This window comes from Salvelinus namaycush, chromosome 7 (assembly GCF_016432855.1).
Source record: "Salvelinus namaycush isolate Seneca chromosome 7, SaNama_1.0, whole genome shotgun sequence".
NCBI lineage: Eukaryota > Metazoa > Chordata > Actinopteri > Salmoniformes > Salmonidae > Salvelinus > Salvelinus namaycush.
Window position 1 is genome coordinate 45,424,626 of NC_052313.1, and position 144,179 is coordinate 45,568,804.

At 43.3% G+C, this 144,179-nt stretch overlaps 4 protein-coding genes across 7 annotated transcripts; 2 read left to right on the forward strand and 2 right to left on the reverse strand.

The window, feature by feature from the left end:
* Positions 1-1,611: 1,611 nt before the first annotated feature.
* LOC120050745 (gamma-aminobutyric acid receptor subunit alpha-5-like) lies at positions 1,612-27,419 on the reverse strand. The gene is made up of 9 exons (XM_038997306.1): positions 27,367-27,419; positions 27,058-27,182; positions 25,545-25,612; positions 22,528-22,748; positions 18,008-18,090; positions 7,335-7,483; positions 4,450-4,597; positions 2,198-2,409; positions 1,612-1,917 (listed from the first exon to the last, which is right to left on the reverse strand). The coding sequence occupies exons 1-9, from the start codon at positions 27,417-27,419 to the stop codon at positions 1,612-1,614; spliced, it is 1,365 nt and encodes a 454-aa protein (XP_038853234.1).
* Positions 27,420-30,340: 2,921 nt separating this feature from the next.
* On the forward strand, positions 30,341-54,431 carry LOC120050482 (gamma-aminobutyric acid receptor subunit beta-3-like). The gene is made up of 9 exons (XM_038997068.1): positions 30,341-30,420; positions 30,505-30,596; positions 30,735-30,802; positions 41,587-41,807; positions 43,929-44,011; positions 46,721-46,858; positions 49,287-49,439; positions 52,928-53,175; positions 54,075-54,431. Exons 1-9 carry the CDS (start codon positions 30,341-30,343, stop codon positions 54,429-54,431), a joined length of 1,440 nt encoding a protein of 479 aa, XP_038852996.1.
* Positions 54,432-81,853: 27,422 nt separating this feature from the next.
* Positions 81,854-90,091, forward strand: LOC120051304 (NEDD4 family-interacting protein 2-like). 4 transcript variants are annotated; one of them, XM_038998114.1, is made up of 8 exons: positions 81,854-82,131; positions 85,587-85,767; positions 86,122-86,276; positions 86,627-86,714; positions 87,162-87,286; positions 88,271-88,337; positions 88,568-88,672; positions 88,918-90,091. In XM_038998114.1, exons 1-7 carry the CDS (start codon positions 82,102-82,104, stop codon positions 88,669-88,671), a joined length of 750 nt encoding a protein of 249 aa, XP_038854042.1. In that variant the 5' UTR covers positions 81,854-82,101; the 3' UTR covers position 88,672; positions 88,918-90,091. The 4 variants fall into 4 exon arrangements, with proteins under 4 accessions (XP_038854042.1, XP_038854041.1, XP_038854044.1 ...); XM_038998113.1 differs by having other exon boundaries at positions 81,855-82,131; positions 86,119-86,276; XM_038998116.1 differs by having other exon boundaries at positions 81,855-82,131; positions 86,122-86,255.
* A 34,547-nt stretch (positions 90,092-124,638) lies between these two features.
* Positions 124,639-128,227, reverse strand: LOC120051305 (protein sprouty homolog 2-like). Its single transcript, XM_038998117.1, has 2 exons — positions 127,719-128,227; positions 124,639-126,253 (listed from the first exon to the last, which is right to left on the reverse strand). Exon 2 carries the CDS (start codon positions 126,200-126,202, stop codon positions 125,147-125,149), a length of 1,056 nt encoding a protein of 351 aa, XP_038854045.1. The 5' UTR covers positions 126,203-126,253; positions 127,719-128,227; the 3' UTR covers positions 124,639-125,146.
* Positions 128,228-144,179: the final 15,952 nt, after the last annotated feature.

Below are 144,179 nucleotides of genomic sequence, written 5' to 3' on the forward strand. Positions count from 1 at the left end.
AATTAATAATAATGTATGTACAGTTATTGTGTTATCTACAACATGATACTTTAATGAGAACTGTAAAGTCAGTGACATTTAAAGTATCCATCAGTCACTAATATTATCCATCATCATATCCATAATTATCCATTATTTTCTCTCTGTACATGCTGTGTCAACGAGTTTATATGATTCTCAGGAACAGCTTGTTTCTCCAGTACGGTGGCCTTGAAGCACAAACTTATTATTTCATGTTTCATCCATTATTCTTCTTTCTCTCGTTAAAAAAAAGATACCGTATCTCGATCTCTTGAGTCTGTAACAAGAAAGTAGGTGTTACCACAGAGGCACCATGCCCCATAGCCCTACCCACATGCTCTCCTTTCCGTACCCTGAACAAAGCGCTCTGGGCCTGGGGTGAGGGTGGGTGGTCAGTCCCATGTGGTTGGTTCTCTCTCCAGGGGCCATATCAGATAGAGTGTTTAACAGGTACAAGCTCATTATCCCAGGCTAATTAAATCCTAGCGGACTTCAGGGACTGGGGCCAATCTGGTCATGACACAATGAGGATAGGACAGCAGTGTAGAAGGGCTGTGTTCAGTAGGGCAAACTATGGCAAAATGTTTTGAAACGGTAAATGAAATAAGTGTTTCTTATTGAACAAATGCAGGAAGTCCATCCCTGTTTCAGTCCGTTTTTCCCCATTTGATGCCCAAGGAACACGACCCTGAAAACGGATCCTGTTACAGTATTTGAGTTCAACACTTCTAAGTCGGCATCCACTCCCTCTAGCTGAGGGAAAACGCTTTCATTGCAATTGAAAAAGTCAGACCTTATCAATCAACCATTTTATAACTTGGTAATGATTAGAATTTTCCCACTGTGCACTTTCACCTAGGTTGATTAGACTGTATCCTCAATTACATCACAGCGTTGTATCTTGCTAACTTATTTGGCCTCTGTCTCCACAGTTAGAGCCAAGTTTGTCCAAAAATTATTAATCTGTACATTATATAGATAGAGGTAAGAAATAGTAACATTTTAAATTGTACAAACAGTACATGTGAGATGGGCAAAAATGACAAAAGTATAACAACATATGTATCCAATAGAGATAAGAGAGATTTGTCTGCAGTATTATACAAACTTTACAAATTGACTGGAAATGACACTGAAAATCATTATTCGCCACTTTCCTTACCATCCTAGCTTCCGCAATCTTACTTCATATTACTAACACAGCATGTGTTTCTCAGTCTCTTATTCTTCAAGATGACAGGGTTATAAACAACAACATAAATGCCATTGACCGTTTTCAATTCATTTGAGGCCAGGGCAAATGTCCACACTGCAGCATTTCAAAATGTCCTTGTCGAGTTTCACTTTCAAAATGTCATTGATTTTCACTTTCAAAATGTCATTGTTGAATTAAAGCAATGTACAGTAGGTATAAAGAGGGAATATTAAGGCAAACATGGTTAGAGTATCTCTCTAAAAGCTTCATGCAAATGACAGTATGAGAAAGACAGAACCCATGACATCTCCCATCCTTTGTGACACAGTATAATTTTCTTCAGCAGCTTGTAGGCCAATATGGTTGAAGGTAGGGTCGTGTGTTTGACAAAGACACTATGTTGGAGCCAATATGTTGACTCCTTTGATGACCGGTTCTCTGTTGAGGTAAGTAGCCCAGTACACGAGGTTAAAGGTTCCAAATAGGACAGGGAAAACTATCCGGGACATTTTGTCGATTTTGCTCACGCTGTTGTAGGTTTTCTTGGGGTCCAGAACTTCTGTTTCAGACGATCTTAGTTGTATGGAGGTGCTGTTGGAGATGGTGGAGATAGAGATATCCTTAGTGATGTTGGGGGTGTAGTTCACTCCTGCTGTACAGACGTTGTTGGGCTTCTTAGAAAGCACCATAGGGTCCCTTTTCTGTTGAGATAAAACATTTAAAATGTATAATTTAATATTTAATACGGTACTATTTGTGTTGGATGGATACAAATAGTCCGTGTTACACGTAGACCCTCACAAACCGGGGCTACATAAAACGGTTTTTTATTTTAACTTTACGATTTCTGTCAGTAATTATTATTCATGTAGAGCATCAACGTTTCCATGACGTCGTCCCAAAAACACGACCATAGCTCTCGCTTTTCAATAGTGTTTCATAGACAGTTTTCTAAATGGAGAGTGGGATACCTGGACTCACCTTTGGGTGCTGAGCCTCCATGGCCTTCTTGCCATCCCACGCCCAGCTCCTCTTGGTGAAATAGTTGACGGTGGCAAACTCGATAAGTGCGGAGAAGACGAACGCATAGCACACAGCGATGAACCAATCCATGGCTGTGGCGTAGGCCACCTTAGGCAGCGAGTTGCGCGCGCTGATACTGAGAGTAGTCATAGTCAGCACTGTAGTGACACCTGGTAGAAAAACAGACATGTGATGTTCATTAGGGCACACAGTGGAAAAGGGTTTCAAACGTTTTGCAACAGAAAAAATTAAATAAGAGTTTCTAATTAGGGAAGGCCAGGTATTCCCTCCCTGTTTCAGTCCATTTTCTTCCATTCTCTGCCTAATTAACACTACCCCTGTATGATGAGTGAGCAACAGGTTGTAATATATTCTTTAGTATATGGGAATAAAGTGGTTAACATCATCTGTAGTGACGTGTGGAAGCTGTAGACATTTTGGGATCATCAACTAGATTCAGCCACGGGCCGATTTGTTATTGAGCGGATGGTCAGGGGGCCGGAACATAATTACAAATAATTTGTAGACTGCAAATTGATCGCAAGAAGACCAAACAAGTATAATACTTAATTAAAACATAATCATTTCAAACCTTGCTTACATTTGTTTTCGATAACATACAGTATACACTATATACAACAGTATGTGGACACCCCTTCAAATGAGTGGATTCGGCTATTTCAGCCACACCCATTGCTGAAAGGAGTATAAAATCGAGCACATAGCCATGCAATCTCCATAGACAAACATTGGCAATAGATTGGCCTTACTGAAGAGCTCAGTGACTTTCAATGTGGCACCGTCATACAACAGCTCAGCCGCGAAGTGGTACAGTAGGCCGCACAAGCTCACAGAACGGGACCACCGAAGCACGTAGCGCGTCCTAGGTTGCAACACGCACTACAGAGTTCCAAACTGCTTCTGGAAACAACGTCAGCACAAGAACTGTTCATCGGGAGCTTCATGAAATGGGTTTCCATGGCCGAGCAGCCGCACACAAGCCTCAGATCACCATGCGCAATGCCAAGCGTCAGCTGGACTGGTGTAAAGCTTCACGCCAACTCTGGAGCAGTGGAAACACGTTCTCTGTAGTGATGAATCATGCTTCAACATCTGGCAGTCCGACGGACGAATCTGGGTTTGGTGGAGGCCAGGAGAACGCTACCTGCCCGAATGCATAGTGTCAACTGTAAAGTTTGGTGGAGGAAGAATAATGGTCTAGGGCTGTTTTCCATGGTTCGGGCTAGGCACCTTAGTTACAGTGAAGGGAAATCTTAACTCTACAGCATACAATGACATTCTAGACGTTTCTGTGCTTCCAACTTTGTGGCAACAGTCCTGTTTCAATGCCCCCCGTGCATAAAGCGAGGTCCATACAGAATTGGTTTGTCGAGATTGGAGTGGAAGAAATTGAGTGGCCTACACAGTGCCCTGACCTCATCCCCATCGAACACCTTTGGGATGAATTGGAACGCCGACTATGAGCCAGGCCTAATCGGCCAACTTCAGTGCCCGGCCTCAATAATGCTCAGGTGGCTGAATGGAATCAAGTCCCTATAGCAATGTTCCCAGAAAAGTGGAGGCTGTTATAGCAGCAAAGGAGGGACCAACTCCATATTAATGCCCATGATTTTGGAATGAGATGTTCAATGAGCAGGTGTCCACATACTTTTTTGGTCATGTAGTGTATCTCTCTATTATGGGTGGGAATATTTTGGAATAGATTTTCAAAATTAAATTCACTTAGAGCTGATTTGCTGGTGTTTTTACAGTCTTTTATGTCCAACAATAAATAAAATAAGTCTAAAAAAACGATGTATTTATTTTTGCTCAGAACTTGGGAGGCCAAATAAAATCAGCCTGCCAGTTGGGGAACCCTACTGTAGACATTCAGGGGTTTTCTAGGGACAAGAGAAAGGTGGTCATCACCTGTGATGTCTATAATTGCCTGAAAATCTATTTCAAATTGGCATCATCATGGATGATATAGATAATTGTAGTTTAACCAGGTCGTTATTGTGAAAGATAATGTGTTCTCGATGACTTATCTGGCTAACTAAAGGTATAAATAAAAAAATCTAACATTCATTCATGAAAATTGTGATGAGTGTATGTGTTGGGTGACGGGGCAACACATAGTGTCCATTTTGAGTTGAAAGTACACTTTTAGTTCGAGTTGATTACAGTGGTCGAGGTGCGGTCATACTAACCAAAGACGGTCCTGGCTGGTACAGATTCACGGTTGAGCCAGAAGGACACCTGGGACAGGATCACGGTCATGAAGCAGGGCATGTAGGTCTGAATGACAAAGTAACCAATCTTCCTCTTCAGGTAGAAGTGACACATCATGACGGTGTACTGTCCTGTTGGTTTAGAAGACAGTGGGACAAAGATAAATGAATAATTGCAGTGGTAACAATGATGGAGATATACAGTAGAAAGAGAGAGTGAATCGCAAAGTCATCCTGCATTTTTATCTAATTGTATTATATATATGATAATTATATCGAACTTTATAATAATATGCATTTTTGTAAAAAGTGTTATAAATGATATATATATATATATATAAAAAAACACGACAAGAATGCAACAATCGCCAACAAATATAATTATCTAAGAAAACAATTATGCAGATGAATAACATATGATATAAAATGGCTTCGCTAAAATATGTATGTTACACTCAATAATGTGACAGTTGCTGTGTGAGGTAAATGTGTTGTGGTAAAAAAGCGGAGAGAAAAAAAAACCATGATATCTTGTTAACCAACTGAAGATTGCGTTTGAAGCTTTAAAAAAATCCTTTCTAGCTTCCCACAGCCGGCGCCTGATAAACTATAGAAAATCCACTGATGACTGCTGCGTTCTCCAGGCAAAATCCGATTTTTGTATCTCACTAATCCCCTGTCACAATCTGCATCCTGCCATCAGGGAAAACGCTAGCTCAGTCCTGCCCACTCACTCAGCTTGGCTCTGCTCTGCTCTGCTGTGCTCTGGCCTCGCACACTCGACAAGGACGCGACGCTACCAAATCTCCAGAGACTGACGGACAGATATCTACAGACCTTAGCTCCTAGTTAATAACAATTCTCCCAGGGGTGTGATGGAGGGGGGCTGACCTGGTGCCCCATGGGAAGTTTGTGATTCTGTGAGCCAAACGGACGTAGGGCCAACGCAGGGACCATCATGTCTCCAGCCCCAGAAGCCCCAGCTAGCCGGCGTCTTCTCGGCCCACCGGGGAGACACCCATGACTCCCAGACTCTCTCCGCCCCGAGCGACCGACTGACCAACCGACCATCGGGACTGTTTGCTGTTGATGCATGGAGCCCGATGAGACTCATAGAGGAATGAACATGTACCTTTGGTGGATTTTACTGCAAGGATTTTGGAGCGTTTATGGGGAACTTCCATTCATTGCAGACAATAACGCAGCCATGTTGGTCAACTGGTGAGTACTAAGGCAACGGTGGTCCCAGAAAGTTTGTGAAAAACTTAAGAAAATGTCATTTACATGTAAATATGCAAAAATAAAGAAAGAAAAGTGGAATGGGCTGGGTTTTGGGATATGTCCAAAGGAGACATTGCATAAAGGCACACTGTTCTAAACCCAACTAAGAGACTCCATTTTGCAGGATAAACTATATTTCCCTCTTTTACCAAACAGTGTACTATATCATTTTACGGTATTTATTTTCAGTGTGGTTTGCTGTAAATGTACTGTGAGGGGGTATAGGATGTCATGTCCCTAAACTGAGCTGTTGCTAATCTCGTCTTGATTTAGCCATATAGGGATTGTAGCTAAGATTAGGCACATGCTAATTCAAGAACCGCAACAGAACTGACCCACCGGATTCCCATCGGGGACAATGAACTCTACAGACTTGGCCCTGGGCCAGACAGACGGCCTACAGCCACCGCCTGACCTCCGCAGCTCCCATTTGTCACTGCTGGCAAGCAAAGAGGAGCCGGTGGAGGAAAGGAGATCCACAGAAACACACTTTTAGCTAGCGGGCCTACTGAAGTTCGGGGTCAGTCCACAAATGGACTATAGTTTACACTTATCAGTGGCCCTGCAGGGAAGCTTATAGGATCCCGCTGCCTACTTAACAGGCAGGGAGGGTTTTAGTTCTTATCCATGATCAAGGGAGATTGCCATGGAGGGACTGTCCTGCCTCTCCTTTCCTTTCATGGCCAAGGAGTTAAACGGCTGTGATGATGACTTTCACGGCGCTGGATGGTTTCTGCCATTCTACGCACAATACCAGGGAAATCCACACTTTTAATAGCCATTCTGCAGACAGCAGCCGAAGTGCATTACAGTTCCGCTTTACATAAGGGTATTAAGCCTTTCAGTCCCACGTGTCTTTGCCCGGGAGCCTGGGATGTCCAATCCCTGCGGGCGCTGTGATGTCGTCCTCTTATGCAAAAGCCTGATGGGACATTCAACACGGGATTAACCCTTGACTCCCAGGGAGCTCACGACAGGAATAAGTGAGTCCATGTGTAGCCTAAGTGACAGCTGGCTACTTCCCTTTCTGCTCTTGCTCCTTCTCCAAAATATTTCCTTTCCCCCCTCTAGCCTACAGTGAAGTACAGTGGAGTTTGGAGAAGTCAGACTAAAAATTACATTTGAAAGGAATAGGATACTTTCCCCAAAATATGAATTTCCCCAACGTAATCGTTAAGAGTCTACTGACCCACCCGTGCGTCAATCTAAGTAGCATAATAACAAAATCCCCATGAAAATCGGTCAGTTTAAGATAGAGATATTTGCATGGGCTGTGTCTTAATCCATAGCGTCTGCTTATGATAGCCTTCCGCACATGCGGTGGAAGGTGGCTGAGCTACATGGGTGTTTGTCAGACCATGAGACATCCCGGTCTTATATATATATATATATATATATATATATATATTATTTGATACCTAAAGGGGTCCTACAATTCTAAATCAAAGTGTCTCAGGCTACATTCCATTCCAACATCCATATGTGCATACCAATTAGAATGCATGCCGTAATACATTGCTTAATTCTAAGGTATGCTAGTGTGGATATTGGAAGAGAGCTGGGAAAGGTTTTTGAGTATATACCTCACCTCGACTGGTGTAGATGTCCTCAGAGCCTGCAGTCTGGCCGATCAGGTGGTACTGGTTGAGACGGGATCCGTCTTCTGCCACCACTACAGATTTGGCAGCACCGGTTTGCCAGAGGTACACCACCTCAGAGACTGGATAGGCATCTGAAAGAAAGAAACAGGACACTGTGAGGACGCTAATGAGATATTATACAGGCCAGTGCACATATCAGGAACTAGCAAGTCTCAGACCAAAGTCATAGTTGAAGCTCAGATGTTGAGTCAAGCGAAACTAGGATGAAGCTATTACTAGGACTACACGTTCTTCTGGCAACACAATCGGAGGCCTATGTCGTGTACGCATGAAATGCATGCTGGGAAAGGAACAGAACAGTTTGTTACTTATGTCCAGGACACAAGGTTCCTCATATCCTACTCTAAGTGAAACTACATCGTGGTTTGGTGTCCTAGTTGATTTATTTAGCAAATGCAAAGTCTCAGTGCCAAAAAAGTCGCTTCTGATCCTGCTGTGTTAAGTACAGCTAGGCACCCATTGCATTTGTGGATTATGTGGTGAATGGTTTTCTCTCTAAGAACAGAGCTTAAGAGACAACATGGCTATACCCAATCTCTTTTCCTTTAACATAGTAGGACAATCCCCCGGAAGCTGTACAGTATAGACCAGAGTAAGGGACCCTGCCAGCTTTGCCCCTCTGGGGGCTTCAGGCTTAGATTGAGCTGTGGTTGAGCACATGTTTGCAAAGCAACACAGCTTGTTAATCACATAGCCACCCACAGTGGCTGATTGGAGCTGAGAGTGTCGGCTAACGCTGACCCCCAAGGTCTGGTCCAAATTACGCCTCTGCCACAGCAGAGAGGGTCATCAGGCATCGTGACATACAGAAAGACAAGGATGCATACGCAGACAGACAGACAAATGGGCAGACGGATAGGCAGACAGACAGGCAGGCAGACACACACAAACACACCAACACCAGCTTCAGATTGCAGCCTACTAGTTTTTCGCTCAAATTGGTGATCTGTAATCAAATCATTTCCCAATTAATCTAAAAGCGAATGATTTCTCGTGTCAGCTCTCTGTGTCGATTTTCCACCCTTAGGACATCATCCCTCTTACCTAGAGGATTACAGGAGGGTCCAGTGTGGAGCTCACTCTAAAGCTGGGGCTAAGCCCTAAAGACTCATGACATCCACAAGGAGTTGCATTGGCTCCTCTCCTGAAACACTGACTCAAGATAGAACACAAAGGCCTGCCAACATTTAGGATCTCTTAATAGGCTGTATCAATAGAACAGTCTGGATCGATCAGTAATACAAAGTTCAGTTCAGGTCAGGTCAGCTATAGTTTATTGTAACCAGGTAGGGCATGTCAAATATGAACTATAAATCAAAATATGAAGATGAATATTTTGGTGATCTGTTACAGCCAGAAACCCACTTTTTACACTACTCATGACAGAGAGTTATCATTTGAAGTACAAACGTATCTAATTTTCTTTTTAAATTAACTAACAAAAGCATTGTTACTATCAAATTTCCAATCATCAGACATTTACTATGTACATTCTACACTGAACAAAAATATAAATGCAACATGTAAAATGTTGGTCCCATGTTTCATGTGCTGAAATGAAAGATCCCAGAAATTTTCCAAACACACAAAAAGCTTATTTCTCTCAATTTTTTTCTCACAAATTTGTTTACATCCCTGTAAGTGAGCATTTCTCCTTTGCCAAGATAATTCATCCACCTGACAGGTGTGGCATTTCAAGAAGCTGATTAAACAGCATGATCATTACACAAGTGCACTTTGTGCTGGGGAAAATAAATGGCCACTGTAAAATTTGCCGTTTTGTCGCACAACACAATGCCACTATAACGACACAGGACAAGACCCAAATGCAGACACAGGAGGAAGTTGGTTCGAGTTGCTGATATTTATTAATAGACAAGGGCCAGGCAAGAGGCAGGTCGGGGACATGCAGAAGTTCGTAAACCAGGTCATAGTCAGGTGGGTACAGGATGGCAGGCAGGCAGGCTCGAGGTCAGGGCAGGCAGAATGGTATGGCAGGCAGGCTCGAGGTCAGGGCAGGCAGAAAAGGTCGGAACCGGGAGGACTAGAAAACAGGAACTAGAAAAACACGCTGGTAGGCTTGACGAGACAAGACGAACTGGCAACAGACAAACAGAACCACCGATATAAATACACAGGGGATGATGGGAAGAAATGGGAGATACCTGGTGGGGGGTGGGGACAAGCACAAGACATGTGAAACAGATCAGGATGTGTCAGTAACCCGCTCTAGGGGCGCCACCTGGCGTCCTACCTGGGCGCATACCTGGTTGACCGGGATGCCGGCTGTGAAAGTCAGCGATGAGGGCCGGGTCCAGGATGTCCTTAGTGGGGACCCAGCACCTCTCCTCCAGGCCATAACCCTCCCAGTCAACCAGGTACTGGAAACTCCTGCCCCGAGGTCGAACACTCACGAGGCGTCTCACCATGTATGGCGGATGGCCATCGATGAGACGGGGAGGGAGAGTGGGGCCTGGAAACAGGAGACAAAGGGCTGTGAGACAAATCTTAGACACATGAACCGTGGGATGTATACGAAGGGAAGCAACAGAACAGTGGGACTAAGGATTTTAGAGATGGGAAATCCCAGAAACGAGTGAATCCCAGAAAACGTTGCAGCTGCACTCTAAAGGTGTGTTGGGGCCAATCCACCACCACTTTCACCTTGTCAGGATCCATCTGAACGTTCCCTTCAGCGATGACATATCCCAGAAAAGAGATAGTGGGGCGAATGGAATTCACACTTCTCAGTTTTCACAAACAACTGGTTCTCCAGGAGGCGATGGAGGACTTGACGGACATGGAGGACATGCTCTTGAGCAGAATGGGAGCAAACAACGATGTCATTGAGGTAGACAAACACAAACCGATTCAGCATGTCACAGACCAGGGCCTGGAACACTGCAGGGGCGTTGGTGAGTCCAAACGGCATGACCAGGTACTCATAGTGTCCGTTAGCTGGGTTGAAGGCGGTCTTCTACTCGTCTCCTTCCTGTATCCGAACTAGGTGGTAGGCATTCCGAAGGTCCAACTTAGAAAAGAAGGTTGCCCCCTGGAGAGGTTTGAAAGCCGAGGAGATGAGTTGTAGAGGGTAACGATTCTTCAAAGTGATATCATCTTGTCCTTCTTTTCCACAAAGAAGAAACATGTGCCATCAGGGGAGGCAGAAGGTCAAATGCTCCCAGCAGGCAGAGAGTCCTTAGTGTACTCCTCCATGGCCTTGGTCTCAGGGCCAGAGAGGGAATACAGCCGCCCACAAGGCGGTGTGGTGCCCGGGAGAAAGTCAATGGCGCAATCATAGGGGCGAAGCAAAGGAAGGGAGTTGGCGTGAGCCTTGCTGAAAACCTCCAGGAGGTTCTGGTACTCCGCGGGAACGGCAGAGATATCCAATGCTTTTCCAGAGCCCGCAGGAGGACGTCCCGGGGCAGGCTGCACCACTTTAAGGCAATCCGAGTGTCAAAACAGGCTCCAACCCAGGATAGAACCAGTGGTCCAATCAATCAGGGGGTTGTGCCTCTGGAGCCATGAAAATCCCAAAACGACAGGAACATGGGGAGATTCAATATGTAGAAGCTGTATGGACTCACTGTGATTGCCCGACACTCGCATGTTAGTGGGAACCGTACTGTGAGTGACCCTGCCAATGGAGCGTCCGTCCAGTGCTCTGATGTCCATGGGAATGGAGAGGATTTGTATGGAGATACCCAGCTCAGATACTAGAGTAGCGTCCATGAAGCTCTCGTCAGTCCCAGAGTCAATGATCACCCGGAGAGATTTAGACCAATCACCCCACAGCAGGAAAACATGGAAAGGGGTACAAGTAATAGGAGTTGGAAGACTCCCAGTATGGCCCACCAGCATACTCATACCTACTGATGAGCCTGGTCTTTTACTGGACAGGTGGATATGTAATGCCCTGTAGAACCACAATACAGCCAACTGTTGGAGCTCAGCCTACGTAATTGTTCCTTAGGCGACAATCTACCCAGTTACATAGGCTCTGGAGTAAACGAGTCGCCCGTCCCCGATGATTCCCGAGGGGGCTCAGGTGACTTCGGATCCTCTCGGGAATGCAGGCGTCGGGGACTTCCGGGGTTCTTCGGAGGCGAGAAAGCAGCCATGGACGAGCGAGTGTGGTTGAGAACAGACCTCCTCTCCGTCCTGCGTTCCTGTAGGCGCCCATCGCCGGGGTAGGCTGGACAAAATCACCACTGGTAGGGGGATTACTGAGCGTCCGGGAGGTCTCCGTTGTGGCATGATGCCTGATAGATAGTCCACGGAATTGCTCCAGTAATGATTTGAAACCCTGGTCATGGCATTCTGCCAAAGTATGTACTTCCATAAGGTTCTGAAGTAGCTCCTAATTTCTCCCAATGGTGGCTCCATGCAGGGAGACAGTGTTGAGGAGCTGGTCCGAGTCTGCTGGGTCAGTCATGGCCAGTTCATTCTATAACGGCACAGGATGAGACCCAAATGCAGACACAGGAGGCAGATGGTTCGAGTCTCTGATATTTATTAATAGACAAGGGGCAGGCAAGAGGCAGGTCGAGGACAGTCAGAAGTTCGTAAACTAGGTCAGAGTCAGATGGGTACAGGACGGCAGGATGGCAGGCAGGCTTGAGGTCAGGGCAGGCAGAATGGTATGGCAGGCGGGCTCAGGGTCAGGGCAGGGCAGGCAGAAAAGGTTGGTACCGGGAGGACTAGAAAACAGGGACTAGAAAAACCCGCTGGTAGGCTTGACGAGACAAGACGAACTGGCAACAGACAAACAGAACCACCGATATAAATACACAGGGGATGATGGGAAGAAATGGGAGATACCTGGTGAGGGGTGGAGACAAGCACAAGACAGGTGAAACAGATCAGTGTGACAGCCACATATGTCTCATGTTTTGAGGGAGCGTGCAATTGGCATGCTGACTGCAGGAATGTCCACCAGAGCTGTTGCCATATAATTTAATGTTAATTTCTCTACCATAAGCCGCCTCCAACGTCATTTTTGGGAATTTGGCAGTACGTTCAATCGGCCTCACAAACGCAGACCCTGTGTATGGCGTCATGTGAGCGAGCAATTTGCTGATGTCAATGTTGGGAACAGAGTGCCCCATGGTGGAGATGGGGTTATGGTATGGGCAGGCATAAGCTAAGGACAATGAACACAATTGCATTATATTGATGGCAATTTGAATGCACAGAGATCCAGTGAAGAGATCCTGAGGCCAATTGTCATGCCATTCATCCGCTGCCATCAGCTCATGTTTCAGCATGGTAATGCACAGATTAGGGCCTAATGAATTTATTGCAATTGACTGATTTCATGATATGAACTGTAACTCAGTAAAATCTTTGAAATTGTTGCATGTTGCGTTTATATCGTATGTAAAGTATAATTGCAACCTTTAGGGTAGTCAGTAACCTACTGTCGGGATTCAGGAAAGCACTGGCTAGGACAGTACCTGCAGTCCAACAAAAGAATTCAATCAAGTGCAGATGAAGGATTTACACTTTATCAGAAGTGTTAACCTCATTTCAACTGAAACAACTAGCAAGCTGTTCCTCTCCTGAACACTGTCACTGTTGAAACACTGTCGGGATATTGACGTGAAACCACACCTGTCCTAAAAATAGAGGGCCAACATTCTGAGAGAAACCTCAGAAACAGCACCTTCCCTGTCTGCAATCAATTTGAGGCCTAGGTCTCTTTAAGCATGCAGGGAGATGCAGAGGAAGGTGGATAGTGAGGAATAATGGGCCAGTCAGAACCATGGGGAATGAGTGGAGGTTCAGATATAGGATCTTCATTTACTATAGCAGGAACATAATCCTACAGCAACAGGACGTTTGAATTGTTAATTGGATTGTAATTGACTGACATTTTTCGTAAGTTAAAATCCAGTCTAAAATGAATTTCAACGTGGATATTACTAACGTCAGAAGCCTTTTAAATCCTCAAATACACTACATTGACAACCTCAAGGTTGATCAAATGAATATCCTACATCTCTATAGATTCCTCAGCTTTTGTAGATGGTCCGTCTATAAAATAGAAAAACACAAAGGCCTAGAGAACCAGGTTAAGAAAGGGATGAGCCACAGGAGCCTGGAAGAAAGAAAAGGAAACAGAGAGAGAGAGAGAGAACACTGAGAGAGAGAAAGAAAATGTGAGGGTGAGTCATGTTCTTCAAGGCTATACACTGTACCAGTCTACTTCATTTCTACTTCATTTCCATGTTCCATGTACATTTTTTTTTAAATCTTTTATTTTTTTTCTAATTATGGATGAAAAGAATAACTGTCGTTTATTCCCCCTGATGACAAAGTGTCTTTCTGGATTAAAGAAAAGAATCAAAATGAGGTCCACTGTGAATGTTTCTAGGGACTAAACGAGCGTTTCTCCCTGGCTATAGGAGTGTGTGTGTGTGTGTGTGTGTGTGTGTGTGTGTGTGTGTGTGTGTGTGTGTGTGTGTGTGTGTGTGTGTGTGTGTGTGTGTGTGTGTGTGTGTGTGTGTGTGTGTGTGTGTGTGCGTGCGTGCGTGCGTGCGTGCCTGCGTGCGTGCGTGCGTGCGTGCGTTGGGTGGGAAGAACAAAGAAAAAGAAAGTGATGGATCAATGTAAAGTGCAGTAACTAAGCAACCAAGCTCAATAGCATGTCATAGCACTTTGCTGTAGTACTGGTACTACTGGCCATGCCTAGTGGGTTGCTATTTACAGTCAGACTTCTTGGATGGCTTTAGCCGAAAGCCAGGGCCAAAATGTAAAGTTGGGTGGGTTTAGAATCCTTAAGGATAATGATGCGGGGAATACCATGATTTAGTAGTAGAGCTAAAGGATTTGGCAGACGGGGCCTGTCACGTATGCCAACTTTACGGCAACCTCTTCCTGACTTTGAGATTGCACGGTACACACCCACCTATTACATAACATGAACATTAGGAGCTGCGATAGATGAATGAGTAAATGAATGAATGAATGGATAAATGAATGAGTAAACAAATGAATAAACGAATGAACAAACAAATGAACAAATGAAATGATGAACAGATTTGATATAATCTTTGTTTACATACTGTCCACGCACCCATACATCTTAATCTGAAAACTTGAGCCATCTACTGTACCTGTGAGAAGAGTGTGCTAGTACATAATAGTAATAGGATGGTTTTACAGCATCTAAAACCCTCCTGTGATTTTACTTGACCATGGGAATAGAAAAGAGCTACACCGGGTATACAGAAATGCACTGATTGAGCCTTGCCTGTAGTATACAACCCATTTGAAATCAGCTTCGTTTATCAAAAGAGGCTGTGCCCAGGTCCCAAATGGCACCCTATTCCCTATATAGTGCACAAAATAGGGAATAGGGTGCCATTTGGGATGCACTCAGCCCTCTGTACTCTCCATCTCTCCACTCCATACAGATAGCCTTGGGTTAGTAATGCATGGATGACAATAGAGAACCCAGCTCCTAAAAGCACTTCAGTTCACCACAGCTCTAATCGGTTGAAGACTGAGAGAGACTTGAGTGTCATCATTCCACAGACTTCAATGACTGTTTATTACAGCACTCTTGTAGATTATTTCTGCATCACGATATAGTTTTTACATCAATTTAACCATTTTATGAATTTAGATGTGGAATAGTGTCAAAAGGGCACATTTGTGACCTGTGATGTTTATTTGCTGGTGATTTCGATATTTTATTGTTCCTTGTAGTACACTACACTAGTTATGAGTTAATCTTAAAAAGAGTGTCTGCTATCAATACAATATACAGTAGTAAGTCAAAAAAGCATAAGAAGGAGAAATCACGTCTCAATTATGACGTTGCATTGACCCCCGGATTTCGTCTTAGCAGCAGCAGCATGGTCAGGTCAGACATTTTCCATGCTTCTCCACAGACCTATACAAATGTAGGATCTTAATTTGTTCCAGTTTGCTATCGCAGGAAAATAATCCTGCAGCAACAGGAAATATAAATTATTAAATGGATTATAATTCATGGACATTTTTGTAGGGGTTGATATATTTTTCATTATGGCAATCAAGTCAAACATTTCAAATTGGAATTGACAAACTTCATAAGCATTTTTAACTCTGAAATAGACTACAAATTTTTAATGTCCTGCAACAGTTCTCCTGCAACAGGGTGATCAAATTACAATCCCACATCTGTACAAACATACACACACTCCCTCCTCCCCACACACTACCACATCCATCCTACTTATCATGAACATTATTTGATAAGACTTAGTTTTTCTGTGCTGCTTGAAAAAAGGTCAACTGTGGGCCAAGAGAGTAAAGGCAAGATACACTTTCCATCATCCTTCATATCCCCTGTGAGCTGGGCTGCACAGGAAAGTAGTTGTATCTGGTGGTGAAGTGGGATGTGTGGGTGATGGAATGAGAAATAGAGCCTGTGGTCACAGTGCTCAGACAACTGGCTAAACCGTAGTAACTGTATCTGTATGCTCTGTATGTAAATTACTCAAATACAAATGTTTTCTGAGTGTCTGGCCTTTTTTGTTAGGACAAACCTAGTCTGAAATGTCAAAGTGAAATTCTAAACTTTTAGAAGGCTTTTTAAAACTCAAATACACTACAAGTTTCCATTTCGTGCTTAGCAGAAAAATTCTCAGCAACAAATGAGTGATCAACTTAAGATCCTACATCTGTAGGGGCAGTTCAATCAGCTAGGTAATCTGGCTATATACGTCCTATGGTGTGACAAAGCCCAGGGTTTACTATATTGTGACATGGCGTGACCCTGCTCAGGGCATTCCTATTAGCTTCCCTGGGACTATCCATCTGTGGTGTCCACGTCTAAAAGGTCAAAGTACAGCTGAGCTATTTCAGGCCAGCACTTAAACCAGGCAGGCAGGCAACACCCATACCACCCCCCCTGCCCCAACCCACAACACTTCAGGAGAATGTTAACATAACAGGATAAGATGCTTAGCCGCAGATGCTGATGTGACTGCTGGATACCACAGTACAAAGCGGTTTCCAGTTCTGGAAGTCCTCTGGGTTTAGGAACTTAGGGTTCTCAATTTCAGAGGGGGTTGAGGGGTTTCAACTAACTGTTGAGAATTAAAATAGCAGAATACACGGGGTGCAATTTCGAAATTTGGTTGTGCATAAGCAGTTTTTTTCTTGTTATGCCAGTCACTGTCAGTCTCTCAATTAGGCCATGTCAGCATTAAAAAAAGGTAAATAGGTCTAGCCAGCGATTTAAACTTGTAGTAGTGGCAGCAGGTAGCCTAGAGGTTAAGAGTGTTGGGCCAGTAACCGGACAGTTGTGGAATTGAATCCCTGAGCCGACTCGGAGGAAAATCTGTCGATGTGCCCTTGAGCAAGGCACTTAACCATAATTGCGGCTAAAAGTCACTCTGGATAAGAACGTCTGCTAAATGACTAAAATGTAAATGTAGTAATCATGGCTGAATTACCGACCAGGCACGAAGGGCCATTGATTTTGTTAGTCACTCTCATTCAAATATTATATTAACATGGCATAAGTCATTGCAAAATGTGTCAAATTTCTGGAAATTATCTTTAAAATGGCAAAGCATTTGCTCCACCGCACGGCAAAACGTGTAGAATTACAGGAAATTATCTGTAAAACTGCAACTTCTTTTTCTCCGCTCCATGGCAAAATGAGTAGAATTGCATAGAATGAGTTATAAAATTGCTAAATGTTCTCTCCACCCCATGGCAAAATCTGTAGAATTGCAGAAAACCTGCTTTAAAACTGCAACTTTTTCTCTCCGCCCAATGGCAAAATGAGTAGAATTGCATATAATTAGTTATACAATTGCTAAATGTTCTCTCCGCCCCATAGCAAAATGTGTACAATTGCAGAAAATGTGCTTTAAAATTGCAAAATAAATTCTATGCCCCATGGCAAAATGTGTGGAATTGCAGGAAATGTACTTTAACTCTAACTTTTTCTCTCTGCCGTCAAGAGGGGGGCCACCAAAATGTTTTGCCAGCGAGGCGTGGGGGCCCCCCAACCAAATCTCGCAGAGGGCCCCCAAAAAGTCTAGGGGATGGCCCTGCCTGACCATAGTCTGCTTTTAGTTCTAATTGGTAAATGGTAATACAACCCTGGGAGCCCTGGCGAGGTGGTACAGTAGGATAGCCCAACTGCTGAGGCCACAGGCCACGTGCCAAGTTAGCAAAGGTAATTAAGGGCCTGGTTACCAGAGGTAATTAAGGACAAGCAATTTGATTAAAGGATAGATAGACCTTTTGGCCCTCCACCTAGTTTAACTGAACCAGGTTTAGCTCCTCCGGTTTCAGGATTCAGGTCATTCCTTATTGCGGCGCCGTCGTTGTGGCTGGATTCTGTGTTCTTTCCTTGTTCCATATGTACCATCCTACAGAATACTGTGCAAGCTCAATTGTCTCTTTAGAGGAATTGATTTGGTAGTTTACTGAGTTGGAGGTTTGATAAATAGTGCTGTCATTGACTCATACTCAGATCATAAGAAGTCTGGGCCTAGTAATGTTTATACGTATGGGATCTGTGCCGTTGTATTATTAGTGTGGCAAAGAGTAATACACAAAATATCAACACATGGAATTTTACTCACAGCTTCCAAACTTCAAAGGGCAAGCATGAGCATCCATTGGGAAGTCCTCCAACTGCATGGGACACTCCGCCGATATGGTTAACCTAGAGAAAGACACAAAAGATCAAGACAATAAACCCAAATCCCCTACAGATATACTACATATAATAATCCTGTTTATTTCAAATCCAGTGCCGCCGTCGTCATCAACATCTTCATCTCCAGTGCTAATGTTAGTTGCATAGATAGCACAATGCCTGTACGATTACATCACAGGCCGTTTTTTTCCCCTTGTAGTATTTCTAGACAGAATCACCAAGAATTCACCCTGATCCAAGCACATGGCATTACATTTGATTATACTGCCATCTTGTGGTGGTTGTATTATTTGTGAATTCCCAGCTGTCATTCACTTCAAATCCCCCCATGTACTGTACGTCAAGAGTGTATTCACAGAGAACGTGTCCACAAAGTAACCACATAATGTGACACATGTAAACACATTGATATAACAATGAAATGATGCCACCTCTAGTCCTTGAGGACCATATGGACTCCGGTTGTGTTCACTTCACTGCATCCTTATTCAATGTTATTACTTTGCTTATGTTGTGTCAGACAGCTGACATGTTTTAAGATCTTATTGGATCATACGAAGACCAACTCTAATTCTCATTGGTCTGTACTGTGAACAGGTAAGGCTGCCATCATGTGGTTACAAGAGAAACTGCAGGACTGGTCATTGAAGAACCTGATTTTCTGTCTCACAAGGAAAGTATATTGGTATACAGGTTTGATTAGCTATATCCTAATGTAGGTCCACGCATAGAGAGCTGCCTTTTTCCCTTACAAAATTAGGGCTACAAATTCCCCCTCAAATTACATGTAACAGGTGTCATCTATTCTAAATCATCCCCATTACTCATTTTTTTGCATTCACAATTATGCACCTGCATTTCTTGTGTGATTAACATGATACCATTTACTTGTTACGTGTTGATGTCACCAGTGCACCTCAAAGTAATGAACATGGCAAAAAGACTGCACTAGTTTCTTAATATGCATATTTCCTGCATCAGAGGTACAGTTTGCTCTGGAAATACGAATACTACATGATGTTCACTTGCTTCAACCTTTTCTGAAGGTTTCTGAAAACTCTGTTGCTCTCGGGCTAATGTTTCGGAATCGGGGGGTGAGAATGCAATCACATTTAGTCATTATCTCCACTGGAGAGAAGGAGCTTTCCCCTGATGTCGGTGGATTCTGAAAGGCTGGGCCATGCAATAAATCTAGGTAGAGCGCTAATCTCTTTCCTGGTAATGGAAATACATTAGGAGACAGTAGTAAAACCAGAGCGATTAAAAGAAGAAACGTCCTGATGTTTCATTTCCTGAGTCATTGGGAAATCTATTACCTTTTTTAAATTATGGGCCTGATATCTGCTTCTTCTTTCACTCATCAGACTTTGATTCCAGTGACGGAATCAAAGTCATCTATTTCTCTTGCATCTATTTATCTGGCATTAAGATGATTTTTAGCAGGTGGTATTGATCTGGAATAAATTATACCTCCTAAAATGATACCAGGAAGTCCTGATCTATTCGTATGATTGCTATTGGTTGTCATCACTTTCTGTTCCTGTCTATTATGAATTCAAGGGTGAATATTTAATCTAACCTGCCACATATTGGTCCGTGTCCCATAACATACAAAATACAGCATCACAAAGACCAAAATAAAAGAAAATTGTCTGAGCCTATGTTACCAAGAGCTGGGCTGAGTCGAATAGCTGTGCAGAGGCTTTTGTTACCTCCTACACACAGACAACAACAATAACCAAACCAGTTCAGGGCCATTTGTGAATCGTGGCTGGCTGTATTTCAGTGAGCGTAACATTAGTTTTTCAGACACAAAGCTCAGATATTTTCCTCTATAAGTCTAAGCCTTTGGGTGGGGTGGGGGAGGTTCAGCTAACATGTGGAATTGTTTTAAGATGGTCATACCATGGATCATTTAGCTATTTGATTTGGAATTTTAGGACCCCTGTAGGTATTCCCCAAAATTGGTCTTTACTACTATAACCTATAGAAACACATTGAATAACACAATCATAAATGGCCAAACAGACAGTCCAAAAATAAAAGGGGGAATAAGATTTTTAAGCGTCTTTCCTTTATCTAAGAGATATAAGAAAGCTACAGTAAGGAAATACTTTTGTTTTTTGGACACATATTTAACCCCCTTTTTCTGTTGGCACAAAACTAACTCCATACTTCCATTCATTTATTTTTTTGACCAGTTACCTTCAGACGAGTGACACTTGCGGAGATCGTAAATCCAAAATGGAGAACACCATCATATTTGTGAGAATATCTCCTTTCCATAGCGGGGTCATATTAGTTTGTAGCCCAAATCGTTCAGACGCTACAGAGGTTTTCGTGAGAAGACCAAATTTTTTTTCTTTTTTTTTTCGGGATGTCACATGGTCTGAAAAACGCAGCCCATTCAAAGAAACATATACCTAGCTTAAAGGGGATATTTGTATTATTATGTTACTTAGTTTGACGCATGAGTGCTTCAAGACTGCTTCGATCACGTGGACTGGGATATGTTCTGGGTAGCCTCAGACAACATCATTGACCTATACGCTGACTCGGTGAGCAAGTTTATTAGCAAGTGCATCGGTGATGTTGTACCCACTGTGACTATTAAAACCTCCCTAACCAGAAACCGTGGATTGATGGCAGCATTCGTGCTATACTGAAAGCGCGAACCACCGCTTTTAATCATGGCAAGGCGACTAGAAACATAACCGAATACAAAGAGTGTAGCTATTCCCTCCGCAAGGCAATCAAACAAGCAAAGTGTCAGTATAGAGATAAAGTAGAGTCACCGGCTCAAACACGAGTAGGGTTCAACGGCTCAAACACAAGACTTATGTGGCAGGGTCTACAGTCAATCACGGATTACAAAAAGAAAACCGGCCCCGTTGCGGACATTGACGTCTTGCTCCCAGACAAACTAAACAACTTCTTTGCTCGCTTTGAGGACAATAGCCTGTGGGCTCTCCTTCACCGTGGCCAATGTGAGTAAAACATTTAAACGTGTTAATCTTCGCAAAGTTGCCGGCCCAGACGGCATCCCTAGCCGCGTCCTCAGAACATGTGCAGACCAGCTGGCTGGTGTGTTTACAGACATATTCAATCAATCCCTATCCCAGTCTACTGTGCCCACATGCTTCAAGATGGCCACCATTGTTCCTGTTCCCAAGAAAGCTACGGTAACTGAACTAAATGACTATAGTCCCGTAGCACTCACTTCTGTCATCATGAAGTGATTTGAGAGACTAGTCAAAGATCATATCACCTCCACCCTACCTGATACCCTAGACCCACTCCAATTTGCTTACCGCCACAATATGTCCACAGACGACGCAATCGCCATCACACTGCACACTACCCTATCCCATCTGGACAAGAGAAATACCTATGTAAGAATGCTGTTCATTGACTACAGCTCAGCATTTAACACCACAGTACCCTCCAAACGTATCATTAAGCTTGAGACCCTGGGTCTCGACCCCGCCCTGTACAACTGGTTTCTGGACTTTCTGACGGGCCGCCCCCAGGTGGTGAGGGCTGATCCTCAACACTGGGGCCCCACAAGGATGCGTTCTCAGCCCTCTCGTGTACTCCCTGTTCACCCATGACTGCGTGGCCATGCACGCCTCCAACTCAATCATCAAGTTTGCAGACGTCACTACAGTGGTTAGCTTGATTACCAACAACGACGAGACGGCCTACAGGGAGGAGGTGAGGGCCCACGGAGTGTGGTGTCAGGAAAATAACTTTTCACTCAACGTCAACAAAACAAAGGAGATGATCGTGGACTTCAGGAAACAGCATATCCACTTTGACGGGACAGCCTGTTCACCCTGCTATCATTCAGAAGGCGAGGTCAGTACAAGTGCATCAAAGCTGGGACCGAGAGACTGAAAAACAGCTTCTATCTCAAGGCCATCGGACTGTTAAACAGCCATCACTAACATAGAGTGGCTGCTGCTAACATACAGACTCAAATCTCTGTCCACTTTAATAAATTTAATAAATGGATTTAATAAAGGTATCACTAGTCACTTTAAATAACGCCACTTTAATAATGCCTACATATCCTACATCACTCATCTCATATGTATATACTGCATTCTATACCATCTACAGCATCTTGCCTATGCCGCACGGCCATCGCTCATCCATATATTTATATGTACATATTCTTATTCATCCCTTTACATTTGTGTGTATAAGGTAGTCGTTGTGAATTTGTTCGATTACTTGTTTGATATTACTGGGAACTAGAAGCACAAGCATTTCGTTATACTCGCATCAACATCTGCTAACCATGTGTATGTGACCAATAAAATGTGACTTGATTTGAATAGACCTAACACAATTCCCCACCCTACATTACAGGTACTTCCTATCTGTTCTATGTGATACATTTCTATCTGAAATAGTACTGAACAGGCCCGTGGTTGGTACCTCATAGTGTAGAGCAGCGTTCCGTCATCCTTCAGTCTCAGTAGCTTGTTGGGCGTGGTCATGTTGTGGGCGATAGACTTTTTCCCGTTGAGGAAGAATGTGTCTGGGGTCCAGATGTTACTGGCCAGGAGGTTGTTCAGAGGCAGCATCTCCATGGGTCCTTTGAAACACAGGCGCTCGTCTTTCCAGCTTTGTCGGAAAAACACATCAATGGTGTATTCCTAAGGTGGAGAGAAGCATGGTGTTGATACATGGTGATAACACTCCGACTCAAAGCCCGTGGACACATACAGATCTGCTATTTTAATTTGATCCCGCTGACTCAGAGAATGTTCCTGTGCAGGAGGAAGTGCAATGTGTAGTGTACCTGAGGTTTTAAAAAGGTTTTAAAGTATTTCATTTTGTATTATTATTTTTGACTAACCCTACCACCCCTCCCCTAATTGGAGTAAACTAACGAACAACAACACTTAAGCTTCTACTTCCAGCTTATACATGCTGCCTTTGGAAAGTTTTGACTTTTTCCACATTTTGTTACATTACAGACTTTTTCTAAAATTGATTTTTTTTTAAATTATCCTTCCCAATCTACACACAATACCCCATAATGACAAAGCAAAAACATTTTTTTTTTTTAATTTTTGCAAAAACAAATATAAATGTAAAAAAAACGTATTTACATAAGTATTCAGACACTTTGCTATGAGACTCAAAATTGAGCTCAGGTGCATCCTGTTTCCATTGATCACCCTTGAGATGTTTCTACAACTTGATTGGAGTCCACCTGTGGTAAATTCAATTGATTGGACATGATTTGGAAAGGCGCACAACTGTCTATATAAAGTCCCACAGTTGACAGTGCATGTCAGAGCAAAAACCAAGCCATGAGGTTGAAGGAATTGTCCGTAGAGATCCGAGACAGGATTGTGTCGAGGCACAGATCTGGGGAAGGGTTCCAAAAAATGTCTGCAGCATTGAAGGTCCCCAAGAACACAGTGGTCTCCATCATTCTTAAATGGAAGAAGTTTGGAACCACCAAGACTCTTTCTAGAGCTGGCCGCCCAGCCAAACTGAGCAATAGGTCGAGGGAGGTGACCAAGAACACGATGGTCACTCTGCCAAAGGTCTAGAGTTCCTCTGTGGAGAAAGGAGAACCTTCCAGAAGGACAACCATCTCTGCAGCACTCCACCAGTCAGGCCTTTGTGGAAGAGTGACCTGACGGAAGCCACTCATCAGTAAAAGACACATGACAGCCCACTTGGAGTTTGCCAAAAGGCACCTAAAGACTCTCAGACCATGAGAAACGAGATTCTCTGGTCTGATGAAACCAAGATTGAACTCTTTGGCCTGAATGCCAAGCGTCACGTCTGGAGGAAACCTGGAACCATCCCTACAGTGAAGCATGGTGGTGGCAGCATCATGCTGTGGGGATGTTTTTCAGCGGCAGGGACTGGGAGATTAGTCAGGATCGAGGCAAAGATGAACAGAGCAAAGTACAGAGAGATCCTTGATGAAAAACTGCTCCAGTGCTTAGGACCTCAAACTGGGTTGAAGGTTCACCTTTCAACAGGACAACGACCCTAAGCACACAGCCAAAACAATGCAGGAATAGCTTCGGGACAAGTCTCTGGAATGTCCTTGAGTGGCCCAGCCAGAGTCCGGACTTGAACCCGATCTAACATCTCTGGAGAGACCTGAAAATAGCTGTGCAGCAACGCTCCCCATCCAACCTGACAGAGCTTGAGAACCTCTTGCCAGAAGAATGGGAGAAATTCCCCAAATACAGGTGTGCCAAGCTTGTAGCGTCATACCCAAGAAAACTCAAGGCTGTAATCGCTGCCAAAGGTGCTTCAAATAAGTATTGAGTAAAGGATCTGAATACTTATGTAAAAGTGACATTTCAGTAGTTTAAAAAAAATGATAAATTAGTCACAAATTCGGAAAACCTGTTTTTGCTTTGTCGTTGTATTGTATTGTAGATTGATGAAAAACAATTTAATACATTTTAGAATAAGGCTATAACGTAACAAAATGTGGAAAAAGTCAAGAGGTCTGAATAGTTTCCGAGGGCATTGTACATTTTACAGACACAATATATTTTACAATCTTTTTTTTGTTTTTACTCCTATCCTTCCACTACCCTCAACCCCTCCCGTCTATTTCTGAAGACCATCCAGTTTGATTTCTATTTGTCATATATTTTTTAACTGTGCTTTTTCACAAAAGTTTTGAACCTATGTACATTTTACGGAAACAGTTATATATTTACATGAGTTATCTTGTTGTTATTAGTCCCACCCTTCAGCTCCAGTCAACCCCTCCCATCTATCTCTTAACACCATCCATGTTGGATTTCTTTATGCCATATACATTTCAACTGTGCTGTGATGTTTCACAAAAGTTCTGAACCTTTCTATTCTCATAGTTTCTACAGAATGGGTGATTTGCAAAGTCATAGTCAATTGATCAATAATATAATAATACTTTTTGCAAAAAAAATCTTTAATTGACAATCTGTATAAACTATGAGAATAAAAAGGTTTAAAGTTAGCAATTTCCACCTTAAAATGTCAGACTTGATTTTCCCTAACGAAAAGTGTATCAACGCTCACAAAAATGTCCATTAATTATAATCCGTGTAATAATTCACATTTCCTGTTGCTGCAGGATTCTTTTCCTGCTGTGAGAAACTGGTACATTTAAAATATTAAACTGTAAAACTAGTCCTGGACAACAAAAATAAATACTAAAAGAAGATTCTCCATTGAAATAACGTTTCAGTCCAGGACTGGGTTTAATCTGCATCCTAGAATCTGGCCCATGATGTATTTCTTTATAATATATTGATTTATTACTTAACAAAAAAATATGAATACATGTCATTATATGCGACTAGGATAATTGCTGTGTGTTGTAACATTTACAGGCGGGTGTGGTGTTGCTCCTATCGCAAAGAATTACGTTAATGGACGTCATTGAAATGGTGCATAATGAAATGGGCTGTAAATTGACTCACCATTTCAGTATCTGAAACTGGGCCAAAGCTTGTGACAAATATATTGGTTTTGATCTCCGTGACCTTTTCTGTGGATAGAATAGAATTTGGAATATGACCGTGAACATGAAGAGACAAGGGACAGGGGCAAATTCAATTCATGAGTAATCATCATAGAGATTTCCATTTGAAATCTTTACACCCTTCAATGACAGAAGCCATTCTAAGGAAGTGAGTGCAGCTCTGTTCTCCAACCCCATTTGGCAAATCCATGTTGGATGTATCCATGTGTTACATTAGCGACATTATAAAACAAGATTTAGAAGGGGGAAAAAGGATAAAAAATCACTGTAAGACCAAATCGGAGGTAGAGCATTTTCTTTTCTCTAAGAGATGCAGGATATTTCTATCTATCTTCCAGTGAACACTCTTTGACTCCCTCTTTCTCTCGTCTGAATAGAGGTCTGGATCTCAAGGTTACTTTTTGCAGATGGAGGTGGTGGTCATGAGGGGGGCTGTGTGATATATGGCGTGTTGGCAGTGCAGTTCCTTCTCACTTAGGATTGATCTATTACTGTGATTGCTTTCCTCTTGGAATATATTCCAGTCAATGCAAATCTGTATATTAGAACAGTCTCTTTATTTTTCTCACTGAATCCAAGAAGTCTAGCGAGTGTTATTTTACAGAGGGGGAAAATGCTATGCTGGATCACAAATTATGTATGAGGCTAAGCATTGGCATACTGCAGTTTTGCGAGCCCCCCCACTGCAAGGTCCGATCAAGTTTAATAGCTTATCTCGTGTTATTCTAAACATTTTGCCATCAGACTGAGAGAAAATGTTGCAGTTTTAAAGCTAATTTGCTAATCATTTTGCCATGGCTTATGATGTGTTCATATGCTATCTGGGGAAGAGGGGGGGGGGCCTCCAGGGTGCCCCCAACCAAAAAGAAAACGCCCCAGAGCCGTCTCCCTGCAAGTGGGGGGGTGTTTCCAAAACATATAGTTGGTCCCACGTGGGGTCACACAGCGCATCTCGGTATGGAGCACACTATGCATTTATCGTCTCATCAGCTGGTAACTTTTTGTCTTGTGACAGGTCAATTTGCTGCAGCATAACCTGCATAGCCTTTAGGCTACAGTAATATAATTGCATTAAATCAGTGCACACGCAGGCACACTCTCTTAGTATTTATCTTTCCCATCAAATCCCTTCAAGTTGCAAAAGAACCAAAATACATTCAGTATAAATTCAAACAAAGACAAACTGTACATTGAAACAGAAATATCCACATTTCACACTGTATTTTGGTTCTATAAATCTCCTGCATCAGCATGCTACACTGGTCCTGCTGCACCTGGCTTGAGTGTACTCTGAGGATATAATATAACGTCAAATAAGAGTATTAGTGAATGACATTTGCCCCAAGAAAATGAATACTGATATAATACTGTATTGTGTTGTACTGCTTTGTACTGTAACCTCTAGTGATATGAGTTTGGATCAGAGTGTTCTGTAAGTCGGTATACGTTACCTCCAAGTCCTGGTCTGAGTCTGTTGTCGTAGCCGTCCAGCAGTCCGTCCAGTATCCGCGTGAAGATGGTGATGTTGTCATTAGCCTCCGCCTCTTTCAATGCCTCTGCTGTGGTCTGGCCACGACTGGGAAAGACAGAACATCAATCAGGCTGGTTAGTTCCACATACTGTAACATGGAGACTGCTTGACAAGGCTAGTGTCGATGTAAATAAACCACATCATAGTTGGATATGCACAGTATATCTACTGTTCAAATGAGGATGTAATGCAGTGTATAGTCAGATGGGATGGTACACGTTTCACTTACCCCACTTGACATGTCATACAAAGCAGCAAGACAGAGATCCACACGTGTTTCATTGTAGAAAAGCTGGGCATTTTGTCCTCTATGTCTGGAATAACAACATATAATCCACGATCAGTACTTTCAGTAGTATGTATTGTCATCATACTTCCACTCCTACTTCTCCTTCTACATTATACTCCTACACTATACTCCTACCAGAGTAGTATTACTACAGTACTACTAATACTATAGTACCATAATGATAAGTACTTTGGTGTTGTACTGTACCCCACCCTCCCCCAATACGCATACCTGACCACACACACTTTCAACTAGCAGCCCTATAATGGACCTACAAGAGTAATCAGTAGGCTAACCTTGATACAATAACTGTTTGAAACTGTGAATATACCAATCATATCTTTCTACATTCCTGGCCCACGTCCTTGTGTGCATTCATTTTGCCCAATGATAAACACCTTGTTGCAGCAGTATTATAACATCTCCCCATTTTGCTGCAACTGTTCGTGTTCGCGTTGTATTGGTGATCCTCACTGCGTATGAATTCGAAGGCAGTGCAATAGGTTTTCAATGTAGGCTAATGATGTACCCTCGCTGTTCCCTTTCCCCAGACCCCCCCACTCATATCCCCCTAACAATAGAGGGAAGGAGGGTGGGGGGTACTTCTGATGCCATCCTCGTGCATAAAAGAGGCTTGAAAATCAATTACCTGTAGAGAGAGCCATCATCTTGATTTAAATCCAGGTTAGAAAAGCGATACAAAACCCGCAGCAATGAAAGGCAAGGGTATGCTGCTGCTCCTTCAGAGGGATATAGATATACTCCGCTTATAGTTGCCACCGCAGGCAGTCTCGATCGTGTATTGTTCTCTCCTGATTTGCTTGACTGACTTCCTACTCATGTCAAGCGGATGTTTGCGTCTTGTGCCGCCACCTCCTTCGCGCCTTTTGGAGATGAGAGGTTTTAATGCCGAGCCCTCATCTTCGGTTGTGACAACAACGTTTTTCGTGTTACATACCCTTGGTCTCAAGTTATTTGTCCACTCAGAGCGGAGTAGCGGCCCGGCGCCCCATCTTAGTCAGAAAACACACTCACCTCCAGTTGCCGCTCACGTGCACACACTGCAACGGTTTGCTAACCGGTGCGTTATCATAAGTGCGACAGTGAAAACGATCCTCCAGGAACTCCAAGCGTCCCGTAACTTTCCCCTGTTATCTTACTTGCCACTGTAGGCTACTCTAGCCTATGCCTATTGCTGTGGTTAGTTAAAACGCCATCCTCTCCCGCAAGCTAATTAGCTGTCTAGTCGAAATCAATTTAATGACTGAGGGACAGTGGGTTGATCCATCCAGAAGAAAAAAAATAAGGCTATATCCCAAGGACCCAATAAAACAGTATACCTATTCACCTACATGTCCAATTTTGGTCCCCTCTGTTTACCTAGCCTTTTCTCTCATTCAGTGGGAAATGCGTCAGCTTTGTTGAAAAGAGAAGTACCGCTTATTATAGTTCTAATGCACATGGTACCGCTGCCTCCAGAGTACTGCCTTTTGATTTCGATCCCGACCTATTATGCCACGATGACTCACCAGCCTAAGGTCCATCAATGAGAATTATTACGGTAATGATCAGAGGAAATCGAGAATGAACGCACTCAAATATGAAAAGAAAGATCGCAATAAAGCAATGTCTATCAAAAGGTGTGATTACACAATCTTACTGAAAAAAAACACTTTTTATTTTTTTTTATTTTCTTTACAGTTAGCCTGCATCAAACAAAGTCGTTATACCAATTGCCATAAGAGGGTACTCTAACTCCATATTTTTTGACAGAACATTATGCTGACTAATCATATTGCACTCCCCTGTAGCACGGTATTCAATTTCTATACCTTTTTACATTACAATCAATAGTTGACAGTTCAGTTTGACAGATCTATAAAACGTGAATTATTTGCACCAAGTAGACACATGTTGCACTGTCTTGTAAATTGCTAGGTATTATGTGAGTTATTTAAGTGGTGCTAAGGTGTTTCAGCCAAATGTTTGAACTGTACAGCTCCGTCCCCATAGCGCGTTCTGACCCTACCGTAATTCCATCGGGTGGTGCTGTCCACGGTGCTGAAACAAATTTGAGCCTGTTAAAATACTTATTCCTAAAGTACAATGCTTATCATATAAAGCACTATTATAAGAACATCACATGGTCCAAAAACAATTTACCCACTGCAAAGCTGCTATAGCTACACCTAAAACTAAGTTGACTCAATTACAGACTTTACACTGCGTTGTATGTTGCCAGGTGTGAGTTATCACCGTATATGTAAATCAAAGTCACCATGTGTTACTGTGCAGGTGAAAATGAAAGTGTTGTACCGAGTCATATTTCCTCTTGTTTCCCCCCCCCCCCCCCCCCCCAGGAATGCAGTCGATGGAAACAAGAAGTTGTTTGCAATCTATGATACCAGGTAAGTACGTCAGTCAGTCAGACTGACAGCCCCCACGGGCTCGAGTGGTCGATTTGATTATTGAATAGGACTTGGAGGAAGGGAGATAGACCCCTTATGACACGTTGCATCAGGTATAGAAATTCAGTCTAGACGTACATCTATTTGGCCCATTATGTAAAATCTTATTGGGATTAGAACATATTCAGGTTTATAGTCAATTAGATGAATATCTGGAGTGAGAGGGGTTGGCTCCAATCCAAGCAAGTACCTTTACCGCCTCCACCGGTGGCGTCTTTGCCAGTAGCCTATATACATTTCAGTTAGGAGTATAGTTCCTTCATGTCTCCCGGTTGCATAGAGAGAGAGGAGAGAAATCCAAAATACGAGTGATGTCAAACCGAACAGATCTGAACGGTCTGAAAAGCCAACGACTTCCTCCACGAGAACTTGCCAATGGAATAATCTGATTTGTAAACACATTGTACCGTTTTTGCGTTGCACGTTTTTCACCAAAACAGTAAGGAATGTGGGCTTTTCTGAGTGGAAAATTATTTAGTGTTCTTTCAGCACCAGTGATTGTAGCTGTCGTGTGCTGCGCACAAAGGTGAGTGATTTCTCTAGTAAAAGTGTGACGGAGAAACGAACGTGCAATTTTGTAGTAAACGCTATCTTTTTGTTGTTGTTTCAGCGTGAATGAACCAGGGAACATGTCGTTTGTGAAAGAGACGGTGGACAAACTACTAAAGGGATATGATATTCGTCTTCGACCAGACTTTGGAGGTACGTTTTCAAAAGTGGGGCAACCATGTTGCAGCGTGTCCATGTTTACTATGCAGATTCGCTCATCTTGGGCTCATATTGCAGCCATTTTTCGAATTCACTGTCATTGTAAATGATACCATTGCATTTGCATTACAGGGGCCCCTGTTGCAGTTGGCATGAGTATAGATGTGGCGAGCATAGACATGGTATCGGAAGTCAACATGGTGAGTGAACTCGCCCCCCGATTACTGTAAACATTGGGACTCACACAATTGTGCTTTTTGCTTTGCTCACTTTCATATAGTACTTGAATATGTTTCTCCTGGGATTCACGTAATGCGTAAACTTTCATTCAAAATCATGCAATAATGTCCTACAATTAGAGTTATTGTGTGCCTAACTATGTTTCACAATGTTTGTATTCGGCCAATATCACGTCAGATACCGGGCGCTGTCCATCAGACTAGTACTGAAAACATATGGTCTACATTTAGGATGCCGGAGAGGTACTCTGCTCTCTTTTGTCAGTTGTCTTGTGTGTTTTTACTCTAACTCAATTAACATTACTGAGTCATTCTCCCCTTGATCTTGTGCGTCAGTTGTGCTAACTCTGTTGGTATGTGGCATTGGAAATTGAAAAGTACAGTATGTTCAGCAACTCCAGCACTTCAAAGAGGAGTATTAGAAGCTTAGACATGGGCATTCTCTCCCTCCCTCTCTCTCCCTCTCTATCTCTCTCTCTATCTCGCTCTCTCTCTCTCAATTCAATTCAATTCAATTTGCTTTATTGACCTGACGTAACAATGTACATATTTCCAAAGCTTACTTTGGAGATTTACAAGATTAACATAATTAAAATAATAATAATCTATTGTCAATGGGACAACAGTAACAATAATAATCAAGGGTCAAAATAACCAATAACAATAACAATGGCATAGAGGACATGAGCAAGGATGGTTGATCTGACAGACAATGTACCTCATCTTATGGCAGGCAGCAATGTAGTGAGCTGCCGACACACAGCTCTCTGTGTCCTCCCCCTATAGGACGGGTAGTTTGTTCTCATCAGAGAGGTCTTTGAAACCTTGAATAAGGTATTTTTTTTCTCTCTCCCCAGCTCTCCCTCACACTCTCTCTCTCTTTGTCTCTCAAGTTCTCTCTCTGACTGTCTCTCTTTCTCTCGCTATCTCTCTCTCTCTCTCTCTCTCTCTCTCTCTCTCTCTCTCTCTCTCTCTCTCTCTCTCTCTCTCCCTCTCTCTCTATCTCTCTCTCTCAAGCTCTTTCTCTCTCTCTCTCTCTCTCTCTCTCTCTCTCTCTCTCTCTCTCTCTCTCTCTCTCTCTCTCTCTCTCTCTCACGAACGCGCGCAAGCGCGCTCGCACACACACACACACACACACACACACACACACACACACACACACACACACACACACACACACACACACACACACACACACACACACACACACACACACACACACACACACACACGTACCTCTACACCCCCCACCCCGCACACACCTTTACCACCCCATGTATCTGTGGCTTGTCTGTGAATACACATGCCTGGGCTCAACATCTTACAACTGTGCCTGTGCAGTGTGTATACTGAAAAGTGGAGCAGCATGTGCACAGCAGCTGTTCGCGTCTCTATCAGAAATAATGATCTCTGGGCTGCTCCCCTATCTGGGGAGGGGGGACTTCAGGTGAGAAGCCACTTTAGGACAGCGCCAACACATTTCAAGTTTCAACGTTTATTCGCCATGTGCACAGGATACAACAGATGTGAAACAGTACAGTGAAATTCTTACCTTGAGAATGCAGTGTTAATAATAACAATAATATAGATAACAAAAAAATATTGAAAAAATAACTAAGATGTGAGTTAAATAAATAAGAGAATGCAAGTATATACAGGTCAGTTCCAGTACTTTATTCAATGTGCAGAGGTACTGGAGTGGTTGAGGTGGGTTTATACATAAAACGTGACTGGTGTTAGGATATACATGTAAGTATTCAGAGCCCTTGACTTTTTCCAAATTTTGCTATGTTTTATTCTACAATTTATTAAATTGTTTCCCCCCCTCTAGACACAATACCCCAGAAGGACAAAGCAAAAACAGGTTTTTAGATTTTTTTGCTCATTTATATATACAGTATGTATACAAAATTTAAAAAAGACATTTACATAAATATTCAGACCCTTTACTCAGTACTTTGTTGAAGCACCTTTGGCAGCGATTACAGCATCAAGTCCTTTTGGGTATGACGCTACAAGCTTGGCACACCAGTATTTGGGAAAGATGGGGACTTTCTCCCATTCTTCTCTGCAGATCCTCTCAAGCTCTGTAAGGTTCGATGGGGAGCGTTGCTGCACAGCTATTTTCAGGTCTCTCCAGACATGTTCGATCGTGTTCAAGTCCAGGCTCTGGCTGGGCCACTCAAGGACATTCAGAGACTTGTCCCAATGTCACTCCTGCATTGTCTTGGTTGTGTGCTTAGGATTGTCCTGTTGGAAGTTGAACCTTCAACGCAGTCTGAGGTCTTGAGCACTCTGGAGCAGGTTTTCATCAAGGATCTCTCTGTACTTTGCTCCGTTCATCTTTGCCTCGATCCTGACTAGTCTCCCACTACCTGCCGCTGAAAAACATCCCCACTGTAACGGTTTTCTTCTGTGGAAGGAGAGGACTAAAGCGCAGCGTGATTAGTGTTCATCATGTTTAATAAAAGACAAAAAACTGAACACTTCCAAAATACAAAAAACAACAAACGTGAAAACCGAAACAGTTCTATCTGGTGCAGACACACAAAGACTGAAGACAACCACCCACAAAACCCAACACAAAACAGGCTACCTAAATATGGTTCCCAATCAGAGACAACACAAAACACCTGCCTCTGATTGAGAACCATATCAGGCCAAACACAGAAATAGCAAAACATAGAAATACAAACATAGACTGCCCACCCCAACTCATGCCCTGACCATACTAAATAAAGACAAAACAAAGGAAATAAAGGTCAGAACGTGACAGTACCCCGCCCCCCAAGGTGCGGACTCCGGCCGCAAAACCTGAACCTATAGGGGAGGGTCTGGGTGGGCATCTGTCCACGGTGGCGGCTCTGGCGCTGGACGTGGACCCCACTCCACCATTGTCTTTGTCCGCTTTCTTAGCGTCCTTTGAGAGGCGACCCTCGTCGCCGACCTTGGCCTGGGAACCCTAATAGAGGGCCCCACCGGACTGAGGAGCGCCTCTGGACTGAGGGGCGCCTCTGGACTGAGGAAACTCCTCCGGACTGAGGGGCAGCTCCGGACTGAGGGGCAGCTCAGGACTGAGGGGTAGCTCATGACTGAGAGGTAGCTCATGACTGAGAGGTAGCTCATGACTGAGAGGTAGCTCATGCCTGAGAGGTAGCTCATGACTGAGAGGTAGCTCATGACTGAGAGGTAGCTCATGACTGAGGGGCAGCTCCGGACTGAGGGGCAGCTCCGGACTGATGGGCAGCTCCGGACTGAGGGCAACTCCGGACTGAGGGACAGCTCCGGACTGAAGGGCAGCTCCTGACTGAAGGGCAGCTCCTGACTGAAGGGCAGCTCCGGACTGAAGTGCAGCTCCGGACTGAAAGGCAGCTCCGGACTGAAGGGCAGCTCCTGACTGAAGGGCGGCTCTGGCGGCTCCTGACTGGCGGGCGGCTCTGGCGGCTCCTGACTGGCGGGCGGCTCTTGCGGCTCCTGACTGGCGGGCGGCTCTGGCGGCTCCTGACTGGCAGACGGCTCTGGCGGCTCCTGACTGGCGGGCGGCTCTGGCGGCTCCTGACTGGCGGGCGGCTCTGGCGGCTCCTGACTGGCGGGCGGCTCTGGCGGCTCCTGACTGACGGGCGGCTCTAGCGGCTCAGGACAGACGGGCGGGTCTGATGGCTCAGGACAGACGGGCGGCTCAGACGGCGCTGGGCAGACCGGCGGCTCAGATGGCGCTGGGCAGACAGGCAATTCAGACGGCGCTGGGCAGACGGGCAGCTCAGGCGGCGCTGGGCAGATGGGCAGCTCAGGCGGCGCTGGGCAGACGGGCAGCTCAGGCGGCGCTGGACAGACGGAAGACTCTGGCCTGCTGAGGCGCACAGTAGGCCTGGTGCGTGGTGCCGGAACTGGTGGTACTGGGCTGGGAACACGCACCACTGGGCGAGTGCGGGGAGCAGGAACAGGGCATACTGGGCTCTGGAGACGCACAGGAGGCCTGGTGCGTGGTGTTGGCACTGGTGGTAGTGGGCTGAGGACACGCACCTCAAGGCGAGTGCAGGGTGCTGGAACTGGAGGCCTGGTACGTGGCGCCGGCACCGGAGGGCTGGTGCGTGGGGCTACCACAGGAGAGCTAGTACGTGGGGCTGCCACAGGAGAGCTGGTGCGCTGAGCTGGCACAGGACGTGCAGGGCTAGGGAGGCGCACAGGAGGCCTTGTGCGTGGGGCTGGCACAGTCTTCACCAGACGGCTAGCACGCACCTCAGAACGAGTATGGAGAGCTGACTCAGGTGACATCAAATCCCCGACACGCTCCGTCGGGCGGATGTCGTGCCTCATGCACCAAACCAGCACCTCCCTCATAACTCTCTCCTCCAATCTCCCCATTAACTCCTTTACTGTCTCTGCTTTGCTCACCTCCAATACCGCCCTGACCGGCTCTGGTTCCATCCTTGGCTCCTTACGGTAAGCAGGGGGAGTTGGCTCAAGTCTGACTCCTGACTCTGCCACACTCCCCGTGTGCCTCCTCCCAAGAAATTTTTGGGGCTGCATCTCGGGCTTCCAGCCGCTCTGCCGTGCTAGCTCCTCATAATGCCCCCTCTCTGCTTTTGCTGCCTCCAGCTCTGCTTTGGGGCGGCGATATTCCCCTGGCTCTGCCCAGGGTCCTTTGCCGTCCAACTCGTCCTCCCATGTCCATTCCTCCTTCTCGCGCTGCTCCTGCTGCCGCTGCCTGTTACCACGCTGCTTGGCCCGGTTTTGGTGGGTGGTTCTGTAACGGTTGTCTTCCGTGTCAGTGTTTGTCGCCACACGGTACTGTTTCGTTTGTTCACTTCGTTTATTGTTTTGTTCCAGTGTTCAGTTTCGTTTATTAAAAAGTCTTGAACACTTACCACGCTGCGCTTTGGTCCGATCCTTCTACCACCGACGACAACCGTTACACCCACAACATAATGCAACTGTAACGCTTTTCTTCTTCTTCTGCCGAGGAATATGAAGGATCGGACCAAAATGCAGCGTGGTGCGTGTCCATGTTAAATTATTAAACTGAACACTGAAAATACAAAATAACAAAGGTGAAACAACGAAAAAAACGAAACAGTCCTATCAGGTGAACCAACACAAAAACAGGAAACAACTACCCACAAACACAGGTGGGAACAGGATACCTAAGTATGGTTCTCAATCAGAGACAACGATTGACAGCTGCCTCTGATTGGGAACCATACCAGGCCAAACACAGAAATACAAAACATAGAAACAAAACATAGAATGCCCACCCCAACTCACGCCCTGACCAAACCAAAATAGAGACATAAAAAAGGAGCTAAGGTCAGAACGTGACAGCAACCACCACCATGCTTCACTGTAGGGATGGTTCCAGGTTTCCTCCAGACGTGACGCTTGGCATTCAGGCCAAAGAGTTCAATCTTGGTTTCATCAGACCAGAAAATTGTGTTTCTCTTGCCTTTTGGAAAACTCCAAGCTTGCTGTAATGTCCCTTTTACTGAGGAGTGGCTTCAGTCTGGCCACTCTCAGTGCTGCAGAGATAGTTGTCCTTCTGGAAGGTTCTCGCATCTCCACAGAGGAACTCTAGAGCTCTGTCAAAGTGACCATCGTGTTCTTGGTCATCTCCCTGACAAAGGCCCTTCTCCCGCGATTGCTCAGTTTGGCCGGGCGGCCAGCTCTAGGAAGAGTCTTGGAGGTTCCAAACTTCTTCCATTTAAGAATGATTGAGGCCACTGTGTTCTTGGGGACCTTCAATGCTGCAGAAAGTTTGGGGTACCCTTCCCCAGATCTGTGCCTTAACACAATCCTGTCTCTGAGCTTTAAGGACAATTCCTTCGACCTCATGGCTTGGTTTTTGCTCTGACAATGTAATAGTGTAATAGTGACCGGTAGCAGGATAAATAGATGCATACAAATGGTAATAGCAATAAATAATCAATGGACTGCAGTGTAATGGAGTAAATCCTCTAATCAATTTAAATTTAGCACAGGAGCACTTAGAACAGTCCATGTCTCGGGTTTATCATACACGTGATATTCTCAAGAACAAGACGCAAAAAGGAAAATACAGAGAGACAAACAGAAGAAAAAGATGAACTAATTAATTCACTGATTACATAATGGATGTTCTGGATGATGTTCAATTAAGACAACAAGTTTTGGATGATGTAATATTCATCCTGGAGGATGTTCAAGTGTCTCAGGACGCTGATCGAGGATCTGTTTTGCCCTTTAGATCATAATAAAGGAGATGACGTTGACACGGAGGACCCAAACCTGGATCAGCACTCCTCCTTTTATGACACTTGACACATACGGACCCTGGTCCTGTAGTGATTGCGATCCTTCTAGTAAGCACTGTAACCCGACCAAGTAAACCATTCATGTGCTTTGATCTTCCTGAAACCAGGGACAGTTGTTTACCTTGCAACAGGAGGCACTTTTGCTCCGCGACAATGGAAGTAGCCTGTAGGAAATGTGCAAATGAGATGCTCCTCTTTCACTTTGATAGAAGAATCTCTTTGAAGATAATATGTAGTCCCGTGGGGACTCTGTATCTTTGAAATGGCAGAATTAGCTCTAAAACACTGGCTGGGCCTACATGTGTAGGTAAATTCTGCTTTTGTGTATAGTCAGTGATCTTTGGTTAATAAGCTCTCTCTCTCTGTGAGAACCTCAGTGATGGCTACATTTGCAGTTTGTCTTCCAAAGGGATGTTTTCTCTCTACTCTTAACACTGCATGGAGGAGGCAGGGGAGTGACTGTCATAGCCGTAGCCATCAGTTACCATGGGAACTAGGGTAATTACGAGCACTAACTGTATGACTGTGTGTTGACTGCACCCAGGTGATGTTATAACTTGAAAAACAGTATTGACCAAAGAAAATTGATGAACAATCTGGATGGCCACTGTGCACTTCCTTTGTTATATTTCCGCAGTTTATTGAACAATAGATTTTTACTTAAATTACTGTCCATTTCAGGTTAGTTGAATCTCAGGCAACTGGAGAAGAAAGAGAAGAAATGTTTTAGGGTAGCTTCAGTCAAGTTGTTGTTGTATGACACGCTTATTGTGTGTCGTATGGAGGAGATACGAACCCGTAAGGGACTGCAGAAATAGATAACGCTTTGAATTCACTCTGAGATAGCCCGAGTAACCAGCCGTCAGTACAAGTCCCTCTGCAGAGTGTGTGTGGGTGTGTGGGTGCAGAAAATCTGTCATATGAAGTGGAGATTTTTCCTCTCTCCAACTGTTCCTGTCATTACTGTTTGCTTTTCTCTGTGTCTATCTGAAGAAATCCTGCCCATAGACCACACTGACCCTGTAATTTACATATAGGTTCATTTTAACGTTCCATCAGGGACTATGTGTAACCAGATGTCAAAGTGCACCATTATAACCCTTATGAATATTGACAGGTCTGCTTGGGGTTGTGAGGCAATTGGTCTCCTGAAGTTAAGGCCGTATTTCCCAGAGTGCTGTTGGAGAGTTAAAAGAGGAGTAATGGGGTTATGCTTCAACGCTGACCCCCACTTTATCATTTATGATTGCTATCGGACATGATTCTATCGATCCATGAAGCCAGCTCTCTGCAGTAGCATGATCCCTCTACAACGTCTATAGAGCGTGTGTGTGTGTGTGTGCGTGCGTGCGTGCGCGCGTGTGTGTGTGTGTGTGTGTGTGCGAGTGCTTCCTTTTGGGCATGGCAAAAGCTGAAGATAAGTGCCCACATTTCCGGTGCAATGCTTTGGCCCAGCATCATATCATGTTGCTTGTGTCGGTGTACACAGGCAGTTATTTATCCCTTCAGTCTTCTGTGTAATTCTTGGTCACTTCCTGCCCCTTGTCAATCCCTTGTAAATCCTGTATCAAGCCTTTTATCACCATTTTAATCCTGATTTATCTATCAAACCTCACTAATGCACATACAGAGAGATCCATTGTTATCGCAGCCAAAGCTCTGTGTGTTTAGAAGCCATTAGTATCCATTACATCTCCATATATGGCTCTGGGTCTCCCCTCTCATAGTGTATGTAAGATCATTTCTGGGGGTAATCAGCTCCTCCTACTAAAGGCCCTTAGAGTAGAACAGAGACCATGCATGCTATTTTTCATATGCGGCTGAGGTTCACCACAGAAGTGGGGAGAGAGGGTGATTTCCCGCAGTGAAAAATGGGCTTCCAAGAAGAAATCTCTTGGGGAAGCCTGTGGAATTGCTTTGAAAATGACCGACTGCGTCAAATGATTCTTGACTGAGTTTTGATTGATAAATGATGATCACGTGTAACCCGAATTGGCTGCATTGATTTGTTTTTATAACTGCATTTGCAATTTTGAGGATCACTGTTCGTGTAGGTTATCGCTGTTGGCCTTAGTATGCTGTTATTGATTGTTACTATGGCTATTAAGGTGGCTATTATTTCTCACACTATCCAAAGGTGTTTTAGCCTAGAGACTTCAGTTGAGCTATGAGCGACATACTGTAGTCGACATAGAGAATGTTTGCGATCAGTCCGTCACAAACCGTTAGCTGACTATTGCCACTGCACTATGAATATCTCCTTTGATTTACGTCAATCTGTATGATAATATATAGCTAAGGACCGTACAGAGGTTGTGTTTGTGCAGACAGTACATGATGGCATGTGGGGACCGCATGAAAATAAGCCTGACGTAGCTACTCACAATATCAGTTGGTATTGTATTGGCTAATGACCTTGGGGTCTACGCATAAATTCATCTTTCTACGAATGCGTGATGTCATAAGGAGCCCGTTTGTAAATGCACTAAAAGTACACCGATTTACGTCAAGGGGTGTGACCATAGAATTACGGACGTTGTTGGTGGGATGGGGCCGGTTCCATAAAGAGTGGTTTTGTGTGAAAGCATGATCATGATAAGCTAGTTTGATAACGAGGAGTGTCTGTTGGAGACAGGGAGCAGATGCAACGACAAATGAGACTAGTAGGCTACTGCGTCGGTCAGTATGCAGGGATCATCACACACTGTAGGCTGAATAAACGACGCCACCAAACAAGAGCAGGTTCAACTCCCACCAGGGCCTGTGTCCCAAATGGCACGCTATTCCCTATACAGTGCGCACTACTTTTGACCAGGGCCCACTATGTGAGGAATAGGGTGCCATTTGGGACGCACACAGTGTCATCAGGAACATTAGGTCACTAAATGAATTACAGAATGACAAAAAAAAAGCTTTCTTGGTGAATGTAGTAGCAGTAAAATCGCAGTAATATGGACAACCATGACTGATAAGTCATGGTTGCGTTATTGAATGAAAATAAATTAAAGCCTATACACAAACACACACACACATGCACGCACGCACGCACGCACGCACGCACGCACGCACGCACGCACGCACGCACACACACACACACACACACACACACACACACAGCTAAACAGTGCGCAGTAAACATGTAAAGAGCCTTCCCCTCAGTCCTTCCAGGTTGATACTTTGAACGGAATTGAAACTGCAGATTCCTCCTTTAAGGAGATTACCACAATTGCCACTGTAGCATGACAGCATCAGTGTGATAAACTGTCTGATTCAGAGTCAGACTTCACAAGGTGAGCAACTACTCCTTTATTTGAAATGCTCTTTGATTGTCCCCGTGCAAGATTTATAAGAATTCCAAGGCAGCTGCTGCTTTGAATGCAGGACCCGGCTACAGTGGTTATTTAAATCATTCATGCTCTTTCATGTAAAGACTTATCTAAAACTACATCCCTGACTGGTTTACACTTCTCACCCCTGGAACGCTCCCATCTTGAAATACCTGAAATAATCTCCAGGGACATCATTGAACAGCTGGTTGGAGGTGTAGAGAGTCATACATTTAGTGTACATTTTGTATCTCTTTATCCTAAAAACTGATCAAATGGAGGGAGTACGTGCCCCCTCAGTTTCAATTGGCATGACGTCCTGCCTCTGGCTCCCTTCCATAGCAAGCTGCAAGGACTGAGTAGGCTGTGCACTGAAATATTGGACCCAATACCACACAATGTAATTGGCTTCAGTCAGAGACCATGTGGTTGGCTCCACTCATAACAGTGCTGCTGGCGTAGAGAGAGAAACACATTGCTGTCGGGTATTTTGGAGTGTGTGGCGGAGCCACTTGGACAGACTCCTGGTACAGCCTGGCCCTGCCTACAGTATGGCTGTTGTGTAATCACCATTAGGACTGTGGCTGAATCACACGGCCATGCCACACACAGCCATGCCACATCTCCCGCTGCCTGGTGGGAAGCCTTCTACTGCGGCGGCCATTTTGACACAGAGAGTCGGTATTGAGGAGTAGTGGAGTGGGTTGAGTGGGTCTGAGAGAAAATTTGGAAAACCAGTTTGGTTGGCATGGGGATGGGTCAGAGTAGAGTACTGTGTGCCACCATGTTGCAACCTTACCCCTCACCATTCTGACAGCTTGTGACTGTAAACTCCTCATCTCTCCTCCCAAAATAGGCCTATCCACAATCATTCTCAGAACTATGGGGTGCAGCCTCAAGAAACACACACACACACACACACACACACACACACACACACACACACACACACACACACACACACACACACACACACACACACACACACACACACACACACACACACACACACACACACACACACACACACACACACACACACACACACACACACACACTGTATGTCAATCAAAAATAAGGAAGTGAATATACTACAGTATACTAACATCACCATATGTTAATCTCCTTCCAGGACTACACTTTAACCATGTACTTCCAGCAGTACTGGAGGGACAAGAGGCTGGCGTACTTAGGGATCCCGCTGAACCTCACCCTGGATAACCGGGTAGCAGATTCACTCTGGGTCCCTGACACCTACTTCCTGAATGACAAGAAGTCCTTCGTCCACGGTGTGACGGTCAAGAACCGCATGATCCGCCTCCACCCGGATGGAACAGTGCTCTACGGCCTGAGGTGGGTTCCAAAGCAGTGGAATCAATGGGTTCTAGATGAATGCATCCAAGACTGATTCATTTGAAGGGATATCACAATCTTTCATTTGATTATTTTATAGTAATAAATGCTGTGTGGTGTATGAGCTGCTAGGTTTTTTATGTGTTTTTAAAGAAGTGGGGCATTTCCACTCCTCTCTTTTTTGTCTGTTTATTGGATAGCATAGACAGAGAGGAATACTAGAGGAGAGAGCCCAGAAATAGCAGTGGACCAGATTTTTAACCATGCTGCAGTGATCTTTGTGTTCCGGAGGCAGTGGCTTAGACCACTGGACCACCTCTAGGCCACCAGCTGCTATGTTTTTGGCTAGTAAATATAATCCCTTCCTATAGGCTCAGTTTAGCTTTTCCCTCAACATATTGGTGCAGTAGCGTGTACATTGTCATGCTTTGTTGAAATATGTATTTTACAAATATATGGTGAGAAGAAAACATGGGAAAAACGAGAAAATGTATAGATGATGACGCAAGCTCAGCTGTTGCTTTGTTATGATTCCCTGTTTCAATATCCATAACCATTGGTCTTTGTTGTTTGACAAGTCCTGACTTGTTCATCAGGATAATGAATATGTATAATGCATGGTTTTCTTCCAAATTGAGCCATCCAGCATGGAAATTCAATGATTTTTGCATTTTAATCACTCGCAGTGGGCTAGTTTTGAATTATACGTAGTTGTTTTATATCAATTTGATTTAATACAATGCGTTGATTCTGTTCTTTTAACATACTGTAAATCTGTTTCATGTACCCCCTCTAAAGAACACGTGTGTGTATGTGGGTGCATGAGCTTGACCCTGTGTACAGCTCATGTAGAGTTGTGTTATTAGCTGTGCGTGGGTGGGTGTGTGTGCGTGTGCTTATGTGGATAAGTGTGTGTGGTTGTGTGTGTGTGCGCGCGTGCATGTACTTCCTGTGTGTGTGTGTGTGTGTGTGTGTGTGTGTGTGTGTGTGTGTGTGTGTGTGTGTGTGTGTGTGTGTGTGTGTGTGTGTGTGTGTGTGTGTGTGTGTGTGTGTGTGTGTGTGTGTGTGTGCGCGCGCGGTTGCACGTGCGCAGGTGGAATCATCCATCTTGTCTATTAGCTACTAGCTTCTGACAAACACACTCGTCTGGATTTAATGCAATTCTGAGATGACAGTATAGCTATTTGATCGAGCATTCTTATCCATAAAGACATATATGACGTATTGTTTTAGATTGTGGAGCTTGAACTGTCTTAATGGTCACAGCTTCACTAACGGAGTCCAGGAATTTCTGACTTCTTCAAGCCGAGGGCAAGTGAGGAAGATCAATCGCTGTTGTACCGGAAATATTCAACCGCATGACCTGACCAAAAGGACAAAGCCCCTAGTGTTCATATCTATACCATTTAACAGACACTTTTATCCAAAGCGACTTACAGTCATGCGTGCGTACATTTTCCGTATGGGTGGCCCGGGGAACGAACCTATTATCTTGGCGCTGCAACACCCTGCGCCACCAACTGAGCCATACGGGACCACAGTCCACTTGTTATTATCCCAACCCAATCAATCACTCACCCTGAAACATACGGTCCAACTGTGAGTGATAATGTATGGAATGGAATGCCAGAGAAGGATCTCCAGACATTACTATGTGGAATGTTCAGATGTTACATTACCTGTCCAGTAAAGTAACCGAGACGTGAGTGTACAGTGATGATGAGTTCTGGTTCTGAATTTTGGCGTATCTTAAGGTAATCTGGTCTACCTGGCTGAACCTAATACCAACTGAAACACTATGAGTAAAAGATCAATGCACATATATAGTTTCTCTTCAACAATTATAGTCTATACTGGAATGTATTCAGTTTCAGCTCTTCTTGCTTACAAGTGGGAACAGAGAGCTGTCCTTTCTCTCTGTGGAGTTGACTGTGGTTATTCAGGAGATAATAACGTCACGGTGAATAACATTATACTGTAATTATATGGTTTCATGCACAGACGAGAAGTTAAGGTGGATCCACAGCAGACACTCTGGATGGAGAATGTGTGTGTGGGCTCCGGTAAAGCTTAAGTTAATGTGATCCTCTTCCCCCTTGTGTGTGTGTGTGTTGACCTCAGGATCACAACGACGGCAGCCTGTATGATGGACCTGAGGAGGTACCCTCTGGACGAGCAGAACTGCACTCTGGAGATCGAGAGCTGTGAGTGACCTCAATACCATCAATCTCTGAAATGACTATTTCAGTATTACATTTCAGTATTTCAATATTTCAGTATAAAAAAGAAATCAAGTGTAAGATTTCAGTATAAGTACTATTTATAAACTCAGCAAAAAAAGAAACGTCCCTTTTTCAGGACCCTGTCTTTCAAAGATAATTTGTAAAAATTCAAATAACTTCACAGATCTTCATTGTGAAGGGTTTAACACTGTTTCCCATGCTTGTTCAATGAACCATTAACAGTTAATGAACATGCACCTGTGGAACGGTCGTTAAGACACTAACAGCTTACAGACGGTAGGCAATTAAGGTCACAGTTATGAAAACTTAGGACACTGAAGAGGCCTTTCTACTGACTCTGAAAAACACCAAAAGAAAAATGCCCAGGGTCCCTGCTCATCTGCGTGAACGTGACTTAGGCATGCTGCAAGGAGGCATGAGGACTGCAGATGTGGCCAGGGCAATAAATTGCAATGTCCGTACTGTGAGACGTCTAAGACAGCGCTACAGGGAGACAGGATGGACAGCTGATCGTCCTCACAGTGGTAGACCACGTGTAACAACACCTGCACAGGATCGGTACATCCGAACATCACACCTGCAGGACAGGTACAGGATGGCAACAACAACTGCCCGAGTTACACCAGGAACGCACAATCCCTCCATCAGTGCTCAGACTGTCCGCAATAGGCTGAGAGAGGCTGGACTGAGGGCTTGTAGACCTGTTGTAAGGCAGGTCCTCACCAAACATCATCGGCAACAACGTCGCTTATGGGCACAAACCCACCATCGCTGGACCAGACAGGACTGGCAAAAAGTGCTCTTCACTGACGAGTCGCGGTTTTGTCTCACTAAGTTAGTGAGATGGTTGGATTCGGGTTTATCGTCGAAGGAATGAGCGTTACACCGAGGCCTGTACTCTGGAGCGGGATCAATTTGGAGGTGGAGGGTCCGTCATGGTCTGGGGCGGTGTGTCACAGCATCATCGGACTGAGCTTGTTGTCATTGCAGGCAATCACAACGTTGTGCGTTACAGGGGAGACATCCTCCTCCCTCGTGTGGTGCCCTTCCTGCAGGCTCATCCTGACATAACCCTCCAGCATGACAATGCCACCAGCCATACTGCTCGTTCTGTGGGTGATTTCCTGCAAGACAGGAGTGTCAGTGTTCTGCCATGGCCAGTGAAGAACCCGGATCTCAATCCCATTGAGCACGTCTGGGACCTGTTGGATCGGAGGGTGAGGGCTAGGGCCAGAACTTTCAGGTGCCTTGGTGGAAGAGTGAGGTAACATCTCACAGCAAGAACTGGCAAATCTGGTGCAGTCCATGAGGAGGAGATGCACTGCAGTACTTAATGCAGCTGGTGGCCACACCAGATACTGACTGTTACTTTAGATTTTGACCCCCCCCCCCCCTTTGTTCAGAGACTTATTATTCCATTTCTGTTAGTCACATGTCTGTGGAACTTGTTCAGTTTATGTCTCAGTTGCTGAATCTTATGTTCATACAAATATTTACACATGTTAAGTTTGCTGACAATAAACGCAGTTGACAGTGAGAGGACGTTTCTTTTTTTTAGTTTAGTATAAGATATCAAATCACAATGGAGATTACTGTGATGTGTTAAAGGTCCAATGCAGCCGTTTTTATCTCAATATCAAATCATTTCTGGGTAACAATCACCTTACTGTGATTATTTTCAATTCTAATTTGAAACAAGAAACAAAAATTGACTCCCTGGGTGTGGTCGGAGTGGGGAGGGGAAAACGGAAAACTGTTATTGGCAGAGATGTTTGGAACTCTCTTTCTTATTGGTCTATGATACTATTTTACCACATGGTGATGTCACCAGGCAGGCCAAAACTCCATCCCACCAAAACAGGCTGAAATTTCAGGCGATCTTTTCAAATAACTCCTACGCTAAAAGGCTATTATCATAATTTTCACAATTTCACAGTATTATTGCAACCTTTGAGTGTGGAAATAAACACTGACTATACAAGCATTAGGAACACCTTCCCAATATTGAGTTGCACCCCCCCATCATAACAGCCTCAATTTGTCGGGGCAAGGACTCAATTCATCGAGGCAAGGACTCTACAAGGTGTTGAAAGCATCCAGCATCCATGCTGGCCCATATTTACAGTTGTGTCAAGTTGGCTGGATGTCCTTTGGGTGGTGGACCATTCTTGATACACATTGGAAACTGTCGAGCATGAAAAACCCAGCAGCTTTGCAGTTCCTGACACAAACAGGTGTGCCTGGCACCTACTTGCATACCCCGTCCAAAGGCACTTACATTTTTTGTCTTGCCCATTCACCATCTGAATGGCACATATACACATTGCCATGTCTCATTTATCTCAATGCTTAAAAATCCTTCTTTAACCTGTCTCTTCCCCTTCGTCTACACTGATTGAAGTGGATTTAACAAGTAACTTCAACAATGGAGCATAGCTTTCACCTGGATTCGCCAGGTCAGTCTATGTCATGGAAAGAGCAGGTGTTCTTATTGTTTTGTATACTCAGTGTATATAAAACACAGGAAAATCATGTTTTTGATGGCACTGGGCCTTTTTTTAGCAGTTCAATTGAGTGAGTGGAGATTTAATGATCTGTGACTTAGTTTCGTCACATGGTATCCAACTCCAGTAGGTTCATTCTAACCCTGTCTTTCTTTCTGTGGTTCAGATGGATACACGACAGATGACATTGAGTTCTACTGGAAGGGAGGAGACAATGCGGTGACGGGGGTGACACGCATTGAGCTGCCACAGTTCTCCATAGTGGACTACAAGCTGGTGTCCAGAAACGTTGTCTTTTCCACAGGTAAAGCCCTTTAAAAAAAAAATCACATTCTCAGAAAATACACATCCTTACCATGTTATTTTCCATTTAGCTTTTTACCCAACCAGTGTTCCACTATGAAACTCCTCACTGCTACTTCAGTTTTCTAGTGGCTGTATCTTCCAGTTCGGATGAAATGTTATCGGTATCCTTGACATCATTTGGTGCGTGGGTGCGTGCATGTTCATGTATGCGGGCACATGCATGTCAGGTTGTGAGAGTTTGTATGTATATGCACTTGCTTGTATGTGAGAACCCCTCACCATCCCTACCTTTTATTTGAGTCCCTGATGGCAGCCATTAAAGTTTACTGTCCAGTCTGGCCCCCTCTATACTCTTTCCCCTCTCCCTGGCTCCTCTGAGGACCCCTGCATCATACTTCAAAGGCCTGTCTCCCTCCCCGAGCCTGGCTAAAGACCAACTTTCCTCCATGTGCTGCTGTTGCTTGCTTCACTCACACAGACCCACACAGGAGCAGTGAATGATGGTAGGATGGCAATTACCCAGCTGTTTTCTTCAGCTCTTTAAAAGAGAGACGCCATGGAGGAGCAGCCTGGGAAACAGGGCATCAGAAATGTACGTGGAAAATCAGGCCCAGAGCATCAATTTTTCCCCTCCAAGCTCACAAGGAAACATTGCCATAATGATTTCAAGTTTCAAGTTTTAATGTCATGTGCACGAGTACAGTGAAATGCCTTTCTTGAACCCAACAATGCAGTCATCAATAACAATGTAGTGCTACAAATGACAAAAAAACACACAGGAAATAGAAATAAGAAAAACACAAGAAAGTAAGTAAGCATACTTTATACAGGGTCAGTCAGTTCCAGTACCATATTTACAATGTGCAGTGATACTGGAGGGGTAGAGGTAGAGGTAGACATTATGAGAGTTTTCACGTCGTGGTCGTCATGGATGTTGTCATGGTTACCATATCACCATCATCAACACCATCCTCCTATTCCGTCCTCTCCTCTCCTCCTCCTCATCCCCCTCTTCCTCCTCCTCATAACATACGGTGTACTCTCCCACTCGCTGACAAACGTCCAGAGACACAGCTAGTGTGAACGCTTAGTTGCACACCTACATCCTCTGTATCACCAATCTTCTTTCAACACCTACTTTCGCCTCCCACTATTTCTCTCATAATGTTACCATTCTTAAAGGGACAGTTCCCTTCCATGACGAATGTGCCTCATCTCACGTATACAGTACACGGACAGCAATCCATGGATCCAGATAGTTTGTGATCCGAGAGTTTTGATTGGTTTGTTTAGGAATTGTCGTGTGCAAATCAATGGGAGTGGTATGATCCATGTTAGCGTGATTCAAATCCCATGCTTAAATAAATAGCCAGAATGAATACACCCCTGATCACACAAACACAGTTCACTTTCATGGCAGCCACGTTGTATTCCTTCTCGCATCTATGGGCTCTCCTGCTCTCACCTTTTCCCTTCGCTTGTGGACTTCAATGCACAACACATCAGCTGTATGAGACCAAGCGAAAAAACCTTTACAAGCCAAACCAAATCATAACCTCTACACACAGCCTACATCGTTGTCACCATATTTGCAAAATTAACATCATAAAGTAACGTCATCAGTCCAACAGTTGCAAACTAGAGTTTCTATTGGACAAATTCAGGTATGTTAATCCCCGTTTCATTCCATTTAAGAAACGTAATGTGTGGTCTGGAGGATATTTTTTTAGGTCAACTTGTCATAGTAGCAGTGGAATGACTTCCTCCTATCGCTTAGAGGTGTACAACTGACACCCTTGAGTTCCGCATTCCTTCTGGTACTCATTTGTCCTTGGCTCTTAATGGATCAATAAGTGTCATTGATTGGCTGAGGAGTCCACACACTTGGATACCCAGATGTTAAATCGTCTCTGATTAACAAGGCAAGACATGGACGAAAACCATCAGACGCTACGACCCTTGAGGACCAGAGTCATGCATCACTGGTTTAATGCTATACAGAGAGGAAGGAATGTGCAATATACATTCAACTCAAATGGTCATTTATGACGACAGATATGTGATGAATCATAAAGTGTGTTTTTCATAAGCCAGGTCAGAGAAGAAATACATACATTACCAAATGCCTAACATATCAAGCGCCAAGACTTTTATACATGCATAAATTATAAAATAATATATGTCGATTGAAAGTGCAACATTTTCTATCATCACAGTTAGTATTGAAATATTTTATTATTTGCCTCGCATTCATAGCCAACGTGTGTCAAATTGTTGTGAAGTATGGTTCAAGGATGCTTGTTTCCATGGTGATAAATCCAACCCATGCTGCCATTGCCATAGAAAAAACACGAGGTGTTCCAGTATGCTCCTCGAACCAAGAAGTCGTTCATTCTATTCAACCTCTCAACATCCTGTTTTTATAGGTGCCTACCCACGACTGTCTTTGAGCTTCAAGCTAAAGAGGAACATTGGCTACTTTATCCTGCAGACCTACATGCCCTCCATCCTGATCACCATCTTGTCCTGGGTCTCCTTCTGGATCAATTACGATGCCTCGGCTGCAAGAGTGGCATTAGGTAGGTGTACAAGCACCATATGTTACACATTGTACAATATTAACAAGTATCTGAATCCCGTTTCCCTATTATTGTGACTGATCCCAACATCCCACTAGTTATACAGTCTTAGAAAAAAAGGTGCTATCTTGAACTAAAAAGGGTTATTCAGCTGTCCCCATAGGATAAGCCTTTGAATAACCCTTTTTGGTTCCAGGTAGAACCCTTTTGCATTCCATGTAGAACCCTTTCCACAGATGGTTCTACATGGAACCAAAAATAGTTCTTCTACCTGGAACCAAAAAGGGGACAACCGAAGAAAGCTTTTGGAACCCTTTTGTAGGGTCACAAAAACAGTCTAGTCCATGAGATAATTATATTCTAATTCTATTTTGATGGTCTACTCTGTATTACTGAATGGACAGATTCCCCTGCACTCTCTCATGAACATAAAGCAGAGAAATGGGAGGTCTTTGCAAAGGCATGCAATATCCGGTGGCTTGCTAATAAGGAGTCCACCAGAGAAAAACATTAACTCCCTCAGTGATGGATCGTTATGGGATTTCCGTTGCCACCCAGAAGGGTGCTTTGTGGAGGCTGCATGCCGGTAAGAGCAGCAATCAAGATATCAATGCAGTGGGAAAACAATTGAATTGTTTGAAGGTAAAATTGATTAAGGAGCAGTGTTACAGTGAATTCCAAATCCAGACGACCCACTTGGCCCTAATCTTGTTCCAGCACATTTTCTTCACTCTCTCGTGGTGTACCTTCACTCAATAACTCTGAGCAAAAGAAATGAAACTCCCCATTCAGTTTCAGTATGTACATTTTAGCAGACTCTCTTATCCTGAGCGATTTTAAAGTAGTGAGTGCATACATTTTAAAGTAGTGAGTGCATACATTTTAAAGTAGTGAGTGCATACATTTTAAAGTAGTGAGTACATACATTTTAAAGTAGTGAGTGCATACATTTTAAAGTAGTGAGTGCATACATTTTAAAGTAGTGCATACATTTTCATACCGGTCTCCCATGGGAATTGAACCCACAAACCTGAGTGTTGCAAGCATCATGCTCTACCAGCTGAGCCACACAGGCCCTACAGTGTGTTCAGTGTAGCTCACCTTCTGCATGCGTTCAGTGGTGTACAGGATGCAAGGTGCAGGTAAAGCAGGGTAACCTGGCTAACCAGGTTACAGGGTAACCTGTAACCTGGACCTGTACATGCAGTGTTCAGCGATGTAACACTCCGGAAATTTGTTCAAAGTACCAGAGCTGTTCCGTGTACTGGTGCTGTTTAAAGTACTGTATTCCTTTGGTTAATGTCCTCTAGAGTTGCTAAGGCTCTGTGATCGTACTTCCTTACTTTTAGACTAGAGTATCTTCTGACACTTAGAGACACTTATGTGTGCACCAAATCTCATTTCTTGATAACCTCGTAACCCCCAATTTCAGAGAACAGACGATAGGAATAATGTATCGATAATGCCATTAGCAAGCAGAGTGCTACAGGATCTGAAGTCATTTGCGCGATGCTTTAGTGGCTCCTTCGCGATGATTATGCAGCAGAAATAGAGTAGGGAGGCTGTCGGAAACATAAAATGAGATAGACATTAAAGGAGCAGTCTGGGATTGGTGGATCCATTTTTGAACTTTTAAATGAGTGATATATATATATATATACCCATTGATTTTTATAAATGCCTCATGATGTATTGGCTTGTTTTATGCCATAGTTTGTAAACAATGTAATGGTAAACATACACTGTATAGCCTAAAAACATGGCTGCAACTATCATTTTGGTATCATGTATGGTCAGTCCTTAGCACTAAAGTGACTTACAGTCATGCGTGCATACATTTGACATATGGGTGGCCCAGGGAATTTAACCCACAACCCTGGCGGTGCAAGCGCTATGCTCTACCAACTGAGCCATACAGGACCACATACTGAAGGCTCTATAGCACAGTATAGGCTCTATACCACAGTAATTACCAGTAGACTAACCCATATAGTTCATTGTTCAGTAGCAGACCAGTATGTTAGCAGATGTGGAGTACTTATCACTTTCTCACTCTGGGAGGTACTATTTAAATGCAAAATGCCTGACATTTTTTCCTTTGAAAGTGGCTAGAGAGAGCGAGCGAGAGAGAGAGAGAGAGAGAGAGAGAGAGAGAGAGAGAGAGAGAGAGAGAGAGAGAGAGAAGCTCCATAAAAATATATTTATCCCCAGAGAGTCCGGTCTCCTGATGAAAAAGAAGGGAGGCCCACGGGCACATGGCCCTGTGATTAAATTGTCAGGTCGGCGGGTGCAGTGAAGGACAGAGAGTAATAGAACCACAGAGGGAACACCGATAAAGAACATGGCTGCCGTTCAGCAAAACCCCAGAGATCGCTGCAATGAATAAAAGCAAAAGGGGAGAATGCTGCTGTTCCTCAGAGAGAGAAAAACACACACGCGCACATTTACACGCACACACACACACACACACACACACACACACACACACACACACACACACACACACACACACACACACACACACACACACACACACACACACAGCAAACCCATAATACTTAAAACTGTCTCCTTTAATGTTCCAATAAATCAAGGAAAGGGCCAGATTGATCCTACACTCTAACTACCTCCAATGTTGCTTTATGACAGTACTAGCTACTGATACACATGGTTTATATTTCTTGTAAAAGAAAATACATGTTACTATTTTGCTGGATGTCAGTTTTCCTACATATGTGTTTCTGCATGGACAACAGATAAAACATGTGCAAAGAATGCATTGTTTCCATTTAGGGGCCTTTCTTTAGGACAGAATGTGTAGTATATTTAACATGAGACATTCAATTCAACGCCTTCCATGGTTAAAATGTCACTCACAGCTGGAGGCTGAATGTACACAATTATTCAACGAGTTATTTGAGGTTGGTGGTGTCCGAGGGGCAAGTAGAGGACTAACTTTTGAATTTCTATTCGGGGAGATTATTATCTCCGATTTTGGCTCAGAGCACAACAAGACTACCAAGTCCCATTCGTTATATACTGTAGCCAACTCTTCTACCATTGTCACGCCATGCATGTTTTGGAGGAGGAGTTAATTGGCCAAAGCACAAACAGACTGGAGCACCAGGTTACAACGAGGCAATCCGAGGCTAAAATTCTGTCAAATAATATTCCCCTCTGTTCTGGGAAGTGGTTTGGTTGGAACATAAGTACAAATAATTAGTAGACTGCAAATTGACCACAAGAATCTCAAACAGACATAATGTTTGACTAAAACATAATTTTTTCAAACCTTGCTTACATTTGTATATGATCACGTGTCTCTCCATTAAGCATGGGGATACTTGGGAACAGATTGATTTAATTAAAATCACTTGGAGCTGATTTCCTGGCTTTTTTACAGTCTTTATGTCCAACAATGAACATTTCTCAGAAAACTTGGGGGGCCAATTGGGGAACCCTGCCTTAAACTGTCAGTTGTAATCCAGGGATCACCACTGTGCTCACCATGACCACCATCAACACCCATCTGAGAGAGACGCTCCCCAAGATCCCCTACGTCAAGGCCATCGACATGTACCTGATGGGCTGCTTCGTCATGGTCTTCCTGGCCCTGCTGGAGTACGCCTTCGTCAACTACATCTTCTTCGGCCGTGGACCACAGATGCAGAAGAAGCTGGCAGAGAAAGCCGAGAGGGCCAACAACGAGAGGGCGGCCAAATATGACACCAATCAGGTAAGTCTTCATGAAGATCTCTGTCGAGACGCTCTAACTTCTTCAAAGTTCTTCCAAGTTTCTTGGGTTTCAGGTTAAGAAGTTGTCGGGCGTTATCTTTGCGGTCCGCACACTCTTACGACGGCAGATCAGAAATTCTATAAATATGGTGTTGTGTTTCTTGTGGTTAGTCTCCTCAGGAAGGAGGTAAAACGTCATCTCTTAAGCTGACTAAGCAGCCTAATAGAGCAAAAACGCTCCGTGTCTCACAGTCGGTGAGTCTTGACCAACGGACACCTATTTTTTCACTATCTGTCTGACTTGTTTGTCACAATTGACTGACATTACATTTTTTTTTTTTTTTCATGTCCGCATGAGAATTTAATGAGTCTGTACGTGTCGCTTGTTACCCAAGTTATCATTGTCCTTTTTTCAACTTCTGGTTTGACATTTGCACGTCCAATGCAAGTCTGCAAGCCCTATGTTCTGTAGTGTTGCTACAAAACAGATATTGTGCTGTGTTATCCATTCAAACGTTCATTCAAAGTGACTTGTTCTCATTGCTACATAGTCTCATATCTTGATTCTCCAATGTATGTCATTGGTCTAAATCAGTGGTTCTCAATCCTGGTCCTGGGGACCCAAAGGGGTGCACATTTTTGTTTTTGCCCTAGCACTACACAGCTGATTCAAATGATCAACTCATCAAAAGGCTTTTGATGATTTGAATCAGGTGTGTAGTGCTTGGGCAAAAACAAAAATGTGCACCACTTTGGGTCCCCAGGACCAGGTTGAGAACCACAGGTCTAAATGGGTCTATAATGAACATAGTTCCGGTTCTCATCTCAACCTGTCCAGAGCAGGACCATCATGTTGTTGTAGCTCCAGATCATACATCAATCCTCTACTTCTATCTCCAGGCGGAGTCCCACGGTAATATCCTGCTGACCACCCTGGAGATCCACAACGAGGTGGCAGGAAATGAGGTCACCACCAGCCTGGCGGACAGCAGGAACTCCTCCGTCATGGGATTTGACAACACCAGCACAGGTACCGGCGTCCAGTGCAGGAAGGCGAGCCGGGCCTCGGGTCCTCGCCACAGCCTCGACAGGAACGCCCAGCTCAAGAGGCACAAACTGCGGCGGCGCTCGTCGCAGCTCAAAATCAAAATCCCTGACCTGACGGACGTAAACGCCATCGACAGGTGGTCGCGGATTATCTTCCCCTCCGTTTTCTCCCTCTTTAATTTAATCTACTGGATGTATTATGTCAACTGATTGACTGATTTTAGGGTTAGGTGGTGTTGTCATATTTTTTCCCTCCTTTGTCATCATTTTGTCTTTTTTACGTGATAGGAAATGTTTTGCTATCGAAAAACAAAGGACTGCCTCTATGTAACACGGACAAACTGCTTTGACCCCTTTGTTAAAGTTTTTATATTTGCAGTCGTACTGTAACGCTTGTTCTCCTCCTCTTCGTCCGAAGAGGAGGAGTAGGGATCAGACCAACATGCAGCGGGTTTAGAAAACATAATGAATTTATTAAACGACGAAGACGAACACGAAACAACACTTGGAATAATTACAAAATAACAAAACGAACGAAGACAGACCTGAACTAGAGAACTTACAAAATAAGACGAAGAACGCACGAACAGGAATAGACTATAAACAAAAAACGCTACAGTCCCGTGTGGTACGAACATACATACAGACACGGAAGACAACCACCCACAAACAAACAGTGTGAACACCCTACCTTTATATGGTTCCCAATCAGAGAAACGTAAAACACCTGTCTCTGATTAAGAACCATATAAGGCTAATTACCAACGACCTAAACATAGAAACACAAAACATAGAATGCCCACCCCAACTCACGCCCTGACCAACTAAACACATACAAAAATAACAGACAACAGGTCAGGAACGTGACAGAACCCCCCCCTCAAGGTGCGAACTCCGGGCGCACCCCTAAAACTCAAGGGGAGGGTCTGGGTGGGCATCTGTCCGCGGTGGCGGCTCCGGCGCAGGACGAGGACACCACTCCACCATTGTCTTTGTCCCCCTCCTTAGCGTCCTCCGAGTGGCGATCCTCGCCCCCAACCCTGGTCTAGGAACCTTCACACCGGTCCCCCCTAGATAACTCAGGACATAGAGGTAGCTCAGGACAGAGAGGTAGCTCAGGACAGAGAGGTAGCTCAGGACAGAGAGGTAGCTCAGGACAGAGAGATAGCTCAGGACAGAGAGATAGCTCAGGACAGAGAGGCAGCTCAGGACAGAGGGGCAGCTCAGGACAGAGGGGCAACTCAGGACAGAGGGGCAACTCCGGCCTGGGTGGCAGCTCCGGGCTGGGTGGCAGCTCCGGGCTGGGTGGCAGCTCCGGACTGGGTGGCAGCTCCGGACTGGGTGGCAGCTCCGGACTGGGTGGCAGCTCATGACTGGGTGGCAGCTCATGACTGTAGGGCAGCTCATGACTGTAGGTCAGCTCATGACTGTAGGGCAGCTCATGACTGGAGGGCAGCTCATGACTGGAGGGCAGCTCATGACTGGAGGGCAGCTCATGACTGGAAGGCAGCTCATGACTGGAAGGCAGCTCATGACTGGAAGGCAGCTCATGACTGGAGGGCAGCTCATGACTGGAGGGCAGCTCATGACTGTCTGGCGACTCTGGCGGATCCTGGCTGGCGGGCTCTGGCGGATCCTGGCCGGCGGGCTCTGGCGGATCCTGGCCGGCGGGCTCTGGCGGATCCTGGCCGGCGGGCTCTGGCGGATCCTGGCCGGCGGGCTCTGGCGGATCCTGGCCGGCGGGCTCTTGCTGCTCATGGCTGGCTGACGGATCTAGCTGCTCATGGCTGGCTGACGGATCTGGCTGCTCATGGCTGGCTGACGGATCTGGCTGCTCATGGCTGGCTGACGGATCTGGCTGCTCATGGCTGGCTGACAGGTCTGGCTGCTCATGGCTGGCTGACGGATCTGGCTGCTCATGGCTGGCTGACGGATCTGGCTGCTCATGGCTGGCTGACGGATCTGGCTGCTCATGGCTGGCTGACGGATCTGGCTGATCCTGTCTGGCGGAAGGCTCTGGCTGATCCTGTCTGGCGGAAGGCTCTGGCTGATCCTGTCTGGCGAAAGGCTTTGGCTGCTCCTGTCTGGCGGAAGACTCTAGCGGCTCCTGTCTGGCGGAAGGCTCTAGCGGCTCCTGTCTGGCGGACGGCTCTGAAGGCTCATGGCAGACGGGCGGCTTTGCCGGCTCAGTACAGACGGGCGGCTTTGAAGGCTCAGTACAGACGGGCAGTTCATGTGGCGCTTTGCAGACGGACAGGTCAGACGGCGTTGGGCAGACGGGCAGTTCAGGCACCGTTGGGCAGAAGGGCAGTTCAGGCGCCGTTGGGCAGACGGGCAGTTCAATCAATCAATTTTATTTTATATAGCCCTTCGTACATCAGCTAATATCTCGAAGTGCTGTACAGAAACCCAGCCTAAAACCCCAAACAGCTAGTAATGCAGGTGTAGAAGCACGGTGGCTAGGAAAAACTCCCTAGAAAGGCCAAAACCTAGGAAGAAACCTAGAGAGGAACCAGGCTATGAGGGGTGGCCAGTCCTCTTCTGGCTGTGCCGGGTGGAGATTATAACAGAACTATGCCAAGATGTTCAAAAATGTTCATAAGTGACAAGCATGGTCAAATAATAATCATGAATAATTTTCAGTTGGCTTTTCATAGCTGATCATTAAGAGTTGAAAAACAACAGTTCAAGCGCCGTTGGACAGACGGGCAGTTCAGGCGCCGTTGGGCAGACGGGCAGTTCAGGCGCCGTTGGGCAGACGGGCAGTTCAGGCGCCGTTGGGCAGACGGGCAGTTCAGGCGCCGTTGGGCAGACGGGCAGTTCAGGCGCCGTTGGGCAGACGGCAGACTCTGGCCGGCTGAGACGCACTGTAGGCCTGGTGCGTGGTGCCGGAACTGGAGGCACCGGGCTAAGGACACGCACCTTCAGGCTAGTGCGGGGAACAACAACAGGGCACACTGGACTCTCAAGGCGTACTATAGGCCTGGTGCCTGATACCGGCACTGGTGGTACCGGGCTGAGGGCACGCACATCATGGCGAGTACGGGGAGAAGGAACAGTGCGTACATGGCTCTGGAGACGCACATGAGGCTTGGTGCGTGGTGCCAGCACTGGTGGTACTAGGCTGGAGACACGCACCACAGGGAGAGTGCATGGAGGAGAACCAGGGCTCTGAAGACGCACAGGAGGCTTGGTGCGTGGTGCCAGCACTGGTGGTATTGGGCTGGGAACACGTATCTCAGGGCTAGTGCGGGGAGCAGTAACAGGACGCACAGGACTCTGGAGACGCACAGGAGGCTTGGTGCGTGGTGTAGGCACTGTCTTCACCAGACGGCTAGCACGCACCTCAGGACGAGTATGGAGAGCTGTTCCCAGTGACATTAACTCACCAATACGTTCATTCGGACGGATGCCGTGCCTCATGCACCAAACCAGTACATCCCTCATATCTTTCTCCTTCAATTTCTCCATTAACTCCTTTACTGTCTCTGCGTCACTCACCTCCAAATCCGCCCTCACCGGCTCCTTATGTAAAGCAGGAGGAGTTGGCTCAAGTCCCCTGACTGACCCAACTATATTCCCCGAGAGCCCCCCCCCCCAAGAAATTTTTGGGTTTGACTTGCGGGCTTCCAGCCTTGTTTCCGTGCTGCCTCCTCATATCGCCGCCTCTCCGCTTTCGCTGCCTCCAGCTCCGCTTTGGGGCGGCGACACTCCTCTGGTTCTGCCCAGGGTCCTTCTCCGTCTAGGATTTCCTCCCATGTCCATTCCTCCTTGTACACCTGCTGCTGTCCGTTAACCCGCTGCTTGATCCTTCGTTGGTGGGTGGTTCTGTAACGCTTGTTCTCCTCCTCTTCGTCCGAAGAGGAGGAGTAGGGATCAGACCAACATGCAGCGGGTTTAGAAAACATAATGAATTTATTAAACGACGAAGACGAACACGAAACAACACTTGGAATAATTACAAAATAACAAAACGAACGAAGACAGACCTGAACTAGAGAACTTACAAAATAAGACGAAGAACGCACGAACAGGAATAGACTATAAACAAAAAACGCTACAGTCCCGTGTGGTACGAACATACATACAGACACGGAAGACAACCACCCACAAACAAACAGTGTGAACACCCTACCTTTATATGGTTCCCAATCAGAGAAACGTAAAACACCTGTCTCTGATTAAGAACCATATAAGGCTAATTACCAACGACCTAAACATAGAAACACAAAACATAGAATGCCCACCCCAACTCACGCCCTGACCAACTAAACACATACAAAAATAACAGACAACAGGTCAGGAACGTGACAGAACCCCCCCCTCAAGGTGCGAACTCCGGGCGCACCCCTAAAACTCAAGGGGAGGGTCTGGGTGGGCATCTGTCCGCGGTGGCGGCTCCGGCGCAGGACGAGGACACCACTCCACCATTGTCTTTGTCCCCCTCCTTAGCGTCCTCCGAGTGGCGATCCTCGCCCCCAACCCTGGTCTAGGAACCTTCACACCGGTCCCCCCTAGATAACTCAGGACATAGAGGTAGCTCAGGACAGAGAGGTAGCTCAGGACAGAGAGGTAGCTCAGGACAGAGAGGTAGCTCAGGACAGAGAGGTAGCTCAGGACAGAGAGATAGCTCAGGACAGAGAGGTAGCTCAGGACAGAGAGGCAGCTCAGGACAGAGGGGCAGCTCAGGACAGAGGGGCAGCTCCGGACTACTGGCAACTCCGGCCTGGGTGGCAGCTCCGGGCTGGGTGGCAGCTCCGGGCTGGGTGGCAGCTCCGGACTGGGTGGCAGCTCCGGACTGGGTGGCAGCTCCGGACTGGGTGGCAGCTCATGACTGGGTGGCAGCTCATGACTGTAGGGCAGCTCATGACTGTAGGGCAGCTCATGACTGTAGGGCAGCTCATGACTGGAGGGCAGCTCATGACTGGAGGGCAGCTCATGACTGGAGGGCAGCTCATGACTGGAAGGCAGCTCATGACTGGAAGGCAGCTCATGACTGGAAGGCAGCTCATGACTGGAGGGCAGCTCATGACTGGAGGGCAGCTCATGACTGGAGGGCAGCTCATGACTGTCTGGCGACTCTGGCGGATCCTGGCTGGCGGGCTCTGGCGGATCCTGGCCGGCGGGCTCTGGCGGATCCTGGCCGGCGGGCTCTGGCGGATCCTGGCCGGCGGGCTCTGGCGGATCCTGGCCGGCGGGCTCTTGCTGCTCATGGCTGGCTGACGGATCTAGCTGCTCATGGCTGGCTGACGGATCTGGCTGCTCATGGCTGGCTGACGGATCTGGCTGCTCATGGCTGGCTGACGGATCTGGCTGCTCATGGCTGGCTGACAGGTCTGGCTGCTCATGGCTGGCTGACGGATCTGGCTGCTCATGGCTGGCTGACGGATCTGGCTGCTCATGGCTGGCTGACGGATCTGGCTGCTCATGGCTGGCTGACGGATCTGGCTGATCCTGTCTGGCGGAAGGCTCTGGCTGATCCTGTCTGGCGGAAGGCTCTGGCTGATCCTGTCTGGCGAAAGGCTTTGGCTGCTCCTGTCTGGCGGAAGACTCTAGCGGCTCCTGTCTGGCGGAAGGCTCTAGCGGCTCCTGTCTGGCGGACGGCTCTGAAGGCTCATGGCAGACGGGCGGCTTTGCCGGCTCAGTACAGACGGGCGGCTTTGAAGGCTCAGTACAGACGGGCAGTTCATGTGGCGCTTTGCAGACGGACAGGTCAGACGGCGTTGGGCAGACGGGCAGTTCAGGCACCGTTGGGCAGAAGGGCAGTTCAGGCGCCGTTGGGCAGACGGGCAGTTCAATCAATCAAGTTTTATTTTATATAGCCCTTCGTACATCAGCTAATATCTCGAAGTGCTGTACAGAAACCCAGCCTAAAACCCCAAACAGCTAGTAATGCAGGTGTAGAAGCACGGTGGCTAGGAAAAACTCCCTAGAAAGGCCAAAACCTAGGAAGAAACCTAGAGAGGAACCAGGCTATGAGGGGTGGCCAGTCCTCTTCTGGCTGTGCCGGGTGGAGATTATAACAGAACTATGCCAAGATGTTCAAAAATGTTCATAAGTGACAAGCATGGTCAAATAATAATCATGAATAATTTTCAGTTGGCTTTTCATAGCTGATCATTAAGAGTTGAAAAACAACAGTTCAAGCGCCGTTGGACAGACGGGCAGTTCAGGCGCCGTTGGGCAGACGGGCAGTTCAGGCGCCGTTGGGCAGACGGGCAGTTCAGGCGCCGTTGGGCAGACGGGCAGTTCAGGCGCCGTTGGGCAGACGGGCAGTTCAGGCGCCGTTGGGCAGACGGCAGACTCTGGCCGGCTGAGACGCACTGTAGGCCTGGTGCGTGGTGCCGGAACTGGAGGCACCGGGCTAAGGACACGCACCTTCAGGCTAGTGCGGGGAACAACAACAGGGCACACTGGACTCTCAAGGCGTACTATAGGCCTGGTGCCTGATACCGGCACTGGTGGTACCGGGCTGAGGGCACGCACATCATGGCGAGTACGGGGAGAAGGAACAGTGCGTACATGGCTCTGGAGACGCACATGAGGCTTGGTGCGTGGTGCCAGCACTGGTGGTACTAGGCTGGAGACACGCACCACAGGGAGAGTGCATGGAGGAGAACCAGGGCTCTGAAGACGCACAGGAGGCTTGGTGCGTGGTGCCAGCACTGGTGGTATTGGGCTGGGAACACGTATCTCAGGGCTAGTGCGGGGAGCAGTAACAGGACGCACAGGACTCTGGAGACGCACAGGAGGCTTGGTGCGTGGTGTAGGCACTGTCTTCACCAGACGGCTAGCACGCACCTCAGGACGAGTATGGAGAGCTGTTCCCAGTGACATTAACTCACCAATACGTTCATTCGGACGGATGCCGTGCCTCATGCACCAAACCAGTACATCCCTCATATCTTTCTCCTTCAATTTCTCCATTAACTCCTTTACTGTCTCTGCGTCACTCACCTCCAAATCCGCCCTCACCGGCTCCTTATGTAAAGCAGGAGGAGTTGGCTCAAGTCCCCTGACTGACCCAACTATATTCCCCGAGAGCCCCCCCCCCAAGAAATTTTTGGGTTTGACTTGCGGGCTTCCAGCCTTGTTTCCGTGCTGCCTCCTCATATCGCCGCCTCTCCGCTTTCGCTGCCTCCAGCTCCGCTTTGGGGCGGCGACACTCCTCTGGTTCTGCCCAGGGTCCTTCTCCGTCTAGGATTTCCTCCCATGTCCATTCCTCCTTGTACACCTGCTGCTGTCCGTTAACCCGCTGCTTGATCCTTCGTTGGTGGGTGGTTCTGTAACGCTTGTTCTCCTCCTCTTCGTCCGAAGAGGAGGAGTAGGGATCAGACCAACATGCAGCGGGTTTAGAAAACATAATGAATTTATTAAACGACGAAGACGAACACGAAACAACACTTGGAATAATTACAAAATAACAAAACGAACGAAGACAGACCTGAACTAGAGAACTTACAAAATAAGACGAAGAACGCACGAACAGGAATAGACTATAAACAAAAAACGCTACAGTCCCGTGTGGTACGAACATACATACAGACACGGAAGACAACCACCCACAAACAAACAGTGTGAACACCCTACCTTTATATGGTTCCCAATCAGAGAAACGTAAAACACTTGTCTCTGATTGAGAACCATATAAGGCTAATTACCAACGACCTAAACATAGAAACACAAAACATAGAATGCCCACCCCAACTCACACCCTGACCAACTAAACACATACAAAAATAACAGACAACAGGTCAGGAATGTGACACGTACTCAAATTGTGGATTGCGGTGGATTGCTAATTCTTAAAACTTTGTACAGAACTATGTAGATAAATACCCATACTGTAGGACTGGGACTGTATACTTCCCAGTCTTTTTGCCCTCTCTGCAGTTTGATAATGGAGATCTTTATACCCAATTCAATATGTGCAATTTGCAAGAAAGAAAAGGTAACCATAACATTTTTTTTTTTTTAACAAACCCAAATAAAATACAAATGTTATGTAATGTATTATGCATATACACAATTAATTGTAATGTATACTTGATCATTATTTACATATTATTTGTTATGAATGCGGATCAATGCAAAAATATATACTCATGTTTTGTGATGCTTGCCATCTTTATCACGTATATATTTTTTGTCTTGGTCAGATAATATCATTTTCAAGTGCACATACAGTATTTGCATATTTTACAGTGAAGTGGTCCTGTTTATGTATGTCTATACAGTGTATTATTATTATTAGTAGTAATAGTAGTAGTAGTATTGCTATTATTATTAATACTATTATCATTATTATTACATACTCAACTATAACATTTTAACACAGGTGAAAATTAATGTCTACTGTTGAGGGTTATAATATCTCAGGTTCTGGATTTTGCTAATTGGCATCCATTACGTTTTCAAAATCCTGTCAAACAGTCTTGAAATTGGAATATTGATTGGTAATCGAAACATACCCACCACTGCACTCAATGAATCTGTCACGGTTCACATCTTTTCTATTTGATATTGTGAATGCTTGACAGGATTTCACTCAGTAAATTGACGGCATTCCTATAAATCAGCTCCATCTTTGATAGCTGTCGAACTCTCCTGCCAACGGCCTTGTGCTATATACTGTATAACATGTCTTTGTGAAATATTCTGATATTTTTGTAAGGTGTAACGTTGACTATAACTACAGTATGTTAACTCCCTCTGTTGCACACTAGCATTGTAGAAAATAGATTCCCTCTGTTCACAACATTCCATGGAAGTGTCAGGGTTGAGGGTTTGTTTGGTTTGGAGCATTTGGCTGATCTGTACTGCTGAAATGACCTCCAACTGTAAATATAATGTATATAACAGATTTGATGTAAGTGTGCACATTTTTATTTGGAGTTGTCTAATTAGTTGTCTGTTTTAAAAGACAATGTGAAATACTGATGACATTTCTGTCCTCTTTAAATGCTTGAAAATCTATTGAATTAACATATATATATCTTTTTTTTATTCCTTTCTTCAGATTTATAAGCAATGAATGCCATGAGAGACTATCTATCAAATGCACAGCCAATATAAATAATACAACAAAACGCATTGTAAATCAAGGGCATTGCGACCGCTGATAACGGCATATCGTCATCATCCATTTCTATATTTCTATAATCTATTCTGCACAGCTATCAAAGAAGCACATACGTTGTATTAGTCTCTCAGTATACAACTGATGCATGAATTCTGTTCTACAGGGCAAGGACAACGAGCCATAATCATTAGATTGTAACAAAACATCGAACACATCCCATTAGGATATGTAATCAACGGCATGGAAGTAGCTAACATTTGGTGAAACATTGCCATTGTTCATATCATGCTGCTCTGGGCGAGAGAACATGCCAAGATGGCACTGTCTCTTGTTTCTCTATGCATGTTATATCGCATGAGTAGTGGCGATTAAAAAAAGAACCTTAACCCCTATCATCTTAGACCTGTATCTCAGGTTACAAGTACAGTTCAAGAGATTGTGATAAACTGCCATTCTCTGGTTGGTTACAGAGCAACCAATCATATCCTGGGGTCAATGGCTGGGATTCACAACGACAGTCTTCAAATATATAACACATTTATATACGCATAAAGAATAAATTGTGCGCCCATGTATTTTACCATTACCAACTTGCAGCCAATTGCTTATAGTAGTGACATGTATCTCTGGTATGTAAATATACTTTGCTACTTGATCATTAAGCTTGTTGTGTGTTTTGGGTTTGAGTGATATAATGGTAGAGTGTGTGTGGTTACACACGCTGGCCTTTAAACAGTTACAGACCCTGGGGTTTCTCTTCTCTACTGTGTAGATGAGGCAGTGTTGGCTGGGTCTTGGTGTAAGATGACTAATATCCCTTGTTCTTGGTGTAAGATAGGTAATATCTCTTGGTCTTGGTGTAAGATGAGTCATTTCTCTTGGTCTTGGTGCAAGATGAATAAAATATCTTGGTCTTGGTGCAAGATGAATAAAATATCTTGGTCTTGGTGTAAGATGAATAAAATATCTTGGTCTTGGTGCAAGATGAATAAAATATCTTGGTCTTGGTGCAAGATTAATAAAATATCTTGGTCTTGGTGTAAGATTAATAAAATATCTTGGTCTTGGTGTAAGATGAGTCATTTCTCTTGGTCTTGGTGCAAGATGAATAAAATATCTTGGTCTTGGTGTAAGATGAGTCATTTCTCTTGGTCTTGGTGCAAGATGAATAAAATATCTTGGTCTTGGTGCAAGATGAATAAAATATCTTGGTCTTGGTGCAAGATGAATAAAATATCTTGGTCTTGGTGTAAGATGAGTAATCTTTCCCGAGATGCAAAGACTTGAGTTAGCCCTTCAGAGCTAATGCCTAGTCTTTAGCTCAGAGGGCTAACACAGTCTTGTGGCATTCAAGAGACCTGGGTTTGAATCCCGGTCAGTCACATTGGCACATTCAATCTGACACTGTTTCATGCATTATGTGCACTCATCGTTGCTGGCTTCTAATGTTGTCTGGCCCATTATGGAATGTCAACATGTTCTGTTCTGCCATAAATGTATTTAGGTATAGATATCTGTGTTTGTTTTTCTCCCTTACTTCTTTAGGTTATAATGTTGCTCTATTAATGAAATAATATTAATTGTATGACAGCAATATCGGGTTTTGCATCCATTCAAATCAATGCTTTCTGTAACACATCTGTTATACGCTATAGCAACAGGATGAACAATGGACAGACTTCAGAGGCGACATTTCTTGTTCCTGATGCATTTCTGTTGAATGATTGAATCTAGACAAAACCCAATAGTTTATGATTTATATGTCAGGTGAAGATAAACAAATGATTACCAGTATTCCTGGATTGTGATTAAAACTGTATTCATCAATGAATTTGTGTGTGTTGGATGTTGGATGTTCTGATATGCCTTCGGCGACTTTAAATGCACAAAATAGGTGTTCATAGCCGTGTACACTGAATAGAATTGCAGTCTACACATGTACACACACACATGTACACACACACACATGGAAGTGTTGTTTTTTCAATACTCAAAAGGGTTCATTTAACACTGGATTAGTGGGATTCATGTGTACACTGAAAGTGTTACATTTAGCACTGTCCCAGTTTAATTTGCTATCTACAATTATGATCTTCGACGGCAATCATGGACTGTAGCTCTGTGCCTCCTACAAATTGGGTATTCATGTCCAAACAATGCTTCACACTCTGCCTCTCCACCATCCAGCCATCTAGCTTGATTAAAGCAAGGACCCTACAGTATAAGTCGTCCATTACTCTGAAGTTGGACCCGCCAGACATACTGTAAAATTGTCAGAGTAAGGAACCATCCACACTATAGGTCAGCCTGCCTGGGGGGAAGCCTTATGCAGCGGCACAGAACCAACAACACACTTAACCCGCATGGACCCGAGGGATTAGACTAGTCAGAAAGTGCCCCAAAATCAACAACCCATTGCAAAAAACAACCCTTTCCCTTGAAAGTTATAGTACGTACGGCATCAATGAATCATTGAGTATTTGACCCCACCTCCTGAATTTATCATACCATACTGTTACTAGTACGGCCAACAGGGTTTTGTACGCCAAAGTGCAGCCTACTCATCGTGGTTGCCGCCAACAAAACAGCACATCTAAGGAGACATTGAGATGTAACCAATAAAAATCACTCATACAATATAGGCAATATAACACGATGGAGTCATAACTGTTATGACTCTGATTATTACCAGTACCCTTATGGGGCAAGTGGTGTGATTGTGTGGGTTGCCATAGAGTAGGACTATGTTGTGTAGGAGGTGTGGTTAATCAATTGGTTGTGGTAACGTGCTGAGGGAAAATGATTCTGTATTTCCTGGAGGGGATCTCAACCCAGCATTAGAGTGTACAGCTGTCAGAAAGGTGACAGAGGCAGCTGTGGAATAAAGGTGATACGCAGGTATTGACTAACCAATAGGCACCATTGGGAACTAATTCCCACTTTTCCCACTTTTATTACACCAATGATCAATCTCATTTGATCCATTACTATTATGATTCTTGAATGCACTAATCCCATGACAAAATACAGCCAATCACAAGCACTCTACCGTGTGATTAAACTTGACATAGTATCGGTATATAATACCTCATATGCAGTGGTTTCAAGAGTTAATCATATACAGTATACAATATTTATCCACCCTAAGGTACCGTGAGGATCTGCGGACTACATATAGACTGTGGAAATGAATTTCTTCACAGCCTATCAGTTCTCTCAGGTAAAAAAAACAATAGTGTATATGATTAATTACATGGGAAACTGCTGCGGTAGACAGTTCAATCCCCAGGCACCCCCATCTTCAATAAGGTTGCTCATGATAGATTTGTATACTTTCTTACTTAAATCTTCATAATGGGATCCATGGATCTCAATCCCAAAGTTGCATTGCGTAACATACCATTATTAGTATCATCTAAGAATAACAGAACTCAGCACTTTGAGCAGGCAGAGGTATGGTAATTTGCCCACCCAGCTTGTTTCATGAAATAATTATCAACACATCCAACCCTGGATGATATTCCTGTATTTTTTAAATAAGGCACACTTTCTTTGAGTCACCCACATTTAGTCTAGGATACGGCTACTCTGTTTAATTTCCACATTCTCCCCATACAGTACACTCTCTTCTCCTCCCTTCCCTTCTCCTCATACAGTACACTCTCTTCTCCTCCCTTCTCTTCTCCTCATACAGTACACTCTCTTCTCCTCCCTTCTCTTCTCTCCAACTTCCATGCTAAAATAAAATGGTGTTCCCACTCATGAGAACACTAATCATTTCTGCCAATCTGAGTTGCCTTCAACATTTTAATTCCAGATATTTTTCTTGGACTTCACCTCTCTTTGACCTTGTGATACCACCTCAATACCTTGCAAATAACCCCGCCAACACGACAAGAGCCAACCCAAATTCCATTACCAGCTGGGTTGCTGTTTCCAAAGCCTGCCAAATGAACTGAACTCAATTACGAACATGTCTTTGGGGCTTGAGGAAATGGTGCAGTTCTCTGTAACAGTATCCCTTGCAAGATGTTGAAACGCCTCCTAGAATGGTCCTATGTTTGTGTACAGTCAGCGTACTTTTCCTGACCATTCACAGCCTTTCCTCTTGACCAGAACACCCTGTTCTAATCCATTGATCTGCTAGATTGACAATACCTGCTTTATGCTGCATTCTGTCATCTAATTCACAATCTCTCACCAGCGTTTACCTGGCCCTACATCAATCAATGTGACTATATCCAAGTGCATCAAACACAGATCTTTGTGAAAGCAAAAAGCCAGTAGCTTGCAGGGCACCAGATAACAGCAAAGCTGTTTTGAACCACAGGGATCACTATCCAATAAAGCTTGAAAAGCTAAAAACATGTTGTTGGCCTGAGAGAAGTCCTCATCTGACAAGACAGTACATGGCTTGTCACCAAGGGAGTAAGAACATATTTACGTTGAGAGTATGAGAGGAGGCTGTGTTCGCAGTCCTTGCATTATCACATAAACCCATTCATTGGTGTCCGAAAACATTTTGAACTTGAAATTACATACATTTGCCATGAATTAGAATACAAATTAGAACGTCTACGCATTTGTGCAGTTATTTCATGCAGGGTTGCCTCTGAACTGAATAGTTCTATCGTGAGGTGTTACAGTTTAGGGTTTCCTATATTCGATGTCGTATGTGATGGCTCGTGTATGTCACTGGTTTCGACTTCCATATGGTCAATATTTGTTGTGGTTTCTGAAATAGCAGTCCTAGTTCTTGTCAGGACATGTCACAACTAATAACAACATTACAGCTTCCTTTAATCTAGGGACCTTCAAGTTTGTACATTTTTATAGGCACAAGGGGGTCTTTGGAGGGATGACAGATATATTGTGATAGATGGCTGAAATGTTTGGCAGAGGAAAGTCACAAAAACCACTCTAGAGGTCAGTAAACCCCATGTTGTGGAAGAAAAATATCTACGGAATCTACCCCAAAGTTTGCCCTTCACCATATTCTCATTGAAAAAGAGACCAAATTCCAAATCCTACCTATACTCTTATGTTTATAGTAGACAAGACCCCATGGATCAGAAATTAATTTTGTAAGGCATTTAACATTTAAGCCATCTGCACGACTCTTGCACTAACACCTGATTGTCAAACAAACAGAATACACCAGAGACACATCTCATGTGTTTTTCTACTTCATCGCTTCAAAGAGATGGCATTGAACATGCTGCACCAATTAAACCAAATTGGTAAGAGTGCATTCATATTGCTGTTGTATGTTTTGGTACGTGTTTGAGTCCCCCGAAGAGCCTAATACATCTCATTGGCTTTATTGTGATAGGCTTTTCTTCAAATAATCCTTCTTCTATGTCTTCTTTGTTTCTCCCATTTCATTTGATTTGGGGGTGTTTCTGTTTGTGGGATGCCAATGCAGATATTATACCATGCAGTTCTGAATTTGTCGGTCCCTGCACTAAATCCATTATGGGCCAAGCCACTCTTTCAGTGTTATGGTACTGACTGAATCCCCATTGTTACGTAATGACGGAATCATTGTCACAACTGGGAGAAGGATGTGATCTAAAATGGTCAGGGTAACTTTGGCCCACAGTTCCAGATTACTGACCTCACAAGTCCTGCTCATAGTCCCAAAATCCACAGGAAAACATTCATGCTAATGTATAATTCCAGCCACTGAAATTGAGATTTAGTTCTATAGAGAACCCCTCTGAATAAATTCTATCTGATGTTTTTCTCTCTCTTTTTTTCCAGGCCTCCTGACACACTTTCTGCTCATTCATCAACAGCGTAGTGAGTGAGAGGGAGGAGGGATGGTTCTGCATCAAAAGGCTGTCTCGGTGACTGGGGGAATACATCCCTCTCTTCAGTGTGTGTTTGATGATGCCTTTCTGTTTTAAGAACTCAATGACACACTTCAGCTGGGTATTAACCTACTTACTCATCTTTCCTGTGTTGTCTTCTATTCAGACCTGGGTTCAAATACTATTTGAGTTTTTTTCAAATATTTGTAGTGCTCGTTTTAGTCTGCCTGGAGTGCCAGATGGGCGACGTTAGCACTTTTGCAACTATTCTATTGGTTCCATTACACCAGCTAAACTCAATCAAGATCATATCAGCAATAATTTCCAAAAGTATTTGAACCCAGGACTGGTTCTCTTTGACATACAGACAAGTTTCTGGATTTTTCCTCTTACTGTATAATGTACATTATTGTAACGGCATTCCTCCTCCTCTTCATACGAAGAGGAGGAGTAGTGATTCGACCAAAGTGCAGCGGGTCTTGAATACATAATGATTTAATAAAGCAAACGACGAAACACGAAAACAAACACTTGGAAGGATACAAAATAACAAAAACGAATGTAGACTGACCTAAACCATGAGAACTTACATACAACACGAAGCACGTAGGAACAGGTACAGACTATTACAAACGAACGAACAAACGCTACAGTCCCGTGTGGTGCGCAGACACAGACACGGACGACAATCACCCACAAACAAACAGTGAGAACAACCTACCTTAATATGACTCTCAATCAGAGGAAACGTCAAACACCTGCCTCTAATTGAGAGCCATACCAGGCAACCCAAAACCAACATAGAAACAGAAAACATAGACTGCCCACCCAAAACTCACGCCCTGACCAATAAACACATACCAAACAACAGAAAACAGGTCAGGAACGTGACAATTATCTAGTATGTCAGAAGTTATGTCCTAGTTCATGTATCGTATCAGTATACTTGAATATAACTGGAACAACTTTTAAGGTTGACTTTCAACTTCAAAAGATGCTACCTTAACGGTGCACCTTCTGTTGCAAAATAACATCCTCTTATATAAGATCATCTTGAAGAGGGGCCGTAACGAAGCCTGAAGCTACCCAATGGAGTATAGCTTACTGATCTAACTTAAAAGGGTAGTCCCATGTGATACCAAAGCAACGGAAACCAGTGAACATTGTTAGTAGAAGTGATACACTATTTAAGTTTGATACCAACATTATAGGCTTGTCTTTGTCATAGGGGGGAGGCTCTGTGGATTTGGAGAGGAGAGTGTTGCCCAATGTTTTCAAGTGATATCCACTCAATAAATTATTTTTGTGGCAGACAAGAAGACAAGATTGTGGAGGTTGTGTGTTTGGATACTGGGTGACGTGGGAGGCTTGGCCACAACTGCCCCTGACTGATTAAAGGTAGAGGATCATGTCCCTGGGTCTAAATGCACTGTATAATCAAAATAATGACTTACTCTTTAGCAATACAATGCTGGCTTATTCAAGAATCCATTCCACACTAAAAAAACAACCAAAGAGTGGACCTTTACTGAAGTACACAGTCTGGTTTGGCTGTCTTAATTTCAATGGGAAGAGGATGCTTCAGTGTTTTATTAGTTAAAGCTGCGCTATGCAAAAAATGGCTCCACCATTTCCTGGTTGCAAAAATTCTAATAGTTCCCCTAATTTCCGTTCGAGAAGTAAGTATATTTTTTTATTTTTTTATTTTCCATAACCAAAAATATTGTATTTTCAGCTGTTTGAAACTGGTGTACAAAACTGAAAGTAAAAGACACAAAAACTAAACTTAAGAACAGGGAGCATAGAAATAGCGCACATATAGTGCTTCTTAGATTTTCTTTCAATGAGAATGACATATTTCTATGTGAATTTGGTCGGGTCGCCCAAAAAGTGAAATATTGCAACTTTAAATTACTGTGGTTTCTGCTTTACCTCCTGTTTCTGCATTTGTCTCAACCAAGGTTGCCATATAACCGTCACTATCCTTGATATACTGCCTTCTCTCAACTCATGTAGATGATCAATCAATCAATCAAGTTTATTTTATATAGCCCTTCGTACATCAGCTAATATCTCGAAGTGCTGTACAGAAACCCAGCCTAAAACCCCAAACAGCTAGTAATGCAGGTGTAGAAGCACGGTGGCTAGGAAAAACTCCCTAGAAAGGCCAAAACCTAGGAAGAAACCTAGAGAGGAACCAGGCTATGAGGGGTGGCCAGTCCTCTTCTGGCTGTGCCGGGTGGAGATTATAACAGAACTATGCCAAGATGTTCAAAAATGTTCATAAGTGACAAGCATGGTCAAATAATAATCATGAATAATTTTCAGTTGGCTTTTCATAGCCGATCATTAAGAGTTGAAAAACAACAGGTCTGGGACAGGTGGCGGTTCCATAACAGCAGGCAGAACAGTTGAAACTGGAATAGCAGCAAGGCCAGGCGGACTGGGGACAGCAAGGAGTCACCACGCCCGGTAGTCCCGACGTATGGTCCTAGGGCTCAGGTCCTCCGAGAGAAAGAAAGAGAGAAGGAGAAAATTAGAGAGAGCCAAGATTTTCAAAATGTTCATAAATGACAAGCATGGTCAAATAATAATCAGGAATAAATCTCAGTTGGCTTTTCATAGCCGATCATTAAGAGTTGAAAACAGCAGGTCTGGGACAGGTAGGGGTTCCGTAACCGCAGGCATAACAGTTGAAACTGGAATAGCAGCAAGGCCAGGCGGACTGGGGACAGCAAGGAGTCATCATGCCCGGTAGTCCTGACGTATGGTCCTAGGGCTCAGGTTCTCAGAGAGAGAGAAAGAAAGAGAGAACGAGAGAATTAGAGAGAGCATACTTAAATTCACACAGGACACTGGATAAGACAGGAGAAGTACTCCAGGTATAACCAACTGACCCTAGCCCCCCGACACAAACTACTGCAGCATAAATACTGGAGGCTGAGACAGGAGCGGTCAGGAGACACTGTGGCCCCATCCGAAGATACCCCCGGACAGGGCCAAACAGGAAGGATATAACCCCACCCACTTTGCCAAAGCACAGCCCCCGCACCACTAGAGGGATATCTTCAACCACCAACTTACAATCCTGAGACAAGGCCGAGTATAGCCAACAAAGATCTCCACCACAGCACAAACCAAGGGGGGGCGCCAACCCAGACAGGAAGATCACGTCAGTAACTCAACCCACTCAAGTGACGCACCCCTCCTAGGGACGGCATGAAAGAGCACCAGTAAGCCAGTGACTCAGCCCCTGTAATAGGGTTAGAGGCAGAGAATCCCAGTGGAGAGAGGGATGATGAATCCATTGTGCTGTCCAGTAAGGATATAGGATTAAAGACATGCTCCTGAACTTTGGCGACTACTAAGTATTTTTTAAATCTCCAGCTTTGGGCTGGATGTGTCAATGTGTAGTTCATACATGCATAATCTATGAGCAGAATTATTGTCTTACCACCAAATCCCTAGTTTGAAAGCCACTGTATTTCTGAAAGCTGTGCTACCCTACTGTCACGCCCTGACCTGAGTTATCTCTGTTTTCTTTATATTTTGGTTAGGTCAGGGTGTGACTAGGTTGGGTACGTTAGTTTTGTATTGTCTAGGGTTTTTGTATGTCAAGGGTTGTTGTAGGTCTAGGTGATTTATATGTCTATGGTGGCCTGATATGGTTCCCAATCAGAGGCAGCTGTTTATCGTTGTCTCTGATTGGGGATCATATTTAGGTAGCCATTTTCCCTTTGGTGTTTGTGGGTTCTTGTCTATGTGTAGTTGCCTGTCAGCACTTATTTGTATAGCTTCACGGTTCGTTTTGTAGTTTTGTTCTGTGTTCATTCTTATAATAAAGTAGAATATACGCATACCACGCTGCGCCTTGGTCTCCTCCTTTTGACGGCAGTCACAGAAGAACCTACCACAAAAGGACCAAGCAGCGTGTTCAGGAGGAATGGACCTGGGAGGAGATCCTGGATGGAGCAGGACCCTGGACGCAGGCTGGGGAGTCGCCTAGGAGCAAGAGAGGACAGCAACGACATCGGGGAGGTAGACCACAGAAACCCCAAGAACATGTTTTTGGGGGGCACATGGAGCAGTCGGCGAAGTTGAGGGGTGAGTCAGAGACTGTCGAGGAGTTATTGGACAGATTGGAGGAGAGTGAACGGAGGGGAGCGTATGAGACCTTCGAGGAGTTGTTGATTAAATTGGAGGAGAGTGAAGAGAGAGAGTTGTTGGTTTGGCGTAGTATGCACGGCATTCGCCTCCGGCGATGATCCACGGTCCGGTTCTACAAAGGCGGAGGGATCAGTGTAAAGAGGGGGGGCTGCGTCCAGAACCGGAGCCGCCACCGAGGGTAGATGCCCACCCGGACCCTCCCCTATAGGTTCAAGTTTGCGGCCGGGAGTCCGCACCTTTGGTGGGGGTACTGTCACGCCCTGACCTGACTGTCACGCCATGACCTATCTCTGTTGTCTTTATATTTTGGTTAGGTCAGGGTGTGACTAGGGTGGGTACGTTAGTTTTGTATTGTTTAGGGTTTTTGTATGTCAAGGGTTGTTGAGTGACACACAGCAGAGAGAGAGAGAGAGAGAGAGAGCAATGATGTGGTGCACATGTCTGCAAATATGTGATGTAGTACGCAATTTTCTGGGACCACTTTTGGCTTGTGGGTGCTACTTACAGAACTACTGGCTAAAAAGTAATCTAAAGTACCGGAAAAATGTCTTTAAATCCTTTTTCACTCAGTGTAAGGCGTTACTTGCAAGAGGAAATTTTAGGATGGGGCCTACTGTATGATACTTGTAAAAGTCACATCATAATCTAAGCTTTGGACATTTCTGTTGAAGTCTTTGGTGGCTTTTTTAATGGATACATGCTAAAAGAGACATCTGGCTTGTTTACGGACAGAATTCAAAGGAGAGGTTTGTAATTTAGTTGCTGCCAATCAAGAGTGAACGGAGGAGCTTGACACAATGGAAAACTGATAAGTCTTAGCTTACCCTGTCATTTCTTAGACAAGTGATACATGCATTTTCAGTTTGTAGTACAGATTTCTCAGAGATTCCGCTCAACATTAACCTTGAATCACCAGGCCTTTCTTCAATGAAAGCATACATATTTCTCCACCAGCTCCATCCAAAATCGTTCATTCTGTACATTCATCCCGTTTCTCCATTCTCCTGTGAGTCTTTAAACAACATTACGGCAGATTGATTGGTGACTTCGCCTGGATCAGCATGTTTGAACCGAGCAGCACTCAGAGTGAACACTGTAGCGGGCTTCCATTTGTTTTCCCCGTGACAGAAGCAATATCTATCCTGTAGACTCATTAGAAGACAGGGAACAGAGTGAGTAGCAGCTGGGCTCAGGGGAGAAGAGGGGTGGAGGAGAGGGATTGGGGGGGGGAAGACATTTCTTGCAGCACATGCCTTGAGATGATTTAATGTTAGCCCTTTGCTGATAGCACCTTGGCCTCATCTATCAGCCATTGTGGGTTTATTTATGGGTGTCTCTGAGGCTGTAGTCGCTGTGACAGACAGTGTGGGGGAGTGAGAATAGCTCTATCTTGGTATCACCGGGTCTTTGAGTTGATCTCTGTACCAACCAGGAGAGAGCTTTGTTTCAGCTGAAGTGAATAGGCACAATGAGACTCTGACACTGTCCTAATATGGACACCACGTGTATTGACTACCAAATGTATGTAATGGTAACCAAGACACTCAGCCAAAGCTGGAACACAATGTACTGGCAGTCAACTCAACCAATTCATGCTTAAAGGTATTCTAGCTTTCCAAGGCTGGACAAATAAAGAGGAATTAGTTTGATGCTCTTGCAAGACATACTGTATATCCAAACTGGTCTCAGAGCATTTCATATTATTCTGTACGTAAATCCGCGATGCTACATTTAGTATTACATGTTACGTTTCATATGGTATGTATTCATTTGTGGATGTCCATGACCCATTTAGTATGATATGTTATGTATTACAATTTGTATTATATGTTTTGAATTTTCAAAATGTACAATGTGTTACATATTTGCAAAGCGTATGACATATTACGAATTCTAGCTAGGTGGCTAATGTTAGCTAGCTGGCTAACATTAGCTAGGCTAGGGGTTAGGAGTTAGGGTTAGGATTATGTTTAGAAATTAGGTTAAAGGGTTAGGGTTAGCTAACATGCTAAATAGTTGCAAAGTAGCTGAATAGTTGCTAATTAGCTAAAGTTGTCTGAGATTCGAACTCACAACCTTTGGTTTGCTATAAGTCCAAGTTATACGCCCAGTCATCCACCCCGACCAACCACCCTAATTTCGTTTCTGTCTTACGTTGTCACGACTCCCACCGAAGTTGGCTCCCCCGCCTGTTCGGGTGGTGCTCGGCGGTCGTCGTCATCGGCCTACTAGCCGCCACCGATCCCTTTTTCTTTTCGGTTAGTTTTGTCTCATTAGTTACACCTGTTCCTATTTTGTGTGTGCTTGATTTGCTTCCCTATTTAGCGTGTGGAACCCACCCCTTTGTTGTGCGGGATTATTTTCATGTTCACGTTTTGTGTCGTTGGTGTTTGTGCTCTGGACCGTGTTACCCGTTGTGTTGGGTTGGTCAGTGTTTTGCGCCCTGCGTGTTTGGGCATTTACTTTTGGTGCCGCATTAAAGTGCATCTTTCCCCTGGACCTCTCTGCTCTCTGCGCCTGATTTCTATCTACACACCTAGTCAGCCGTGACATACGTAACCATCTGTCTTATGTAACCATATGAAATGTAACATGTCATACTATTTTGAGAGTCCCGGATTTACTTTTACTATGTTACATCTGGTCTATGAGACCAGGCTGGTACATCCTGTCCACTGTTTTTGCAATTCTCTGAAACAGTAAACAAACTGGAGTCTCACTCCCTCTGCTGTACACTCAAGGTAAATGTGTAGTGTGTGCCTGCCTGCCTACCTCCTTTCTAACTGTCCACCATATTCATACCATCAGGACCTTAATTAAAAGAGAACCATACTCAGTAATTATGAAATGTTCTCTAACTATATCTAGCTAAATACAGTATTACAAATAATCTACTAATGAATACCAACTCATTGAATTCATTAGGCGACATGATGTGTATGTTTGGACATTTCAGTAGATTCAGCTATGTGATAATTACATATTTAATTCATAGCAATAACAGATGGATGAAACCTGCAGTTGAAATACATAACATGATGACCTAGGAAGCTTTTAAAAGAGTTTCATTGGTTCGTACACTGCCTCTAGACAACTGCTGACATATTTGTGTGGACAGTAATGCAGTCAGAGTTCCCACCATTCATTTTCTAAGCAATCTCCTCTCTTCTCCTCTCAAGGTAATTATATTTATTTGGAGGCTGCTATTATTCAGAGTAAATCGCTTTCAACCTTGCAAGAATCAAGAGAGGGTGTCTTTGTCATGGAGTACATCTCAAATGGCACCTTATTCCCTGCCTAGTGCACTACTTTTGACCAGGGCCGATAGGTGCGCTATGTAGGGCAATAGGGTGCCAATTGGGATGCACTCAAGGTACAAGCCGCTGAACAGAAATTAAATCAACTCATCTTTTGTTGGGTTTTCTAAAGTCCAGTTACCTTGTCATGTTGCCAGGTAACTGCAGCCATGTGTGAGGGGTTTGTGTCACATACATGGTTAATGGCATTACTGGGCACTGAAACAGAGTTCTTAACAGACGCCCTGTGAAATGACTTGAAGCCATCCTCTCTTGATACCTGCACAGGTTGCAACACACACACGTATACACACACACCATACACACACATATACGCGACTGCACGCATGCACTTGGCACACAAACACACACAGAAAAAATACTAGAGCCCTACAAAACCCAGAAACATATCACTACACCTTCATCCCCAATACCCCTAATGTCTTCTCCTCTTCAAAGGGCAAAGCTCATCCCCCTCTCTTTAAACCTGCTGATGTTGGATAATAGGAACTGAAGGAAGGCTCTAAGCAAAGGTGTCTGAGCTAGTTAGCTAATACAAGTTCCAGGAAGTAATCCATTATTATAAAGCAATGGGATTAATGTAAGGCTTATTTCAATATCCCCTATGTAGTCATGATTCACTGTATTTGATGTGTTCGCCAAAAAAAGAAATCAATTGTGAGTAAAAGGAAGACTTGACATAAGTCAATAACAAAGCTAATCCCCTTTATTCTCGCTGCAACAGCACACCAGATACAGTTATAACATGCTTATGCCAATAACATTCAATCTCCAAATCAACTTTTGTCAGAATTCTCACTTCTGTACTGCACTATCAATATGTTTTGTGTCTTTAAGGGAATCCAGGAATGTGATTTAATGCGATCTGACAGTCATTGGATTATACACACTTTACAGAAAAGGATAGATTTTCCTGGGTGGACATTCAGGCTTTCATTTGGTTCACGAAGAGGTAGGTCCAGTTTTGAACTGCTGTGAGTAGATATCCGTCCCAACTCTGTGAACCTTCAACAGGGCATGAGTCTGCCCGACAGCTACCTGGGAGAGTCCAGAACCTAAAATCTCCATATTTAAGTTATCTTGAGTCTGTCCACTCCTTTCCCTGTTGAGGTTGGTGATATTCCTATCACAGACACCCACCTGCCAAAAGCCAATGTTTCTTGACCCTTCACAGGATTCCATTGGGGTCTCTTTACTCAAATTTCCAACAGTGTTAAAGCTGAAATCCTTAATTGAAACAATTATCAAGTGGCCCCCCCGCCTGCGTTTTTTGGTAGAAAGCTGAGGGACGGAGCCCAACAAATCGAACCAAGTCTCAAATTCAAAGAGAGAGCTATGGATGCAAGGACTGACCATCCATGATATCACAATGATAGTTTCAACCATGTTTTGAAGCTATATGGTATTTGGTTACATTTACAGTGGAGTAAAACCAGCTTATATTTTGTGTTCTGATGGGGTATGACAGTTGAACTTAGCTCACGAGGATTCTAGCTTTGATAAACCACCTAATTGAAAAAGAGACAGCTAGTTGTTAGTATTCAGTGCAACATGTAAAATGCCATACAGACACATTTCATTTCACTGCTTTCTGTTTATATACAGCCTCCCTCTTCATGCCCTTACAGGAGGGCTGCTTAGCGAGGGTTTGCCATCTCTTTTGCCTGAAGCATTACCGACCGAACTCGGATGGAAAACCATTTTGGGGTAGGCTTTGTAAGTACCTGAGAGCGTTGGGTGCCTCTGGAGTACTCTGACGGGTTTGGATCCGACTCTGCGTTTAGCTCTGTGGGTGTGATGCGGCTCTCGTTTGAAGGACAAATGTAGAATGCGGGCTCTCAACGTGAAGTGTATCTGAAGAAGTTATTGCCATGGGCTGTGTAATGTTCATTTTATGAAGAGAACTGCAGGTAAAGCATTAGTCAATACAGCCTAGTTTAGTGTATCTATCTGCATGGGTTATCATGATTCATTGGGGGGTAGCATCACTCACTGTCCCACCTACTCAGCTAAAAAAAGAACCCTGATTGAAGAACCCAGTTTGTAATGGATACACATGAAAACAGTAATAGCCTGGAGAAAACAAACAGTAATCAGATCACTGGCTCAGCTGAACACATTAAAACAAGTGAAAAATGTGAATGTCATGGAATACCCAGTAAATCGTTCACATCATAGGTACAATAGCGTTTTGTATATTTGTGAAATAATTTTGTTCAAGTAGGACTCCCACTGAGATGAAGAAGAATACCTGGTATTCTGTGTGTCTTGTCTATGCCTACAAGGATAAATGAAACAAATCTTCTTGAAAGTTGCATGCATCTGTAACAGTATAACTTTAGTACCGTCCCCTCGCCCCGACACGGGCGCGAACCAGGGACCCTCTGTACACATCAACAACAGTCACCCACGAAGCGTCGTTACCCATCGCTCCACAAAGGCCGCGGCCCTTGCAGAGCAAGGGGCAACACTACTAATAGGTTTCAGAGTAAGTGACGTAACTGATTGAAACGCTACTAGCGCGTACCCGCTAACTAGCTAGCCATTTCACATCCGTTACACTCACCCCCCTTTCAACCTCCTCCTTTTCCGCAGCAACCAGTGATCCGGGTCAACAGCATCAATGTAACAGTATAACTTTAAACCGTCCCCTCGCCCCGACCTCGGGCGCGAACCAGGGACCCTCTGCACACATCAACAACAGTCACCCACGAAGCATCGTTACCCATCGCTCCACAAAGGCCACGGCCCTTGCAGAGCAAGGCGCAACACTACTTCTAGGTTTCAGAGCAAGTGACGTAACTGATTGAAACGCTACTAGCGCGTACCCGCTAACTAGCTAGCCATTTCACATCCGTTACACATCATTTCACATAGCATCATGACACTCTACACTTTTGGTTTCAGTACACCAAATACATGAAGCATATCAAGATTTTGCTCAGTAGTATGACGTCCTTGCAGTGTTCAAAGCAGACCTGGGTTCAAATACTATTTTGAATCTTTCAAATCCTTGTTTAGTCTGTCTGGATTGCCAGATGGGCGGGGTTTGCTATTTTGCTTATATTCTATTGGTTCCATTACACGGAGGAAACTCAATCAAGCCCAGATAAAATATTTGAAATTATTTCAAATAGTATTTGAACTCGCCTGAATTGTTTCAAGTGGGGAAAGCTGTTTAACAACACCATTTGTACTGATCAGCATGATGTAAGCAGCTGAGTCAGCTTGTTAGCCAAGGCTAAATGGCTGCCATGAGCACTAAACTTGGTCAGACATCACTGGTCTCAGTTGTAAGGCAGTCAGCATTCAGTAGCCTCAGGGGTGAGAGTGGTATATCTATAAAACTGTGAAAGCAACGCATGTGGGTGGAACTTGGAGCCGTCTAGACAAGCAGACCCAGCTCTGCTGACAACCTGCCTGTGACCCACAGGTCATAGGGCCTCTGGGCAGAGCACTCTGTTCTAATGACGGGTTATGATACATCTCACTATGTTCATGTATCTGGATAATTGTGCACTCATCTCATCCATATTGTACTTCTTACATAAAAGGGCAGCTATGGAGGCATTCTAGAGATGTTCATCAGTGAAGGTATTCAGCTGTTGCATGTTTGCATCTGTGCCTCATCATGTTTGCGTGAGTGCCCTCCTCAGATGGTCCCAAACTCCCAGCGGAGTGAGTTAGTCTCAGGTGCCTATAAAATCCCATGGGTTCTGACCCCCAATCCCATCTCTCTCTAGATGATTTATATGCACACAGTTCTCTTATAATCAGGTGAGACATAAACTGGCCTGGAATAAAAACCTGCTCACACTATAGTTGTATGGGACAGGGTTGGTCACCCCTGTTGCATGTAGTCAATGTTTTACATACATTTGTTTTACATACAAGGACACCTTTACTAATTGGTATGACTATGGTGACTCCCTGTGGTCATGCATGAAAACTGCAAGTAAAAGTAAGAATCAATTCCTCTCAAACTCACACACTTGTTGCGGTCATGAAGCTATTGATTTACTTTTGATATGTGGCAACTATCCAACAGTTCCAAATGTAACAGAAACTGGAAATGTTGCTCTTATATTTGTTGTGTCGTTTGTAAATGTTCTCTTCTCTATTTGGTCTGATTGAATAGCTATAATCTCCTGCTCAGTTTCTCCCATTGTGTTTGTAGTACCCATGAGCATAGATAGACCATGTCTTGCACAGCCTGCACTGCATATAATTTACAACTGTCTTAGTCGAATTAAAGACAGAAACAGCTGTGCAATTGAAAGCTCTACCTCCTTCTCTCTCTCTCCCTTTCTCATTTAATGGCCAAACACATATTTCACTAACAAGCACTTGCAGGGAAAGAAAATAGAAGGAAATTAGAAGTTGATTGGGTCCTCTGGGTTTGTTTTGGAACTCTCACTCCATGGTGGTAGGAGCCAAAGTGGCCTAATGTATTCTCTATGAAATCAGGGCCTCATACATTCCTAATCTCCCCCAATGTTCTTCCCAATGTTTTATAACAAGGTCTCTCCTTACCAGTGCTTACAGCAGGGATCATCAACTAGATTCAGCCTCAGGTCAATTTTTTCTTAACTGGATGGTCAGGGGGCCACGTAGGAATACCTTGGAACAATCAATTGAAGATGATTTCCTGGTGCTTTTAGTCTTTTATGTCTAGCAATGAAAATTGTAAATATAAAAAATCATTTTAAAAGTGTGGCTCAGAAAACTTGGGGTGCCAAATAAAACCAGCCGCAGTCCAAATTTGGTCCCCGGGCCGCGGACCAATGTGGGGAACCCTGGTTTCCAGTTACAGCAGCCCATCCAATGAGTCCTGATAGACTATAAACCAAGAGTACTGCCAAGTAGACCTACCTGTCCAAATGCAGAGTCCCACAACCCAAAATGGGGAATTAACTATCTTTCCGACATCTACGGTGAGATTATAGCGAACAGTGTGTGTGTACTGTAGGCTTCTGACCGTCCTTCTCCGCCTCTCTGAATAACTATTGAGTGTTTGCACCACCTAGTGGTAAAATATGTTATAGTCCCCGGTAGAGTAGAAAACCCAATTCCAATTCGACCACTAGCACCTATTTCCTAGTCTATACACTGTCTTATCTAACGTCAAATCTTATGAGATTTGATAGGTATTAAGAATTAGACGATATCTTATATTTCACTTTATTGTTTACATTCATCCAATATCTTTCAGATCTTCAGGGATGAGGGAAGTATAGTGGATAGGAGTAGATTTGGAATTCGGAGGCATTGCGTCACAAGTCAAAGAGTCCTCTGTGTTTCCACTCACTCGACGTTTCCTATGAAAAGGAGTTTTTCTTCAGTTGAAACGTAAATTTACGTTTTTTTTGTACGTGTATATTTAATATACTTCACCCGAATGCGGTCCATTAAAAAGTTAAATTAAGTGACGAAATAGCTAAATACAAGATTGTCGACTTTTCGCTAGCTGGCCAGCTCCGCCAGCGGAGTCTAACGTCAAGATGAACCAGGCAGCGAGCCGATACCAAATGGTGAGCCAAAACAATCGACATTTTCAACTGTTTGTGAACTCCAACTAATATAAACGATACAAACTATTTACAACATTACTTGGTGTTAAACTAGACTAGAAATGTTTAAGTTGACGGCTTGTAATCAAACTGATGTTCCTCGTGCCTGTCACTTCCGCATTATTCAGCAGCAGATCAACAGTACAATAGCTAGCTAACCTAGCTAACTTAAACGTTAGCTAAGCTAGCAAGTTCCAATTCAATTTGAGTTCAGTGTTAGCCATCCAGATGACAACACTTTAGCTCTCCGCTTGTGTTTGTTTTCTGAACGGATAACTAACTTGGCTAGCTAGCGAACGTTATTTAGCTGTATGTCAGCCAGAGCCAGGTAAGCTAACACAGGCTAGAGTTCAATTATATACAGCCATTTGTGGTAACGTTAACTACCAAATAATCTACCTTGCTCAAGTATGTTTAGACCCCCCAAAAGCCACACCGTAGGCCTGTAACACGTGCCTAATACATTATCCCATCATACAGAGTATGTGGCCCATGGGCCCACAAACAAAACGTCTGTAGTGCTCAAGTAATTGGCTTTCCATTAGAAAAATATACTCTCCCCCCCAAAGAAGATGCTATTCCTAGTTATACAATAATGGTCACAAAAACAAGGTGGTAGCTATCCCATCCTCAAATGTTAGGTTATTGTTCAATCCAGTTTTCTAGGTAGTTATTAGCTCTAGACAGATCCCTGTATGATATCTCTTCCATACAGGATTCAGCGATTTATTTCAGCAGCAGTGGCAAAGTTGTTGGGGTGGGGTTTGGGGCACAATGGTGGGGTTTGGGGCCGAACATTTTAGAGGCCCTCTTCTTGCGCCATAATGTTGCTGTTTTAAATATAATTTCTAGCAATTCTACACAATTTACCATGGGGTGGGTAGAACGTTTTAAAGCATATTTCCTGCATTTCTATGCATTTTACCACGGGGCTGATAGAAAATGTGCAGTTTAAAAGGTCATTTTCTACAATTCTACACATTTTGCCATGGCTTATTCTGTGTTCATGTGCTGTCTGAGTGACTCAAACATTATTACATGCCATGACATTTGTTTTATTTTTATTTACCCTGTCTAGTTTTTATTTAGGTAATTGTAAGTTCTCAAAGATTATCTTATTACAAAATATATAGCTCATTATGTTATCTACATACATTATTTCTGGTCTTAGTCATTTAAGTAAGTTCACACTGAAAACATTTTAACACCTCCCCCCATTATTTTTTTTTTATTGCTAAATATAAAGGATATAGAAATTACAAAAAAAATCTATATATATTATATATATCACAACATGTAAAGTGTTGGTCCCATGTTTCATGAGCTGAAATAATAAAAGATCCCAGAAATGTTCCATATGCACAAATTTGTTTACATCCCTGTTAGTGAGCATTTCTTCTTGGTAGCGGTGGGATCATGGTATGGGCAGGCAGAAGCTACAGACAATAAACACAATTTTATTTTATTGGTGGCAATTTAAAAGCACAAAAATACCGGGACCGGATCCTGAGGCCCATTGTGAGGTCAAGTTTTATTAAAGGTATCTGTCTGTGACAGGATAGCATATCTGTATTCCCAGTCATGTGAAATCCATAGATTAGGGCCTATTGTATTTCTTTCAAATGACTGATTTCCTCATATGAACTGTAACTCTGTAAAATCAGTGAAATTGTTGCATGTTGCATTTTATCTTTTTGTTCAGTGTATATATTATAAATAAAAAAACATTGGAGTGGAGGTTGCCGTTTAGAAGTGGCGGCACACCGCTTCTAAATTCATTTAGAGGAAACGCTGGTGTTCTAGCGTTGGATGGGTAATGGATAGGGGAACATTCTTCAACCTACCTTTTATTTGGCGATACTTCCTTAATTCTCAATTTGGTAGGCACCGGTGTCTTATAAATGCCTTTTTCTGGTTTCAGATGGAACTCCGGTAACAAGGAAATATTCAGAAATCCACTTTTTGTGCTCAGTGAAAAATGACTCTTACATGTGTGTAAATACTTGTTTGGGTCGTGCTGTGTGACGCGCTGTCATGTTCTACACTTGGCCTCTAGCACCAGCTTTAGCTATGCTGCTGGAGGTTGGCTATTGCTTGGCTGTCTAGTTGTCAATGTGAATGCTGTGTATCCAAGGCTAGGGTCACTTCTGGTTTAGTCCTGTATCGGCCCCTCACTCTCTAAAGCCGGAAACTTTAACTTTCATAGTCGTTATCATGCCATGTGTATTTAGGTTAGCAATAATTACCTCCATAGACTGATTGATTTGATATGGGATAAGTTAATTAGGTAGTTGTAAGCCATTGAATAATGTAGCCTACTGGCCTTAAAAGTCCAAATGCCCACTGCTGCACTATGCTGGAATGCTTGCTGACATCAGACATACCATGGTATGCCGTTCCTTTTTTGCTTCTTGATGTGCAGAACTTTTTCAGCCACAGCCATGCTATTTTGATCCTGCCTCTGCACTTTCCTCAGTCGCTAGGCAACTGTGGTTTTGCCTCAATGTGTCATCTTCCTGCCAGGCTTTCAGTTTTGAGGGCAACCTGTATTTAGATGCATCATACAGGCTGTTTTTACAATGTAATCTCCCCAACCATCCTTGTTATTTGTGTACACTCATTCTGAACAGGTCTTTATTAAACATGTAAGCCTAACTTATCTAGTTGGACTTGTTTTTTTTGTATTATACTGAGATGACCTCAGGAGTTCTTGTTTAGGCCTTGGTGTGCTGATGGTGAAATAACTAAATCACCCCTGGCCAGTTATGCAGTTGTTTAGCTCTTACATAACTGGTGTCCTTGACACCGGATAGCATCGCACTCATTCTCCTGGCTTTGCACATTGACCCGCAGTACGTAGAGTGCTGCTGGACATGATGCCAAACTTCATCTACAGCTAAGCCACAAGTTAAACCCTGGTCTGTTGACCTACGCAAAAGCCACAGCCTCAAGTGAGCTGCAAGACTAAAGCGACATTTGGCACTGCTGCCACACCGATCAAGGCCTAGGATATGCATCCGCTTAGGCTACATCATTTGTCATTGGCCAGATATAAGGCTGTGTTGTCTTCTCTAGAATCTTACTGTCACCCTTCTGTTTCCCATGACCATGTTGTCTTCTTCCAACTGGATGCTATGCTGGAAATTAGCCTAGTTCACATGTTGGATGTTACATTTTGGATGTCTTCAGCACTCTTAGCACTGGAATCAAATGGTGCCTACTTAGTTTATTACAAAACACCAGATGATCTTTCAGTGTTGGGCCATGACTATATCTCTCCAAGCGTCTCAGTTTACAGGGCTTCCCTCTCCTTCCTCACCTTTGACAGTCTGTGTTGTGAACTTGTGACGTGGGTTTTATTGAAGTGACACTTAAAACTCCTTCTCTATACCCCCCCGCCCCCCCTTCTTTCTCAGTTTGAGAATGATGAAGACGACTCCTGTGAGCCCTCCACCAGCGCCCAGCAGCCGTGCACCTCGGCCCAGGCCAGCTCGTCCTCCCAGGCCTTCCCAGTCCCAGTAGCCCTGGAGGGGGATGCAGAGGCCCCACCTCCCCCGTATGCCAGCATCGCCCTGGGAGACACCGCTGCCATGCCTGGTACAGAACCAAAGACTCCATATACTGTCTGTTTAGATTTTCTCTATCCCCATTCTACACTTCAGTTTAGCTTATGTCTTTGCTTCTGCCTTTTTCTGTGTCTCACTCTCTGTCTTTCTGCCCCTTTCTCCATCTCATTCTCTCGCAGCGTCTGTAGCTCTTTCAAACATGCTGGAACCAGCCAGTTGCCCTAAGTATAGGCCGATAGTTCACACGCCTCCTGTAATTAAGCCGATGTGATTTCCTTATTTGATTGAATTGATTTCCGAACTTCATCTTCACCTTGTGAACTGTGTTAATTTGCCCTGTTGTAGTTTTAATTGGCCATGTCTCTTCCCTGTGGTCCCCCAGTAGAGAGCAGTTGTTACCCAAGTGATTTCCCCGTGCCGCCGCCCTACAGCGTGGCCACCTCTCTTCCCACCTACGATGAGGCAGAGAAAGCCAAAGCTGCAGCCATGATACTCTCTGCTGTGGATGTGATACCAGGGGTAGGACACACACACACACATGTACGTGTTTAAGTATGGGATGTTTACCCATGAAAACAGGATTATTCTGCTGGAATGATGTAAGGAACTTCAATGCTGCTATTGTCAACTACACAGCGTATAACATATTTCAGGACCAAAACATAGCTACAACAGTATTTACAGTATGTAGCTCTATTTTATGTAGGTTTAGTACAAATACCCATTGAACTGTGTGTCTGCTTTCTCAACAACGCCAAAAGAGAAGGAAATGTCGACACGCAACAGTACTATACTGCTCATCTCCTTATTCATTGGGATGACCGAGCTATTGCGATGTTTCTGCAGAAGACATGGATGAGTTGTTTACCTGTCCTCTTTCGCTTAAACAGGAGGATGACTTCCCTCCAAGGGATGACTTCAGCGACGTCGACCAGCTGAGGGTGGGGAACGACGGCATTTTCATGCTGGCCTTTTTCAGTGAGTGGATCTGTTGTTTGTGCACGTAACCCCCCCCCCATTCTTCAGTGAGTTGACAAGCCAAATAGCCTCTTTCACTGAGCGGACTGGCCCATTTCAGTCTGACCAGGGGAACATAACAAAAGTTTGCTTGGATGAAAATGTCAGTAAGCAGTTGAAGGTGTTTTCTATGGATTCACCACAAGGTGGCAACAGTCAGACTCATTGAAGACAACATGATCTCTTCCTCCAATAGGAATGGAGGTGGGAAAGGTCGAAGTAAGTCAGCTTAGATATTCTCTGGCTACATTCATATGGCCTCAGAATGTATTTTTTAAGTATGTATAGAAGGACATCCAATTTGTAATATACTGAACAGTGACTCCCTCAACAAATGTCAGTCAACCTTGAGAGTGGTGTCTGTCGGTCTGGGCTTGTAACTGCATGCTTTCTTCTGTCTCCAAACAGTGGCCTTCCTGTTCAATTGGATTGGGTTCTGCCTGTCATTCTGCCTGACCAACACCATCGCTGGCCGATACGGGGCCATCTGCGGCTTTGGCCTCTCTCTCATCAAGTGGATTCTCATCGTCAGGGTAAGTGCTGTATTGGGTTGAAGGGGCCTAATCAATGCATCTAAAATAACGTACAGAGTTGATTTTCAATAAGGGACAGGACATACAGTCCGTAACTTTAAAAGCAGCCCGTACAAAGAGTGTCTACTTCAAACATCAATGTTACAAATGGTTTACTGTAAATTAACTGGCTAGCATTATCCTGCTTAATAGGTAGCCTAGCAGTTAAGAGCATTGGGCCAGTAACCAAAAGGTTGCTGGTTTGAATCCCCGAGCCGACTAGGAGAAAAATCTGCCAATGTGCCCTTGAGCAAGGCACTTAACCCTAATTGCTCTTGTAAGTCGCTCTGGATAAGAGCATCTGCTAAATTACTAAAATGTTTTTATTTTTTTAAATGTTTTATGTGAAATGCTTCACTTGACTAGCATGTTATAATGAATTGAATGTTACAAAATGAATTTCAATTATGTCCAGTACATCACTGCATATCCCAGGCATGGCTTGTGCAGCAGGAAGCAGATGCTTGTTAGCCCTAGATGTGTGGAGGACACCCTTAAGAGCAAGAGCCCAGTGTGCTCTCTGTGCTCCGGGCATCAATCAAAGCCCTGTAGAATTTCCACATGAAGAAGCAACACACTGGTGGATGTAGTTATTAACCCCGGGCTTTTATCATTGATCTGGTGCACACAGCTCCTCCCACTGGATGTTGTGCAATACTAGGCTATACAGTAGTTTAGGCCTTTATCCGAGCAGTGCCAAATCAAAGGCCTGGTGTCTGGGAATTGGGTAAAAACTAAATTGACCTTGAAACCTGGTCTCAATTAGGACACCCAACATTCGAGGAATTGAGGCTTGAGGAAGTCTAATCCTAGCTCAAGGAATATTTCTCCCATCGTGATTCTGACCATCTGTATGTGTTTACGGTAACTGTCATTCAAAAGTATTGTCCTGTGGTAGGAAATGTTGTGGAATGTCCGTTCACTGTAACTTCCACTTTCCCACAGTTCTCAGACTACTTTACTGGATACTTCAATGGGCAGTACTGGCTCTGGTGGATTTTCCTGGTCCTTGGTAAGTTTACAGATCTGTATAGCAAATGCTGCATTCTTCAACTAGCCAATTGCTGAGGAATTAAGCTGTACTAATGTATCTACTTAGAATGTTATACACCAATGCCATCTGGTGGCTGAAATTATGTACTACTAATCTGCCCACAATAAAGTAAATTCCTTGACCTTGGATGAATAGTGGTGAAGTGTTTAAAAGAAAATTGTACTAATGATTTCAAATCCCTTCCTCAGGTCTCCTGCTTTTCTTCAGAGGGTTCGTGAACTACCTGAAAGTGCGCAACATGTCTGAAAGCATGGCTGCCTCACACAGAACACGCTTCTTCTTCCTGTACTGAGGTAAATGAAGACCATAGGACACAGTCACCGCATACTAACATGTATAGTAGATGGTATCCTAGAGACCTTGACATTCATCTAAAGGCATGCATATAAATTAAGTTATTGTTTATGAAATAATACTATATATTGTTGTTCCCAATTTGTATCTAAATGGCGATGTTGTAACATCCGCTACCCGTAGTCTGCGAATTCTACAACAGTCACTTTTTCATATTTTTTTTCTCCCACTTCCTCTGCTCCAGGTTGTTTTACCAAACATTCCTCCTTAATGTGAAATTCCCTGAGGATTTGTGACCCTCTTCTCGAATGACCAGGACAAAAAAAACAACCGTGAAAAGACGTGAGGAAGAAAAGAACCAGTGCGTCATTACCGTCTTTCATTAAAAGCAAAAACAGCTGACTCATCTCTTTCAGAAAGTCCGTACAGTACAGATTAACCCAGCTAAATATACCCTGTGTGTTTTTGATATTTCCACCGGCTTTGTTTGGCTCTTTAGATTTCAATTGCCTTCCTGATCTAACCCCTGTTATAGTCCCATCCTGCTTAATATCCCAAGTCTTGTACATTGAATACACCTTAACATGGGGTAGAATAGTGCAGTGTAGTAGCTGGGTCTACATGTTGTGGATGTTTATTGAAAAGTACACACAAGAACATGAAAGAGGTCTTATGCAATTGTGTCCTTTCCTGAACTGGATGTCTGCTCCTAATGAGCATGATGATGATGATGAAACAGTTAGTCTTATTTTTTTTTTTTACTTTTAGAGCTCCATTGGAGTATCAATTTGTATTTTATCACATGATATTAATCCCCATATTTAATTGTCTTTGGTATAAACATGTTATTTGATGAAACTCATGACTTTTATCGTGAAAGGATTGAACTGTATCACAGCTTATGCCAATTTATTATATTTGCACTTTTCAAGAACCTCTTCAGTTGTGAATTGCTTACTTGTCGTAGTGCGTAGACTGATCTCTCTGTCAATCCGTTTTGAACTGGAATTTGTATTTATCCCAAAAAAGGATATCTGCCTTTTTGCACTTTTATTTTAAAGAATTACATTTTCATTGAGTTGATTATTGCAATTAGCCTGGACTGTGACATTTTAAACTATTGTCGAGTTTTAATGTTTGAATGATTCCTTTCTCATTTTGTTTCTGTTACACAGAAGCCTCATCAGCAATATCAAAAAACGTAACTTAAATGCATGATTAGTCTAGCCGAGTTGGTTATAATAGTATTCAGCTCAAGCAACGTTATTAATATTCTATTTGTATGTTTGTAAAACAGCCAAACTAGTTTTGTCAGAAATGATTCTTGGAACATATCTGGTACTCTGAGATGATGCGTGCTTGTTAACCCTTTAACCTGAAGTCTTGCAAAATGCCAATAAAGTTCCAAATGCACCCCTTGACTGCCTCATGTTAGGCCTATTCGACATCAAATGAATTCTATCATGTGCTATTGTGAGCGCTGGAGGATGTTGAATAGCCTCTCTTATTTAGGGCTGTGTCTGAAAACGCTACTAGCTGTTAAATCCTTGCTTCCTCCGTTCCTGTTTCCTCAATTGCTCTCAAAACGCATTGGAGGACAGGATACAAGGTCCCTCCCTCCAACCTCTTCCTCCAGTGGTCTTTGAGAGGAATTGAGACACAGCCCATGACACTGATTCTCTCTAAACCCTCAGAGTTTATAGTTTGGTTGTTGGTTTTGTTAAAAGTTAGCACATTTACCTCACTATTTGGCATTTGTGCAACCAAATATGTTTTATCGAAATTACAAAGTATAAACTTCTTCCTGAAAAGCTCATTGTTTGCCGTACAGAGGCCTGCTTCTACTGAATGCATGTGGGTTTTATTTGTTCTTTTGGCTGTCCCCAATCCAGCCTCTTTATAAACTGTTAATGAGTGACCCATTTACAGAACTCCCTTCCGGTTGGCAAATGTTCTTTTTTTTATGGGGCACTTTTTTTTATTTTTTTTTATTAGGCCGGGATAGCTTAGGCCCTACTTCTCACAGCCTCAATACTCGCCCACCTCCATCCACCCTTTAACTAGAGCGATTTGGAATAGAGGCCAGGGCACAAAGTAAACTCAGTCACACGCACCGGCCCAGAGGGAACAGTGCTGACAATTGCTGTCGACAGCATATCTGAGGTCTCGTTAGCCTCTAGCTACTTACGGCCAACCTAAGCATGTGCCTGCCCTGCTGCCCGCTTCTCGGCCCGTTGTGGACGCTACCGGGGCTTTAAGTCAACAGACTCTTCTCACTCTGAAGGGGTGATCAAGCTGAGCTCTTAGAATCAGTTGACTCAGAGATGACACCTCCCTCCAGGGCACAGGAGAGAACGAGAGCGGACGGAGTTGAAACTAAATAGTAGACTGTAATAGGGTTGCTGTGTGTGCCTCCTGATGACTTTGGAAGTCGGTGTGTGTCTCGGGGTGCGTGGATGCATAATGTAGTGAGTTGGAATGTATGCGATGTTGCTGATTTTCTATGGTTGTGCCTGCATACATGAGGATTTGTGTGTGTGTATGTCTCTGTGATAGTGTACACGTATTAGCATACACAACGAGCATGTTAACAAGAAACGGCAGGATATGTAATCTCAGCAGCACAAGGCTGCTACAGCTTTCAAGTGGGCATGGAACATGCCAGTGTGGAGGGAAGAGTGGCTTGGCTCACCTGTTGGTTTGGCAGGTACACTCTTGTCTCTTTACATCAGAGTAAAGTAACCACAAATAGAAGAGCCTTGGGCTCTTTTCGCTCTGTGTGGAGGGTTTGGAAGGATTTCCTAAATGCATGCATGCCTGTCTTCAGTCAAAGCGGGCTGTAGTTCTTAGTTATTGTCATACAGGCATGCTAGAATTCTCATGCATACTGATTACTTAAAATTGGGTTGTTGCGTTTCACTGTGTACACATTTAGCTAATCAGCACGAGATCAGGAAATATTCCTTCTCACTGAATTAACTGACATCAAGTGATGCTCATAAAGAATTGCACTTTTTGTGGCCATTATCAAGCACATTTCCAACTGCAATCAAATCCTAAGGACTTATGTCTGTGTGCTTCCGTACGTACGTGTGTGTAGCAATCCAGTCAGGTCTAAACCTACATAGGAACTCTTGAGGTCATTTCACACATCTGTGGGCTTTGGAAAAACCCACCACAGCCTGACCATATGGTCATCTCTATACCTAAAGAGGAATTCTACACCTGGCTGCAGAAACCAGTTCAAAGCTAGCCTTTCTGACACTGCATGGCAAACTATCAATAGCCCTGAGGTGTCATGGTACAGTTTTAGGGGCAGGGTTAGACAGGACGGGACTAAACATTCAGCAACTTCTATTTAGATGAGAAGAATTTCAGGTGAGAGGAGAAGTAGGATGCTGAATTAAAGGATAAGCACATTATGGCTGAGGTTCGGATAAGAGTTAGATAGAGCTGATTCAAAACGCTATGCCCATAACAGCTAATCTAGGGTTGTTTTATTTGCTAACCTCATGATGTTTACGGGTTTCACTGAGGTATTGGAGGGCTGATCCTAGACCAGTCGTTAATGGCAGATTATAACCATAGCCAATATAAAGACTCATGGAGAAGCCAGGCCTCAGATCTGTTGTGGGAAGTGGTGGTGTGGTGTTGGAGCTGGCAGGGAGTTGCTCGCGCTCACTTCCCAAGCGCTCTCCACTTTGACAAGGTTAATCTGCTCTGACGATGGGCAGTTGTGCTTGGCTCTGCTCCTCCTAGATTCCTTCCCATAACCGTAACATGAACTCCTCCAGCGCGATAGGGAACCTGGAGTAGAAAGTAGTGTGTGTTTTACGTTACTTCCTTTTGATGTGATCAAGGGATGCATCCTGTTTTGGTGGTGTGTGTAGGTTTTCATCAAGGGAAAGGAATATGGAACAAATAAATACATTCTATGTGAGGTCAGACGTAGACTTAGTCCCAACAGATTTGTCTTGAAATGGGAATCATTTTAACTTGCATCAAATATTTTTTTTCTGAAGATTTGTCAATGGAGTCAAATCAATCACTTTTAGAGGAACATAATCTACAGTATAATCTGCAAATATCCACCTATTCCTGTATTATGAACTGAAACCTCTAATAATAAAAAGTACAATAGGTTTCTTGCATAATAAAACATACAATACATGTTAAACAGATACAAATACACAGATATTATGTGTCACTTCTAGCCCCACATAGAAGAGTTGTTCTGGCAGAGCTCCATCAGGAACAGGTTCTACATGAAGTGAATCAAACCAGCTGTTGCTGAGCTGTCGCCGTGGCAACTGCCACACAATATTTGTATTAGGATGTGCGAGAGACATACGATACAGACAGTTCTGCTCGTGCCGGCCCTAGAGTACACAGCGTTACGCACAAAAAAAGCAGTGCCGGTTTTCTGTGCTTTCGATGACGAGCTTGTTTCAGTCAGTCATCTTGAGTCATCTTGAGGATGGGTTCACGAAACAACCAAAGACATGTTTCCAATTCCGGAACCCCAATGTAACTGTTGCTTTTCTCTTGTTTGCCTTCCACATCATTTACCTCCTGTCTGTTGAGTCATCCATCCAGCAGCAGAGCGAGATATCAGCTCAGCATCTACAAATATTGACATTCTTTGGAGGGTGCCACCTGGCCAACCTGTTGAGTAGTATTGCCCCACTTACAGACCAGACCCTTTTAGCCACACCCCAAATGGCCAGGCTTCCTACTGTAGAGTTTGATGTATTGTAGGCACACAGAGAGAATATCCTTCCTTTCAAACACATTTATACAAACAGATGTTGATCTAACGTGCATTCGACATCTCATTAAAGAGTGCCTTGATTGGATAAGTAAGCCCCTATAACTTGTTATATTTTAGATTACCGAACCATCTTCCCCTTTGTTTTCTCTAAGTCCTATAGACTACCCTTTCAAAGAGCACATTGCATAGTTATAGAGCTATGCAAGTTTTACGCATTTGAGAGCTCTGGCACATTGTCTGCATTTGATAATATTTCCTATTTGGCAATATAGTGATGTTTCCTCTTCGCCTGCCTATCTTGGCATATTTCTCTTGAAGCACACCATGCAAGACAATTTGTCCTCTGCATAATAAATGCTATTTTGCACTTAGCTAATACAGTCTAGGACTTCCGCTATTTTATGGGCTCCCATATTTCACAAATACACAGGAAAGCCATTTATGGTACTGCTTGTGTTGACTCACACCTCAACACAACTTACGACTGAGTGCTAAACCTGCCCTTTAAAAGGAATTTGTTAAAAAAAAGTCTATAAATTGATGATAGGTGGGTTACAGGCTGAGGGATATAATGTTCCTTTCACTGAGGTTGAAATGGAACAGTTTTTGCAGTTGTTTTTGTAACTGAGGATCAGTTCTTCCTAACTCCTGCAACCTAATCTTAACCAACAACTCTTAATGAGAACAAAGTTGGCCTTGCACCAGGGCATTGCTATTGTAATCTTCCATTGGGATTAAACAGTACCATGCTCAAATTCAACAAAATATAATGTACTGAAACTAGTGGTCAATATAGGTGGTCAATATAGGTGAAAAAGACACAAGTCCAGCTGGTGTCAGGTGATGTTTGGAGTATGCTGCCTGTTTTAAATGGCACTGGCCAATCATCTACCATGGTGCGGCCACTTTGGCCTCAATGTTCCATCTGGGCCACACAGTGGACTGCAGTGTTAGCCTGGCATGAAAGGCCTCAATCACCGCCTTTCACCCACAGCCTGGGGCCAGAGAGAGGGAGTGGGGAAGAGTGAGACGGAGGGAGGAAGGAGAGAAGCAGAGAGAGAGAAAGTGGGAGAGGGGAGTGAGAGTGAAACCTGCTTTAACTCTTTCGTGTTTAGCGAGCAACCCCTCCATGTTTTCTCAGCAAACACATTCTCCCCCATGTTCTCTCCGTGTCCGAACAACAGCAGGCTTTGAGTTGCATCACTTAAGGGCCCTATTAATAATTTGACAAGTTTTCTCAGAGATTAATTGCGGTAATGATTGGGGCCAGCGATTATGTGCGGCCAAAGCTCCATAAACCAACTTAAGGTTCATTTCCACCCTTCATTTTCCACTTATCAAACTGTTGAAGGGAAGCACGGCACGTCACTGTGATGCATAGATGCTGTCTGTTTTTAAGCTAAATCCCAATACCTCCCCTTAGCACTCCCACTTGTTTTCCAGCGTCCCTGGGTGGGGGAGTGTCCCTCAAATGGAGCAACTAGTGGTAGGGAGAGATGCATAACCCTAGAGAATGGGACATCACTACATCACTCGCGCACAGTAGAAGCCACCAAAGGATAGCCTACCACGCAATTCTGCCGCCAGCACAATGCCTGTACTGGCGCCAGAAAAAGCTTTCCTTATATTTCTCATGCAACAAATGAAAGGACAGCAAAACAACAATGTTCCGTAATGCACCCATCATCTGGCTGTGGTTCAATGTGGGATAGTACTGAAGCAGGACCTTCATTCTATAATAGCAGTTTGACAGGTAACAGTGTTTTTCTGCAATTTCCTAGGGATTAATGATTAACCGGTGGAAGCCATGAAAGTCACTGTGCTGAGCTAATATTTATACCAAATATTTTAGGGCCCGTACACAGATATGCTACATAGCTACAGTGCCTTGTAAAAGTATTCATCCCTCTGTTCGTTTTTTCCCATTTTGTTGCATTACAACCTGTAATTTAAATGGATTTTTATTTGGATTTCATGTAATGGACATACACAAAATAGTCCAAATTGGTCAAGTGAAATTAAAAAAATGAATTGTTTAAATTATTTTTTTTTAAATAACAAACGAAAAAGTGGTGCGTGCATATGTATTCACCCAACCTAAATAAGATCTGGTGCGACCAATTACCTTCAGAAGTCACATAATTAGTTAAATAAAGTCCACCTGTGTGCAATCTAAGTGTCACATGATCTGCCACGTGATCTCAGTTTAAATGCACCTGTTCTGAAAGGCCCCAGAGTCTGCAACATCACGAAGCAAGTAGCACCATGAAGGCCAAGGAGCTCTCCAAACAGGTCAGGGACAAAGTTGTGGAGAATTACAGATCAGGGTTGGGTTAAAAAAAAATATCCAAAACTTTAAACATCCCACGGAGCACCATTAAATCCATTATTAAAGAATTGAGGGACTATGGCACCACAACAAACCTGCCAAGAGAGGGCCGCCCACCAAAATTCATGGACCAGGCAAGGAGGGCATTAATCAGAGAGGAAACAAAGAGACCAAAGATAACCCTGAAGGAGCTGCAAAGCTCCACAGCGGAGATTGAAGTATCTGTTCATAGGACCACTTTAAGCTGTACACTCCACAGAGGTGGGCTTTACGGAAGAGTGGCCTGAAAAAATACATTGCTTAAAGAAAAAAATAAGCAAACACGTTTGGTGTTCGCCAAAAGCCATGCGGGAGACTCCCCAAACATATGGAAGAAGGTACTCTGGTCAGATGAGACTAAAATTGAGCTTTTTGTCCATTAAGGAAAAAGGTATGTTCACCCCAAGAACATCGTCCCCACAGAGAAGCATGGTGGTGGCAGAATCATGCTGTGGGGATGTTTTTCATTGGCAGGGACTGGGAAACTGGTCAGAATTGAAGGAATGATGGATGGCACTAAATACAGAGAAATTCTCGAGGGAAACCTTTTTCAGTCTTCCAGAGATTTGAGACTGGGATGGAGGTTCACCTTCCAGCAGGACAATGACCCTAAGCATACTCCTAATGCAACACTCAAGTGGTTTAAGGGGAAATATTTAAATGTCTTGGAATGGCCTAGCCAAAGCCCAGACCTCAATCCAATTGAGAATCTGTGGTATGACTTAAAGATTGATGTACACCAGCGGAACCCATCCAACTTGAAGGAGCTGGAGCAGATTTGCCTTGAAGAATGGGCAAAAATCCCAGTGGCTAGATGTGCCAAGCTTATAGTGACATACCCCAAGATACTTGCAGCTGTAATTGCTGCAAAAGGTGGCTCTACAAAGTATTGACTTTGGTGGATGAATAGTTATGCACACTCAAGTTTTCTGTTTTTGTCTTATTTCTTGTTTGTTTCACAATAAAAAATATTTTGCATCTTCAAAGTGGTAGGCATGTTGTGTAAATCAAATGATACAAACCCCCCAAAAATCAATTTTAATTCCAGGTTGTAAGGCAACAAAATAGGAAAAATGCCAAAGGAGGTGAATACTTTTGCAAGCCACTGTATAGGCATACAGCTCTTTCTATCCTCCACTGCACGATAAGCAAGAAAAGAGCTAAGTTGCTTCTGCTGCATTGCATGACAAATATCTTCAATCTCTAACATTAACATTACTACAAAAAAGAATAATAGCAAGTGATTGACTTAGATTTTTTTAAATGAACAGCAAGGCAAGCTTAATACATTTTTATTACATTTGTAGTAAATGCTTTAGCTAGATACTTTACATCCACTGGGTTTCACAAGATGACAGCCTGGTTTGCTCAGGAATCCCTCAAATATTAAACAGCACAAATTACAATTCACACAAATGTCAAACGCCCATATAGCAGGCAAAATATATAGTTAGCTGGCTAATGTTATCTAGTCAGATAGCTTGTTAAATAGCAATTTTATATGCATAATCTTTTGTCTCTACATAAACAAAAGTATTCTTCTTCACTGAATTTTTTTAAATGACTAATTATGAAGATAGAATTACTTAGATTTGCTTCCATCCTAGTATTTTTGTCAGCCATCTGTTCTGAAGCAAAGGTCCAGCCTAGAGTCACAGAGCTTCATGGGAGTTTTGGGAACCACTCGATGGGAAGTCTGCATTTCGATTAGCTTCATTTGAATGGCCAACTTAGAGGTCTGTAAAGGCAAATTGGTGGAGGGGAGGGGTAGGCCTAAGTGGTAGGGCTAAGGGAGGGTATTGGGACTGAGCCTTAGATAAACCGAACGGCAGTCATCTGAAATCGTAATGTAACCATTCAGGAAAGTCAGGATGTTTGCAGTAACCCTATATATTGATGACCTGAACTCCTGAACTCCTGGCTATGAGGCCCCAGCCTCATAGCAGACAGACATCATGCATTACTATGCCATATACACCCCCGTGGATGAGTATGTCTCCTGTCCTCCCAGCAGATGTTGGTTAATTGGCAAGCCAGCAGGAGCACAATGCAGTGAGTGTCCCCACGGTACAGGGTCTTGGAGATAAGAACCACCTGCTTATCTCACTACAGTCTCTCCACTAAGGTTCAGCCGCACTAGGATGGTGTCCAGCCCACAGGCAGCTTTAGGAAAGACACGTTTTTTGTTTGTTTAAAATTATTTCAATCGCATCAAATGTTAAGTAACAGGATTTTGAAGCCATAGCTTTTTTTAATCACAGACACATTTTACAGTAAAAACGGTACATAAAACTGCCCATTCACCCATCCCCCAGGATGAAAATTATATGCAGAAAGATTAATTCAACTCTTTCATTGAATCAGATGGCTCATTTGTCACAAAACTTTTTGATGTTGCCAATTACTTTAATGACGATTTCATTGGCAAAGTAGGAAAACTTAGGCATTTTGTAAAATATGTGTTTGACCAGATACAGTGCTATTTCTCTGTAAACAAATTAACAACAGACTTTCAGGATGCTTATAGAGAGGGGAACTCAACATGTTATATTACAACACAGAGGGTTTACTTTAAATGAAGCTTCTCTAATGTTAAGTGTGGTGTACCGCAGGGCAGCTCTCTTGGCCCTCTCTTTTCTATTTTTGCCAATGACCTGCCACTGGCATTAAACAAAGCCTGTGTGTTTATGTACACTGATGATTCAATCTTATATGCGTCAGCAACCACAGCTAGTGAAATCACTACAACACTAAACAGAGAGTTGCAGTCAGTTTTAGAATGGGTTGCTAGTAATAAACCAGTCCTGAACATCTCTAAAACTAAGAGCGTTGTATTTGGTACAAATCATTCCCGAAGTTCAGACCTCAGCTGAATCTGATAATGAATAATGTGGCTGTAGGGCAAGTTTAAGGAGACTCAATTACATGCTGTTATCTTGAATTGTAAACTGTAACGGTCAAAATATATTGATTCAGTGGTTGTGAAGATGGGGAGAGGTCTGTTGTCTGTGATAAAAAGATGCTCTGCTTTTTCGACATCACACTTCATAAAGTCCTGTGGGGCTCCAGTTTTATCTTATCTTGATTATTGTCCAGTCATATGGTCAGGTGCTGCAAAGAAGGACCTAGAAAAACTGAAGCTGGCCCAGAACAGAGCGGCACGTCTTGCTCTTCACTGTAATCAGAGGGCTAATATACTATGCAAGGTGATCGCTCTTGGCTAAAAGTAGAGGAGAGACTGACTGCATCACTTTTTGTTTTTATAAGAAACAATGTGTTGAAAATGTCAAAATATTTGCATAGTCAACTTACACACAGCACTGACACACACACCTATTCCACCAGGGGTCTTTCACAGTCACCAAAATTCAAGAAAACATACAGTGTTATATAGACCCATGATTGCATGGAACTCCTATCAAAGATTTCTCAAGTGAACAGCAAACTTGGTTTAAATAAACAGATAAAGCAACACCTCACCGCACATCGCCTCTCCCGTATTTGACCTAGATATTGTGTATGCACTGTGTATGCACTGATATACAGTACCAGTCAAAGGTTTGGACACACCTACTCATTCCAGGGTTTTTCTTTATTTTTACTAATTTCTACATTGTAGAATAATAGTGAAGACATCAAAACTATGAATAACACATATGGAATCATGTAGTAACCAAAGAATTGTTAAACAAATCAAAATATATTTTATATTTGAGATTCTTCAAAGTAGCCACCCTTTGCCTTGATAACAGCTTTGCACACGCTTAGCATTCTCTCAACAGGCTTCACCTGGAATGCTTTTCCAACAGTGTTGAAGGAGTTCCCGCATATGCTTAGCAGTTCTTGGCTGCTGTTCCTTCACTCTGTGGTGCAACTGATTCCAAACCATCGCAATTGAGTTGAGGTTCGGTAATTGTGGAGGCCAAGTCATCTGATGCAGCACTCCATCACTCTTCTTCTTGGTCAAATAGCCCTGACACAGCCTGGAGGTGTGTTGGGTCATTATCCTGTTGAAAAACAAATGATAGTCCCACTAAATGCAAACCAGATGGGACGCTGTGGTATCCATGCTAGTTAAGTGTGACTTGAATTTTAAATAAATGACTGACAGTGTCACCAGCAATGCACCCCCACACCATCACACCTCCTCCTCCATGCTTCACAGTGGGAACCACACATGCAGAGATCATCCATTCACCTACTTTGCTTCTCACAAAGACACAGCGGTTGGAACGAAAAATCTCACATTTGGACTCATCAGACCAAAAGACAGATTTCCACATTCTAACGTTTCTTTTCAGAAATTCGACCATGAAGGCCTGATTCATGCAGTCTCCTCTGAACAGTTGATGTTGAGATGTGTCTGTTACTTGAACTCTGTGAAGCATTTATTTGGGCTGCAATTTCTGAGGCTGGTAACTCTAATGAACTTATCTTCTGCAGCAGGTGTAACTCTGGGTCTTCCTTTCCTGTGTCGGTCCTCATGATAGCCAGTTTCATCATAGCGCTTGATGGATTTTGCGACTGCACTTTTCGGATTGACTGACCTTCATGTCTTAAATTAGTGATTGTCATTTCTCTTTGCTTATGTGAGCTGTTCTTGCCATAATATGGACTTGGTATTTTATTAAATAGGGCTATCTTCTGTATTCCACCCCTACCTGGTCACAACACAACTGATTGGCTCAAATGCATGAAGAAGGAAAGAAGTTCCACAAAATATCTTTTCACAATGCATGTTTATTGAAATGCATTCCAGGTGACTACCTCATGAAGCTGGTTGAGAGAATGTCAATAGTGTGCAAAACTGTCATCAAGGCAAAGGGTGGCTACTTTGAATAATATAAAATATAAAATATATTTTGATTTGTTTAACACTTTTTTGGTTACTACGTGATTCCTTATGGGCTCCCGAGTGGCACACAGCGGTCTAAGGCACTGCATCTCAGTGCAAGAGGCGTCACTGCAGTCCCTGGTTCAAATCAAGGCTGTATCACATCCGGCCGTGATTGTGAGTTCCATAGGGTGGCGGACAATTGGCCAAAGTTGGCCAAAGTTATACACTTGACAGAAATCAGCTGAATCAGTATCAGTTCAATCCATCATGAATTCTGAAAAGTATTCTCACCTGGCTACAAAAGGCCTTCTCGCTTCCTACACCACTGGCACTCCATTATTCAATACTGACCCCTCTTTACCCCATCCTCCCTTATCCTCCATGGGTCCATTCCTGCCCCATCCCTCCATTTCCTTTCATCTACTGTGTCTCATTATGAGGGCCTGTGAACAGAAGGGTAGACGTCAGAGCTTTGCTGACACTTAAACAGCCCAGTAGGAGATCTGGCTGCATCTGGAAGCAGGGCTGCAGGGTTGCATCAGGAAATCACACTCGCACACACACACATACACACGGATGCAAGCGCATGCAAGCGCTCATCAAGAAACAAACACACATGCATGCATGTACGCACACACACACAAACACACACACCCACAAAGAGATACAGTGCCTTCAGAAAGTATTCCCACCCCTTGACTTCTTGCACATTTTGTTGTGTTACAGCCTGAATTTTAAATTGATTAAATTCAGATGTGTCACTGGCCTAGAATTTGTTTTTCAAATTGTTTATAAATGATTAAAAATGAAAAGCTGAAATGTCTTCAGTCAATAAATATTCAACCCCTTTGTTATGGCAAGCCTAAATACTGTAAGTTGCTTAACAAGTGTGTTAAAAAATGTGCTTAACAAGTCACATAATACAGTAAGTTGCATGGACTCACTTTGTGTGCAATAATAGTGTTTAGCATGATTTTTGAATGACTATCTCATCTCTGTATCCCACACATACAATTATCTGTAATTGTAATCCTCAGTCAAGCAGTGAATTTCAAACACAGATTCAACCACAAAGACCAGGGAGGTTTTCCAATACCTCGTAAAGAAGTGCACCTATTGTTAGATGGGTAAAAAAAAACAGACATTGAATATCCCTTTGACCAGGGTGAAGTTATTAATTACACTTTGGATGGTGTATCGACACACTCAGTCACTACAAAGATACAGGCGTCCTTCCTAACTCATTTGCCGGCGGAGAGGAAGAGAACTGCTCAGGGATTTCACCATGAGGCCAACGGTGACTTTAAAACAGTTACAGAGTTGAATGGCTGTGATAGGAAAAACTGAGGATGGATCGACATTGTAGTTACTCCACAATACTAACCTAAATGACAGAGTGAAAAGAAGGAAGCCTGTACAGAATGAAAATATTCCAAAACAAGCATCCTTTTTGCAACAAGGCACTTAAGTAATACAGATTTTTTTTTTTTGCGAAGCAATTCACTTTTTGACCTGAATACAAAGTGTTATGTTTGGGGCAACTGCCAACTGATAATTACTTCTAAGCCAATTATGAGCAAGAGAAAAATACAATGGACCTTTTTCTTAGGGCTAAGAGCATAATGTACGTACGTACCTAGCTTAGCTATTATGGTGAAGGCTACACCAGGGGTAGGCAACTAGATTCAGCCACGGGACGATATTTGTCAGAGCGGATGGTAACAATACAAATTGACCACAACTAATCCCAAAAATAAATTGTATTTAAAAAATAACAATCATTTCATACCTTCATTACATTGAGACACGATCACGTCTCTTTTTTAAATTTGTGGTATACAACATATTCCAATACAACATATTACTGAGTACCACTCTCCATATTTTCAAGCATAGTGGTGGCTGCATCATGTTATGGGTATGCTTGTAATCGTTAAGGACTGGGGAGTTTTTCAGGATAAAAAATAAATGGAATGGAGCTAAGCAGAGGCAAAATCCTACAGGAAAAAGTGGTTCAGTCTACTTTCCTCCAGACACTGGGGAAAGTAGTTAATTCACCTTTCAGCAGAACATTAACCTAAAACACATCTACACTGCTGGAGTTGCTTACCAAGACGACTGTAAATGTTCCTGAGTGGTCGACTTACAGTTTTGACTTAAATCCACTTGAAAATCTATGTCTAGACCTGAAAATGGTGGTCTAGCAATGATCAACAACCAATTTGACAGAGCTTGAATAATTTTGAAAAGAAATGTGCAAATATTGTACAATCCAGCTGTGGAAAGCTCCTAGAGATTTATCCAGACAGAATCACAGCTGTAATCGCTGACAAAGGTGATTCTAACATGTATTGACTCAGGGGTGTGAATATGTATGTACATTAGATATTTATGTATTTCATTTTCAATGCATTTGCAAAAATGTTTTCACTTTGTCATTATGGGGTATTGTGTGTATAAGGGTGAGAAAAAAGTCTATATTTTTTATCCATTTTGAATTCTGGCTGTAACACAACAAAATGTGGAATTAGTCAAGGGAATGAATACTTACTGAAGGAAATATTTATCCAACCCAGTGTGAAAGAGACCCATTTAATCTTTTACATGTTTATGAAAATGAAAACAGAACAACAATGGTGTGGGGCCATGTTGTCCAGCTCACAATAGACCAAGGGGGCAAGGTCATTAAACAGGAAGTGGAGACAGACAGGATCTCCTGGTTGGCCCTTCACTGAAACTTTGACCTCTTGTGACCTCTTGTGTACCTGGGTACATGATAAGAGCAGGTAAAAGAATAGCACAATCAATTTTACCATAACTACAGAAGCATTTATTTTATTATACTTTCCGAATACTATTAAGAAAGGTGTTCAACATCAGTGTCCTATCTGTCATTTCAACACCAAAACACATTACAACACACAAAAATCTGAAGTTTGGCATCTATTTCTGATAATAAATCCATTTCATACAGCCCAAGGGATATGCAAACAAGGAGAAATACTCCTGAGGGAATTGAGTATGAATTATAAGCCTGTAATCTGGGTTTATAAGTCAAATCTACACTGAGAATCCCAGCCAAATGGCAAAAAGGCAGATTGTGCCAGGAAACAAAAGGGCAAACACTGAAAGGGGTTGACCCTTCAAAACATCTTCACGCAACATAGGGATGAAAAGTGGTGGAAAATACAACTTGGCACCTCCGACGATAGTTATGCCAATTATGATTACTTTTTGGCCAATAGTGTTGCCAACAAAACGAAGTGCCATGTTTGATAAGAAACAGAGGACGTAATGCACAAGTTTGTGTTCTCTCTGAGAAGAAATAAGTACAATATTCGCTTAATTCTCAACATTCCTTTCATCAAACAATCTGCTTTTGACCCATATACATACTGTATATAGTATACAATCACAATGTCACACACAAGAAATGCAGCAAGGGAGCTCTACGTTTCTCTCAAGATTGCTTCAAAAAGGAAACTTAGCCTACATTTTCCTCCAAACAATAACATTTCACACTTGTTTCAGTCCAGTTGTTGCTGCTATTTTGATAGTACTCTCGCAAAACCAAACAGCATCCCCAATCTGTATTGGCAGATCGACCAGAGAGTATCTGGTTTGATTTACACTATCAGAAATACTGTTTCACAATGCTGACACGTGGAGTGAGTTTAACTAGATCAGGGGCGTATTGTTCTCCGAGCCATGGCAGGGAATAGGCTCCATTCCAGAGCTGTGCTCAAATACTATTTGAAATAACTTCATATACTTTATCTGTACTTGATTGAGCTTGCCTGGCTTAATGCACCAATATAATAGTCTCATAGCTGGATACCTAAGCCCATCTTTCCCTCCAGGCAGGCAAGAGCAAACTCTCAAAAGCTTTCAAATAGTATTTTAACCCAGGTCTGCTCCATTGTAATTGGTACCACACTACAGAAACCGAACGAGTCAGCCCAGAGCAGAGCAGGAGATAAGCTTGTTTGCGTGCTAGTCTCCTCAGAATCACAGGGGTGATGTCACTGTGCCTGGAGAAGGGTCAGAGGTTACTCTCATAACTTTATAACATGTTTGTGGTTGGACTTGGACAGGCATGCTACAGCCATACATTTCAGAATGTCATACCATTGATCAGAAGTGGGCTACGGTGGCTACCTGGACTCATTGACACAATGGCTAGTTCAGGGTTATAATAACTGACTATACATTTGCCTTAGGCATTGACAGACATTGTTTCAGATGAAATCTGCTATGACAAGGGAATCATTGGGGACAGGGTGATAAAATAGCTGGAAAATTTAAGTTGCATTATGCAATCACCAGGCATACAAAGATGTTATTGGGTTAGTGGTGATGATGACATTCATGCAAAACGTTAGAACAAGGTAAGTATTGAGACAGTAGCTGTTATTATTTATTATGCTACTTTCCTTTTAGACCTAAAAACCCAAATCTAATATGCAAACACGCATGCCTGCTCGCACATACACACTCAGACACACACACACACACACACACACACACACACACACACACACACACACACACACACACACACACACACACACACACACACACACACACACACACACACACACACACACACACACACACACACACACACACACACACACACACACACACACACACAGATAGAGAGAGAGCGAGGGAGAGAGATGCCAGCATGGGACACAAAGCCTGGATTGTTCTGACTGTCTGTCAGTGTTAACAATGTGCCATTCTGTACCTCAGCAGAACTTAATGTATTCCAACTCCATGCCCTGACCTGCAATCCCCCTTCCCCTCCTCTCCTTCTTCGCCCCATCCTCTTCTCTGCCACATCCAACTCTTCTATATCTTTATCTCTCATCCTCTAATATCCTTCCTTCATCCCCCTTTCCCCATCCAACTCAACTCTTTCCACTTTTCCCCTTCTTTTTTCTGCCTTCCATCCTCTCCTCCCTCCCTGTGCCTCTTCCGACTCATCCATGCTTAATTCCCCCCCGTCCTCCATATCCCAAACAGTGCCCCTGGCCCCGGGCCCCAGTTAGGATCCCCTCTGCTCGGACAGAGCTTGGCTGGGTTCCCTCTTCCTGCTACTTGCATCCGAAAGAGAGAGAGAGGAGAAGGAGAGGGTGGGTAGAGAGTGTTAGAGAGAGAGAGAGAGAGAGAGTGAGAGAGAGAGAGAGTGAGAGAGACAGAGAGAGAGAGAGAGAGAGAGAGAGAGAGAGAGAGAGAGAGAGAGAGAGAGAGAGAGAGACAGAGAGAGAGAGAGAGAGAGAGAGAGAGAGAGAGAGAGAGAGAGAGAGAGAGAGAGAGAGAGTAAAAAGAGAGCAAGAAAAGGTGGGGGGGACCATGAAATGGGAAAGGGGTCATGGTTGGGGGTTTGGGGGGAGAGAAGGGATGGGGGTTGCAAAAGAAGAACAGAGGCTGCTTTGTCGATAGCAACGGCAAACTTTCTGGAAGCACTTTCAATCATTTGCTCTCTCCTCCATTCCCCAAACCCTAGTGCATTAATGCGATCAGCATCAAGCCTATTCGCAGTTTTTATCTTGCCCATACCCACCCCTTAAGTGAATAGAGAGCTAACTAATATTCCAGGCATGTACGAGTATCGCCCCCCCTACTTGCACCCTTTCCAAGAAACACGGCTAGGACTTTTTGAATCAGAGAAGTGGCACCAAAAAGCTTAGCTTGGCACCAGTGGAGTTGATTCTTAATAAGTGACTTCCCATTCTGGGAGCAGAGGCTTCGAGTAGCCAAAGTAAAGGTAAATCTGATAGTCCTGTATTTCACAGTGTAACATTATCTGATTAACTATAGAATAAGCTTTGCTAACATCATCCCTAAATGGTTACAGAGGTTGCTTGAGGGTATTGTAGGTAGCTTCAGGTTCTGTAGTTTGTTGAGAGCGTAGACCAGGGGTCGTCAACAGGTGGGCCGCAGGACAAAATCGTCCCGGCAAGTGTTTTTTTGTTTTGTTTTGTAAAGAATACAACAAAACAATAATTGTGTAAAATCACAAAGAATACAGCAAAAAAATGTAACATTCAGGAAATCTGTTCCCAACTATTCCCATTAATAAAAAAAGAGACGTGATCGTGTCTCAATGGAATGAAGGTATGAAATGATTGTTATTTTTTAAATACAATTTATTTTTGGGATTAGTTGTGGTCAATTTGCGTTGTTACCATCTGCTCTGACAAATATCGTCCCGTGGCTGAATCTAGTTGCCTACCTCTGGTGTAGCCTTCACCATAATAGCTAAGCTAGGTACGTACATACATTATGCTCTTAGCCCTAAGAAAAAGGTCCATTGTATTTTTCTCTTGCTCATAATTGGCTTAGAAGTAATTATCAGTTGGCAGTTGTCATGGGCCAAAAGATGCCATGGAACATCTTCAATGCCCACTTGAGCCAACTTAAGTGAAGATCTAACTGGGATTGTATTGAGCACATGGCGGGCCAATGCACTGGCCTCTAATGTCAGTCTCTGTATTGTAACTGTCACCCCAACCCCCACCGTGACTAGCGCCGCCCAACACCAGCCCATCGGACCAACATTTGGCAGGCATACAGCTTGGCAGCACCCAGGCTTTTCTCTCTCTCTCTCTCTCTCTCTCTCTCTCTCTCTCTCTCTCTCTCTCTCTCTCTCTCTCTCTCTCTCTCTCTCTCTCTCTCTCTCTCTCTCTCTCTCTCTCTCTCTCTCTCTCTCTCTCTCTCTCTCTCTCTCTCTCTCCATAGCACATTAACAATCCATGTCATTGTTAGTATAGTCTCACTGTCTAGAATGTTCTAGAATCTGGTTTGTCCCTATTTTGAGTCTGCCATTTTGGAACATGAGAGAATGCATGGTGGGACAGTAAGAAAAACACAAGGTCTTTGTTTTGGACCTACTGTACACTATGTTTTTGTTTCTCCGGCTTGGGACTATATGGCCAATGGTTACTCAACAATCTGTTGGTTCTTGTCTAGGCTACACAGTGGGGTTCAGGACTTTAAGTACCACATTCACTGCAATTATATGGGGACTACAGCTCCACCAGCCAATGTATTTGGATAAATATAGTTGTGCAACCAGCTAGTAGTCTATATCAACTTGTACATGGACGTGTGACATGGGAAATAAAACATGGCTTCCTGGGGCCCCTTTCTGTATTACAATGAGACGTTCACCTGAAGTTTCTTACAGAGCAGACACCTATAATGACTTTCTGTGAAAACATCACTGGCCTCAACAGGAAAGGGAAGTGTTAAAACCGCAGGGAGTGGGCCCTAGGTTTCCACGCGAGTGTGAATGGTGTCGGAACATAATTGGTTACAGTTTTCATATGACTGCAAGGGTTCCCTGATTTTAAATGCCTGTACACTAAACAGCAGGCTAAAACTGGAACAGACTAGAATCGATGAGACCTCGTAGTAAGATGGTACCGTTTGTGATTGAACTTAAGTTGATTTCGCTAATGTGTATTTTTAGATGAATGTTTTGTTACAAATGCCATCAAGGTAAGCTTAGGTGTTGTTTGTGTTCTACCATGTCAATCTGTTATAAACTACAATCTGCAATGGTAGACAGAAGTGTTCACTGGAAACTATTTCCCCAAAACATGAGACTACCCAATATGACCTAAAACACACCTGAAATGGCATAATCACTTTCCCCTAGAACAGGTTCTCATTCTTTGTCTCTCCACCCAAGTTACTGAAGAAATATTTATCCTATATGAAGTAATTAAGCACAAGAGTACCTGTGAGATTTTTTCTCCTCCCTCCTTCCTTCCCTCCCTCTCTTTCCTCCCTCCTCTCTCAGTAATTTTCTCTTAAGCCCCTATTCATCGTGGCTCTGCCTGGATGTCACAGCCAAGGCCCGGGCTACTGATTCACTCAGAGGGCGCGAGACGTTATTTATGAGGCCCTTTTTCCCTTTTCCTCCCCGTCTACTGAATCACATGTCGGCGGGCTCGCTTGCGGGCGGACAGAGAGGATCAGGGCTTCTGGTGGGGGTGGTGGGGAGGTGTCTAAGGAACCCTTTCTTCTGGGTCACAGAGCCCAGGTGACCACAGGAAGTTGTTGAGAGGTTTTCCAGCCTAGGCGCACGGGGCCGTCTCACCACAGGAACTTCCTCCTTGGGCTTACAGTGCCATTTCAACAGCAGCAGTAGCTCCAGGCCTCCTGTATTTTATGTATAACTTCTAGTGAGAGAATAATACGTGTCAGCGTGGATTAGGTGGAGAGAAAATCAAGGTAAACAATACATTCTGTAAGTGGATCTGTAAGTCAGTGAAGCTATGAGAAGCTATTGAATTCCATGGATGACGCATGATTGCAATGCATGTTCTGAAGTATTAGATACGTCTATGACTAAATATTCTATTATCCTGAGGTTTTTCAAATGTCCCTTTCACATACAAACCATTATTGTAACATTAGTCCAGCGTTATAAATGTTTTAAGTATACAGAATCTATACAAGATGTCTCCCCAGTATGTTAGTCCAACCTATAGCTGCACCACTCTATAGGAATCTATAGGCAATCTATGCGCAATCAAGGAGACAGGCCTGCCTGCATATTTTGAATGGTATCTTAATTTGGTTGTAAATGGGAATACTTACACATAATCAACCCTAGTGCTGGACTGTGTGTTCTGTATTAATCAAGCAGAAAGTCAAAGCTGAAGGAATTCTGTTTGGCTTGGCTTCACTCCAGCATTTTCATTCCTTGGCCCTCTCATTGGAATTACATTTTAAGCGTGCGGCTTATTCGACAAAGATCGGTACAGTGCACACCCCATTAATACAATGATGATGTTACATTTCAAGATGGGGGTTTCTCCGCACGGCTATCTTTTTTTTTGTGGAAAAATAAACTGCAAAAATCCACCTCTCCGATAGCCTTTCCTCACAATAAGCCCTTTGTTCAAGTGAAATATTGCACCTGTGTTTGTTCCACAGACGCTACCTTTGGCAGAAAGAGGGCTTCCTTTCTCCCTGCTCTCTTGTCACTGCTTATTTTGAGTTGGGAGGAATCTCAGGCACGCTGAAAATCTCTCCTTGCCATTGACAAATGTCTTTCTTCGGGGCCGTGTGTGAGCAAACCTCACCTTGGCTGCTGTCAGCGGGTTGTCGGAGCGTCGCACCTGCACCACGGAAACCTGACACCATGCCTTGCAGCACCTCATAGTTGGGTGACAGGCTCAAGAGATCAATTTCCGCCCGTCAGGAGAGACTCATGGGCCGGGTGGCTGTTCTAACATGGCTGAAAATCAAGGGGCTTTCAGGCAATCAGGAAGGCATCAAGGAAAACAGTGAAAGAGGACATTTATGGTTATTTACCACCATGATCATTTATGGATTCATGACTTAATGACTTAATAATAGGCATTCTGTCTAAGTTAATTGGAGTTTTCTACCAATGCTTCAATAAAGTATCAATATTAAATGTAACAACAGCCAATTCTTATAAACATCAATATTGCTTGATCAAATTGTATTTCCTTTTTTTCCTTTGCAGCAGCAAATTTCAGCCAGAACATCTTTACATCATGAATAAGCCAGAGCCTGTTATCTAAGAGCAAGCTGTTTCTAATGAGATAGAATTGCTCATGGTTTCATCACATCTGTTCACACATCAGGTTTCTCCCTTGGTTAGCGCCATGCGTCCATCTGAGGAGAATGTGCTGCACAGCTGTTTCAGTTTTATGTCTCACCAAGCACATCACACCAACAAAAAACACCATATTACTGAGAGGGGATGAGGGGAAAGAATACAATTTATTCAAGGAAATTAACCCCTGCAACAACAACAAACTCTACATGAACTTCCCCAAGCCACATTCTATGCTAACACTAAATATAGGTACTATTAAAACTCATCTGCCCATCGACTATAGTAGGCCGCATTGATGTCCTAAAATGGACGCCGTATACATGGCCAGTTTGTCAAGCTAAAACATATCACGATCTGCCACAGAGAATAACACTCATAGCAACATAAGTGGAACTTCTTTTCTGTCCTGGCTAACCAGCAGCACTAAAAATAAATCAAAAGATGAATGTTTTCATGTGCTCCAGAGATATTGGGACCAGCTTGAATTCAGCCTCATATGGGCCAGCTTGAGGGCAGACCTCCGCTGTGACTGGAGGAATCACAAGAGTCAGCCACAAATCCTTTCGGAAATTGCTGGTTTGATAAAATAACATAACAGGAAACCACTCAAGATGTCACCGTCTTTTGGTGTGCTCGTGTGGGTTCTTGACCATTTGCATCATGGGCCTGGCTGGTAAACGGACACAGCATGGGACTGTATCTTGGACATCGTGTGCTTTTGGTTGTACATTTTATAGCATAACGTACTGGAGGTAGTTCAGTGAAGAGTTGCATTAGCTACCTGAGCCAAGGGCTACAGGGTCAGACACACATAGGATGTGCTCCTCTGGCATGTAGAAGACCCAAGTTTGAATCCCGTCAGTCGCAAGTACATTATGGATTTTCAGAAGACTTTGCAGAAGCGGTTAGTCAGGGTTTCTAACAGCAGTGCGAGAATCAATGAGATATCTGTATGAATGATCAGCAGATGCACCTGTCTGTTTCCTCCTGTGTAACTTCAGCTCTTTCTTAGGCTTACTGATTTTTTAAATTTTATTTAACCAGGAAGGGCTCATTGAGATTTGAAATCTCTTTTTCAAGAGCGTCCTGGCCAAGATAGGCAGCACCAAGTCATTACAAAATTACAGACAAACGACATGAAAAACTACAAGTAATCTAATAAAAATCATAGAATTCACAGGAGTATAACAAAATCATAAAACAGCAAATTAAAAACATTGACAGGTCAGGGAATCAGTCTCAAGATCATTCATCAGTGATTTAAAAATACCAATCGGGACAAGTTCTTCCAGTTTAAATGTATTTTGTAAGGCGCTCCAAGACGATGGCTCAGAGTACATAAAAGCTATTTTACTAAATTCAGTTCGGACATTTGGAACAGTTAGCAGGATAAAGTCCAGCGAACGAAGAGAGTACCCACCACATTTCTGAACAATAAAAATGCCCAAATAAAAAGGTAGTAAACCCAAAATGGCTTTGTAAATAAAAGTATACCAGTGACCCATCTTATTAGTTAGACTCAAATACTATTTCATTCAGCGCTATAGAAAAAAGCATTACTAGCAATTCATGTCTCTCCACAATCTCCACTAAATATCTGTTGCCACTTTTCTGGGTGGTTGCTGCTTAGGCTACATCATGGAAAGGGATTGTGCCAGTTACATCACTGGGTGTTTGGCTTGCAAATTCCCTCACGTATCTCACTGCTGGATTTTGAATATGTAAGCCGGGTCTGAATGGATCCATTGAAGCGTGAGGTTTATGACACCATTGAGGTGAATGATCCCCCTTTTCTTTCGACGAGGAAACACAAGCCCAAATGATTAGCATGATCACAAACACCCAAAATTAGTTTTCAGTACTGTAACACTATTTGCATAGATTTTAATTAGCTGTCGTACCTCTGTCTGTTTGTTCCCCTTGGAAACAAGAACAAAAACACATTGATTAAAAAAGTTCCGTAACACATTTTGCGGCCAGGTCCCACAACTTTAGTTCCTGGGACAAGATACGCTGATAGAGAGCTAATACAATGATAGTACTGCACCTTTCTGAATTCCAATTGCTTTCATGTTTTGACCCCATGCAAATGTCACTGTGCACAAAAATCTGCATCAAGACCATTAGCAAATGTCACATTTATACAGTGCATTTGGAAAGTATTCAGACCCCTTGACTTTTTCAGCATTTTGTTACGTTACAGCCTTAGTCTAAAATGGAATAAATAAAGGTTTTCCTCATCATTCTACACACAATACCCCATAATGACAAAGTGAAAACAGGTTTGTCAAGATTTTGGCACATTATTACAAATAAAAAACAGAAATAATTTATTTACATAAGTATTCAGACAACTATTCAGACCCTTGGCTATGATACTCAAAATTGAGCTCAGGTGTGTCCTGTTTTCATTGATCATCCTTGAGCTATTTCTACAACTTGATTGGAGTCCACCTGTGGTACATTCAATTGATTGGACATTATTTGGAAAGGCACACACCTGTCTATATAACGTCCCACAGTTGACAGTGCATGTCAGAGCAAAAACCAAACCATTAGGTCGAATGAACTGTCTGTAGAGCCCCAAGAAAATATTGTGTCGAGGCATATATCTGGGGAAGGGTATTAAAACATGTCTGCAGTTTTGAAGGTCCCCAAGAACACAGTGGCCTCCATCATTCTTGAATGGAAGAAGATTGGAACCACCACGACAGGAAAACCTTCCAGAAAGACAACCATCTCTGCAGCACCACCAATCAGGCCTTTATGGTAGATTGGCCAGATGGAAGCCACTCCTCAGTAAAAGGCCCAAAATGCACTTAAAGGACTCTCAGACCATGAAAAACAAGATTCTCTGTTCTGATGAAACCAAGATTGAACTTTTTGGCCTGAATGCCAAGCGTCATGTCTGGAGGAAACCTGGGACCATCCCTACGGTGAAGCATGGTAGTGGTAGCATCATGCTGTGGGGATGTTTTTCAGCGGCACGGACCAGGAGACTAGTCAGGATCGAGGGATGAACTGCTCAGATGAACTGAGCAAAGTACAGAGAGATCCTTGATGAAAACCTGCTTCAGAGCGCTCAGGACCTCAGACTGGGGGCGAAGGTTCACTTTCCAACAGGACAACGACCCTAAGCATACAGCCAAAACAACACAGGAGTGGCTTCGGGACAAGTCTTTGAGTGGCCCAGCCAGAGCCCGGACTTGAACCCGATCGAACATCTCTGGAGAGACCTGAAAATAGCTACGCAGCGACGCTCCCCATGCAACCTGACAGAGCTTGAGAGGATCTGCAGAGAAGAATTGGAGAAACTCCCTTAATACAGGTGTGCTAAGCTTGTAGCGTCATACCCAAGAAGACTCAAGGCTGTAATCGCTGCCAAAGGTGCTTCTCCAAAGTAAAGGATCTGAATAATTATGTGAATGTGATATTTAAGTTTTTTATTTGTAATAAATCAGCAAAAACATCTGAAAACCTGTTTTTGCTTTGTCATTATGGGGTATTGTGTGTAGATTTAATTTAATCAATTTTAGAATAAGGCTGTAACGTAACAAAATGTGGAAACTACCAAGGGGTCTGAATACTTTCTGAATGCACTGTACTTCTTGGATGGATCTTCCAAGTCCAACCATTGTTTGTGAGCACAAGTATTGTAGTAGGGAAGATCTATGCTTTGTAATTAGAGTGGGCTTTTGTGTGTGTTTTAAAGGGAAGTAGCAGCAGGGTTCAATGCAATATCCCTCCCTTGAGATGAAGTGGTTTGGTTAACTTTTGAGGACGAAGTTGGCGCCTAGCCTCATAGGCGGAAGGCAGTAAAATTCACCAAGTGTTTGATATGCAGCTGTTCATTTTTTTTAACAGCCTCAAATCAAAATAGTTTGATTGGGCACGGCATTTCACACTTACTAAAAAGCCTTGTCATTGACATCATTTGAATTCATGTTCGTAGAATGTTCCAGCTAGACACGGACAGTGTGTCTTGTCTGGGTACAGAGATCTAATTTAAGCAGCAGTAGAGACTTCATTACTTCAAAACAACGTTCAGCTTGTCCTCATTCCACCACATGTACACAACACACACCAAACCAGCCCACACCAATCCTAGTCTGGCATTTAAGCCTCTACCGCAGTAGGTCCTTTATGTATTGATTTAGAATTCATATTCTCCCCTAACAAGGCCGGGAGGATCATTGTTGCTTAACAATTGCCCCTAAAGCTGTAAAGCACATCCAGCGCCTCGATGTCGCCATCAAATGTGCACTGGCTAATGATTTGCCGGCACAGCGCCTCGCTTCCTGCCGCGTATTTATGTTAAATGACTGTTATTAGTCTTGCCTCTCCAGCCGCCCATTGTCTGTGAACTGGGACAGAGAGGGGTTGAAAGGCTACAGTCAGCCTTTTATTACACAACGTGTCAATCAGGACGGCGGGCCAGCAAGCCCCACACTGCTTTATGTAATCTCTCCCCCTGAGCCTGTGCTTTTGAACACACACACACACACAAACTCACGCATGCACACACACACGCACACACAACTGTAAATGATTGACTCACCCCTCCCCGTTTTCACCTAGTGCTCTCACAGATTTTGCTGAACATAGACTCAGCCACACGGAACATGAACGAAATACACCACACATTAGCTGTGTTCTTTTTGATTGCGACGCTAAAGTGATTGTGTTGTGGTGGTTGACTGATCGTCCATCTGTTTAATCAGAGTGCGTGCTTCATGTGCTGTGTGTATTTGGAGAGTTGGAAGGAGGAAGAATGAAGGATGAAGTATGAAGGATGAAGGATGCAGGGGATGACTTGTGACTTCTGACATGCTGTTTGTCTTAGTGTCAGTGTCCTTGAAGGTATATTTAGAGTTTAAATTGTGCACATTTGACAACATTATGACAATCCATTAAAGGGGATATACTGTATATTGAACAAAAATACAAATGCATCATGAGCTGAAATAAAAGATCCCACAAATGTTCCATATGCACAAAAAGCTTATTCTCTCAAAATTTGTGCACAAATTTGTTTACATCCCTGTTAGTGAGCATTTCTCCTTTACCAAGATAATTCATTCACCTGACAGGTGTGGCATATCAAGAAGTTAATTAAACAGTCAGAGGAAGGCCTAAAAATTTGTCAAAGACTCCAGTCACCCAAGTCATAGACTGTTCTCTCTGCTATCGCACGGCAAGCGGTACTGAAGCGCCAAGTCTAGGTCCAAAAGGCTCCTTAACAGCTTCTACCCCATGTTATAAGACTGCTGAACAATTAATCAAATGGCCACCTGGACTATTTACATTGTTTCTACACTGCTGCTACTTGCTGTTTATTATCTATGCATAGTCACTTTACCACTACCTACTTGTACAAATTACCGCAACTAACCTGTACCCCCGCACATTGACTTACCGGTACTCCCTGTATATAACCTCGTTAGTGATATGTCATTTTATTGTGTTACTTTTTATTTAATTTTTTACTTTAGTTTATTTAGTAAATATTTTCTTAACTCTATTTCTTGAAATGCATTGTTGGTTAAGGGAATTGGTGGGCTCCCGAGTGGTACAGCGGTCTAAGGCACTGCATCTCAGTGCTAGAGGCGTCACTACAGACCCTGGTTTGATCCCGGGCTGTATCACAACCAGCCGTGATTGGGAGTCCCATAGTGCGGCGTACAATTGGCTCAGTGTCGTCCGGGTTAGGGTTTGGCCGGGGTAGGCCATTTAACTGACTTGCCTAGTTAAATAAAGGTTAAATAAAATAATAAAACAATTAAATAAGGGCTTGTAAGTAAGCATTTCACGGTACCTGTTTTATTCGGCGCATGTGACAAATAACATTTGATTTGATCATTAGACAGGTGCACTTTTATCACACAACACAATGCCACAGATGTCTCAAGTTTTGAGGGAGCGTGCATTTGGCATGCTGACTGCAGGAATGTCCACCAGAGCTGTTGCCAGTGAATTAAATGTTATCTCTCTACCACAAGCCACTTCCAACGTTGTTTTAAAGAATTTGGCAGTACGTCCAACCCGGCCTCACAACCGCAGACCACCGTGTAACCACGCCAGACCAGGACCTCCACATCTGGCTTCTTCACCTCCGGAATCAGCTGAGACCAGCCACACAGACAGCTGATGAAACTGTGGGTTTACACAACCAAAGAATTTCAGGGAAGCTCATCTGCAAGCTCGTCGTTCTCACCAGGGTCTTGACCTGACTGCAGTTCGGCGTCGTAACCAAATTCAGTGGGCAAATCCTCACCTTCAAATGCTCACCGGGCAGATAGCGTGTATGGCGTCGTGTGGGCGAGCGGTTTGCTGATGTCAACAGAGTGCCCCATGGTGGCGGTGGGGTTATGGTATGGGCAGGCATAAACTACGGACAACGAACCCAATTGCAATTCACCGATGGCAATTTGAATGCACAGACCTTCCGTGACGAGAACCTGAAGCCCATTGCGTGCCATTCATCCGCCGTCATCACCTCATGTTTCAGCATGATAATGCATGGCCCCTTGTCGCAAGCTGAAAATGTCCAAGTTCTTCCATGGCCTGCATACTCACCAGACATGTCACCCATTGAGCATGTTTGGGATGCTCTGGATCGACGTTTAAGAAAGCGTATTCGGGTTCCCACCAATATCCAGCAACTTCGCACAGCCATTGAAGAGGAGTGAGACAACATTTCACAGGCGACAATCAACAGCCTGATCAACTCTATGCAAAAGGACATATGTCACGCTGCATGAGACAAAATGTGGTCATACCAAATGCTGACGGGTTCTTTGATCCACGGCCAATTTTGGAAGGTATCTGTGACCAACAGAAGCATATCCGTATTCCCAACCATGTGAAATCCATCGATTAGGGACTAAAGAATTCATATCAATTGACTGATTTCGTTATATGAACTGTAACTCAGTAACATTTTTTAAATTATTGCCTGTTGTGTTTATATTTTTGTTCAGTACAGATCTACTGTGTGTCTAGTTCTTTAAATCACATACAGAGACATTAACATACAGACACATCAGCCCTCTGAAATCCTGCTCCAAACCATTAGGTTTTTAAACATCCACCTAACCACTTTCTTAGTTAGCTTCTTGGTTAGCTAGTTACTTAGTTTTAGGATGCCTTGTATTGATCAAAGGTGTAGTTTTGGAGGGCTTCCCATTCCTATACCATTAGAATCCCAGTCAGTTCCAAGACATACAGTTGAAGTCGGAAGTTTACATACATCTTAGACAAATACATTTAAACTCAGTTTTTCACAATTCCTGACATTTAATCCCAGTAAGAATTCCCTGTTTTAGGTCAGTTAGGATCACAATTTTATTTTCAGAATGTGAAAAGTCAGAATAATAGTAGAGAGAATTATTTATTTCAGCTTTTATTTCTTTCATCACATTCCCAGTGGGTCAGACGTTTACATACACTCAATTAGAATTTGGTAGCATTGCCAATAAATTGTTTAACTTGGGTCAAACGTTTCGGGTAGCCTTCCACAAGCTTCCCACAATAAGTTGGGTGAATTTTGGCCCATTCCTCCTGACAGAGCTGGTGTAACTGAGTCAGGTTTGTAGGCCTCCTTGCTCCCACATGCTTTTTCAGTTCTGCCCACAAATGTTCTATGGGATTGAAGTCAGGGCTTTGTGATGGCCACTCCAATACCTTGACTTTGTTGTCCTTAAGCCATGTTGCCAGAACTTTGGAAGTATGCTTGGGGTCATTGTCCATTTGGAAGACCCATTTGCGACCAAGCTTTAACTTCCTGACTGATGTCTTGAGATGTTGCTTGAATATATCCACATAATTTTCTTACCTCATGATGCCATCTATTTTGTGAAGTGCACCAGACCCTCCTGCAGCAAAGCACCCCCACAACATGATGCTGCCACCCCCGTGCTTCATGGTTGGAATGGTGTTCTTCGGCTTGCAAGCGTCCCCCTTTTTCCTCCAAACATAACGATGGTCATTATGGCCAAACAGTTGTATTTTTGTTTCATCAGACCAGAGGACATTTCTCCTAAAAGTACAATCATTATCCCATGTGCAGTTGCAAACCATAATCTGGCTTTTTATGGCGGTTTTGGAGCAGTGGCTTCTTCCTTGCTGAGCGGCCTTTCAGGTTATGTCGATACAGGACTCGTTCTACTATGGATATAGATACTTTTGTACCTGTTTCCTCCAGCATCTTCACAAGGTCATTTGCCGTTGTTCTGGGATTGATTTGCACATTTTGCACCAAAGTACGTTCATCTCTAGGAGACAGAACGCGTCTCCTTCCTGAGCGGTATGACGGCTGTGTGGTTCCATGGTGTTTATACTTGTGTACTATTGTTTGTACAGATGAACGTGGTACCTTCAGGTGTTTGGAAATTGCTCCCAAGGATAAACCAGACTTGTGGAGGTCTCTGCTGATATCCTTTGATTTTCCCACGATGTCAAGCAAAGAGGCACCGAGTTTGAAGGTAGGCCTTGAAATACATCCACAGGTACACCTCCAATTGACTCAAATGATGTCAATTAGCCTATCTGAAGCTTCTAAAGCCATGACATCTTTTTCTGGAATTTTCCAAGCTGTTTAAAGGCACAGTCAACTTAGTGTATGTAAACTTCTGACCCACTGGAATTGTGATACAGTGAATTATAAGTGAAATAATCTGTCTGTAAACAATTGTTGGAAAAAATGACTTGTGTCATGCACAAAGTAGATGTCCTAACCAACTTGCCAAAACTATAGGTTGTTAACAAGACATTTGTGGAGTGGTTGAAAAAAAAGATTTTTGTGGAGTGGTTGAAAAACAAGTTTTAATGACTCCAACCTAAGTGTATGTAAACTTCCGACTTCAACTGTAAATCCCCACACACACACACACACAAACACGCACACACACATCACAGATTCACACAGTCTCCGTCTGTCTGTCTGCTCCTGTTCCATACTCATTAGTACTCGCTCCGGCTAACGAGCACTTCCCTTCAGCTCTTTGCTAATCTATTAACCCAGGCAGGCAGGGCTCTGCCCCCCCCCCCCCCCCCCCTTATCTCCCTCTGCCCTCCTCTCTACCAGAATCATTCGCCTCAAGGCAGATTGTTCATTTGGAGGTGTAACCAAGACATAATGCGTGGTGACGCCAGTTACCTAAGTTTAAAGAGCCCTCTTCTTTGATTTGACAGCGCGGCTGCCCCTAAATTCCCCTTGAGCTGGTCGCAGTTAATTCTAATGGGGCTAACTGATATCCTATAGCTATATAACTGTGCTATAATTGTATTGGTTACGCGCCATGATAACAATTAACAACAGTAGTGTGTAAAATTATGTTTTTGAAGGGAAATACTTTACATTTCAGACTGATAGTGAATTATATAAATGTGAAAACTTATACAGTGTATATTTTTATTATAAGGCCTGCAGCCTGCAGTGATTAGACATTTAAATACAAACATTGAAAGTTCATTTTAGATGTCCCACAAGCAGACACACATAATAGAAATGGAAACAGAAGTCAGGTAGGGACTAGAACCCGAAACACTGAGCCTCTGTCACCCACAAACATCTGCCTGCACTTCTGGAAACAAGAGCTCTGCTTCTGTGAAATCCACGAGTCGTGGTGTTGGCGTTCTGATACTCAGGTTTATACACCAGTTTGAGGTCTGAGGGCTGTATCCTGTCTAGGTCTCTGAGAGATTGTGAGCGCTCATTGTCACATATTGACATGCTTTCATCTATTCCAGGAAGGGCATGCGAACAACCGCAAGTCAGAGACAGAGTAAAAGCACTTTTTGATTTTGATGTTTGGATGATTTGAATAGTAGTTGGCCTGCACTGCTGAACATACTGTAAATGCATCTTCTAAAGTAAATCATTTCAAAATCAGGTTATTATCTTGTAGTGTAGTTCTTGTAGGAAAATGTATTCATATCAGTTACATTAGTGTGATACTACAATCTGTGGCAATTCGCCAACATTATAGAGAGTTTTTGACATGTTCTACTTGCTTGTGTGAGAGGAAGAGAGAGAGTCTCTGCAATTATGGGATTTTATCCCATTCTCACCCTGAATCCTTGTCTGTAGGGCCTTTGGGTAGAGCTGTAAGATCGTTCAGAAAGGAACGGTGCATGGTAATAGCTTGAGATACAATTGAAAAGAGCTTGCTGGTGCCACGGTAAAGACTTACAGATGGGGCTAGTGAAGTGTTTCGCTAAATTTGCCGCATTCAACCACAGCTCCTCCGTGACCACTCTGAAAATGTCTCATTCCCTCTCTCCCACTTAACATGGTTCATATTTCAATTCTGGAATATAATCCTTTTCGCCCAGCTTCAAGATACAGGATGTTTATGTGAAGCGGATAGTTGAAGTGAGGACTGGTAGAAAGTATATATGAATACAGACAGGGCTCAGATACCTACCCCTTCCCTAACTCCCACAGTAGCCCGCCTATTTGGTGAATTCCCTCTCTCTCCTTTGTGTGTGTGCGTGAGTGTGTGTCTCCCTACTCTCTCTGTCTCTCTCCTTACCCCCTCTCTCTCTGTGCTCTTTCCCCACATAGCTGTTTGATTGCTTAAGCCCAGTGGTCAGACAATGGGGGTATAAAGAATGTCTGCTTCCTTCCTTCCTTCCTGTTGAGTGTTCTGCCTTGGTGAGCAGATTCAATAGCACTCCGCTTCACAGCAACGCCGGAGCGCGGGGGCCTGGCTACAACCAACAAAGAGCCATTCTGGGGCCCACTCCAATCGCTGCCTCTGCCAAGTCCCTGGCTGCAATGAGGGACACACACACGAACCCTCTCTCTCTAATATCTCCCTCTCTCTCTTTCTTTTTTTGGATGACTGAGCAACCAATCTGTGTTTTTCTGTGCATGTTTAGGAGGAAGTGGTGGGAGTGGAGCGGTAGTGTGGTAAATGTAGGTTTCCTGGGGGAAAATGTAGTTTGTCAGGTTTTTATCATTAGAACGTGACATCATGGCTATTCGGTTGAGACCACTGGTGATGACACAACACAAACGGTATATGAAAGATCCTGAGAGTCTAGGGGGACCCTGAGAAATTGGGGGATATCAGTTCCCATCTTCAAATCATTGTCCATTGCTGACAAAAAGTAGTCTGCTATATTTAATAGAGTCATGTAACAGTGAAAAGGAAACATCCAGGATGTAGGCTCCTGTATTCAGGTTAACCCAACTATTATTCATCTGACCCACTTCTCATCATCTCCAATATGCAAGTTCCATATTCCACGCCATCATGAACTCCTCATGCACCCATAATGGCGCCTTTTCAAAAGGGTGTCAGTTTTCAGCTTCCCTCCCATTCCTGCTTTTGTTGCTGGTGAACCCATAACATGTTGACGACTGGTGTCCCTTGCCTGCAAGCAGGAACGCTTGTGCGCGTTCAGACACACACACACACACACATACTGAGTGAAACCCCCAAAAATGTTGCTCCGAGAATACCAAGTAGGGGCAGGTAGTTGAGAGGGGCTTAGAGAGCCAAAATAGTAGAGGCCATAGAAAATAGGATGAATACATGAGGCTGAATGCGGGGTAAACTGTTAGCCCTTTGTCATTTAAAGTGATGTCTTTAACCCTTTGCGGGCCTTCCTCCCAACCACCCCCAACCGCCTTTTCCCTCTATTCACCATTAAGACAATAGCGGCAAGGGGAAGCCTTGCAAAACTGTGACATTAAAAAGCCCATGTACTCCAATGGGAGTTTTTCCCCCCGCTGTTGATTAAATGGGGGAAAGGGGATAATTATATGAAAGCGGGAGGTGAGACGAACTGTCATTCAAGCTCCGAGACGAATAACAAACAAGTGCGTGCAGGTCAGACTGGGCTTGTCAGTCAACGTTCGTCATGCATACCGTGTTCCAAACATGTCTGCGCTGTCTTCAACCGGTGACAGGGCTTATGTTTTAAACAGCTAGCCTAGAGGAACACTCCATACCAGAGGAACACTCCATACCAGAGGAATTCCTGGCAAAACCATTGATAATACAACAGAGAAATATTATCTTTTTTCCTTTTTCCCCTGTATGGGTGAGGACATCTGCTGCTTGTTCACGAGGAACACGTCAATCACATATTAGTGGTACATTTCAGGTACTCACATTGTGAGACTTATCGTAAGCATGAATGAACCCCTTGTTTTCTTATGTCATAATTATCCTGACTAAAAAAACAGCCCCTGTTAGACACAACATAGCATAAGCCTTAAAATAAGACAAAGGCTTGTACCTGGTTATAACAAGTAATGAAGTGTTATATCTGTCAGCTTTAGACTGAGGGAGCACTTCTGATACGATGTTACCATTAAGTGTGTGAAGGAGAGGACAACCAAATAATGTGTTCCCACAGCTACAATCGATGGTCCTCCCAATGCAGAGCAACAGTTCATAGCCCCAGCTAAATGATTCAACGAAAGCCAGATGTTTCCCTTGGAGGTGAACTCTTACAGTATGGCTCTTTCCTTATTTCATAGCTCTAATCAGTTTGGGGAAATGGTCCAGTCTAGTCTGGCAGTTCAAAATAGGAAATTGGAATCATGAGTAGTGTAGGGGTTTGGAGTATGACTAAGAACTGAAAATGTCTGTTTTTTGTTAGTTATGGTAAGCTAGATCTCTCTTGGCTAAAGCTAATGCAGTTACTAAAGTTACAGTGCATTTGGAAATTATTCAGACTTTTCCCACATTTTGTTTGTCCCTCATCAATCTACACACAATACCCTACAAGGACAAAGCAAAAACAGTTTTTAGAAATGTTTGCAAATAAAATTAAATAAACTGAAATATAACATTTACACAAGTATTCTTTATTGAGACAAATGATGGAAACTGTGTTTTTAGAATACATAATCATTTTGAAGGTATGCGGGGCACGTGATGTCATCACGTAACTCTAAAGCTCCACTCCACATTTAATTCTAAATGCTTACTGCTGGCGAAATAAATGTTTTCAACTATTAAAATAAATCATGTTTCTTTGCAGGACAAGGATTGTTCTAACTTTCAAGAACTCATTCATTGCTTTGCCTTGCTTTTCTGGTTGGCTGGATGCAAGTTCCACCATCCAATTATATGGCAAATATTAGTCAATTATTGCATTTCATCAAGGCTTTCGTAAGCTACCTGAGATATGAAACCAATAGGTGGGAGGGCATAGGATACAGACTGTTGCCAATTTATTAGGCCTAATGCGCAATTTGCCTAAATGGAAACAGTTCAACCACTTTATTTGACACTGTAGGTTTTTGGCAAAAAAGTGTGTTTTAGGTGATATGTCATTAAGCCCAGCTAGCTCAAGATAGCTCAATGGAAACGCACCACAGCATGCAATTGTCACATGTATTTTCTTTGCAAACCGTAAATGTCGACGACGACAACAACAACAAAAAATCACTGGAAAAGTTCATGGAAACATAGCTAGGGACGTAACTTGGTAAAGAGCAAGACTAAGTGAGAAATCCTCATTCTTGGTCTCTGGCTTGAAGTTTTGAGTTTGAAGCTGCGGAACATGTGTGGCTAGCGGGATAAGACCATGTGGTTGTATGTTTCTCCCTACCATCTGGCACACAGGAAACACGGATGGGTTAGTGAGTTACTGCTCTGCTCTACCCCCCCAGCTATATACCTCAGAAGAGGCATGTCCTATCAGACTTCTCTCAAACATTCTACTGAACTAAACAAGGGCTGCAGTGAGTAAAGGGGTGGTAGATCTTGAGTTTAGTCAACATTCTCCTCTCCTACATGAAGAGACATAAATACGTTCTGATTCAAATCCATATTGCCTTATTATTCTGCTTTTTAATCGATCTAGATCGGAAAATTTTTAATGTAAAGTGTCAGTTTCTCTGACTCTGACAGTGTAGCATTTTGGGTTATTACGTAGATTCCAAAGGATTGGCTCTGGGCAGTGAAGCCATAATGTCAAGCTGGCAAAGTGTCCATTGGAATATCAGTCCCTGCTGAGACAATTCCAAGACAATAAAAGATAGTGTCCCAATCTGATATCATAAAACATTACCCCGAGGAGAACTTGAAGATATTGGGCATGCACACACAAGAACTGACAAAAACAGCAGGGTTTAATTTCAAACGTTAATATATTTTTCTATTTCATAGCGAACATATGCATCCAATTTGACACCCTAGTCACCCTAACTTGCAACAACACCAGAGTACTTGGAACAGGCTGATGTTTTTTTAAGATGCTTCTCAAAATAAATATTTTCTTTATAAAATAATAAAACTTCAAATAAATATTCTTTCCACTAAAACAATGTTGAAATTAGAAAATAAAGATTTTCTTATTGGGTCACTGTACAATTTACAAGTAGAGTTGAAGGGATAAGATGTGTAAATGTCCTTCTCTTGTAAGGCAAACATAAAAAATGATTGATATACATTCCCATGAATGTACAACATTAAACATTGTATTATATAATATATATGGATCTATCATCAAGGTGCCTCTGGTTTGGCAGAATGCTTTTCACAGTTGAAATATTATATATACAAAAATAAAACATCTCTGAGGAGGTCATTTGCTAATTTACATACTTTTGCGATTACTATTCACAAACAAGTTAGTCAGGAGAGTCTGTCCATAGCATATCAGTTGTATTAAATGTCAAAAGGGCTAACATTCTGGACTTCGATTAAAACAATACAAAATCAGGACACTTGGTGATCAAGCAGCCTGTATTAACAACCATAGCTGAAAACAAACGACACAAACCACGTCAAACAGCTCAGCTTAGCCAATCCCCAATCAACTTCTGACTACTGGGCCAAAACGTGACGAGGTGATCGTTTCAGTTGCCCAAAGTTGTCAACCCCCATCGATTCTCCACAACACCCAAGGTACTTTCCCTTTACGTTGGCTTACAGTCAACACTCTTACAGTGGACAACGTTACTGTTCTTACACCGGCACCCCGGTCGCTTGACGCGGTCGTAGCAGCTCTGGCACGCGGCAAGACACCCTTTAGCTGGGAGGTAGCACAGGAGACAGGGTAGGAACAGGGAAAGAAGGCCCATGGCCGACCAGCGCACGCAGCAGTGTGACTGGCTGCAGGAGAAGGGCTTGTCGGCGCATGTATCCTCGTCGTCACTGGAGCAGTGATAGAACAGGCCCTTGACGCAGCACACGCAAGTCCCGTAGTCCACCGCGTTCTGCACCGAGCATACGCACCGTCGGCCGCACATCCAGCAGGAGGGCAGGGCGCGCGGGCACATGCACTCCTGGCACTTGCACCGGCCACAGTCCTCACAGCGGTAGACGTGTTTACCCAGCAGCCCCTCCCTAGCGGCAGGGGCACCGCGCACCGTGGCCACCACCGCCCCGCCGACCGTACTAGCAAGGGGCTTCAATTCCTCCTGTTTAAGCTCCACTCGTTTGGGCTGGGTCCTGATTATCCGTTCGCTAATCGCCGGGCTACCCAGGAGCCTCTGCACGGAAGACGTGCTGCCTGTACTGGTCCTCGGGCTGTTTCTGGAGCCCTCTGTGCTAGAAGAAAGAGATAGGGCATCCCTAGGGGGGACTGTGGAGTGTGTGGGCTGAGGAAGTTGTTGAAGTTGGGGAAGTAAGTTCCTCTGGTTGGGCCTGGGGTCCTGGGGCTCCAGTTGCTCATTGGTCCCCAGGCCCAGTGGCACCACCAGGTCATTCTTCTGCTGGGTGGGCAAGGAGCCAGGGGGCCTAGGGACCACAATGGGTCCCACCGTTGGTCCCTCTGTGTACTCATTACTGCTCCCGGTGATCCTGATCTGGTCCAGCGAGAGCACAGGGGCCTGCTGGCTGGGGTTTACCCCCGGATCGGGCTGCCCTTCCTGTGCATGGTGAGGCCGGTGTAGCCTCCCGCTGTCACGCAGAGCACGCAGCAAGCCGGCCGACCCTCCGCCACCACTGCCATTTTGAGTACTGGTCTCCATCTTGGCTCTGAAGAAGGACCCCTCCGGCTGGCATTGAACACATCTGAAGTCCTGGAGAGAAAGACAGGCAAATATATATATGAGACGACCAGGTGACATTTGAGTAGAAACGACCCTATGTAAATTATAACTGATGATAAGGCTTTGGCAACATGGGTTGGCTAGCTACCAACTGGAGTTGTTTTGCTTGACAAATATATCAACACCTCACATTAAGAATTACTGTTCCAATGTAAAAGTGTAGGCCTATGCCCAATTCCAATCATATCCCCTAACCTTAGACACTTTCTGTTTGGTGTTAAAAGGATCTGATAAGTAACAACAACATAATATATACCTAACTGTAACCCTAAGGCAGCATTTCACCATTTGTTTACCATTTCATATGATAGGAGAACAAAAACAAAGATTTGACATGATGAAACAGTGGATTGATCATGTTTCTGTACGTTGGGAAATTGACAGTAACATTGACAGCTGAACCCTTCTGATTGGAGGACTTAGGTACATACCAACTATTTCCGATTACATGAGATACATACAGGGGAAATAAAGAGCATGCAAGGAAGAGAACATGAGGCAATGCTGAGACAGGGCTAGTCTACAACTTCAACAAAAGTTGAGGCACTCAAACATGTCTTCATGCGCATACTGTGTATCAAAACTTGCATCCTTATATGTCCCATAACTAGAAGGTGGAGACTTTAGACTTGTTGCCACCATTTCCAAATGAGTGAAAAACAACTGATTGCTAGTTTCGAGGGACTCATAATTGAACATTTCTTAAGATTTGTCATTTCACTCTGGAGGCAATTATTAGCCTAATACATCATGGTGTGCATGACGCTCTTGTTTGAGTGTGCGTGTGTAGGGCAGCGGATGAGCCCAAAGACCATGACATTTGAGATGGGCTTTACATAGACAAATGGACAGGCGAGACGGAAAAGTAAAAACCCAAATGTCCTATTATGAAATAGCCTAACATAAACGCCAATAGCCCCACCAAACATTCAAATATTGACTTTTATCATTCCACCTTTCTTCTATAATGTAAAATAGCCCTCTATTTTTGTTCTGAGTGAATATGAATATGAAACAACAAAAACACTTTTCAACTGCGCTAAATATGTGTTTATGTGCAGGCTACCGTTCACAGATTTTGTATTTACTCAATTTATCTAGTCAAAATGCATGATCTACAGACAGGCTATCAATTGTTTTAATAAGAGGGTGATGTCTAGACCGTTATTCAGAAGGGGAAAAACTAAAACACTACTTTTTAGAGCAAGAAGCTGTAGGCCTATTCAGATGAGAAAATGCTGGGATTGCACGGGGAAGGTTGGAGAAAGGATGGGGAAAGTCAATGCGGGTCGGCAGTTGGAATTCCCGAGTCCGAGAGCATGCATAAAACTGAATTGGTAAGGCTACTCTTATGTTACAACTTTTAAACATTGTAACGACCATATTTAGGCTACATTGTTGTTGAAATAGCACAAACTTAATTTCACGAACTCACCGTGTTCGCACCACTTCAGCCCCGTTTGTTGTATTAAATTCCAAATTCTGAAAGTTTATTCCTGCTTAAATTAATCTGGAATCCCATCCACACAATCCAATGCAATGATAAAGTAGCTACAAACAATATTTCCAGATTCCAATTTTAAGATATCAAAAACATAGCCATACATTCCACTGTGAGAGAACCCGAGGCGAAATAGTGCCAAAAACGAATCAATCACTAGGGGCTTGCTGGCTCTCCACTTTTTTTGTGAATTAGAAAAGTGAAAATGCGCACGCGATACTTTTGAATCCGTTGAGTGTACACAAATAGCCAACGGCCTTCGAGTTTGTTGCACTTCGACGTAGGCTGGACAGTTCTAAAAAATACTCGCTGTAATTGTTGAACGTTTGGCTGCCTTGCACACTGAGGTGGTTTCAAGTTTTTCTCGTCTTGTTTTTTCCTCTTTCCGGAGAAGAGGTCGGGTTTATGCTGTAAATGGCGTCATATGGAAGTGAGGGGGGACAAAGCAGTTGCTGTTTCAGAGGATATCTCGTATCCGGTCCCAGCTCATTGGCTGTAGCTACAGGGCTTGCATTCACACCCTGCGCTATCAAACTGTTCCCAACTGCAGGGGACGGGCCACAATCCCAGTGACCAAACTTCAGGCATTGCAAAACGTTCTAACATAACCTAGACTACGTAAATTGAAGGCATGTCAGGTCTGCAGCTTGATAGGCGACATTTGTTCAGAACGTGTGTAGCAGCATTGAATCGAGTTCTAAAAGTAGACTTTCTTGCAAAACAATATCCTATATTTTTCTGTTTCCAATGGTTATTGCAATTTAAACTATTGATAATAGAGAAGGTATAGGGTAGGCAATTATCAATCTATTTTAATAGGCTATTATCAATCTATTTTAATATGCTTATTACTGTGCTATTGTCAGAGGAGAAGACCATATATAGGTTGTAAGAAATACCCCGGTTTTCACTTCGGCCATTTGTAGAAGTTGTCATTGGACAGCAATTTCAGATGAAGAATAGTAAGGCAAATGAGGGGGTGATTACGCATGTAGGGTGGATTTCGATGGTGTGAGTAGGCCATTTCTGAATGAGGCAACATGGAGGGGCATCATGCATTTCAAAAGGCACTCTCTTGAACTCTCAAATGCCTTGTAAATGTTTCAGCTGTATCAAAGCATTGGAGATACAGGAAGCAAATCCACGTCAGAGAGGGAAAAGCATGGGAAGTGGCAGTCAGAGAATCTCTGGGAATGGGATGATCATTCCTACTCATGATGCAGTACTTGTTTCCCTACATTCTAGTTTGTTATGTTAATGCTTTACTGGAATTAAGAAAATGGTACTGTACACAACGTTTGTGTTGATTGCATCTCTTTGACTGTGTTTAGACCTTGTTTACATACATTTTTGGGTGTATTAAATGTACAACGGACATTCACTTTAGGCTGCATTTTATATTATCCACCTCAATTTGTGATTATGTGAAAAGTAGTGCCCTCTGGTGGAATTACAGATGAACAGGACACTACTTGTTTCTGCAGGAACAACCTTCAGATGATAATTTTCTTGTTCAACTACATTGAACATATACAGAGATTGATTTCATTGATATGGATTGTCTGCAAATACTACCCTTCCCTCCTTCAATACAGCACACACACTATCATTCTGTCCTCACTCGTTTCCTTCCCTCCATACTTCATCCAATATTCAATGCCAGTCCTCCCATCCCCCTCTCCCCAGCAGGGCCCATGTAAAGCTGGGATGTTCGTACAGGCCTCCGTGTAGAAATGTCCTTAAAACCATTTGATTGACATAAAGTGTACCCTTAGCCACTTACAGAGAATACAAGTTCGGTCCACCACAACTTGGATTGCTTCACTGTTTGTGGTAGGAGTTGAACTTTAAAGGAATGAAAGCCTAAACATGGCAACAATATAACTGTTTTTTATTGTCATCAAAGAAAGAGAGGGAGATAAAGAGAAAGGGGGAACATGCATATACCTCTCTAGAATGCAGTGAAAGAGAAAGGAGAGTGGTGAGGGGTCAAGGTAGGGTTTCTATAGTGATGAATGCCTCTTGTTGGCTGGGAGAGTTCCCAAAAAGCCGGAGACACTGCGACCTCCAGCTGAGAGGGAGCCATTGTTCGGGGCCTCCCTTTCAGCGGCAGAGGGGAAAAGGTAAGTGACAGCCCTATTGTCTGTCTGGGACTCCCACTGCTCGATAGGCCCTAGATTCCCCTTGTCACATGTTGTCAATGCCAAGCCCCCCCGGGAGAGAAGGGGGAGGGGGAGTGGACTGATGAGGAGAGAGGGACATTCAGGAAGTTAACTTTTAAAAAGTCTGTCAATAAATGACAATATCCTACCCCCCTGTCTCTTACACCGACCCCTACACCCCCCTTCCAGGGGAAGAACAAGGACTGTGCCCCCCCTCCCCTAGCTCCCTTTGCTTCAGCTGTATTTCCTGTCTTCAATGCTGTGTCCCATCCATCCCAAAATAACCCTAAAGCCATACTTCAAATCCTGCTTCCTGAACCATACAAGGAACAGCTGTCTCTCGCCCCCCCTCTCTCCAATTCTCTCTCTCTCTCTCTCTAATTCTCTCTCACTCTCAACCGCCCCCCTCTCTCAACCCCTTTCCCATCTCTACACAAAAGATGAAAAGGGGATGCAACGGAAACGGTGCACGCAGAGTTTGGGGATTTCAGGCAAAAGATAAACATGACATGACTGGAGTTTGGCTTTACAAAGTCACCCCCCGCCAACATCTGAGACAATCTCCTCTAAACTTACACTGTATGGGGTTGAAATGAATGGGAGTTCGCTAATGGAACAAAATAGCATGTTTATCAATTCATTCCACAGCTATCTTGTCTATCTTTATTTTCACTGTTACTTTACCTGTTCATTTACCTGGCTTACGACACAGTTTGTTTCATTTTTCCCATGATGTAAAAATAAGAGATAGCGAAACAAAGAGACATGACTTTTATTAATGAGAAAAGCCTATCGAGCCCTGAGTTGAAGCAGGAAGTGGTATGTGGTGTGTGATCTGTAATAAAAGCACATCACATATTCATAACACAAGTGGGTTAGCCTTTTCGCTCTAACCACAGCTGTTGACGCCAAAGACTGTTGGTCCAATTAAGATCGGGTTATGAACAGCCATTACACCAGGTTAGACTGAGAGTGCAGGAAGTGTAGCCTCTTATATTAAATCCGGACTGATTTTGAACCAGCTAGGGCATTCTCTCTCCCCACTGTTGTAGTAACAGAGCCAGAAATTGGGTCACTGAAGAATGCCAGGTCTGGATTAATGAGAAAGTCCTGGCACTCGATTGGACTGGCAAGGTCAGTTACATACAATTAGGACACAGTGTAATAAACCCCATATCTCAGGTCATATTGGTTGTTGGACTTCTGACAGCTACATTAAGCTTTTAAGCTGTTTATTCCTTTTTTTATAACTGGTTGTGTTGTAAAATATATGTGCCATTTTGAGTATTGTGCAGGAAAGTGTACTAGGCTAGGCTTTATCAGATTAAACTCAATGTCTATTTGTTAGGGCTACTTATACAGTTGAAGTCGGAAGTTTACATACACCTCAGCCAAATACATTTTAACTCAGGTTTTTCACAATTCCTGACATTTAATCCTAGTAAGAATTCCCTGTCTTAGGTCAGTTAGGATCACCGCTTTATTTTAAGAATGTGAAATGTCAGAATAATAGTAGAGAGAATGATTGATTTCAGCTTTAATTGCTTTCATCACATTCCCAGTGGGTCAGAAGTTTACATACACTCAATTAGTATTTGGTAGCATTGCCTTTAAATTGTTTAACTTGGGTCAAACGTTTCGGGTAGCCTTCCACAAGCTTCCCACAATAAGTTGAGGGAATTTTGGCCCATTCCTCCTGACAGAGCTGGTGTAACTGAGTCAGGTTTGTAGGCCTCCTTGCTCGCACACGCTTTTTCAGTTCTGCCCACAAATTGTCTATAGGATTGAGGTCAGGGCTTTGTGATGGCCACTCCAATACCTTGACTTTGTTGTCCTTAAGCCATTTTGCCACATCTTTGGAAGTATGTTTGGGTCATTGTCCACTTGGAAGACCCATTTGTGACCAAGCTTTAACTTCCTGACTGATGTCTTGAGATGTTGCTTCAATATATCCACATAATTTTCCTCCCTCATGATGCCATCTATTTTGTGAAGTGCACCAGTCCCTCCTGCAGCAAAGCACCCCCACAACATGATGCTGTCACTCCCGTGCTTTACGGTTAGGATGGTGTTATTCCGCTTGCAAGCCTCCCCCTTTTTCCTCCAAACATAATGATGGTCATTATGTCCAAACAGTTATATTTTTGTTTCATCAGACCAGAGGACATTTATCCAAAAAGTACAATCTTTATCCCCATGTGCAGTTGAAAACCGTAGTCTGGCTTTTCTATGGCGGTTTTGGAGCAGTGGCTTCTTCCTTGCTGAGCGGCCTTTCAGGTTATGTCGATATAGGACTTGTTTTACTATGGATATAGATACTTTTGTATCTGTTTCCTCCAGCATCTTCATAAGGCCTTTGCTGTTGTTCTGGGATTGATTTGCACTTTTTGCACCAAAGTACGTTCATCTCTAGGAGACAGAACGCGTCTCCTTCCTGAGTGGTATGACGGCTGCGTGGTCCCATGGTGTTTATAGTTGCGTACTATTGTTTGTACAGATGAATGTGGTACCTTCATGCGTTTGGAAATTGCTCCCAAGGATGGACCAGACTTGTGGAGGTTCACATTTCTTTTTCTGAGGTCTTGGCTGATTTCTTTTGATTTTCCCATGATGTCAAGCAAAGAGGCACTGAGTTTGAAGGTAGGCCTTGAAATACATCCACAGGTACACCTCCAATTGACTCAAATGATGTCAATTAGCCTATCAGAAGCTTCTAAAGCCATGACATCATTTCTGTAATTTTCCAAGCTGTTTAATTAAAGGCACAGTCAACTTAGTGTATGTAAACTTCTGAACCACTGAAGTTGTATTACAGTGAATATAAGTGAAATAATCTGTCTGTAAACAATTGTTGGAAAAATTACTCATGCACAAAGTAGATGTCCTAACCAACTTGCCAAAACTATAGTTTGATAACAAGAAATTTGTGGAGTGTTTGAAAAACGAGTTTTAATGACTCCAACCTAAGTGAATGTAAACTTCCGACTTCAACTGTAAATGTATTGTTAATATATGCCCGTCAGTTAGTTTATTTAACTTCCATCTAGGTTAGCTCAAATTAAGGTTCAACCTTTTCCCATGTATCCCTCAAAATTCCATAACAAATTCTCAAAATCCCTTTATCTCAGGGCCAGATGAGGTAGAGTACTTACAAGTCATGCACAGGTTAGAGTACTTACAATGAATGTCTTCACAGATGTCAGACCCCTATTATACACATTCTTGACCGATAAAATGGACCATTGGTGTACATGAGAGGAGTACATTTGCTGCTGTTTTTGCACACTAGACTGAATCTATCTGGTGCATTGGTTGATGCTTAGGTAGGAGGGGGAGACTGGACAAACCACTAACCACTAATTAGGAATCAATGAGGTGACATGAGTGGGGCCAACTAGAAGACACTCAGAGTGACACAAATTAGGTGCTAAGTGGCTTTTTAAGGAGTGAAATATCTGTTGTTGCTATATGGGTTGCATCATTGCTTACAATGGTAGTATAAAATATCTAGCCTCAAGCCTAAATGATAACAACTATTGGACTTTTGGAGCATTTCAGATTCAGATTAGGGCCTTTACACTGTTTTTTATATTCACTTCTCTGGAAGAATTCTGGCATAGCGAAGTTGATACTTGGCAACCTTGTCCACACTCCAGAGTCTAGAAATCCAGACCAACATAAATAACTATTCTAATATCCTCAGCCTATTTATCTTAATAGAAGTTTTGCACATAAGAACACAACCAGAGCAATGTGACAAAGTTTTAATGACAGTATAATGTACACTAAAGCAGGATAGGTATCACAAATTAATAGTCCAAACTATTACCCCGTCCAAACTATTACACTGTGTAACAAATGAAGGTAAAATCCAGAAGGACATATGTTTACAAGATACAAACTGATTATTCTCCACCCTTGCACACACCTGGGCTATATGAACTTGACCGTGTGCTTTTTTAAATTAAAATGTTCCTCCCAAGTTGACAGAAACCACTCATACCATGCAAAAGCAATTATATCCATCATGTTAATAGATTTGGATGAAATTGTCCATGGATCCTTAATAGCCTCAATGATTCCTGAGTGCGCCCATATCCATAAAACAAATAATAAATCAGTGTGTTTATTCATTAAATAAACATGCCTAATCTCCCTTTAAGTACCCAATTTAATGGTGTAAGCATTAGTTTGGAGAAAAAGTGGCAGGCCAGTCTTCTAGAGACACAGTTTGGACTGTTTGGGTCTCTGGAATGCAAAAAGTCTCTCATGAAAACGGATTCAAGAAAAGAACTTGGTCTGCTGCAGCAACCCTACACTATTAAGGGCCTCTGTGCCCATTCACTCTCTGTTAGACCGCTGTGTGTGTCTATGTTTTGGCTGATTTATGGATACCTACCTAAAGACCGGAGCCAAAAAATGTCTCCCTGGGCACCCTCTGTTTATCCACTCTTTGTATCTGAAAGGAGAAAAGTGCAGCAGTACACAATTTCTTGGCAGTTGGGCATGGTTACAATGTGTCTATGATCACATTGAAATAGTCTGAGAAAAATAGTGCTGAGGGAGAAGTGAAATGTTGACTCCGCTGTTAGAAATAATCCTTCCTCTTCAACTGTGAGGGTGTTTTTTGTTATTGTTGTTTCTTTTAGATGAGTTGCTAATAGCTAAACTTGGACAACATGTTTATGGTAACAATAGGACACCAGAATAGTAGTCAAAATCTGAAGTTGTACATTGTGTTATAAAGTGTCCTCAATGACTAAATCTTAGAATACATCCCCCCACCTATACTCTTTTCAGGGCTAAAGTTGCGTGTATTAATGATTTAGTTTAGTATTTACTGGAAATAATCTCTTTAGTCCTCAGAACCTCTTAGGACACCATACAATAATCAAAAACATAATCACATAATTGGCCAATGTTTGTCTATTTGTAACATACTACCAATTAGTTTGCTATATTCATTTAGAACCCCTCTTCTATTTGTTCCAATGGATGGCATTTTTATTAAATATTTTGTCTCATAATTCAACAAGGGGCCCCAATCCTGCCCCAGGACTACAGAGATCATACTCTATGCATTTTAATTAACCACATATCTATTTTTTTGTCAGGTTTCTGGCACACAAGGCTGTCTAGGAAAGTCTCAACAGCACAAAATGTTGTTCATAAATATGCCATCGATGACATGATTGGGGAAAATGGGGAAAACACTCCCCACAGTGTTTCTGCAGGACCATCACTAATTAGATATGCACACAAGTCCATAGAAAACAACATTGCTAGAAGACTGACAGGTTCTTACTTTGGATGAAATCCCCAAGCAGTAGCCTAGAGTCACTCAACACCATTTTAGTTGAAGTGTATGAATGCGTAATATATTCTTTCTGCTTTAGTGGCTAGGCCTAAGTCTTTGCTCTTGCTTTGCTCTCCCACATATAATGCCTTCAGAAAGTATTCACACCCCTTGACTTTTTCCACATTTTGTTGTGTTATAAAGTGAGATTAAAATGTAATTGTAACGATTTACACAAAGTACTTTGTGATGTCAAAGTGGAAGAAATATTATTTTCAAATGTTATAATATATAGGAAAAATAATAATATCTTGATTAGATAAGTATTCAACCAGTCAATACATGTTAGAATCACCTTTGTTAGCGATTACAGCTGTGAGTCTTTCTGGGTAAGTCTCTAAGAGCATTCCACACCTGGATTGTGCAACATTTGCCCATTTTCTTTTCAAAATTCTTCAAGCTCTGCCAAATTAGTTGTTGATCATTTCTAGACCACCATTTTCAGGTCTTGCCATTTATTTTCAAGCAGATTTAAGTCAAAACTGTAACTCGGCCACTCAGGAACATTCACTGTCTTTTTGGTAAGCAACCCCAGGGTAGATTTGGCCTTGTGTTTTAGGTTATGTTCTGCTGAAAGGTGAATTAATCTCGCAGTGTCTGGTGAAAGCATCTATCAATAGGTGCCTTTCTTTGCAAGCCATTGGAAAACCTCCCTGGTCTTTGTGGTTGAATCTGTGTTTGAAATTCACTGCTCGACTATCCATGTAACTTATTACGTGACCTTTAAAGCACATTTTTACTCCTGAACTTATTTTGTTAGGCTTGCCATCCTGTGCCAGCATTTGATGCAGGGGAAATTGCCACTCTTCTGCTGGTGCCACCCTATACGTGTCGAGAAGGTATAATCACATGATGTGTAGATTTATAATTAGTGTGGATCTTTTGTTGTCCGTTGTGTCCTGTTTGCACCAGTGATGGGTCATTCGCGAATGAACGGCTTTTTTTGAACAGATTTCTTGGTGAACATCGGTATCCCAATCGCCTCGGTGAAAGAGACGTTAATTTGGCTCCCTGATTTGCATACTGCTACTACTGCTTGGTGAGCTTCAAACAACGATTATCTGTCGATCAGTTACACAATCATTCTCTGAAGATGGTGAATCCTCACTGCAGGAACAATAGGTAGGGAGGAGAGAGCCTCATTCTGGTAATCGCACATTTTTTACATTGCCAATTTCAAAAAAATAAATCTTCCTTTTTTTGTAAGCAATCTAATTTTGTCATGTAAAATCTATTTGAACTCAGATTTCAAGATCTGACAATGGCTTTACATTAGAAATGTGATGTTTGTCATGGTTTTTCATCCATTTTAAAGCATTACTGAATGAACTGCCGTTTGGGAGCGAAATGAATGACTGATTTAGGTGAGCGGAGCCAAAAGACCCATCTCACTGAACAGACTCAGAATGCCGATTGGGTTTTTCTAATTTGGGAAAATGGCCTCTCCTCCATCTTTCTCCCGTGTGACCCGGAAATTGATAAGTGGGTGGTTTCGTGGTCAGATAGTGTGTCAATTCAGTTACTAGGCAGTCCTCTCCTCCTCGATAGCCTCTTTTTGGTGAGGAAGCACAAGTGTAGAAGAGTTTTGATATCTGCCACAACCCCTTTGAATCAGCTGTTGTATTGTCGGAGGAGAAAACAATGTACACGTTTAAAAACAATATGCTACTTATCCTTTTATCTATAAAATGTCTTGCACAAGTAATTTAATTTGTTTTTTATTACTTTACACGTTTATTTTGGGATCCACCCCTGTAAATTGAATTTGCCTGGTGACGCGTGAGTGGAGAAGGAGCTTCTCATTTCATACAAACGCATTTTCGTCCACATTCACTCTCATCGCCACCTCTCCTCAATTACCATTGGCCTTTTTTACCTTGAGGCGAGAGAGGACTGAGGAGAGAGGACGCAGGAGTTGATCAAATCTAATTGTGAAAAGGCTGATAACTAGTATACACAGGAAGTGGGATGACACACTGTTTTCTGTCCTCCATATTTTAATTCTTTACATTGTGATTTGTCCAAATTTGTTGCTAGTTGACCTTATGAAATCTGTAGTGATTTAACTCTTTGGGAACCTTCTGAAAGTAATGGTAAGACATGTGTGGGAGTTGAGCAACAGTTCAGTGCTGTTATCCTTGATTTAAATGTCACCTTATGTGTTTGTGTTGTAAAGACAGGGTTACAGACAGGGTCTTTTGAGTAACCCTTCTCCTTTTCTCCTCTTCTCCTCTTCAGAGGTACATGCACATGTATTTGTGAGGCAAAAGAATGCAGTTGCCCAAAAGTAAGATGTACAGATGTTGGATCTCTTAACTTGATAATTTCTTTGTTGCGGATCATTTTCCTGATGCATCAGGAAATTCAAATGAGCTTTGTGTGGCTGTAAATGAGCAGTTCTCATTCGCTCCATGCGGGGGCAGTCATTGCGATCAGAGCTTGCTATCAAAATAATCTTCTGTCTCGCTCGCAAAAAGCTAGGCCTAGCCCTATTACTGCAACATTGAAATGTGCAAAAATGTATCTGAAATGCAACATTACACATCCACAGCCATAGTTTTATATAGCTTATAAAACGATTCCAGCCCACACCCTTCTGGCACAAATAACTCTATCCCTTGAATGACTGATGTACTGTAGTTACACATTTCAAATATGGACAGTCCAGGTTTATTTTACACCTGATCTTGATAGTAAATTACCATACCAGAAACCTTTGGATAACATAAATAGGAAACTAATAAAATAAAAACAGTCAGTAGGCTACACCAACATTAGTTTCCATCCATACGAAGTGTCAGATAAATTGCCATGTGTCACAACTTCCGCCGAAGTTGGTGCCTCTCCTTGTTCGGGCGGCGTTCGGCGGTTGACGTCACCGGCTTTCTAGCCTCCACTGATCTACATTTATTTTTCCATTTGTTTTGTCTGTATTGTACACACCTGGTTGCCATTACGTTTTAATTATTTCCCTATTTAACCCTCTGGAGCCATCATGGTTTTGTGCGTCTTTATTGTTGTCAGTTGTCTCGTTTATGTGATTCTGGATTTTCGTTCTCCTTGTTGGAAGATTATTTTTGAGTAAAGTTACTATTATTACTCATCTCTGTGTCCTGCGCCTGACTCCGCCTTACCCACATCACCTAGACTCTGACAGCATGGTAGATTTGCCATGGTAAACGAGGAAATACTTTATTTATATTGTGCGGAATGCTTGTCAAATACATAAACGCCCTTAGTCTGTTAAAAAATTATGTTTTTTAATACCAACCAGAGGGGGAACATATCTTAAAAGACTTTGGTTGCAAGCAGGACACATCTTTTAGGGAGTGGCAATGAGTTGACCAATAAGGGTTGCTATTGAGATCAGCTGTGTGGGTGAATTTAGCGCATATTGGTGATTTAACGACACATTAGTTGACGATAATAAGGATGCTGTCTTTTGAGGCAGAATTTCTAGGTAGGCCACATTATTTGCGCATTCTGTCAAAATTTGGCATGTCCCAATCTCATGTATTCTTCACCAGAGAGGCTATCCCATAACACCTTGTGGTGCAGCCCAAAAAATTCAACTGAATTAATGGTGGACAGAAGTCCACGCTTGGGATAACATATTCCGGAAGACTAAGGAATAACGTTCATAACATGTCAGATGCGATAGCTAACTAGCAGACGATCTTATCCTGCTAATAGGCTGTTTTGAGATGAACAACTTAACTACCTAATCATAGATTCAGCAATGTGGCAATTGTGAAGACCCGGACAGTTTTTAAATAAATGAATTGATGAACTTGCTAGCCAACCTTTCTCCATTTGTTTTCAGGGACTAAAGTGGGCACCTGATTGCATTTCACTCCATTGCATTGGCATGGCAGGAGAAAACAGTCCTGCCTGACACATTTGGAGGTAAGAAATCTTAACATTATCTGATGAAAAATGTTGGAAAGGCAGCCAGCTGTGTTTTCTTAAATCTAGGCTTGCTAGCCAGCCACATTATTTGCGCATTCTGTTGGAGAGTCTGTTTTGCTAGCTAGCTGCATGCAGCTTCTGTTTACCAAGCTAACATTAGCTACATTTCTCTTGCCACATTCCCTTTCCCTATTGTGTTGCACGTCTATCGTGTTGCTACGTTATTCTACTCATTCTGTAAACAACTTGAACACGCCTAAAAATATGCAAAACCTTTAACAAAACGATTGCACTTAAAGGTAGTTGTGGCTTCAGCACCTTGAACGTCGCTGAAATGTAAGCAGTGAGGTTAATTTCTCCCCCCTTGTCTCTGCTTGTTCCAGGTAAAGGACATCCCACCCTGACACCCAGCAGATGTAAAGAACTTGTTTTGAACCTGCCAACCACCAGGATAATCACCATACCATGACTTGGTTTTTGTATTTTAATGTGTATATATAGACAAAAAGTATATGGACACCCTTTCAAGTGAGTGGAATCGGCTATTTCAGCCACACCCGTTGCTTACAGGTGTATAAAATCGAGCACACAGCCATGCAATCTCCATAGAGAAACATTGGCAGTAGAATAGCCTTACTGAAGAGGTCTGGGACTTTCAACGAGGCACCGTCATAGGAGGCCACCTTCCAACAAGTCAGTTTGTCAAATTTCTGTTATTGTGAAGTGGAAACGTCTAGGAGCAACAATGGCTCAGCCTTGAAGTGGTAGGCCACACATGCTCACAGAATGGGACCGCCGAGTAGCCCATACAAATCGTCTGTCCTCGGTTGCAACACTCACTACCGAGTTCCAAACTGCCTCTGGAAGCAACGTCAGCACAAGAACTGTTTGTCGGGTGCTTCATGAAATGGGTTTCCATGGCCGAGCAGCCGCACACAAGCCTAAGATCACCATGCGCAATGCCAAGCGTCGGCTGGGGTAGTGTAAAGCTTGCCACCATTGGACTCTGAAGCAGTGGAAATGCTTTCTCTGGAGTGATGAATCACGCTTCACCATCTGGCAGTCCGACGGACAAATCTAGGTTTGGAGGATGCCAGGAGAGCGCTATCTGCCCCAATTCATAGTGCCATCTGTAAAGTTTGGTGGAGGAGGAATAATGGTCTGGGGATGTTTTTCATGGTTCGGGCTAGGCCCCTTAACGCTACAGCATACTGTACAATGACATTCTAGATGATTCTGTGCTTCCAACTTTGTGGCAACAGTTTGGGGAAAGCCCTTTCCTGTTTCAGCATGACAAGGCCCCCGTGCACAAAGTGAGGTCCATGGCGTGTCGAGATCAGTGTGGAAGAACTTGACTGGCCTGCACAGAGCCCTCACCGCAACCCCATCGAACACCTTTGGGATGAATTGGAATGCCAACTGGGAGCCAGGCCTAATCGCCCAACATCAGTGCCCGACCTCACTAAAGCTCGTGGCTGAATGAAAGCAAATCCCTGCAGCAATGTTCCAACAGCTAGCGCAAAGCCTTCCCAGAAGAGTGGAGGCTGTTATATCAGCAAAGGGGGGACCAACTCCATATTAATGCCCATGATTTTGCAATGAGATGTTCGACGAGCAGGTGGCCTTATACTTTTGTTCATGTAGTGTATATGTTAAAAAAAGGTTATTCAGGAGTGTGCAACATGAATGTTAGATAGAAATAAACACACACCATTTTATTGTCATGGAAATTTGTCAGGACATTGTAACTTATAAAGCTCATTCTATAATACAGACGTGATTTCTGACCCTGGATATTGCACTGTGTGTCCGTCTTCAATTTAGACCACAATTAGTTAAATTAGGTGTTAGTGAAGAGCTGGAACAAAAACCTGTAAACCCCTGTCCTGTCTATTAAAAAATATCTGTGGATATCATGACAAAATTTGCCCTCGTGGTGATCAAGCTTATGAATGTTGGGGTTAATCTCCTTGGTGTACCTCACTTGGGAATGACTTATTTTGTACAATGGACTGTGTTTTAAGGACTCATGCACAGATACAGGAAAACCAATACATGTTTTACATTTATAAAAAATTACAAGTGTTGATGTAGTAATGTTTCTGGTTTTGAGGCTTGGCCATCTGGTGACTACTGTTCACATGTCTAATCCCCTGCAAGGATAGATAAAGGCATCAATAATATTACAATGCTTTATTAATTTAATTGAATATATATTCCTGTTTGATATGCATTTATATAATTATATTGGTATATACACAGTACCAGTAAAAAGTTGACACACCTACTCATTCAAGGTTTTTTTGTATTTTTAAAAAACTATTTTCTACGTTGTAGAATAATAGTGAAGACATCAAAACTATGAAATAACACATATGGAATCATGTAGTAACCAAAAAAAGTGTTATTTTATATTTGAGATTCTACAAAGTAGCCACCCTTTGCCTTAATGACAGCTTTGCACACTCTTGGCATTCTCTCAACCAGCTTCATGAGGTAGTCACCTGAAATGCATTTCAAGTAACAGGTGTGCCATGTTAAAAGTTCATTTGTGGAATTTCTTTCCTTCTTAATGCATTTGAGCCAATCAGTTGTGTTGTGACAAGGTATGGGTGGTATAGAGAAGATAGCCCCATTTGGTAAAAGACCAAGTCCATATTATGGCAAGAACAGCTCACATAAGCAAAGAGAAATGACAGTCCCTCATTACTTTAAGACATGAAGGTCAGTCAATCTGGAAAATGTCAAGACCTTTGAAAGTGCAGTCGCAAAAACCATCAAGCGCTATGATGAAACTGGCTCTCATGAGGACTGCCACAGGAAAGGAAGACCCAGAGTTACCTCTGCTGCAGAGGATACGTTCGTTAGAGTTAACTGCACCTCAGATTGCAGCCCAAATAAATGCTTCACAGAGTTCAGGTAACAGACACATCTCAACATCAACTGTTCAGAGGAGACTGTGAATCAGGCCTTCATGGTCGAATTGCTGCAAAAAAACCACTACTAAAGGACATCAATAATAAGAAGAGACTTGCTTGGGCCAAAAAACACGAGCAATAGACATTAGATCAGTAAAAATCTGTCCTTTGGTCTGATGAGTACAAATTTGAGATTTTTGGTTCCAACCACCGTGTCTTTGTGAGACGCAGAGTAGGTGAACAGATGATCTCCACATGTGTGGTTCCCACCGTGAAGCATAGGGAGGAGGTGTGATGATGTGGGGGTGCTTTGCTGGTGACTGTCAGTGATTTATTTAGAATTCAAGGCACACTTAACCAGCATGGCTACCACAGCATTCTGCAGCGATACGCCATCCCATCTGGTTTGCGCTTAGTGGGACTATCATTTGTTTTTCAACATGACAATGACGCAAAACACACCTCCAGGCTGTGTAAGGGCTATTTGACTAACAAGGATAGTGATGGTGCTGCATTAGATGACCTGGCCTCCACAATCACCCGACCTCAACCCAATTGAGATGGTTTGGGATGAGTTGGACCACAGAGTGAAGGAAAATCAGCCAACAAGTGCTCAGCATATATATATATAAAGCATTCCAGGTGAAGCTGGCTGAGAGAATGCCAAGAGCGTACAAAGCTGTCATCAAGGCAAAGGGTGGCTACTTTGAAGAATGTAAAATGTAAAATCTATTTTGATTTGTTTAACACTTTTTTGGTTACTATATGATGCCATAGGTGTTACTTCATAGTTTTGATGTCTTCAATATTATTCTATAAAGAATAACCCTTGAATGAGTAGGTGTCCAAACTTTTGACTGGTACTGTATATGTTATCCTTTTAGCACATGCCAGAATTTGTGTTGTATCCAATGCTCTAAGGCGTGAGAATACTTGATGGTATGAGGTTTGTTGGTTTGCAGAGCCTTCCCCAAACCATAGCCCTCTAGGTACGGTACTGCATTGCACAGCCTACAAAACACAGCTTCCAGCTACCCCCTGGCGGCAATTCTAAATTTAATAATTAATTAAAATACTCCTGCTGCAGGATTATTTCCCTCCTGTGACGAAATGGGTCATATTAAGATCCTACATCCGTAGTTAAGACTGGTGCACTTTAAAGGTTTCTTTTCACAGGCGCATCCAATGCTCTATCTGATTTTCAGTTCTGTCATGTGCACCTTCTTGTTACCTAGCTCACAGCCATTTGAGAAAGTTTAAAGGGATCATTCACCTCGAAATTAAAGTTAGCCAGACGATTTCAGACATCAAAAGTGGCCTTGTGTCGCAAATTGAGATGAGCCCAAGTCCCACATCATCTGTTGTGCAGTTCAAGGTGTATGCCTCAGTCCCAAATGAATGGGAAAGAAATACACCGTCTAATTGCATCACTTTATCTTTCCCACACATTTTGCAAGGAGGTATTGTTGGGGATTTTATGTTGGTCAGGTGTGGAAATGCTGGATTCAAAGGATAGGGCAAACCACAACTGTACTTTGAAGGTTTATTAACTGTACCCGAGAGTATATAACCTACCGTAAATGGATTTACTTATCAACTTTATCCATCAACATGCATTGCTATTGATGATTACTAGCAATGCATCTGACTACAGAGGAGACAAGTGGAGGTGATGACATTCTCTCTCTTGCTTCTCTTTTATCCAGAGTTAAATAGAGCAAATACACCTACATATTTAATTTGAGCCAGTTTGCTACATCAGGAAATGAATCCTGCAGCAACAGGAAATGTGAATTATTATGTGGATTATAATTAATTTACATGTTTGTAGGGGTTGATACATTTTTCATTAGGGCAAATCAAGTCTGAAATTTCAAAGTGGAAATTACAAACTTTAGAAGCCTTTTTAAAACTTGAATATACTACAAGTTCCCATTTTCTGCTGTGCAGGACAATTCTCAGCAACAAAAGAGTGATTCAATTAAGATCCTACATCTGTACACTGATAGCTATTAATGTGACTTCTACTCATGGTGTCTGTGACAGCTAG

What these genes read in the sequence shown, in the direction of transcription:
- LOC120050745 (XM_038997306.1), bottom strand. Translation starts at nt 27,419, where the DNA reads ATGAAACACGTGTGGATCTCTGTCTTGCTGCTTTGTATGACATGTCAA. An exon ending in TCTACACCAGTCGAGGTGAG is followed by an intron (nt 4,598 to 7,334) that starts GTATATACTCAA and finishes CCAACAGGACAG; the next exon opens with TACACCGTCATGATGTGTCA. An exon ending in ACCAGCCAGGACCGTCTTTG is followed by an intron (nt 2,410 to 4,449) that starts GTTAGTATGACC and finishes TTTTTCTACCAG; the next exon opens with GTGTCACTACAGTGCTGACT.
- LOC120050482 (XM_038997068.1), top strand. Translation starts at nt 30,341, where the DNA reads ATGTGGGCTTTTCTGAGTGGAAAATTATTTAGTGTTCTTTCAGCACCA. An exon ending in AAACGTTGTCTTTTCCACAG is followed by an intron (nt 46,859 to 49,286) that starts GTAAAGCCCTTT and finishes CTGTTTTTATAG; the next exon opens with GTGCCTACCCACGACTGTCT. An exon ending in CCAAATATGACACCAATCAG is followed by an intron (nt 53,176 to 54,074) that starts GTAAGTCTTCAT and finishes TTCTATCTCCAG; the next exon opens with GCGGAGTCCCACGGTAATAT.
- LOC120051304 (XM_038998113.1), top strand. Translation starts at nt 82,102, where the DNA reads ATGAACCAGGCAGCGAGCCGATACCAAATG. An exon ending in AGACACCGCTGCCATGCCTG is followed by an intron (nt 85,768 to 86,118) that starts GTACAGAACCAA and finishes GTGGTCCCCCAG; the next exon opens with TAGAGAGCAGTTGTTACCCA. An exon ending in AGTGGATTCTCATCGTCAGG is followed by an intron (nt 87,287 to 88,270) that starts GTAAGTGCTGTA and finishes ACTTTCCCACAG; the next exon opens with TTCTCAGACTACTTTACTGG.
- LOC120051305 (XM_038998117.1), bottom strand. Translation starts at nt 126,202, where the DNA reads ATGGAGACCAGTACTCAAAATGGCAGTGGTGGCGGAGGGTCGGCCGGC.